This window comes from Juglans regia, chromosome 14 (genome assembly GCF_001411555.2).
Source record: "Juglans regia cultivar Chandler chromosome 14, Walnut 2.0, whole genome shotgun sequence".
In the NCBI taxonomy this organism is placed as follows: Eukaryota; Viridiplantae; Streptophyta; class Magnoliopsida; order Fagales; family Juglandaceae; genus Juglans; species Juglans regia.
Window position 1 is genome coordinate 9,060,623 of NC_049914.1, and position 142,307 is coordinate 9,202,929.

Consider the following 142,307-nt stretch of genomic DNA (forward strand, 5'->3'; position numbering starts at 1 on the left):
AATTTCCTATATTGAAATAAAATAATTAACCCCTACTAAGAAAATGGGCTCCGATCGGCCCAATATCAACCCCTTTTTAATAATGTAAAAAAATAATTTAAAGAATTTAAAATACTGTAAAAAATAAGTTAAAATTTTAAAATTTAAATACAATAACGAAATCAAACTACAAATCGCAAACCATAAATTTAAATTTAAAACTAAATTTAAAACTACAAATCGTAATAAATTTAAATTTACAGCACAAAAATATTGAATAATATCATAGATTTCGTTCAAATATGAAATAACCACAATACCCCCCATCAATCTTGGACAGTCCATGCATTTGAGTTGATGACTCGATAATGATTTCCAATTTTTCTGCATGAACTTTTAACTTTTTATTATTAGATGCACTATCTATTCTTTAGTTATTTAACTATAGACTTCTAAAGTTCTAAACCATCAGCCAAGTGATACTATGAACTCACTTACACCTCTAACTCTTACGAGTTTTGCATGATGGCAATCATCCCACAGTGCGTCGGTCTCAAACTCTCATTCATCAACAATTAGTTTGGATCTATTGGTGCTCGACTACTTGCACAAAAGTTAGTTGCTCTAGATGGGAGTCTACGCTCTGAAGTACCAGTTAGTGATGCCAACGGTTGTGCGTCATCCTCTTGTTGAGAATCGCGGTAAGAATGAGATAGTGTAACATCCATAACTTGAGCAAATAATATAAAACAATTAGCAAACAACCGTCATTTTAAATGTTATGATAATTATCTACAAATTGAAAACACATTGAAAAGGAGAAAATATATGTGTCTAGTCATGTTTGTGGTTTTAAAAATAAATAAAATACAAAAAAATGTGCGTCCACTCAAGCCACACTCGAGTGAACAATTTGTGTAATGTTCGCTTAAGCCACACTCGAGCCAATGCTCAATTGAACAATCTATGTGATGTCGCTTGAGCCACACTCAAGTGAAGGCTCGGGCGAACAATCTGTGTGACGTTGGCTCAAGCTATACTCGAGCACCACTCTAGCGAACGTCACTTATAACAAAAAAATCAGATTTTTACAAAATCTAAATCCCTCAATTCTTAAATTTAATAGCCTAAAAATCGAAATCATTAAAATAAAAACAACAAAGAAGTTGAAATGAACAACAAATCATACAAATTTTACAAAGAGAGTTACAAATCACATTTCACATTTTACAATTACATGAGGAAACAACAAATCTATTGGAAGAGGAAGTTACAAGTCATTCTTACAATTACTCCAATGACAACAGAGTCGTAGACGGCGGCCTCAAGTGACAACAAACGACGTTCGGAGCACAATTGAGTTGTGCGAAAGTGAGGGGGAAGAAGAGGGTCCTGCGTTTTAGACCCACTTTCTTCACGAAACGACGTCGTTCTGCTTTAGCAGGGCAAGTGGACGACGTCGTTTATTTACCTCATCAAGACAAAATGTCAGGAGGGCAAGCGAAACAATGTCATTCCTCTTGAAGTGGAACGACGTCATTTTGATAATCTGTAATTTTTTAAAAAAAGTCGAAGTTTGAAGCCCATGTGGGCTCTAACTCCGGCTCAGAACTCCGACTATTGGAGTCGTCCGACTCCAAATTTCGTAAATTCTAACTCTGTTGGAGTCGGAGCCTCTTTGAAACTCAGACAGAGGTCGGAAGTTGGAAATCCTGCCCATTCCTAGTGCAAATAGTAGGAGATAAAATTGTTGAACGCAATAAATTCACTGCCAACTAAATCATTGAATTAAAAGTTCTCAATGACTTTTTATTATTTGACGTATACATCAATTAATGAGAAATGCTAAGTTTATAGAGAGAAATAAAAAATAATAATTTATAAATTAATGTGATTTGATATGATATAATAGATTTATTTTATAATAAAAAATGTATAATATAGTATACCAGTGACCACTTCAAACAATATTAATTTATAAGATAATTATTAATATTTCTCTTAGATAGTTGATAATATCACTATATATTTATATGATTAAGTAACTCTATTAATTAATGCAATTATTTGATTATTTTTTACAACTCTTTTTATCACACCTCGTAATAGATATGATATCACGGAAACAAACAATATAAAAGATGAAAAATAATTTGTATAAGTTTTAAATAGATAAATTTTATATAAATTTTTGTAAAAAATAGATTTCATTTTAAAGAATTATTTTTTATTAATGAACATTTTATTTAAAAAAAACTTATAAAACACTTATCTATTTCAAACTTTAGCTGACATTACTCGCAAAAGATGTGTAAAATTAGACAAAGAAAACTGAGGTGAAAGGTCAACAAAGGTTGGAGCCAAACATTCTTGAGAATGACAACTTTTCTATTTCTTTTTTTTTTTTTCTTTTTCATCGAAATGGAATGCCTTGTCATACTGATAAATAAGTAATTTACTGGCTTTTGTTGCGTGGAGTTGAATTCTGTTTGCGTGCAATTCGGTTTGAAAATTTTTAGCGGAAAAGCTTCTTTGTGCACCTATATTGACCGTTCTAGTTGACCGTTGGTCAATTTTTTTTTTTTTAATAATTAAAAAAATGATTTTAAATATATTAATATATTTTTTATTTTTTAAAAATATTTAAATATATTAAAAAAATGTGAAAAGAATAAAATAAAATAAAATAAAGCCTGGGCGGCCCAATTTTTAGTGAATAAAGACTCGCATGCTGTAGGATTGATTTGACCCGATCTCCGAATTAGGATATTATATAAATATATATATTTCTATATATTTATATATATATTGTACTATTTTAAATGACCGACAATCATTGAAATAAATTTTTCTATAATTTTGTGTACGTAATCACGTTATTAAATTATGTAAATTTTGTGTGTAATTGATTCTATTTTTTAATTTACTTTTTCTCTAACATAATTATCCTAAAAAGAAAAAATCATTTTTTTAATAGTACTTAACCTCATTTTTTTTTTTTCAAATTGAATACATAAGACTTGTACACATTTTTTTTTCAAATTGAGTAAATAAGACATAAAACAAAACAAAACAAAAATAACCAAAAGACGAAAACGGAGAAATTTATAATGGCCATGGCTGACTTAGAGTTAAATCAGAAAGGCACGTCAAATGTCCACGTTTTTTATGATACCCTCAAAATCAATTTTTTTTTTTTCATTTTACTTTGTACTTTGGCATGGATCGAGAAAGTTTCGTACATTTTTATACGATATCAAATTGACAAGTGGATTTATAAAGAGATCTAATAAATTGATGTAGTTTGATTTGATACGTTAGATAATTTACTTTACTGTAAAATAAATTCTTACGAGGATGAAGCATTTTATCTGTCAAATAATCAAGGTAGCTTAGATTTACAAAAAAAATCGCACGATTATCATAAATTCACAATTAAACGGAAGAAGTGAACTTAAATCGTTCTAATTCCCTAAATTGATGTATAATTCATTAAAAAGTACTCATCACGAAATTGTTGAATAAACAGAATCAGGAAGCCTCCCTTCTAACATGGTTCAGTACTTACCAAGAATCAAAGGAGAGAAGCTTCTGTTTGTTTTATACCATTAATCAGCCATTCCCGTAGTAGTCCAAGGCTCCTCTAGAAGAGTTATGCCTTTAATCCCAGATATGCAGTAAAGAAAAAAGCTTTTAGAGCCCCAACACCTTCTGTTAGGAAAGGACTTTTACAATCAAATGATATATATTCCGAGGACCATTCTCCATCCAGTATAGTTCTCCTTCATTCTGCAAAGCTATTTTTGCTAGCTGGTGAGCAACTTCCTTTCCCTCTCTATGTATAAAAGCTACAGACCAATGAGCTCTGGTTCTTATTATTTGCTTGATATCCTCAATGATCTGCCCCCTCCATGAGTCATCATCATCATCTTCTGACTTAACAGCCTCAATAAGTACTGCTTTTGCATCACCTTCAAAAATGACTTCTCTAAAACCCAACTCAATACACATCTCCATAGCCTTCCATAAAGCATTACATTCAGCCAGAATGGGAGAGGTAACATAGTTTCTTGGAGCACACAACGAATCTAAGACATCTCCATTGTTGTCTCGTACCACAATTCTCACTCCCATTTTTTTGCATCTTTGCATCAAAAGCTGCATCAAAATTAGATTTTCATATGCTGCCCTCTAGTTTTCTCCAATGGTATCTTCTCTCATCCCTATGTTCGTTGCTCTGTCTTCCTTCACTCCCCATGCATGCCAGATGGAGTTCTTCTAAACCTGCTATAGCAATCTGTACAATCTTGCTAGGGCTAGCAAATTTGTTTTCAAGGATATATTCATTCCTTCTGGACCATATTCTTCTCATCATCACTACAGTCTCTTCTAATTTTGCTTTTGGTAATCTTCTGTACAATTCTATCCACAGCTGTACAAACTTCACTTTACCAGTTTTCCATTTGTTAACAGGGCTTGCATTTTCTGCACACACATCAGAGGCAGCAGAACAGCTCCACAAGGCATGGATCATGGATTCCTAATCATTTTGGCATATTGGGCACCTTGGGTCATCAAGAATTTTCCTCTTACATAAATTCACTCTTGTAGGTAGTATATTATTTGTTGTTTTCCATAAAAAGTGTTTGAAAACCCTGGTACTTCAAGGCTCCATATTTGTTTCCATTGTTCAGCCACTTCACCTTCATAGGATGTCCCCCCTCCCTTGCTTTTTTCTTTTGTTGATCAACATAGTAGGCACTTCTCACTATAAACCTACCATTATTTGTGCAACCCGGGATTTGTTTGTCCTCATTCCCCAATCTACTAATTGGAATAGTACAAATCTGATGAGCCTCTTCCTCATTGAAGATTTCTTTTACTAATCTTCTTTTCATAGTTTCCTCCCCTCATCAATTAGCTCACACTCTTTTGACTCAGTATTTAGAGTTCTGATTGGTGATTGAACTCTATATGTGGTAAGTGTTGGCAATCACTTTTGATCCCAAATTTTTATTTTCTGTCCATTCCCCACTCTCCACACTAACCCATCTTTCAATAACCCCATTACAGACCAAATACCTCTCCATATTAGCTAGGTGAATTCCCAAGTTTGGCATCAATTAACTGGGCAGGGCATTTTTGAAGTATTTTTCTTTGTATACCTTGGCAGCAAGTGAATGGGGTTCTTACAGCATCTTCCACCCTTGCTTACCTAACATATCTTTATTAAAACTCTCAATATCTTTGTATCGCATACCACCCTTTGCCTTTGTAGTCCCCATTTTGGCTCGACTCCTCCACTGAATCCCTTTGTCTTTTTGGTTTTGACTCCACTAGAACCTTGCAATCATCGCCTCAATATCTCTACATAACTTCTCAGGTAATTAAAAAACACTCATTGAATATGTGGGGATAGCCTATAACACTGCCTTAATAAGAATTTCCTTACCAGCTTTTGAGAGGAAATTATTCTTCCAATTTGGATCTTCTGCTACACCCTCTCCTTAATGCTTCTAAAGGTGTTATATTTCAATTTTTCAACAACCACAGGAAACCCAAGTACCTTTCATAACTATCACACACTACTGCTCCAGCCACATTGAAGATCTGGTATCTTATTTCCTCTCTTGTGTTGGAACTAAAAAAGATAGAAGTCTTTTGTTTATTAAGAGTCTGCACAGAAGCTCTCTTATACACACTAAGAATTGAAGACATCTTTTTTCACTCTTCCACCCCTGCTTTGTGGAATATCACGCAATCATCAGCAAATAAAAAATAGTTTATTCTAGTTCCCCCTAGACACTGTAGTCCCTTTTATATTACCATTCTGCTATGATTTTACTAGAAGTTGGCTAAGTCCTTAGCACAAATTATGATCAAGCAAGGGGATCGAGGGTCCATTGGTCTCATACCTCTTGAGGGTATGATTTTCTTTCCTGGCTTACCATTGACCAGCACTGAATAACTCACTAATGATGCATACTTCATGATCAAACAGATTATCTTCTCCCCAAAACCCAACATTCTCAGCATAACTCCTAAAAAAGGCCACTCGATTCTATCATTGGCCTTAAACATATCCAGTTTTATAGTCATGCTTCCATTTCTCCCCTTATTAATTAGTTGCAAAACACAAAACTAATTAATGCTTTATCAGTTGTATGGACGCACACATCGTAATTTATAATTCTTTTATTGGAAAAAGAATTTGGCAAATGAACTAAGGTCCAGCTTAGTAGAAGCTCATTGCCAAAAATAAAAGTAAGAGATAAAGATAAAGAAAGTTGACTGATAAAAGTGACATAAGTTAAGTATGAATTAGCTACTCCGAAGAAGGAATGAGACATTTATAAAAGAAAGGGACCACTAAAACGTAGGGATTGGATATCTCTACAAGGAAAGATTTCTCTAACATCTTGGGGACTCTCTCTCCATAAAGGAGGCATTATATTCAATCTCTCTAGAACCCTATTTCCTAATTTATTGTATTGAGAGCTATAGAAGGCCCATGGATTTCGCCCCTTAAAATCTACGGGCCTAGAACCCTAAAGTCACCCAATATAGTGAATTTCGCCGCCAAAAAATCTATGAACATAGACTTTTATGTCGAACCACGCAAATTTATGTATCTCTCTTTTTATTTATATTTTATATACTTTATTTATCGTTTATTTTATGGATGAGCATCCAAGTATTGTACTAACGTCCAAGCCATCATTGTCGAACATTCAATCGTATTGTTGAGTTTCGACGACCCCGTCAGAAAAATGTATTAACATGAGGTATTTAAAATTCTGAAATACTTGTGTTAACATGTTATGACATTCTTAGACATGTCCCACAATGTTGTATGTACCATCTATATATGGAACGTACCCAAACAAGAATATCGATCAACATATATATGTAAGATCAAGATCATCAAAGCTAGCTAGAGATGTACGTACGTATTTATTAATTTATTTGATTTCAATTCCCATGCTTATATGTCTCGAATCGGTTGCCATGCATGCACTATATATTTTATAGAAAGTGACATGCATTGATCTCTACCCATTCTTGGAGAAAAGGCAGTAGTATCATGAGTACTCGACATGCATGATTATAATTAAACAGCGATATCACTAGAAATGATGGGTACGTTGAGTCGAGTAGAAAAGACGTCGTATACTCATAATCATGAAGGACATTATTAAGTACTATATATCCATATATGTCGGCAACTACTTATATATATGAATTTTATTATTTATATGTTGTTATGTGTACGTAAATACGCTATATATTTATAGTAGAATTCATTTATAAAAAATCAAAATATTAATTGTTAGGTACAATATGCATGTGTCACGGGCGAGCGAGGACGCGGTTCATGAGAAGATCACATGATACAAGGCGAGGTAGGGTTGAAACTAATTAGTAACACGCAAAGAATCTTACAATGCAATGAATACCCGATGAGATTTACCTCGCGAGAAGTTTACACCTACAGATCAACAGGTCTTGCAAATTAGATACCCATGCTGGCGGGATATATACTATTATCCCCAGTACCAGTACGTATCGATCGTATTGATCATAAGAAAAACACAAGTGTTGGTATAATTATGAAGTTATTTGACTAGTACAACCATGGATATTGGATGGGGGAAGTGCATGCTTCCAAAAACTCGTTGTTGGCAATGGCGCCATGGATCCATCATTTTCAGATTGAAGCTGCTTTAATTTGATAAAGTTGATAAACCCAATACGAGGAATTGCTTGTATTAGAAGGAAGAGTATATGATGTTTGCTAACATACGTACTACTTTTCATCGATATAAATGCATGTAGTTGTAACCACCGGCAAATGCTTTTGGTTAGAAAACTTGTAATCGCCGAAACTTCTAATTAATTAATATTATGATTCAAGTTATAAATAATGTACGTGAATCTCAAGCTTTGAACCCTTTCATTAGTAACGTGCAATTGTGAATTACAAATTTACAACTAGCCTCCCTTGGTTACTCAATTATGCATACACTTTCCGCAAGCATCTAGTACCATATATTATTGAGTGTGCAAGCATCGTGTATATTTTTTTTTTAAAAATGAGTTAATTAATATGTGACTCACATGAAAAAATTAATTTTTTAATAGTGAATTTTACTCTTTTTCAAAAGGAGTACGCGGCGCTTGCACAATCTAACTGTATTTAACATCACTCTTGATCATAACTATCATGTCTATCTTCTGGATTTTATTTACTTTTTTTTTCTCCATTATTTTAGAGTGTTTTTTTTATTTCAGTCGTTTTATTTTTCGATACAAGACTGAAATTAAAGAACACTCCAAAATAATGATAAAAAAAAGCATTGTATGAGCTTTAATAGTTTAGGTATCACATTATAAATTAAAATTAGATATGAATTTTGAAGAGCAAAATGATTTTTTTTTCTAAAATGAATTAAAAGAAACAAAAAGAAAAGACCAACAAATAACTATGGAATTACTATTCAAATTAAGTTACCTCTCCCTCTACTCTCCCGTTCTCATCTCCTTAATTCTAATCCCTTTCTCCCTTTTTTCAGTTTTTGATTCTCTGTTTTTACTTCTTTTGATTCAACTTTGACTCTTCATCCATCACCATTATTCTATGCTTTGATCGCTCTCTTTATTCATTTTTTTTTCTTTTTTTCCTCTTAATTATTCACTCTTTCTCATCATTTTACTAATTTTGAGTACTTAGATATGTCGTATTCTACTCATCACAATTGCTCGTGATCTTCACGCACTACTTTAATGCAAATGATTATGAGATAGTGTCCACGTTCTCTACGAGCGGCAGATGTTGGTGCCCATTTGTTGCCTAAGAAGATCAACAAACTCTATGTACCCTGTGAATTAACAGTTGGGGACATCAATATGAAAATATTGATAGGGAGTTTCTCATCAAACGACTTTAACTCAATCCGCTTCATTACAACACTTTGTTATAGAGAAATACTTTAACTATAAAAAAAATATATAAAAATAAATTCATAAAATGACGTAATTTGATATGATAAATCAGATTATAAAGTTATTTTTATTATAAAATAAATTTAATAAATTACACAAAATCACATTATTTTATAAATTTATTTTTATCTAAACTTTTATACTTATTTTGCTATAACTTCGAGCCCAACTGATGCCTCTTCGAACAACCCATTCATTTAAATAAAAAAAACATCGGTTTTGGCGGTCCAAATCATTGAATCTTAATGTTTTATTTGACAATTAGTCGATCGTACTAGATTAATTAGTTGTTGCCGTTGGGGCAATAAAAAAATTGCAGGCCGTTTATGAAGGAAGAAGAGAGATAAAAAAAAAAACCGCATATCCGAACAAAGAGATAAAATCCCTCTTAAGCCCCTCAACTAACAGGAGGGAGGGCCCCACAATGGTGTGCTTTCTCCAATGTTTATACGGACACTTCAACCAGGCACTGCTGCTGCTGCAGTCACACTCTGCAGTCTGCAGTTCCCTCGTGATCTGATCAGCCTCAAGAGTCTCTGACCCCTGCTTTCCATTGCAACATGCCAACATCACATGTGGGGGTATTTTTGGGCTTTCACCTTTAGATTTTTTTTAATTTTTTTTATTCTAATATATATCTTTTTATAAATCAAGACATAATATAACTAAGATTCTTTTATAACTATAGAGAAAAATTAAAACTTCAATATTTGTTATTATTATAAAAACATTTTTAAGCGATTTATTTTTAATAAAATAAAACTCACATGTTTAGGTTAAAATTATTTTCTTAATGTAATAAAATTCACATCTATATTTTTAAAAAATGCCTTAAAACTATATTACTTTTATATAAAAAGGTTTAGATAATAAATTATAAAGAAATAATGCATCCTTTCTGCGGTTCTGCCCAACTAATGCGAAACAAAAGCCGCCTAATTCTATTTAAAATAAAGAAAAAAAATACTGAATCGAACCACGTTCCCCCAAGGCAAGTAGTCTGATCCGTGGACCGCCACCGCTGACCAATCCGAAACCAGACCCTCTTCCCCTCGTAGCCTTTTGACTCTTTCTCGATATAAGCGCTCTCTGCGATTCCTAAAGTTCCTTCATTTGGATTTCACCCAAAACTCATGAAGTGCTTCCACTTCACCAACGGCGAAGAGAGGCGCGACGACGGCGACGACGACAACTACGGCGTCTATGGCGTCGTTTCCCGGGCCGCGTCCAAGGTGTCTTGGGCCCGCTCTCTCAGCGTCGCATCCACGTCCAGCACGCTCGACAACAGGGACTTCTCCGACTCGGCTGGCTTCCTCGACTTCCTGACTCAGCGACGATCCAACGATCTTCGCGTGTTCACCTTCTCCGAGCTTAAATCTGCCACCAGAGGCTTCAGCAGGGCCTTGCTAATTGGGGAGGGAGGGTTTGGGTGCGTTTACAGAGGAGTCGTTACGGTTCCTGGCGACGGGACTGATGCTCCGGCTTCGAAAATGGAGGTTGCGATCAAGCAGTTGAATCGTAATGGTCTCCAGGCATGCCCCCTCTTCATTTCTTATGCATGGAGTATGCATACATTTTTCATGGATGATTTTGATGATGGCTTTGAATGCCTGTAAGAGGCGAATTTGGATATTGATTCTTTATTTTTATTAGATGGGTTAGTTCAGTTTGTCATTATGCCAAGGTTGTAATACAAAACGAGGGTGTTAGCCTCTTAGTTGTGTATACGGTCGAGTCGTAATTCAGAAGAATATAACTGATAAAACAAAGCTTTACCCCAGCTATATAGGATTAGCCACATTGATATGCTTGCTGCGCGGTGATAATGCGATTTCTACCATTCACGTTTTACTTTGTAAAGTTGAAGAATTACTGCTTATCGCCTTAAGATATGATCTGGCTTGTTTAGTGTCAAAGAAACAGTATGATTTGTCGTATTTTGAGAGTAGAAACCGTTGTATCGGTGCTGCTTGCTATTAGAAATAATGAGATAATTAAGATTGAAAAATTTCTCCGAGGATCATTATAAGCCCCTGGAAACCTATAGTAAACAAGGGTTGATTCTCTAAGGACTAAGGTCATCTTATTGTACTTTTCTCTTTTTTGTTCAAGTATTCAGGGGCATAAGGAATGGATTAATGAAGTGAACTTTCTGGGTGTGGTCAAGCACCCAAATCTCGTCAAGTTAGTAGGATATTGTGCAGAAGATGATGAGAGAGGGATTCAGAGACTTCTTGTCTATGAGCTTATGCGTAAAAAAAGCTTGGAGGACCATCTATTGGCTCGAGTACCTTCTCCTCTCCCATGGATTACAAGGTTAAAAATTGCTCAGGATGCAGCCCGTGGTTTGGCGTACCTTCATGAAGAAATGGATTTTCAGGTACATTATTCTTCTACACTTGGGAACATTGCAATCATGATCTATAAGTGTCTACAAGCAAGCAAGGGTTCTTGTTTACTTGTGCCTCTTTCCTTAGTTTTGCCCAAAATTTCTTTATGTCTCGAGTGATTGCGTGAATGTCCCTTTATTCTAGACAGTAGACAATGCATAAATTGAGTGCAAAAGCTTGAACAAACTCATCGGCACGGCTTTTTTGCTACTTATTTTTACTGAGATTTACCTGCCTTTTATTTGCATTATATTTGCAGAAAAAATGAAAAGGTGGATGATGATACACATATCTTTTACTTTTTGAAAAAAAAAAAGACAAAAGCTGCAGCCTGATTTTGTGGTGACTATTTTACTTTTTCACATTAATGCTGGTCCACATGATTTTGATCTGTTCCATAATTCATGCAGCTAATATTTCGAGATTTCAAAACGTCAAACATTTTGCTAGACGAGGATTTCAATGCCAAGCTCTCGGACTTTGGACTGGCTAGGCAGGGACCTTGTGAAGGACTAAGCCACGTTTCAACAACAGTAAGTTGTTGGGTGCAAGTTCAATGGATTATGTTTTTACGATTATCTGAACTCTTCACCTTCTATAAAAGATGATTCTGAGTGAGGTTTGGAGCTTATGTGAATGTACTGATTGCCACTACTTTGAATTATGGGCTTTAAGTAACTCTTGTGCACATAATCAACTCGGATATATTGAACATATTCTTACATGCCATTTTTCTTTATAAGGTTGTAGGGACAGTAGGTTATGCCGCTCCAGAGTATGTTCAGACCGGCAGGCTTACTGCTAAAAGTGATGTTTGGAGCTTTGGGGTGGTAGTCTATGAGCTTATCACGGGGAGACGAGCAGTGGAAAGAAACCTTCCCCGAAGCGAGCAGAAACTGTTGGAATGGGTAAGACCATACGTGTCGGACTCAAAGAAATTTCACCTTATTGTAGACCCTCGAATCGAAGGACAGTATTGCATTAAATCAGCTCAGAAACTTGCATCTCTGGCAAACAAGTGTCTGATGAAACAGCCAAAATGCCGTCCTAAAATGAGTGAGGTCGTTGAGATACTGGGAAACATCATTAGCGAGATGATATCTCAAGATGAAGATGCCCCTCAGCTTGTCAATGGAAATGAAGAATTTAGGGAAGAAATCACGGGGGAGATCGAGAACGAACCTGAGCCTGTGACCACTAAGCAGGGGAACAATTATCTGAAGAAGGTGTTTGACATTAGAGAAATGGTCAATTTGAAAAACAAATCATTTGGTAAATTAGATTGGAGAAATTGGACACCTGGATTGGTAAGAACTTGGTGATAAGTAGTCAACCTCTGCTGTAAAGAGAAACCCCCAATTCTGGGATGGACAGTAGATGAAGATAGATATGTCTGCGAATCCTGGAAACATATGGAGCTTATGCTTTCTCTCTCCTTTTGCTTGGAGTATAGTTGTAAATATTGCTTGCAAGGAAGGCTGCATTTGTGAAGCATCCTTTTTTATTAGAAAAATTCTATACACCTTATAACCATCTCACTTTCATCCCACCAAGTATGATGTAGCACATTTATCACCATTAAATGATCATTTATTGCATTCTTCTTCATCATCTAATGGTAATGAATGTGCTACATACTACTTAGTATGATCAAAATAGGATGAAAGTGTGGTGTATACCATTACTCTTTTTATTATATCTGAATATGCTAAGGCCTAAGTTATTTTTCTTCATCATATCTGTTTTTGCCTTAGATTTGGCATGAATGAATATGCTGTCTAAACGCATTTTGACCGTGTCCCATGGCCATATTTTTCATTTTGGAGGTGCTAAGCAATGTAACAGAACTTTAAATTTCAAAGAACACCACCCATCCGGTTTACAGGCATAATTTGAATTTGACGTAGAAGTCCTAAACTGGATGTATGGGGTTGGGCTTTGTCAATGGCTTTCAAGTTTTTCAACTCCATAACCCTACCAAACTCGTCCTAACATTAATTATGACAGATTAAGATTTCTTATAATTCTTTAATCTAAATATCTTCAACAATCATGTAGACAACTTGTGGAGGATTTTGGTGGACATGTGGGGGTGATAGAAATGACAGCGCCTGGTGTAAAAGACCATAACTGAGAAGAATGGGAATGCTATACGTGTGCAGTCTTCGTCTATTTCATTTGAAAAAAATGAGTTCAAAAAAATGAGTCTTCATTAAAAAAATATATTTTTTTTTAGTAGATTTTAGATATATTCACTTTTTATAAAGGGAGTACATAGAAACTGCACACTTAAAAACTACAAATATCATTTATCGAGAAAAATATATGTTGAAGTAAATGGAGTATGTAAAAACTGCACACTTCGAAACTACAAATATAATTTCTTGAGAAAAATATATGTTGGAGTGACATGTAGATAGACGAGCTGTGTTAATATTGCTTCCTTCCAGCCTGCAATAGATGCATTCTTGTTTAGGTTGTCTCAAAATACATGCAAATTATAAGACTCGATCTATTTGTTTAAATTTTTGTTACTATTATGTTTTTCCAATTGAACCCACAGATATTTATTTATTTAAGAAAATTTTGAGAGTGTGATTTGATATCTTCCATATTGAATCAATGTAGAAATAAAAGGAGAAAAGTTCTAACAATCTAGGCGCACTTCGCCGCAATCCAAATTCCAAACTAGGTCATACATAGATTTAAAATTCAGTTTTATGCATTTTACAAATCGATGAAATTCATTATATTGAGTCTAATTGAATTTAACTTAGAGAAATCCTGTAGACCGGTCGGACTTATATTTCCCAAATAACAACCCACCAATAATGTACTAGCACGTAGGTTATCTACCACAACAATCTTGTGATGCGCTACAAGGAACCTGATCAACCTGTATCCGCCTTCTTCATCTTCCCATTTTCCGAACAGTTCTTCCCCTTCATCTTTCCCTTTTACCTTCTTCTTCCCCACCACTATTTCTTCTTCAACTTTCATTCGGTACTAAATTTTGCTTCAAATCATTCATCAAGTACCTTGCTCAGAGTCCCAACTTACACTAACTTTCTTTCAATCACTTCATCTTCAAATCAGTACAAAGTAATGCTTAATCCAAACAACACAAAACCTAAATATTAAAATAATACAATAAACTACAAATACCCAATAGAGATGGCAAGAAAAAAAATGGTTCAATATCATTTATTTTTACAAAGATTTCATCATTTCCAGTGCTCTATAGATTTTTATTTCACGTGTTCTCGCTTTGTGGGCTATTCTTTATTTATTTGAGATCTACAAGGAGTGAGCAAGGGACAAGGGCAAATTTTGAGAACCAAAAAGAAGAAAAAGTAGGATCCCACATTTTCTCACCATCCAAACAACAATATATTTTCTTAACATCCAAACAAAAATAAATTTTCTTAGCATCCAAACAGAAACGACATTTTCTCAGCATCCAAACGGCGCATTTAAAGGTAACAAAATCATCCAAAAACATAGATAAGCATCAGAGCTGAGAAATCTGTGTGGGTGAGATGGTATTCGTGCAGCGGGTTTCCTTTCTTCAACTTTCCTATTGTTGACCTTGTCTATCCCATGTGAACGAGTGTAAATTAAATTGATAAATGCTTGGGAGCAGCCGGAAGCCGCAGCACACTGTGAAGATTTTTTTTTTTTTTTTTTTCACCCAGCACGTTGAGTGTGCTGGGGACTCTACAAATAGTAGTGTGATTTAGATTTTTTCAATTAAATTTGGTATAATTTTTGAGGTGGCAGTATGTGAGTGGAGGCCTGTTATTTGGGAAAAAGTAGACCGACCGCTTAGAAGCGTTTCTCTTTAGCTTAATATATAATTTCAAGCCATTTTTATTTTTCCCAGTTTTGGTACGTTACAAACACAGAGATTATACAAAAGTAAACTCACATACTGACGTGACTTCATGAGATCCGTTAGATCTACTTTACAATAAAATTAACTTTACAATCTGACATATCACATCAAGACACATCAGTTCATGAGTTTATTTTTATATAATATCCAACTATTTTCCGTAAAGAGAAGAAATCACAAATAGAACAACCTTAATAATTGCCAAATAGCCAGGTTTTAACCCCTGCACAATCTCTAAAGATATCGTTGAAGTTCAGGCTGTCAGACAAGCTTTAAGCTTAAGCAGTAGTTCCTCTTGGTCCTTGGAGAGTGGCAGAAGCCAGTTGGGTGGGTGGCTGTATCTGTATTCCAAAAGTAGATGCCCCCCCCACATGAGGAAACAAATGGTTCTTTGGACCCTTCTGATACCTGGAAAGTCTTCCCCCACCTTTATTTTCTTTTTTCTTTCCTTTTTCACTTTTTAGCTTCACACGGAGTCAAAAGCTCAAAAGTTACATGGACTGAAAGCAAAGAAAGGATATGCATGATGCATCCACGTGTGCCTCACTAATCTTCTGCTCTTTATTTGTACATACTTTTTCTGATTTAGCATGGTGGAGTTGGACACCATCAATCTACATGACTATAACTTTGCATTACTTAATAATTTCTCTTTCATCGCCTTTTCTGTCTTTGTTATTTACAGTTGTTTGCTCAGAATAAAATAACAACTGCTCCATGATCACAGACATAATCTCAAATCAACAGCTGAAATTCTTCTCTTTTCCTTCTTTGAATAAGAACAGAAATAAGATATTACATCAAACTTAGGGCAGACATACCAACCTAAAATGTAAAACAAATGGAAAATATACCACCCCAAGCTGAAAGAAAAAGGACCCCAGGCTGAAAGAAAAAAGAACAGGTGCCCATAGTCGCCATACAACAGCACTTGCTTCCCTACTTTCCAAAGTTACAGACATATTTGTAAGACAAAACATCGTGGCATTCATGTTACAAGTGCACCAGGAAACTGTCAACAGAAGATTTTTCCCATCAACGAAAGGTTGATCTTCCTACTATATTAGCTGAAATATGATCTGTACAGTTATTAGACCAATATATGTATATGCTCCAGATCATGAGATTCTCACCAAACCCACGTTGCCATGGTAGTTTTAGTAGAACCAGAAGCAGCTTTGTTAAGTTCTGCCATTGCATTGTCATGCATAAAGAGGGGAGGCAGAGGGCCGAGGGTAAGCAGCAGGGCTCCTTCCATGTGGAGTATCACCAGTACTTCGTCTTCGAACCCTGGGTCCAGTACTCGGATTGCTCTGAATGACTCCATTGTCCTTTGCTTCCTGTAGCTGCTCCAAGGCTGTTACAACCTCATCCATGGTTGGCCTGAACTTGGCTTCCATGGATAGGCATCGCAATGCAAGGGTTGCTGCCTTATATGCTCCTTCCATTGTATATTGCCCTTCAAGACGATTATCTAGGATTCGAAACATCTTTCTTTTGTTTGCCAGGTAGGGTTTAGCCCATTCCACCAGATTGTGCTCTCCAGCTGGACGATTCTTATCAACTGCTCTCCGGCCAGACAACATTTCAAGTAAGACAACCCCAAAGCTGTAGACATCACTCCTGGTAGTAAGATGACCTACCAATGGGATGAAAAAAATGAAGCGATTATCAAAAGAACATAAATTCATCAACAATAATTTGAGGAGCTAAGCATGAAGAGTGCACAACAACAGAACATAGCAAGGACTCTTAGTTGAATGATCTATAAACAATGCCAGTGAGGAAAAGAATAATCAGGGAAATTGAATCAGTGAGAACATGGAAATAATGCATATGAATATTACCTGTGGCCAGATATTCCGGAGCAGCATATCCATAGGTCCCCATAACCCTGGTAGAGACATGACTTTTATCACCGGTCGGCCCATCCTTGGCCAACCCAAAATCAGAAAGCTTTGCATTGTAGTTCTGTGATTACATCAGAAAAGAAGCTTTAAGAAAAGCTGGCAAGAAGGAAGATAAAGAAAATTCCTGAGTCCATCAAAAGAGAAAATATCATAGAAGTAAAGAAGCTCTACTACAGAAGTCACATACTGAATCAAGCAAAATATTAGAAGTCTTGAAGTCCCGATATATAACTTTTGTTTCAGCACTATGAAGGAAGGCAAGCCCCTTTGCAGCACCAAGAGCAACCTTCAGACGGAGGCTCCAAGAAAGAGGTTGGAAATAAGACCCCCCTGGTGCAGCCACAATCATTAGTTCTGTCTATTACATAACACAATCAAATCAATTAAATTCGAGTTATGAGATGTGATAGAGGTGCTCACTCCTGAATAAATGATTTTCCAAGCTGCCTCGAGGCATAAACTCATACACCAGCAGCCGGTGTTCATCCTCCAAGCAATAGCCTATCAATTTTACCAGATGCGGATGATAAAGCTGTCCAAGATAATTTACTTCTGCCTATAGGGTCAGAGAAATCACGAAAGTCAATAAATATTTTCACTTCAAACAAGGTATGTTTGCAGGTCACACCCACAAGAATAAAAAGAAATACTGAAAATATTCCCCAGTCAGCATGTCAAGTACGCAAGATTCATCCAATAAGACCACTAGTTTACATCCAAAGGCACCAGCATATAAATTCTCATGTGCCCTACACTATCTGAGTTAAATGCTTAACCAGTTGGCCATATAAACAACAGTAATGATAATGAGCCAATTCTCAATATCTAAAGAGAATTGTAAGGTAAGACTCGACTCACCAACCACTCCCTGTGACCTTGGAAACTTTCTTGATTTAGCCTTTTCACAGCTATAATCATGCCAGTCCCAGGCTTGCTTGCAGCAAATGTATGCTGATCAATCCATCCCTTAAAAACCGAACCAAAACCACCTTCTCCTAACACACTATCAGGACGGAAATTCCTGGTGGACATTTTGAGTTCGGAAAAACTAAAGCTCTTCACATTGGTTGACTGCAAGATCTCACCCTCACTTCGAGGGGTCTGAGGCACTGAAACTGATGAGACCTTGCTACTTGTACTGCTAAAATCATTCCCATCAGTGCTAACGTATTTCGAATTCGCCCCTGCACAAGCAAATACATAATCTCTACAAGAATTAATTCCCAGCACATTACACAACAAAATTCCTACATTCCACTGAATTCGACCCCTAGTATCTAGGATGATATTACAAAAGAAAATGTAAAAACCCAGAAACATATGACTCAACAAAAAACTCACTACAATTTTGCACATTCTGGTAGCATCCTTATCATTGTTCAGACAAAAACCAAATAGAAGTGTAATCTAAAACCAGTAGATATGCACAGAAAACACCTTTATGTCAGGTATCTCAGCAAAGACATCACATTTAATTGGTTGCCAGGAAAACAAGAAAAAGGCTATTACGGGAATGGTAAGTTTTCCCTTACTTACTGGGAGCATATCCGCAAAAACATAAAATCACTACTCCCTTGCTTTCCGGAAGAATGATTAGCAAGCCAAATAAAGCAAGATGAAAAGAGAACTGAGGATATCCATATTCGGCGGATACTTGTCAGCATATTATAGAAACGAGGCCGATGTTCTCAACAAACTAAACCTACCCAGGAAGACGAATAAACAAGTTTTCCAACAAATAAACAATCCCAAGTGAAACAGAATTCCCAGATGCAGGACAAACCCAGCTCACCTAACCAGAGCTTCCTCCATTTCCCCGGCGCTTTAGGGAAGAAATTGAAGAAATTATACCATAAATCTAAATTTGAAGACACAGGAAGGAAACCCATATAGCATCCCAAATAGAAAATAGGAAAAATAAACCTGCAAATTTCTGCACGATCAATTTAAACTTCACGGCTACATCTCCATAATGAAATGGATACGCAAATATATGGATCATTTATACAGGAAATGAAAAATCTGAGCACCTGTGTTACATTGGCTCTCAGCTTTAATTTGGGCGCTCAAGCAAATCCCCATGAAACCCAACTGCGGTTTTGATTTTCCTTCCTACAGATCACAGAAATTTAGACACTCAGCAGCACAAAACTTGGAAAGAACTATACTCGGAACAGCAAAACAAAGCAGATCTGAGTGTGAAAACCAAACTTTTCCCCCAAAAATATAAACTTAGGCCAAATCCAAAGAAAGTTAATTCTCTCCAATTGATTGCTTTGGATTATAACTTTAATTCGCCAAAAAATTAAAAGTTCAATATATATAACAACAAAAACCCATGAACCACATAAAGAATTCAAAAGCCCACCTTTTTTTAGCAAAACCGACCTCGACTTTTACGTACAGCTCGAGAGAGAGAGGTGGAGGGGAAGGGAGAGTTGGGTTTTTGGTTTGGCTTGAGTAATATTCTGGTGGCTGAGAAGCACCGATAGAGCTTTCCCCAAGGAGAACAAGTTGACAAGGTTAATGCCAAAGCTCGTAGCTTTGACTGCTATTAGAGAGAGAGAGTAAAGAGGGGGGGGGATGGGGGTTGTAGAGAGAGGTTGGCCTTTATACTCTTGTCTCTATGTATGTGCAAGGTCCCACTCTTTACAGAGTCAGGTCAGAGAAGATATGGCTGCTCAGAGCTGCTATTATTCTCAGCCGTTGGATTCTAATTCTCAACTCTCTAGGAAAAAAATTCATCTTTCCATACCCGCTTTGGCTGAAGCCAGCTTTCAGACCAACCTACTAAAGCCGAAAAGCCACTTCTTCTTTGTTTGGATTTATACTTCGTGTTCAAAAATTTTCTAGTCGAATTCCTTCCTGTTGAAATCCACTAGAATGAAGATGCGTGACTACACATGGACCCATCAATAAGAAAAATAAATAAAAGAAAAGAACAGATAATCAAAAGATGCTCGTCTGCAACAGTATGCAACAATGGTATATCCCGAATTCTAGTCCCAGCTGGGTTTCCATTGGTTGATGAAAGACAAGGAATAAGGATATTGGTATTCTTAGCTTAGGCTTAGACTGACACGTACGGTGCAGTATAAACAAATGAGATGGGAATCTTTTATCTTAAATCATATAATTGTTTAATTCTGTCGATTACATATTTATATGAGCCAATCTAACATGGCGTACTGGTTGAATGTTTGGTAAATTATGAAATGCATTGCAGAAATTTGTGGCAGTTTTTCCAGTCTACTTCCATGCACGAAGCAGCAATTCTTATCTTGCTCTATATTGCTTCGTTTGGTTCCTTAACTACTCTCAACTCATCTCAACTCATCATTACAATTTTTTCAAATTTTAATATAAAATATAATAAACAATTCAATTTTTTCAAATTTTAAAATAATAATAATATTAAAAAATAATATTTTACCAATATTTTATCATCTCAACTCAACTCACTTCAACATCCAAACACAACCTTAATCCATATATTGTTGTTTACATGAATACACCCAAGTTCAATTCCTAAACAAAAAAAGAAGAGGGGGGGTCCCTGCACGAGGAAATTTGCATGACTTTAGCCAACTTGACTGTATGTAGATCTCAATCACACGAAACTTCTGCATGTGTCTAAAAAAGAAGGGGGGGGGGTCCCTGCGGCGGCTTCATTTGTATTAATGGCGAAGCGTCTGACGCGGGCACAGTCTTTTCAGGGACCCACGAGAGGCCTCTTTCGTGGTGCATACTGCAAAATGATAAACTCTCCTCCTTGACGATGCTTCTATGTATTTGCATGTTTTCTTTTATTTATTATATTATTATTAAAACTTTTTAAAGAACGTGACTCAACTTGCTGAAAAAGAACTTACCTGGAAACGAAAGGGACTTGGACTCCATGAGCAGTTCAAAAGACCAACTTTCATCGATCTTTAATCTTTTAAAATTGTGTTTAGATATTGGTTGAGTTAAATTAAATTTTTTATAAATAATAGTGAGTTAAAATAGTAAAATAAATTCTATAAGATATTTCTAAAATAAGTTTAGATATGTTTAAATGTTAAAATGAGTTTAGATATATTTATAGAAAGTTGAAAAAAATTATATATCCTATATGTAAAGAGGTGTTAAGTTGAAAATGATTATAGGTTTCACATATAAAGAAATTTTAAGTTAAAATAAATTTAATAATTTGAGAATTTAATATTTAAATATTAAAAGAAATATAAATCTGAACCGAAGTCAACTAAATTAAGTATAGTCTAACAACCAAACCAGTTCTAAAACTCATATGTTGCCAAAAAAAAAATTAAAATTCATATGGAACGGTAAACTTTTTTAGGTTAGTGCAACCTAGTAATAATAACTCGGGTAAAATCATTCCAATACGAAAAAGTGATAAACTTATATATTAAATTTACGCACTGACGCAAATTTATATGATATTTTAAGTCTATTTTATAGTAAAATCAACTTTATAATTTAACATACAAAACCATAAATGTCAATTTATAAACTTAATTTTGTGAGATTTTTTTATTCAATTTTAGATCAAGATTTTCTAAATCTTAGGCAAAGTTACCTTTTGTTAAAAGTAAAGTGATTAATCTATAATTTTTTTACAACTTTATATTAAATGTAGGGTAGTTTTGTAAAATTAATTTTTCTAAAAAATCTCCCTGTTGCATATCTATAGTTGGTCTAAACTGTAATTCGTCATTTTACGTATCTATCTTACTGATTTTTTTTTTAGTTTCCTTATTGTCAATTAAAATAAAAAAATAGTTCGTTTCTCGGACTTTTGTCTATAAAGGTTGAGTCCTCTCATTCTATGAAATGTGAGGTTGAGTCTCTATTTAGACAGAAAGTATTGTCTCTTTGACATTTGTCTATAAAGAGTATCAACAGTAATGAAAATCAAACCAACCACAAAAAGAAATTGTATATTGGTGGAGTTCCAAATGCATTATTTTAATTTATGATGTTATGTTTAATAGGGGAACATCTCATAATGTATCTGATCATAGATGTAAGTTTTTTGATGAATCAATGATAACAATTTTACTTAAAAAAAAGAGTGTTACCTTGTCAAAAAAAAAAAAATATATATATATATATATATATATATAGGAGTTTCTAAAACTATCTAAAAGAAAAATAACTACACCCTCATTCCACTATAGTAAGGTACGTAACATTATTTATCAATTTTTGAATTTCTTCTTCATAAAATAAATGTTGATTTAAAGATAATGAAATAAGAAAGATGTGAATGCAGTTTATATTATTACTCTTATTTAAATTAACAAAATTGGTTATTTAAAAAAAGTATTATTTTTTTATTTTTCAATCATTATCTCTTATCATTTATTGAGTCTTGACGTGATATTTAAACGTGAAGAGTAATATATAATTTTTTCATTATTTAATAATATATCAAAATTAATAAAATTAATAATTAATAAAATGATAAATCCTACTAGTACCGTAAAACTTGCATGATTTTGGCACACTTGTTGAGATCACCGCCCGTGACATTTTACCTAATAGAAAGACAGCTGACAGCTGGATGTGTAATGTAAGTCCAAAATCCTACTTTTCCATCCACCCTCAAATGACGTACCATCTTCTGTATGGCTTGCGAAGCTGTGACCCCCACCATCACCGATCCCCACCCTTGATCTCACCAAACCATATCTAATCACAGCCGTCCAACCCTATCATCTGTTTCCCACATCAATCATTTGCTTCCCTGTGAATTATCCCCTCCTATTTTGACATTATATATATACATATACATATACATATACATATACATAGAGAGAGAGAGAGAGGCAGCCAGCCAATGGAGCCAGCCAGCCAGCCGGGTGAGCTGCTAAGCCATGCCCAGCTACTGGTACTTGATAGGGTGTGGTCAAAGCCAACTGTCGGGCGAATAAAAAACAATTACAAGGCCTCATTTAATTAATTCCATTAATCTCAATTTAAAAGAAATAAAAATTCTCATGTGTCTTTTGAGCGTACGGTTTCAGTTTTAGAATATAATAATCTGATTAACAAACAAATGCGATGACATAATCTGGCGAGTGAGGCCTCGTTCAAAGTTGGATATTTATATCTCATATTATATGTAATTAAATAATTATATTATGTTTAAGGAATAAGGTGATTCAAGATTCACCTTGGCCTCGAGGATTTGTGCTTAGGTGACGAGAGTTTATGCATTTTTTGCTCTATTAATAATTCAATTGACAAATATTTTGCCAACAAAATAAATTTCATAAAAATAAATTTATAAATTGACGTAATTTGATGTGATATGTCAAATTATAAAGTTACTTTTATTATAAAATAGATTTAATATATCATATGAAGTTATGTCAGTTTATAAATTTATTTTTGTACAATATTTTCGTGACTGTAGCACTTTTTTTAATAATAAATTTAAGCTTTTATATATATGATAAAATAAGCAAGATTAATGGATAGTTATTCTTTAGTGTATGATAAAGTTTAATGTTCTTAGTATTTGAAATTTAGATACCATGGATGGCACTACCAAGCTAAAGGGGAGTTAAAAACAAAAAAGATAATTAAATAATGGCATTAATCTAAAAAAAAAAATGTTATTCGTTTTAATTTTTATTGTACTTTTTAAATAGCTAAACAAAATTTATTACTTTTTAATCATTTATTAATTATTTGATGAAGTTTTTGAGATTTCATTATAATTATTAATTATCATGTTTTAATTTATTCCATTTCACACGCACCAAGTATCATCATGATGTTGGGAAGAATTTTGAAGGCCCTAAAAGAATCGTCGTTCACTCACTCGATCGTTATTCATTTTTTCTCCACAAATATTATGCTGCTGTCGAGATATTTTATTTTCCTAATTATACCCATGCATTTTCTTTTATTATTATTATTTTTTTTTTTAAATGAATCCATTTACGTACGTAGGCTTAAATAATCCATAATCCATTATTATTTTAAGTTCAAAAGTTATTTATGGAGCCATCATGATCATGGAAACAAAGAATGCAATGTTGCTGCAAACAAATATATATATATATATATAGATTTGTGGAATAAGTCTACTTGGCACCCTTTCTCGAGTATGTCATCCCCGGGACATCCTTTATGTGGCATACATATTAGGAGTTCAAATAATAATAAAAAAGATTATCTTCTAATAGAAGTATGACACATTATAAGATAATTGAGGGACGATACAACAAAACTCCATTAATCATATACTATATGAGCACCATTTTGGCCAATATTGTGAATATCCCCTAAGGAAATAATAATAATAATACCAATACAAAGTCTCTCGAAATAAATTCAATATAAATGGATGGTTTGCCTATTCGTTCCATTATAGGTACTGTTGAAATGTAGTCATTCCACTCTATCTCGTGTAGTTCAAAACGACAATGCTAGGGCCACCAAGAAGACCCTTGTATCATTACAAGAAAAATTGATTTTTGTGGCTACTTAATTGCGACGAAAAGATTATTTATGATTAAAACATACTCATTTTAACTGTAAATAGTCATTTTACTGGAATTAAATAATCACAAATAAACAGTTTTCTTATAGTGTATTGTGCCCATTTTCCGTTTCAAATTAATTCTGAGTTAAAACTGACTTAAACTGATGGAATTCGTTGACAACCAAAATAATAGATAGATTTTTACCCTCATTAAATTGATGGGTAGGTCTATTTAATATTAATAATCATTGCGAAAAAGCTCTAAAAGTTACTTTTGATAACTTGGTCGATATATATATATATATATATATATATATATATATATTAGAAGAATTCAATTATTTTTACGTATTTTTATGTATTTTATTAATGTAATTAGTTAAAATAATTATTTTATATTTTAAAAAAATGATACAATCAATCATATTAATAGAATGTATAAAAATTATACAAAATTTTTATCTCCAAAATACCATTAAAACAAGGGAGAATATGGTTTGTATTAGGATGAAAAATGACTAATAATTATAGATGTTAGAATTGGAATGTCTAAACGATGGTCCATTAAAGTTGTTTTGTGAGAGTATAATCATATAGGGCAAGAAAGCAAAGCGTTGAATGGTGGAAGGTTTAAGAGACCTGTTTTAGATCGTGTGACGCGGGGAATCATGATGAACAATGCCTTGACTCTTTGACTTTCCCCTCTTTTAAGGCACATGCGTCAACTAACAAAATAGAAACCAAACATTTCCAATTCTCATTAACAATTGTCGAAGAATTTGGATCTCCACTTCCACTTCTTCCATAATTATATTACGATAAATGATAGGTATAATTGTGAGTGTGTAAGTGTCGTATAATCACTTTAAAAAATATAAATAAATATGAAATTTATAAAAAAAAAAAAAAAATTTTAATAGTAAACCTCACTCTTTTTTAAAATTATTATACAATATTTACGCACTCCATGACTACATATAACATTATTCTTATTTTATACCAATAGTATAAAGGAATTATTATTACATATATTAAGAATTAAATTCTTTATTGGATCGAAACCCCCTACACTATCCACTACATTGAAATAGACAAATACTTGGCCTATAAATAGAATTAATATTATACAATCTAATGTAGTATATTGATTATAAAGTTTATAACATATATTTAACGTATCACGAAAAATTAAATCATATTATAATACAATTTTTTTATAATTCATGTTAGAAAAAAAATGAAATCTATGAAAAAATAAATTTACTTTTTTTAATGGGTCTCGCTATTTTTTACGTAGATATACGAAGCTTGTATATACTAGATATATATGTAAAAACACAAAGCACTGTAAAACCAATATTACAGAGCGGCTGTATTTAAATGTTGAATTGAGTTGAGTTAAAATAATAAAATATTGTTAAAATATTATTTTTTAATATTATTATTATAGAAATTTAAAAAGTTGAATTATTTATTATATTTTATATTAAAATTTAAAAAAATTATAATAATAAATTGAGATGAATTGAGGATTCAAACGTATTTGATCGCGAGAGAAACAGTTAATCTTGCATTTTTCCTCCGCGAAGAAAGGTGGTCTAAAAGGCTTAAAAGCCAAAGAAAAGAGGAGTGTGGGGGATTCAAGAGAATTCACGCGGAAATTCTCACTGGCCGGTCGAAAGAAAATGTTTAGGTTAGAGAGATTGGATGATTGTTCCTCATTTTCAAAAGGAGCTACCTATCTCATGATTACATTAATCTGCCGTACCAAAAAAAAACAACAACGACAAAAAGAAAAATAATTAAATGTTTTAGGTGAGGCCTTTGTTTCCTTTGATGTTGGGATATACGACCTTCCTGTTTCCAGGTGCTTTCTATGCAAAAACTGCTTTTTGTGTAAGGTATCAAAGGTACACGTAGGTTGGAGAGTTACATATATATATATATATGAAAAATTTGAAAAATTTTACACACCATACTTTCATCTCACTTTCATCATATTATATAGTAAAATAAAAATAAAATGAGTGTGGTATATAACATTATTCTATATATATAGGACAAATAGGGAGTGGGATTGTAGCTTAAGAAAGAATAGAATCAATCACCTAGAAATATCTGTCTAATATTGTAACAAGAGTAATATTATACATCACATCACCATCATATTTTCATCTCATTATATAAGATGTGACATATTTATTACTATTAGATGATAAAAAATCATATAATAAATTATCATTTAATAGTGATAAATATGTCACATCATATATAATGAGATAGAAGTGAGATGGTAGTGTGGTGTATAGAATTTTTCTTGTAACAAATATACTAAAAGACGAAAAAACATAAAATAAAATATGGTAAATAATGAATTTTAAAGGATTTTTTTTCTAAGCAAGCAAATATCTCATTCAAATAATAGAAAATGAGATATATGAGGAGGGGGTGAGGTTTCCCAAAAAACACCCAATTACAACAACCATAACTCTAAAGTGAAGAAAAAAAGCAGATCTTAAGATCAAATATTTGTTTCCCACCCTTATCTTGTAAAGAGGGCGCCGTCTTAAATGATGATTTTTTTCAATTCACGTAGATGTGCTAACTGTGGAGCCACTACGGGAGGTAGTGGAAACTGAAGGTGCACTGCGATTTTTTGTCTTGAGATATTTCCTGAAGAGACTCGTATTACCTTCCTCAAGATCATTGGTTATGGAAAGCGAAAACATAATAAGAAGATCGGCATCAGATGGACTAGACTGTGGCAGGCTAAATTTCTTCACAAGCGCTGGTGGTTATGAGATGGGTGGGGCAGATCTGGAAGAACTTAAGGTGGGAAATCTACTAGTGCAGCGCATGCAGCTGACGGACACATCATGGCACGGTGGCGCGTGAAGGCCACACACGGAGCAAGCCACGCATGAGAGTCGCGTATCGAGATTTTTGCCGTAGTTCAACTTCATCCCGGTAGATCGCGGATGGAGAATTGCGTGGTGGGGCACATATTGATAGTCGGTCGTCGGAGTACAATAGATTTGACCAAAACCGAATTGGTGGAAAAGAGAGAAAAAATATTATCACAAAAAATATATATATATATATCGGTACTGAAAAATGAAATAGAGAGGAGGATGGACAACAAAAACACTCGATAAGAATGAATAGGTTTTTTTTCTAGAGATGAGCTTCTCTTTCTAACCGGCTAGCATAGTACGCACCCCAGCGACAAATTTTATAGGATTATAATCAACCGTGCTTTGCCTTTTCCACCTTCTTCTTCTTCCCATGTTGGTATCATAATCAAGCGGTGCATTGAAAGCAGAGTGAACTTGTCCACAGCAATTCCAAATGGTACTCTCTTCTACGTAAGATTGTTGGACCTAACAGATCTCAATCACATCATGCATAACGTGTTTTTTTATTTTTATTTTTTAATTTTAGAGAGATTGACACAAACATATATACGAGTCTTATAACATTTAGTATACAACTTTTTCATAACGTAAATACTACATGAGCCGTTGAACATTAATATTGTGTTTTGTTCTCTTTAAATTAATGGGAGAGAGAGGGGGGCGCAAAAGTGACGCTAAAACTAAAAAGTAAACCCAAAAAAAAGAAAGAAAAGCATCACTCGGAGGGTTTAGTACTGGACGGCTGCTCATTTAAGGGGGGGGAAAGAAGCAGCAGCCATTGTCATTAAAGTCAGGAAGCATAAAAAAGGCTGAAAAGAGTACTAATTGAGCTGCTCAATTAATAATTATCATGGAAAGCACACACCAGAGAGAGTATTAATTAATTAATAATGCCAACGGTATTGGCAATTGGTGTCATTCCTTTAGCAATTCAATCAATTGCTCAATTGCAACTAACCCACGCTCAAGTCCAACCACTCGAATAGTTTAGGTATGCCACGTGTAAGTGTTTTTGCAAACTAGTCAGACACACGGTTTGGGCATGCAAATTCTCCTTGAACATCATCTTGTCCCATTTACATGATTTGGAAGTCAGTGGGTACGATGAAACTAAGGTGAGCCCTCGGCCTCGGACAGTTTATTCTTTTTAGCGACTTTCATGTCTTTTTGTATTTTTGGAAGATTTATAGCAAAAGGTAAATCCCAGGAAATGGTACAAGTGTCTTCCACATTGACTGCATGCTTGTTATTTTCTAAAATCAAACATCACCATTAGGTTTCATTTCAACCAGTACTCAAAACATACAATAAATAAGAAGTGAGATCCATGCCTCAACTCACGGGGAAAAAAGAAAGATCTTGACTCATTATTCTTTATACTATGCTGGTTAAAATCTCCAAACACAGACCACAACTACAAGATAATATTCCATTAAGCATTGAAGGAGGAATCAAGAAGAGCAGCCATTCCAACATGTGGTACTGAATTCTAATGATTCTTCTTCACTGTGGCTGACTTGATGATGTCAATGAACTCCAGCTGTTAAAAAGTACCGTGAAGGAGAATCAGCTCACCCAGTTCTAGACAAGAAATTAAAAGAAGTTAAAGAATGACAGACGAATAACCACCTTAAGGGAAGCTCCACCAACCAAAAATCCATCCAGATCTGGCTGCGTTGCCAATTCTTTGCAATTTGCTCCATTTACAGAACCTACAGTAGAAATGCTTTCATAAGAATGCAAGACATCCAGAGAGTTTTTGCTAGAAAGGTAAAAAGACATCCAGAGTACACAGTAAAACACCTTCCTTACCGATTAAAAATAAATAAATAAAAAAGAAAGAAAAACAAATGAAACACCTCTTTCGGCTACAGTGATACAGTAGATTCACACTAATAAAAAGAACAGCTGTCTTATATGATGTAGAACATGTAAAAAACGAGGAAAACATCCACACCATAATTGCGTTCAACTTGATTTTATTACCAACCCTATATTGAACTAAACCCACAAGCTAGGGATGGTTCTCGGTCTGATATCTGATTAGATATATCGAGCTATAAGAAATAGTTGCTCCAGTTAGCAAAACATGCTCAATGCTAGAACTGACATCAATAGTACACAAAGGTAAATGGAATTATACGATATAGGATGCAACTGGCCAGAGGTGCTGATATTTTAGGTACTTCAGTCTCTGAGACTTGATTCTACTTGCTCAAGGCTTACTTGGTCACTATAGGTATTTAGATTCAACCCTTAATTAGAGTATGTTGTGTGGGAAGCAATGGATTCACCCACAGCAATATTACTGTGAAACTAGGAGAGCATAAAAGATTACAAGAAACAAACAAAAAACTTCGGCCAACAAACACAACGAACACTATAACCAGATTACTCAAAGTGCTCTCTCTTTCTTCTCTACACAGACACTCTAACAAAGACAGATGTATATGCTTCTTAAACATGGTTGATACTCCATTGAGGTCTGCTAGTAACTTTCATTTATATGAAGCCAGCTTATAAATTTGCATATCCTATAATAAATATATATATATATTATAGACAGTGATTGCATATTACATATTGATATTATCAAGGTAAGAATACCTCCATAGATGATCCTGGTTGATGCAGCGACTTCAGCTCCCACATTGTTATGAAGCCATTTCCTCAATTCTACATGAACCTAGAAGAAAAAATCCATGAAAAGTTGTGAAAAGAAGAAGAAGCAATTTACCGAAAACGAAAGCAACATCATCTTTTTGAGTGCATAAAAATAGCCTTTATTCACTAAAATGTGCTACTGAATTTAAAATGGGCAAAAAATGATGGACGGGGGAACCCCACTTGGCTAGATACCTATAGTCTTATAGAGACAGCAGCTCTCTGAGATGATTTACCATCTCTCTTTGTGCAATTTCAGTGTTCATGTAGCAGAATAATAGACAGTATTCTTTCTATAAAATATGTTTTTGAATAAGAGCATAAGTGTATCATATATAAAGGCAATCAGATAGTCAGAAAAGGAGTTTCTCATACCGTTAGATTAAATAAAAGGGGGGACCTATTAAAGTGCCCTTTGAGCCATGCATCAATTGCCCCCAAGCATTTAGATAAATTAACATGGAGGAATGGTACATGAATGGAACCTTTATTACATGAGTTCTAGGTTCCTCAGTTGGAAACCCCATGTGTAAATCAGTAAAGTAAAAATTCACATTTAAAGAATACCTAAAAAGAAACATTCTTAAACCCATACTTACTTCCTGCGCCTGAACAGGGGTTGCAACCTTCCCAGTTCCAATTGCCCAAACTGGCTCATAAGCCAAAACAACATTTTCCCAATTCGATACCTTATCTGCAAGAGAGGAATAACGAGGTAATGCATCTATAAGATCACGTATTGAGAACAGAGAGGAGTAGAATATTGTGTGACTGTAAATGAGAATATCCACTTAACAATAAAATACTAGACACCATTTAAAAATAACCATCTTTTAAACAAAACTAATTCAGCAGCAAGTTCTCTAGCAACATTTCAAAAGAGTGAATTAGTACAGCAGGAACTTCTGTAGCACCATTTTAAAGAAGTGTCTATTACACCTAGGGGTGCTACCCGCCCCCGACGGGGCGGGGGCACCCAACACCCCGCCCCAGTGGGCGGGGTGCAGGGCGGATTCCCAATCCGCCCCGCCTCTTTTCACTTAAAAAAAAGCACTACATTTATTTTATTTAAAAATTATTTATAAGTGTAAAAGTAATTAAAAATACATTTTTAGATCCAAATCATAAATTTCAATTTTGTAAATATGACTATAATTTAAAAATTATGTAATTTTTAAATTTGCTAGTGCATATTTTGTATAAATTGTAGTGTATTAATTTTTAAACTATGTAGTTTTTAATTCACTTATACATATTTTGTGAACAAGTCTAACAAATTGTAATATATATTTATATATACACAATTTGTAAAATATAAATATATATTTATGTTTATATATATGTATATAAAAATGGGGGCGGGGTTGGGCCCTCCCCGTCACCCGCCCCCGCTAGGAGCCCTAGACGCGGGGTGGGGGGCCCCAACCCCCTCATGGGGGGAGCAGGGTTGCCCGCCCCGCCATGAGGGGGCGGAGCGGAAGCGGGGTGGGGCAGGGCCCCGCTGCCCACCCCTAATTACACCAAAGTAAATAGAATTTAAAGTAAGCAAAAAAATAAAAGAAAAAAATAAAGGCATCTTTTTCCCTTTTCAAGTTCAAGTAAAGCAAGGAGGTACCTGCAATTGCTTTTGTTTGTGCAGCAACAACAGCCACTGTGGATCCCGACTCTCGCTGCTCAAGAGTCTCCCCAACACAAGCAATCACTTTTAACCCTTGAGAGAGTGCATATGCAACTTTATCTCCAACAAACTGCAAAGACAAGCATAGGGACTAGAGATTGTAAACAGCTACTACAATTAACCAATGTTGGCTTAATATTTAAGATGAGATACACCAGAGAAAAAATTGTTCATGCAAACTACCATATAATTAACAGATGAGAAAACATCATCTAAGGAAATGCAGCAATGCTCACCTCATTTGACTCGTTTAGAAGAGCTCTTCTTTCAGAATGACCAAGGATGACCCAGGGGATGCCCAAATTGACAAGCATCTCTGCACTGTAAAAAGAGACATCAACTTCATATTAGTCGCATACTAAAACAGTCGCATTGCACCATACCTGAAGAGCTGCTAATTGTAAACACTCAAAAAGATTGAAAGGAAAACATTTGACTTCATAAGGAATAAAAGAAAACAGGATACAAGAAACTCATCAACCGATCTGAAATCTCATTAAATAAAATAGAGTCTCCCACTTACAAAAGACAACCCCTTATATCTTTTCATCTTTCTATAATTTTTCTTTTTCCTCTTTTGGACAGGTGCATGAAACAGAAACCTATAATCTATAGTCAAGCTTTATTAATGAAACGTGGAAACTAAACTCCAATAGTGAAAATTCATTTATATTTAGCTCATTCAATAACACAAACAACAACAATGATTAATAACATTTTCCATACATGGATATTCAAAATGAAAAAGTTATCCATAGCAATCTGCCAATCAGTGCGTCAAAACAGAGATGATAAATGAGATCTACACATACCTAACCTCTCCAGTAAAAGCACCACCTTTGCGAACCCAACAGTTCTGTGCCGAGACATGGAAATCAGAGCGCAATAAGCTTTTCACCAAAGGAAGAAACACAAATGGAGGGCTTACAACCACCTCTGCAAGAAAAAGAAAGAACCACAATAAGAAACACATCGAAAATCAGAACTGATATGGAGAAGCTCAAAACAAAACTCACCCACAACATCTTCAGAAGGGACTTCAGCTTCATTAAGTGTAGTAACAATCTTCTTCACCTCCTCACCTGTCCCATTCTGCACCAAAATCAAAGCCCAAAGGTGATTATGATACATAGATGTATGAGTCTAAAAAACTTTCGATCTCATCGAAGTGGTTAAAATCCGAAATCAGGAAAACCAATTAAACGGTCCAAAACCAAACGCACTCCATATGGATCGATATGAGAGGTCGGAAATATAGTCAGATCGCTCACTTTTCATAAAAAAAAAAGAAAGAAAACGAACAAAAAGGATTGCACAAGGATAATGAATGAGAAAAGGGGAGAGACATACGCATTTCCAGTTGCCTCCGACGAAGAATTTCCTGCCCATTCTTGCGATGAAGAGGTAGACGAGAGAACCAGAAGAAAACCAGAGTTCACAGCCAACAACTAAAATGGATGCGTTTGGCGACTGTGTGAGTTGTGAAGGGTAATGCAAGGGTATCTACTTCCTTGTCTATGTAACATTACTGTAATACCCCTACCAATTCCGGTTCTAAAATTTTCAGATAAATGAGATGATATAAAAATTAAATAAAATATTATTAAAATATTATTTTTATTTTAAAATTTAAAAAATTTAAATTATTTTTTATATTTTCTTTTAAAAGTTTGGAGAAAAGAATGATACCTATTATTAAAAAAATTATAATTATTATATGAGATGATACAATAATCTCTTAATTTTCACAAAATTATCACTGACTAAGGAAATGGCAACTATTTGAATTTCTTTTGTTTTTTTTTTTTTCCGAATTTCATGTTTTTATGCCAATTATGCTGACAATAAAAGTATGAGAACGATTTAATCTTAAAATTTTTTTATAAAAATAAACTTATAAATTGATATTATTTGATTTGATATGTTAATTTATAAAATTATTTTTATTGTAAAACAAATTTAATATATCACATAAAATTATGTCAATTTATGAGTTTAATTTTATAAAATCACTTTCACCTCTAATACTATTTTGAAAGAATATGAAGTTAGAATTCTTGAACTCTGTTCTAAAACTTTTCTCATCAAAGTTATAAATAATTTGAGTGGAATAAGTGATTTATTAATTTCATAAATATTCAATTATTAACTACATTGGGCATGATTCGTACCTTTTTTATTCCTTTCTAATTATTCAGCAAAGTCAACAATATTGTGGTCCAAATGACCAACCAACCGTCCAAAAGAATGAAAACTAATGGTGGCGATGGTTTTAAATGGGCAGTATTGACTTCCAAGTGATAGATGATCACTCCGGTACAACTAATCAAATATATGGTGTGGGGTGTGCCTATAAAATTGAAATAAATATATGATGGCCCTAAATCTAAGAAACGATGAGGTCTGAGTCTTAGGGTTGTAAATAAATCAGTCTTTTCGATAGTCTGCTCAGTTAAATTCGAATCGAACTCAACTCGTAAAAAAAAAAAAAAAAAACTCGTTCGTGAAAGCAGATACCCGCTCAAATTATAAATGACATATACCCGACAAAACTCGACTCGACTCGACTCGATTAAGGCTCGTTAAAGCTCGCTCGTTTATGCTCGAGTCGACTCGTTAGTTCGATTCGATTAAAACTCATTCATATATTGATAAATATATACATACACCTATGTATATACACACACATATATATAGTAACTAATAATATAAACATACCACTTTTATAATTAAATATATAATATGTAATCTAATTACTTATATCTATATAGTGAATATACTTCATAAGTATATTTTATAATTTATATAATAATTAGTAGATAAAATTTAATAATTTCATATACTAATATGTGAGAACCATATATGAAATAGATATATACTATCATATTAAGTATATGTATTAATAATATATGTAGACATATAATATATTGTTATTTTGGATAAATATCAACTAGTTAGATATTAATTACTTATAAATTTTTTAAAATTTTATAATTCAATAGAGATTCTACTTATTAGTTGTATAAATTCAATATTATATTTTTTATTTTTTTAATTATTAAATATTATTCAAAAAATAAAAAAAATACATAGTTCAAGTTTGAGCTCGAGCCCGAACTTGGCTTGACTCGAACTTGTTTGTGGGACGAGCTCGAGCTCGAGTTGAATGTTTAGCTTGTCGAGCCGAGCTCGAACGAAGAATAAAAAAATCTCGAGCTCGAGCTCGAGCTCGTGTATTTTGAGTCAAGCCGAGCTCGGCAAGTCAAAGACCAGCTCAGTTCGGCTCGATTACAACCCTAGGTCTAATTCTAGGTGTAAACTGCAATGAATATAGATAATGAGGAAGTTCTTTTAGGACAGGTTTGAGGTGGGATGAGATGAGATGAGATGAGATGATTTTAAATGAAAGTTGAAAGTTAAATAAAATATTATTAGAATATTATTTTTTAATATTATTATTATTTTGAGATTTGAAAAAATTGAATTGTTTATTATATTTTGTGTGTAAATTTGAAAAAATTGTAATGATGAGATGAAATAAGACACTTTCATTATCCAAACATGACCTAGTTACTCAAAAGTCAGAGAGGAAATCATTGTCATATATTTAATTAAGAGTAATAGTTGCTATTATTGTTATTATTATTATTATTATTATTGGGGAAGGGAATTCAATTCTCGATTCTTTAAGTGAGAAATCAAAATGTTGTCAATTGATCCAAATGATCTTGACAATTAAGAGTAACAGTAATAATATTCAAATCCCAATATACCTTTTTCAAATTCTAAAATAATAATAATATTAAAACATAATATTTTAAACTTTAAAATAAAATACAAAATTCTCATCTCACCTCTCAAACATGCCTTATTCTCACATATTTCTTTTAAAAAAATGTGAGATCCACTATTAAAAATATAATTTTTTAACGTGAATTCTATATTTACTCATTTTTTTCAAAAAGATTATGTGTGACTTATATAGTCCAAGATTGCAAATATCGTTTCTGTTTAATTTAATGTGAGTAACAGCAGTCGTGCTGTGTTTGCCGATTAAAATGAGATCTTACCAACAGAGATGGTGGATCTGGTCGTCAAGAGGTTGCCAACATTGCCTTGATGAGTAATTGATTTTTCATTACATTGCCTTGCAAAAAAACGAGGGAAAAAGGAAAGAAAGAAAGAAAGATTATTGTGACAGTAACATCCTTTATACAAGATTTTGGTCATAATTTGAAACATGTTATAATAAAATCACTTATGCAGGTTCATTTTTTAGTAATGCTACGAATAATACTTTTCATTTCACTGTATAAAATGTGGTGCTTTTATTATCTTTGGATCATTTTTAATTCTTTTTTTAAAAAATAAATAAATTCAAAAGTTGATGGATAATACCACCTCAAAATAATGAGATGGAAGTGGGACGAGAATGCAGAATATAGAATTTTCCTTCATTTTTCAATGATGTTAACTATAATATCTAATTTGTTAAAAAAAAAACTCATAAATTCATATATAACTTTAGTATCGAAGTTAAATTCTATGAAGTTTTTATGTAGTTCTCTTATTTAAATTCTTATGTATTAAATGGATTGATTATAGAAATGTGGTGACTAGAATTTCACAATATGGAAGAAGTTTATGCCATTTATAATGATTTCAACTGAGAAGTATGGAACCCTTGATTGAGTATAGAAATTAAGATGCTGAAGGCCTATACATCCTATGATCATTATAGTCTCATGCATTTCTCCAAATTTCCATACCTTTTGATGTATATTCTGTGTTGTAAATCATCCTCATTTACATTTACTATTAATAAAAAGCTTGCATTTTCAACAACAAAAAAAAAAAAAAAATCCGTAAGTAATAACGCCCAATTAAGCTGTTGATTATAACATAAAAAACAAATCATATTCCAGGGCTGCAGTCAAAAGCGACAGCCACAAAGACGAGAACGTGGCGAGAACTCACCATGCAAGCAGTTTGATTGGTCTGTCTGTACTTGCTCACCAAGCAGTTTGATCCTTCACGTATGCATTTTTCCTTGGTCGTCAAGCCATTTTACCTGTTTGCCATCTCTATCATCATTCTAAATTGAGTATCTTCCATTTATTTCTCATCCATTCCAAATTTCTTCTCTCCGAAAGATACCCACAACGATGTTGTTCTCTAAATCAAGAACTTCCAACAAGTCAACAACAATGGCTCTTTTCTCTGCTTTATTCAGTTTCTTCATGTGTTTCTCGTTCTCCCAAGTCTCCGATGATCATACCATCGGAGCTTCCGGCTGCGTGGAACATCGTCCGTCAGGCAAATCCAAAAATAAATTAAAACCATCTGAAGCTCCGATTGTTGTATCCCACTTTCCAGTTAGTTCAAACCACTCCCTCTTATAGTAAGATGAATACCATTAATGTTATGGGAAAGTGTTATTTATGTTCCTTCAATTATCATCTTTGATTATCATGTCTAGATTTTGCATCAATTGATTAGAAAAACATTTGTTATCATTACTCGTCTGCCAAACATTTGATATTATGGTTAAACAAATGATAAATCAACCATTTTTTTAACGTTATATATTCCTCATACATACATACATACATACATACATATATATGCATGCTTGTTCCATACAACTGATTCATGAAGGCAGGTTTGCTCAGCCGTGCCTTGGATATATATTCTTTTTCGATGTTGGTATTACTATACGCATATATAGTTTGATAATATGAAATGTAATTTGATAATAAGCTTGAGCTCAAGTCAAGTTCAAATAAAATTAAACAAACAAAGTTTTACCCTTTACTATTTGCTCCAACTTAAAATTATTTACACCTCTACAATTAGCTATAGATAAGCGCAACATAAACTAAGAAGGCACAATGAACAATCTGTAAACCTAAGTTCAAAGTGGTAAAGATCACCAATCTATAAAAAATAAAAAATAAACCTGAATCTACCATTTAATTAGGCTCTCGAGTTGTTTGTAAAAGCATGATATGTACTTTAATTGATAAAAAAAAAAAAAAAAAATGCCAAACATGACTCATGGGGTTGACACATGCATCCGCCACATCCAAGCATGGGACAATTTGCATTATGGATTGATTATGACTCCATGCCAAACGTTCATTATTGCACGTGAATTACGGAACAGTAAAACAATTTTGGGCAAAATTCTGTGTGAAGTCTGTGAATTCCTTCGGTGCACAGATCTGTCAGATCATTTCTGAAGTTACATTCTAACGAAAGCGAGAACCAGAATAGCAACCAAAATATAATTAGAAGATTCAACAACCTAAAACAAGAAATGTCAAATGGCAATTCAATTGAAGGCTGCCAAATCAAAATGACGTTAAAATTAACACCTAAAAGAGCTTCAAGTAAGGAAAAGAAAGAGGGGGCCAAAAATAAGACCTTTTAAGGGTCAGTAGAGATCACACTCCCAATGAAACAATGGGGAGTTTGGAAATGCCTTCAAGACTTTCTCTGATCATTGTCTCTGGAGGCGATGGCTGTAAATGCGGCGGACCACTCTTGCATGGTAGATTCTGACACCTTTTCATCACCAATAAAAGGAGCCCAGGATCCTTGGGTGGTATCTGTGAGAACCCATTCAACCTTCTCAGGCACGTTAAAAAAATCAAATTTTGAAGCAGAACTCTTCGACTTCATGCCAGACTTCTTTGGTTTCTGGCCCTCAGAACCCTTCATAGATGGAAAAAGAAATTTGAAAATGCAGAATACATTAGTAGAGTAAGGGGGAATAATTTCCAAAAACTTTCAATGAAGTGAACTTCTGCTTTTGACTCACCAATGCATCAGCATCAGAGTTCTCCATTACTTTCCCCCTTTTCCGTTTGGTTCCGGTTTCTAAGAAGAAAAAAACCTCTTTCTTTGATCGGAATCGATGGCCTGAAACTGGATCAAGAAAGTACTGCACATTACAGAGGCGATTTAGGCCTTATTTGGGAGTCCACTATAAAAAGGATATTATAAAGCACTGCACAATACAGAGACAATTTAGGCCGTATTTATGGAGGAAACAGAGCAAGTGGAGAAGGCTACTCTAAGGAGTCCACATAAAAAAGGATATCAATGTACTTTTTTACCTATAGTATTTGATAGTCATTTTATGAGATGGATCAATTCCAGAATTTGCTGTCATCATAACTGAAACCTCAAAAATGTTGATTTATCAAAACTGGGAATAGACCCTACACTTGTAGCAAACCAGTCATTCGAGATGCAATGCAAAACATAAGAAACTCACTTCAGATGCAACCTTTTTTTTGGATGTCGTAGGTGTGACATAATGAAGCAGAATTATTTACACCCCTCTAACTCCCAAACTCTCTTATAAGGTTAGTTGAACAAAGAAACACAATCCAGATGCCTTGATAAGTGGAAGCTTCATTTTTCATATGGTGGAGAATGAATCTGACTCAAATTGGTGCTTGATTGTGTGTGTAAGGGGTGTGCTTATTGGTCTACGATTGATATTTTGAAGGAAATACATTTAAGCTGTCAGGATTGAGTAGTTCAATGGAAGCATATCTACAGGGAAGTGAATTATATTGCTAATCACTAGGCTAAATGGGGCAAATGTCTATTTCAGGAGCTTCTGGATGTTCAAGATGCTCCTCAAGTGGCTAGGGGCTGCTTGGTGATGGACAGATCCGGTTTGTTGAATGTCAGGTGTAAATAACCCTCTTTTCATTGGTATAGATGGAGGTTTTGTTTAGTCTCTTACAGTGGTGTAGTTTAATACTTGCTAATTTCCTCTTGTAGGGTACTGTAGCTTAGCTCAAGCCCCACACAAGTTGTGAAATCAAGCTATGGTGATTTCTTCTTTGAAAAAAACAAAAAGACCTGACTTGGTCTCTAAGAAATAAGATTATGCATCTACATATATTGCAGTAAAACTGCAAGGCTTGCTCCAGCTCATGGTATGCTCTTAATTGTTTCCATCACTTTCTTTCAAGGGTTAAGGAGAGTTCCATCATTGAACATAAATATGAAGGAGATCTTCTAAGTACAACTGTAAATTATTAAATCTACTTGTGTCCAGTGTTTGGTGTCTCTTCTTTAACATCAAAAACCTCCACAATTGGGCAAATTGAATGTGACAAGTAGATGATTGATGTAAATCATATAATCCAATTAAACAAACATATAACTTGAATGCTCAAGCCAAGCACAAAAGATAATAACAAATGGAATGTTTTAGCAGAGCATGCACTATACAATCAAACAGACGGGATTTTAGGCTTTGTCAAGGTGAGTTGAGAAATACAGTTAAAGTCTAGGCTCTTATAAAGACAAGGCAAAAATGATAAGACAAAATAAACTTAATTCATGAAACCTGCCCCATTCAATAACTTGTAAGCCACAAGAAGAGGCAAAAAAAGCTACTCTAGCTCATACGACTATCCGGCTTATTGACCAAAAACCTTCATCTATCGGATACCAAAGCTAAAAATGGACATTTTTTAACATTTCCTTTTCTTCTTTAGTTTTCTCAGAGCCAAACAAGCATTAGCAGACATTAAACATTAATATGAGAAATATTTATTTCGATAGTTTTAGAATAATAACTTGAGCACTGAAATGTACTTTACCCTATCTATCATTCCAGCTGAGGCACCAGAGATCCGAGCTCTGTCTTCGATTTTCCAACCAGGCGGCAACCAGTCCGGCAGCGCCGCCGCCGCCCCCCGACGCTGCTGAGCTCCCGCCGGAGATTCCGTGCTCTCCGGAAACGGCGTGGCCACACCGTTAGAAGTCTTCGAGGCTAAAGAAGGCGACGAGCTATCGGACGAGCGGCGCATACCAAGCATCGAAGCAGTCCCGTCACGCCCAGTGGCAGTTGCGTCGATGTAGGAGCCGGGTCTGAGCAGCGGATCGGATGGCAGCTCGGCGGATAGGGATTTTCCGGGTCTGCTCGGGTCTCGTTTGGGAGACTTCGGGTTGGGGTTCGGATCCTGACACCAGGTGGACATGAGAGCTTGAGGAGTATGCAGCAAGCGAGTTTGGGCGGAAAGTGAAATCAATCAGCAACGGTTTGAACTCGGCCGCTTCCGAGTTAGATTTATTGAGATACGTGATTACGTTACCGAGACACGCTCGATTGATACGAAGAATAAGATTACTCCTAAGATTGTCTGAAGCTCGATGGCCGGTGATCAGTTTGAGGAATCAACACAACGCACTGAGTAGCTTGAGGAGCGAATTCTTACATAATTTGAGGGGAAAAAAATACATAATAGTCTGGAGAAATAAGCTTATTAAGCTGTACAATTTTCAAAGTTGATTATAAAAATGGTGAACCTCATTTAAAAAAAAAAAATTAACTTTAATAATATTAAGTAAAAAGAATATTTTTTTTACATTTTTTTTTAGGGTAGTGTTCACTTTGTTTACAATGGTTTGTATAGAATTTATCTATTTGAAACTTATATAAATTATTTTTTTATTGACATTAAGTAAATCGCCCATTTTTTATTTTTTTTATGAGACGTAACTCTTAGAAAATAGAAATTGTTTCTACATATGTCGTTTGAATAGTAAGTTAAGATAAGATAAGTTGAAATGAAAATTAAAAAGTAAATAAAATATCATTAGAATATTATTTTTTTCATATTATTATTGTTTTGAGATTTAAAAATTTTGAATTATTTATTATATTTTGTAGAGAAATTTAAAAAAATTATAATAATGAAATAAGATGAAACATTTTACTATCCAAACGGGGCTTAAACTTCAAATATGGGATCAGTCTCTTAAGACCAACATCCTTAGACTTGAGCTAATCCCCAGAGAGGAACTTCTATTAATTTTCATCAATGATTTTGAAAATAAAAAACAACCCCATGGCTTAGCGGCATAGTACCTCGAGGTACCTGTCTGCAATTTGGAGTATTTTCAGCTATGGAAATTACAGGCCTGCAGAAGATTGATTGGCCATGCGGCTTTGTGGTGAGATCTGCATATTTTAGTCTGACAAGGGCAACGAGTTTAGGCGTCCAAATCTCCCAAGCTATGGTGAGATCATAGTAAAGAATGCATGCTCTGAACTCACTTCCATGTTTTAAGATGAGGATCAATGCAATAATATGTAATGAACGCGATATCATGAAAGAAAAAAACATGATTAGAACAACGACCCAAGCATATACTTTTTGCTATTCCAACCGGACATATAACATATGTGAGTGAAAGCAGAGCTATTCTACATATCTGCAGCCACCTAAATATGCAATAATCTCAAGTTGATATTACACGCTATTGCACCTATAAACAACGATGATCACATACATGGTGAGATCATAATAAAAAAATGCATGCTCTGAAGTCACTTCCATCTTTTATTAAGGGTGACAAACGCAAAAATAAGCAAGGGGGAAATGTCAAGTTAGAAAATACGTAATTAGAGCAACTATCCAAGAAAATACTTTCCAGTATTCAAACTATCACATACATGAGAGAAAGCAGAGCCATTCTTTATATCTGAAGCCACCTAAACAAGCAATACTCTCAAGTTGATATTATATGCTTTTGCAGCAATAAACAACGACCACCAAAGGTAACTTCAATGCATCATAACAATCATTTATAACCACTACTAAGCAAATTGGCTACCCTAGTACCAGGCACAATCCATTCCAGCTACTCTTAAGAAAGGTCACAAATTACATAATGTCAATCCTAAGACATTGATATCAATTATTTTCATGTCTTTCACCAATTGCATTCCCCAATTTCTTGATTTTCCCAAGTACAACCTAGGGTGTTATCACAGGAGGGATCAAACAACAATATCATTTTCCATGATCACAGACATTTAAGTTGAAACTTCACAGGGAGCTGCACCTCATGGAAACCACGAGAACAAATGATAGTTTGTTTGACGCTGTAATTTAGTGGCCGAGATTGGAGCCATACATATGATTGATCTGGCATACCATCATGGGAATACAGCTTCAGCTAATTGGGCCTTCCTCATTCTACCCATTCATTCACTGCCGTCTATTCTGTCTTCTAAAGGGAAATGCAGCACTGAATAGAACATCCCTGCTGATAAATTTTACACTGCAGCTCTACTGGCACATAATTAATCCCTCGATTCCTACCCTAATGTTATCTACCAGGGTTAGAGCGCTGTACTGCTCCACGGAAGGGGCCCTCTATTATCACTTGGGATAATTCTATCATGGCACCAAGAATTATCGAAATTTCAGCTGCGTACGATGGTAGCTTTATGCTAGTAGTCAATCAAGCCACAAAACAGTGAGTTCATAAAATTTTCATTACATTTCTTGTTTCCTTCAATATACCATGTCAAAAATTTGAATCATGGGTCATTTTTGGCTTGAGAAATCATATTGTAGACTGAAATCGATGGTTTTAAACCTGACTCTGTCATTGATTTAAGTAGAATTTCAGCCTCTGTCCACTTCCCATCCTTGCAAAGAACTCCAATGGTTGAACTGTAGGAGGCTACATTTGGAACCAGTCCATTCTGACCCATTTCTTGAAGCAACCTCAATGCCCTGTAAGAGCTACCCTCTTTGCAGTACCCAAGAATCATTGTATTATATATCACATCATTTGGCTCTAAATGCATCTCACTCATGGACTCGAACAGCTTCGAGGCTTCCTTCATATTACCCTTTATGCATAAACCATGTATTAATACAGCAAATGTATAAACATCTGGAACCAAACCTGCCTTCTCCATGGAATAATATATACGAAATGCTTTTTCCATGTCACCTGATCGAACAAAGGCATTGATTAGGATTGTATATGTCACTTTAGAAGGAGAAATCCCTCTCTCCTCCATCTCCCTTATCAAATCAGAAGCTTGTACTGAATTCCCAACTCTACAAAAACCCGCAATTAGAACATTGTAAGTAACTAGAGTTGGACATTGGCCAATTGACTTCAACCGATCAAATAAATTTGAGGCCTTCTCCAACTTTCCAATATTACAAAAGCCATCCATCAGCATATTATACGTAATTAAATTTGGACTTATACCAACTCTCATCATTTGATCCACCAACTTCTCAGCTTCCCAAACCCTCATCTCTCGACACAAGCCACCAATTAGAGTGTTGTATGTAACAACATTACAAACCACCCCTCTTTCGTGCATTTCATCAAACAGGTCAAAGGCTCTAGTTGTTCTACCATCATTACAATACTCATATATTATACAATTATACGTATAAATATTAGGAGAAACCCCGCTGCGCCCCATTTCTTCATGCAGCTCAAACCCCTCCTTCTTCAAACCTTTCTTGAAAAACCCATTGATCAACACCGTGTAAGTGTGCTGATTAGCGACCAAACCAAGCTCTCCCATTTCACGAAACAACTCCTTGGCCCGCTCAATATCGCCTATCTTACAACACCCATCAATCAAAGTAGTGTAGATAACAACATTTGGAGACAAGCCCATTTCCTCCAACTGAACCAAAAGCTCAAACCCTTTCTTCAAATCACCAGCCTCACAACAACCCTTAATCATAATCCCGAAACTATACACATCCATTTGAACCTTGCCCCGTGCTTCATTGAAAACAGCACATGCTTTCTCAAAACAATTTGACTTGATAAGACAACCCAAAAGATTATTGAAAGTGTATGGTCCAGGCACAAGGCCCTTATCAATCATCATATTCAAGTAGAAGAGCGCTTGCTCTGGCAATTGAGATAGAACATGGGCATTGATGATTGCTTCATAGAGATGAACATGGTTTGAATCTAAGTTCGAACAAGTTTGTGTTAGATAGTGGAGAAGAGACGAAGGAGTGAAAGCAGGAGAGGAGATTCGACCAGAAAGTATTTGTAGAATGAGAGACTGGGCGTGAGATAGCATGTTGGAGGAGAGGATGTAGTGTAAGATGAAGGATAAGGATTCGTGGTTGTGTTGGAGGCCTTGGAGAGTTGAGGAGTTGAAGAGTGAAAGAGCTTTCAATGGCGGGCTTTTCACCATTTTCAGTACGAGGACGAGAGCTTGGTGCGATTGCGGCATTTTCCAGTCGTTGCCTATGGTGCTTGCACTGGGCTATCATGCATTGCTGGTGCCCAGGCCCACCTTTGAATGTTCAGCCAATGGTACCGAATGGGTCAGATACTAATTTGCCACGGGTTTTATTGATTTCATCAGCAGTTTTGCCAAAGCAGACTCCCTTCACCTCCTTTTTATTGACAAATTGGTGAGAAAGATATTCTAGTCGATAATATTTGATTTATAATAAAATATAAATAATAAATTAAATAATAATTTTATTTTCAGATCTGTGTATAAAGCACACTTAACAAAGTGCTAAAATTATATAATTTGATTTAATTTTTCAGATCAAATCTTATCATTTAAGGCTCTTTTTGTTTTCACAAATGAAATAAAATGAAATTTAAAAATTGAATAAAATATTATTATAATTTTTTTTAATATTATTTATTTTTTAAGATTTAAAAAAATTAAATTATTTATTTTATTTTGTGTAGAAATTTAAAAAATATGTATTAATTTGATTAGATTAGATTATATGATATAAGATGAGCTGATAAATTTTGTAAAAGTGAACGAGTCCAGTTGTGGATGGTAGGGCTAGACTCCAACTCTGACAGTGTCAGAAAGCCCAACTCTGAGCTCCGACTCAGACTCCGACCAAAGTCAGATGTCAAGTTGGATTTCGACTCCAACTCCCAAATGGAGTGGATTCCAACTCCGATCAGAGTTGTCGGAATCGAAGGTCGAAACACTTTTCTAGTGTCTAAACAACGTCGAAACAAATCCAAACACGTCTAAACAACATTTAAACAAAGATTAACAAATTTCTTACTTAGATCCATCACGTTGGCCACCTAGATCAGTCGCCCACTACATACAAAAGCCTCACGTATGAAAACAAGACTTATATGAACAAGTTTTTATACGCAAGTTTCGAACTTTAAAAGAAAATGAAACCCAAATTAGCAGCTTGTCTTATGAGCCCAAAAAAAAAAAGTTTAAATTTTTTTGGCAATAAAAGTTTAAATATTTGACAAAAAGAAAAATATGTTTGAAGCACTTGATTTACATGTGCAAGGAAACATAACAAAAGGCAATGAAGCAAATCATAGAAGAGCCCACAAGTCGTAGGGAAGGGAGAGAAACATAAATAAGGTCACGACATATATGCCCGAAGAGATACGGTGTCGTTTTAGTTGTTCTCGAAATCTCGTGGGGGCTAAATTAATTTGTTCTCGTGGGGGTTCAAACTATTTTTCGGGGATTAACCAAACCTACACCAACCATTAGGCTACTCAATCTCCAAATGTTTTAATTATAATATAAAATATATGTAGTATATTTGTCGGAGTCGAATTCGGATTCGGATTCGGAGTTGGAGTCGGAGTCGGTAGTGTGGAGTCTTGTTCAACTTCGACTCCGACTTCAATTCCAAATTCTAAATTTTCAGATTCAATTGGGAGTCGGATTTGCCATAATTTTTGTGTGCCCCTACTAGATGGTATGTTTTACATACCAATTTAAAAACATAATAACTTTTATTAAATAATGCTCTTGTGTCGTGTCGAGCATTTATATTCACTTAATTTTTTATATAAAACTTATCATATCAATTAAATCAAAATATATTTATATTTTGATATTTTATAATTATAATAAATCCTATCTATGTTGTTTAGAGCATTCACATTAGGTTTCCTATAAATTTTTCTAAAATTTGGCTAAAAATCACACTTTCTATATTTTTTTTATAAATTTTATTCATATTTAAAAAACTTCATATATTTCATTCCATATATTTTCTCTATTTTATTAAAATAATCATTCTTTATTCTTTCTTTAAATCTTTGACGAAAAGAAAAATATGTTTGAAGCACTTGATTTACACGTGCAAGGAAACATAACAAAAGGCAATGAAGCAAATCATAAAAGAGCCCACAAGTCTTAGGGAAGGGAGAGAAACAGAAGTATAGAAGAAGGAAGAGGAAGGGGAGAAACAGAAAGAAGGTCACGACTTATATGCCCAGAGAGATACGGTGCTGTTTTAGTTGTTCTCGGAATCTCGTGGGGGCTAAAATAATTTGTTCTCGTGGGGATTCAACCTATTTTTCGGAGATTAACCAAAACTACACCAACGATTAGGCTACTCAACATCCAAATGTTTTAATTATAATATAAAATATATGTAGTATATTTGTTGGAATCGGAGTCAGTAGTACGAAATCTTGTTCAACTTTGACTTTGACTTCAATTCCAAATTCTGAATTTTCAGACTCAATTGGAGTCAGATTCACCGGAATTTTTGTCTGCCCCTATTAGATGGTATGTTTTACACACCAATTTAAAAATATAATAACTTTTATTAATTAATTCTCTTGTGCCGTGTCGAGCATTTATATTCACGTAATTTTTTATATAAAAATTTATCATATCAATTAAATCAAAATATATTTATATTTTGATTTTTTATAATTATAATAAATTCTACCTATGTTGTTTAGAGCATTCACAAATGGATTTACTATAAATTTTTCTAAAATTTGGCTTAAAAAAAAAACACACTTTCTAAAATTTTTTCCTAAATTGTATTCATATTTCAAAAACTTCTTACGTCTCATTCCATATGTTTTATCTATTTTATTAAAATAATATTTCTTTATTATTTCTTTATTATTTTTTTCTCTTACTTATGTTTACAAACTTAACTACTCACTATTTTTTATTTTTTTTTCTTATGTTTTAAATTATTACTCTCAAGCGAATATTTTAAATAAAAATTAAATTAATTTTTGTGGGTACAATATATTTTTTTTTTACATTTTCTTAATTATTTAAATTATTTTTAAAATTATTACTTAAAACTATAACAAATATGAATATGAGAAAAAATGTAGATAATTAGAAGAATAATTTGTTTTATTTGTTAGAATAAGATATTTATAAAAAAAAAAAAAAAGATTTAGAGATGAATAGTATAATATTTAGGGAGCTACTGTTTATATCCCAAAACCTTTCCCTAAAATAGAGATCTAGATGGAGAGAAGTTTTTGTCAAAAAGTTAAATTGTTTTGCTAAAATTTAGAAAATTAGTAGTCTTAGCCATCTGGATATTCATAGAGCATTGGTATTAGTTTCATCAAATTTATATTTAGAATTTAGCTAATAGTACATGTTTTTCATAAATCTAAAACCATTCAAGTCATAACCTCACATTAGATTAGTTTTCATAAATAATAATATAATATTATTTTTTTAATAATAATATTTTTAATTTGTTTTCATATGTTATAATTACACTAATTATATGTTATTTAATAATTTAATTTTTACTTAAATTATTGTGGGGAACGTGGGTATGATTTTTTGGAATAAATATCACTTTTGAATATATCACATTTGAAGATGAAAAACGTGGGAAATGTTATGGAATAGTAGGATATGATATTTGGAATAAATTATTATGTTTGAAGATGAACAATGCATAACTAAATATGAAAAAAGCTTTAGAAATATTGCAGCTTATATTTGAAGTTTCTACTCTAATGCAACTCATTTTATCTATATTTTTTTAAATTTTAAAAATGCACTTACGTTTGGCTAAGTATTGCCACTGCACTTACACATTGACCTATAACTAGTAAACCTCTCGTTAGTCACTTTAATCAAATCGCATCAGAGACAAACACCTCGAAAGAGGCAATTCACTCCTAAAGAACCACCGTGCCAACGGCTATTTCTTTTAACTAAGATCCCGTCAAGTCATCCTTGGCCATTTCAACTCATTTTTATTTTTATTTTTATTTTCATTTTCATTTTCATAGATTTAGAGACTTTTAGATCCATAAACGATTTTATCTGATTTTATTATTATAATTTTTTTAAAATTTTTATATAAAATAATATTATAATAATATTTTATTTAACTTTAAACTTTCTTCTAAAATCATATCGTCACATCTCATTTCACTATTCAAACAAAACTTTACTTAGCCACAAAACATAATTGTTGATATCATGTTTCGCAGGCCCTTGAGCTCACAACGAGTCCTACAAAGAGAAGAACGTATGAGACTTTGAGAGGATGGCCAAGGGGCTGGAAGCCTCCGAAACCAAAATCAATAAGTATTATTTTAGTGTAGCAAATGAGTAAGAAAGTCTAAGAATAAAAAAGAAAGTTTTCTCGTACACAGGATAAACTATTTATACTATCAGTTCAAAAAGTAGTTCATATATATATATTAATTTTTTATATTGTATATAATTTTAAAATAATATAATATTAAATTTTAAAATCTTATATTATTATAGTTTATTATATTAATAGTTATACTAATACTATATCACTATATCACTATAATTTATAATATATTTATATTATAATTATAATATATATTATAATATATTACAATATATTATCACTATAATATTATATATATCATATTAAAATAAAAAAAATCAGATTAAAATCGATAAAACAAAAGTATCAATTTAGAAGATAATCGATACGAAATTAATTTTTAAAAATATAAAATCAACACATATACGGATTTCATCCTAAATTTTATGTAAAATAGGACCAAACGGACCGTTACACGCTTACAAAACCAGTCGGCAGTCTCTGTTACAGCCTACGCGCGTAGCACCCACGATCCTCTACTGAGCTCTTCAACCAAGAAAACCAAAATGACCACTATCTCTTCTGCGTATCAGTGGCCCCCACCACCTTCCTATTCCGCTTAAAACAAACACATTTGTGATCCAAAGCTCTCACTTCACCACTATCTCAACTCCGCTGCCCAAAACTCTCGGCTTTCTGCTCGCCGCCATGGCAATACCTTGTGATCTCTCTCCACTCCTCTTTCTGTTATTTTTCTCATTTAACCACCTCATCCACCACTCCTCCGCCTCCTACTCCATTGGTGTCAACTATGGCACCGTCGCTGACAACCTCCCATTACCTTCCCAAGTCGCCACCTTTGTCAAAACCCAAACTACCATCGACCGCGTGAAGATCTTTGACGCCAATCCAGATATTCTCCGCGCCTTCTCCAACTCCGGCATCTACGTCACCGTTACCGTCGGAAACGGTGATGTTCCCTCCCTCGCCAAGCTCCCCGCCGCCCAGTCCTGGGTCGCCAGTAATATTGTCCCGTTTTACCCTCAAACTAAAATCAACCGCATCGCCGTCGGTAATGAAATCCTTGCAACCTCAGACAAGAGTTTAATCGCGCACCTTTTACCGGCTATGAAGGCTTTGAAGCAGGCCTTAGACTTGGCAAATGTTACCGGTGTTCAGGTCTCCACGCCCCACTCTTTGGGTATACTGTCCGCCTCGGAGCCACCGAGCTCAGGGCGATTCCGACGCGGGTACGATCGAGCCATATTCGCTTCGATTCTCGAGTATCACAGACAAACCAAGTCCCCCTTTCTGATCAACCCCTACCCGTTCTTCGGTTTCACGGCCCGGACATTAAACTACGCGCTCTTCAGGCCAAACGGTGGCGTTTTTGACAACGTCACGGGGTTTAACTACACCAATATGTTCGATGCGCAGCTGGACGCGGTTTATTCGGCAATGAAGAAGTTGGGGTATGAGGATGTGGACATCGTGGTGGCCGAAACAGGTTGGCCCTCGGTAGGTGACCCGAATCAACCGGACGTGAACCTGGAGAACGCGCTGTCCTATAACGGTAACCTCGTGAAGCACGTGAACTCCGGTAAAGGCACACCGTTGATGCCGAACAGGACCTTCGAGACTTACCTCTTCTCTTTGTTCAACGAGAACCTCAAACCGATCACTTCGGAACGAAACTTCGGATTATTCAAGCCGGATCTTACTCCCGTTTACGACGTCGGTATTTTACGAAACAAGCAGGTATTTTTAGTTTAGTTGTTCCGATATTTATCTAATTATTATTCAATTCCGTCGTTGTTCCGTGGAAGTCTTTGAAGCCGGTTGAGTCGGTTTGACAAAGCAAAAGGCAAGGGTAACGTTGATATTCGTGGCTGTCTCTGGGACCTTTTGCTTAGCTCACCGAAAGCCACCTGTATTCCATTCCGTGATCAAAGATTCTCGGTTCTGACGCTTGCCAGCTTTTACGTAAATGTTCAAACTTCGGCCCTCCTCCAAGACAGAAGAAGACACCTGTCCATTTGGTTCCGTGCTAAGTCAAATATGATTCAGTACTGTTGGTGCTATTATAACCTGTTGCTCCTGGATTTTGAATGAAAAAATTAAAGCCAATCATGACCGTCCATTGTTTTGCCTGCAGGCAATGGCCCCCTCACCGGTTACTGCACAGGGGCCTACACCAACACCGGCTACTGCACAGGGGCCTACACCGGCTACTGCACAGCCAACACCGGCTACTGCACAGGGGCCTACACCAACACCGGCTACTGCACAGGGGCCTACACCAACACCGGCTACTGCACAGGGGCCTACACCAACACCGGCTACTGCACAGGGGCCTACACCGGCTGGAGATTCCGGTCGGAAATGGTGCGTGCCCAAAACGAACGCGACGGATGAGGCGCTGCAGGCGAATATAGACTACGTGTGCAGCAAGGGAGTGGACTGCAAGTCGATACAGGAGGGTGGGCCATGTTTTAACCCCAACACTGTGAGATCACACGCATCGTACGCCATGAACGCTTATTACCAGGCCTTCGGTCGCCATGACATCGACTGCGATTTCAACCACAGTGGAGTCCTCACCGCCAGCGACCCAAGTAAGATTACTTTTTTCGCTCGATCCCTAAAACCTACCTGAAAATTGGCCATAAATGGATTCTTGGAAACCTAAACTATTTTGTGGGTTGGGATTGCAGGTTACCAAACTTGTACGTACCCATTCCAAGATCTAAATCGAAAGTTGGAGCAGTCAGTGGCGGGAGGCTCGATGAATTGCCTCACCATGACGAGGCTATTCGTTTCGTTAGCTTCCTTAACGATAGGGATACAATTCTTTTCTTCTCTGATTTGAGGTTAGCTTAATTGGTATTCATTTTTTAATGTGCTTTTCGTGGGTCCTTCGGGGGTAGGTGGGTCATGGGTGGCCTTTTTGGGTTCCAACGGCTAGGCGCTTCGGTGTATTCAAAATTCAAAGCTTTTTCTTTTGTCGTCTATGGCGGATGTTGCACCGATTACGTTGTTTAAAGCTTATTTATTGGCTGTAGAGACCCTATATATATGAACGATGTAGATTAGATACCTTTTTGTAATCTTGGTTTGACTTTTGGATGTATTTTTGACGTTTCATTCTTCTTTCAGTCGTGTGCTCTTTTGCATTTCTTTCACTTTTTAGAGAAAAAAATGAAGGTACCAAAATTGAACGTTGGGAAGGCTTGGCTTACAAACAAATAAAAAGCGACCATTTAAAACTGAAGAGGAACGGGTCACTCACCTCCACATCTGGCGGATCTGGTCACTCCGTCTCACCCTTGCCAGTAGGGGTGACAACCGACCCCTTCGGTTCGGTTCTTGGGCAAAACCGACGCCGACCGACAAGTAATTTGCAGGGAGAAACACCGGTCGAAACCGATCGACGAGGAGGAGAAACACCGGCCGAAACCGTTGCTTCCTTTCTCTATCGGTTCACGGTCGGTTTCCGGACCGAGCTTCCTCTGAGAGAGTAGAGAGAGAGATTGTTGCAGAGGAGAGAGAGAGAGAGAGAGAGAGAGAGAGAGAGAGAGGATGAGAGCTGGTAAGAACGCGAGGAAGAAGACGCGAGGAATAAGATGAAGCTATTTTGAAACGACGCCGTTTGGTTTAAACGAAACAGCGTCGTTCTACTTAATTTTTTTTTTAAATCGTTATAAATTACCAAACGGCGTCGTTCTACTTATGTTTAAAACACAACTAAGGCTTAAAACGACGCCGTTCTACTTAAACTTAAGTAGAACGGCGTCGTTTTAAGTTTAAAATATATATAAAAGGAAATAGTTTATTTAGTCGGTCGGTTCAGCGGTTTTAATCTGGTTCGAACCGACGCCGAACCGGCCGATATCGGTTTTCTCTATTTTATGCCGCACGCCGACCAGTTCCCTGCCGGTTTCGGCCGGTCTGAGTCGGTCTAGGTCGGTTTTTTGATTTTTTGTACAGCCCTACTTGCCAGCATGCATGTGTGGCCTTACTTCCCAAGAGCGGCCATTGATCTGAGCTATTTAGGAAAGAAAAATGTTAAAACACACTTCATATTTCACAACATATTACGCAATCATATTTTAAAGTGAAGGGTAGTTTAGTAAAGTACTTAATAAAAGTAATATCATTTTTTAAAAATATCCTTATTTTAAAACATGTGTCGTAAAATATATTGTGTGGATATCATTACTCGATAAGGTGTTTTACTCTCACTTCTTATTTTCTTATATTTAGTTTTAATACAAATTTTATTATTAAAAAAATCGTAACATGGGCAAAACAGGTGTATGGATATATATATATATATATATCTCACGAGGTTACATTTTAATTTACTGGCAATATTTTATTATTAGATAGTGATACTCATAACTCTTTTACATCTTATTTACAACCAAACGCATTTAATTAAAAGAAATTTCAATTTCACATTACTACCTTAAGTTTCAAATAGAGATGTAAATTATTTATAAAAGTGTAGTAAAATTATGATTTTTTATTATTATATATCTTTTCTTTGTAATTTATAAACTAGTGAAGTTGATGGCATGTAGAACTGTGTTGCAGCATTTTGTTTTGGATGAGTAAACACGAAGGTTGTGTTTGGATGTTGAAGTGAGTTGAGTTGAGTTGAGTTGAAATGATAAAATATTGTTAAAATATTATTTTTTAATATAATTATTATTTTAGAATTTGAAAAAATTGAATTATTTATTATATTTTGTGTTGGGATTTGAAAAAGTTGTAATGATGAGTTGAGATGAGTTGAGAGTGGTTTATTAATTTCATATTAAAAAAATATGAAATTTTTATTCAATATTTTTTCTAATTTTTTAAAATTTAATAAAATATATCATTATTTACAAACCATTTAACTATTATTTATAAATAGATATTCTAAAATGTCCAGCCATAAATCAAAATCTAGCTGAGACTTCTAAGATTTTGTTGGGGGAAATTTTCCGATAAGTCCAAGTAATAAAAAGCCCATCTACCAGGCCTAAAGAATTAAAAATCGGTTGCCCACTTGAAAAGACGATTGAAGGCATGCGGCAGAACCTCATCGACCTGGCATGATTAGAGCCAAGTACTCGTCAGTCGTCACACTCACCATGCTTAAGCAGGTGTCCGGATGCTCGCTTAGGAAAGTGCTTGTCCAAGAGAGTGCTCATCCAAAGAAGTGCTCGCCACGGCGCCAACCCTTTGTGAGAGGGGATCATAAGCCATCTACAACCCAATAAGATGATTTGGTCGGCATTTAACTAAGAACCAATTGATTCACGATTCACATAGACTAGGAAATTAGCCCAACCAATTTCCATTGTGCAGCGAGATAAGGATCGGAAGATTTTACCAAGGGTTGAAAATTGTACCACCAGTTTTCATAATGATCTATTTTATTCCACTAGATTAATCACATTGTCCAAATGACCTTGCAATCAACTTACGCCATTCAGTGAAGAGCTATTACCTAATCTCTAATCGTAGCGTGACATCTGTCCAAATAGATCAAACTAAAAATCAAATAGAGGGTGGACCAGCTTCACCCCACACACCTTACAATAAAGTCCATTTATTTTTCAGTTTTATCCTAATTGTTATATTTCTATTTTTTTTTTATAAATATTTTCTTATTTTAGGCCAAGATTGCAAAACTGAAAAACCTTAAATATTTAAAAAAATAAAAAAGCGATTTGGGCAATTAAGACGCGTAAGGGCATCTCCATCTCCATCCGCATCCCTAGGGCTGAAAAACCGACCATTCGGTTCGGTTTTGGGCCCAAACCGAAACCGACTGGTCGGTTTTTTTATAGGCCCAAATCCGGCCGAAACCGACCGACCAGGGCATGAAAACCGGCCGGTTTACGGTCGGTTTCACGGTTTTGGGCCGGTTTGGGCCACTGTGTTTGGGCCGGATTGGGCCACTGTATTTGGGCCGGATTGGGTACTGTTTGGGCCATTTTAAGACCCAATTCAACCTTTTTTTGAGCTCATTTTGTTATTCAAGATCATCTACTATAAAGATTTTTTTTTTGCAGAATTTTTAAAATTAATTAATTTAATCATGCCATATATATATTATTAGTAACTAATAACTATTAACTACTACATATATACTACTTATATTTTATAATCTTATTATCTTATATACTAAATTACTAATTACTAGATAAATACCAAATACTCCACTAGATGTTTAATACACATTACAAACAAAATTAAATTGTCTTAAGCAACAAATAACAATTGTTTTTTAATAAAACCCAAAAAATCTTCATTCTTCAGTCTGCAGTCTTCGACTCTTCGACTCTTCAATCATCAATAGTTGTAATGTATGATGCTCCCAACTCTATAAGAAAACACCAAATAATCAATATTAATAAATTAGGATAATGAAAACAAATTAAATTAAATAATAAAAATAAATGAATATGGAAATTGAATGAGTAAAAGTTAAAAACACATTACCAGATTCTACTACAAAGCTCTCAACATTATCCATTGAGTCTCGAATATCAATTGGCGTTGACGGATGTCGCAACCAATTCTGAGTACAAATAAGTGCCTCAACAGTTCTTGGAGCCAAGGAACTCCGAAAAGGATCAAGTACCCGACCTCCCGTACTAAATGCGGACTCTGATGCAACTGTGGAAACAGGCATGGCTAACACGTCTCGTGCAATTCTCGCAAGTATAGGATAGTTAGGCTCATTCACTTTCCACCAATTCAACAAATCAAAAGATTGACTGAATGCCTCACAACCATCTGATAAATATCGATCAATCTCTGTTTTGGTTGATGTAGATCCAAAGGCAGTCGATGCTTGCAACCACTCATAAAAAAGTTGTGACTCATGATTGTCTTCAACATCATCTGAAGGTGCAGCTGATGGAGGGGAAACATGTTCTCTACTACTCGAGGAAGAACCGAACGTAGCATTATACTCCTCATACATGTCTGATAATAATTGTCTCACCATCGACAATAAATCTTCAGCCCAATTGTGATCATAAATTTTTTTAAAGTGAAAAGTAAGAAGCCCCAACTTACTACGTGGATCAAGGAGAACTGCAATCAACAACAATAAATTCAGTCTATCCAATGAACCCCAATACTTATCAAATTTCATTCTCATGCTTCTGGCCATACTCATCAAACAAGTATTTTGACTCTCACACAGTCTAATCAACTCTTTTTGGAGCCTACAAATCTCCAAAAAACTTGTGTTTGCCGTGACATGTAAAGAACCAGAAAATCGACAAGTGGCATCATAAAACATCTTCAAAAATTTCACAAAAACCCGCACTGTCTCCCACTCGTCAGCTCTAGGAGGCCCAATGTTTCCATCCTTAAAGTAAGAAAGGAAATTGTAGTCCTCACTCTCCATTCTCCTAAAAGCCTTTTCAAATTTCTCAGCAGCCTCCAACATCATGTAAGTTGAATTCCATCGGGTTTGCACATCAAGGCACAACATTTTTTTACAATCAATTTTTTCCTTTTCTACACATCTCTTAAACTTGTCTAATCTTGCAGGGGAGGAGCGCACATATCTAACCGCATTTCTAACTATTGTAATGGCATCATCACACTCCTTGAGACCCTCATTCACGACAAGATTCAGAATATGAGCACAACATCTCATGTGCATATATTTTCCTTCCAACATATTCTCCGTCAAAAAATGTCTCAAATATGCAATTGCAGTATCATTTGAGCTAGCATTATCAACAGTCACAGTAAATATCTTATCAATACCCCAATGAAGGAGGCACGATTCAACATATTTTCCAATCGTATCCCCTCGATGATTAGGGATTAAACAAAAATTTATAATTTTCTTCTGTAATTTCCAATCACAATCAATGAAATGGGCAGTTAGACACATATAATTAAGATTTTGTACCGATGTCCACGTATCGGTAGTTAATGAAATCCTCATTCCCCCATCTTTGAATAACTTTTTAAGTTTGACTTTTTCAGATGTAAATAGTTTCATACAATCTCTTGCAACCGTCACTCGACATGGCACTTTAAATCTAGGTTCAAGCAACCAAACCATCTTCTTAAATCCTTGCCCTTCAACAATTCTAAATGGTAATTCATCGAGAATAACCATCTCCGCAAGCGCCATCCTTACAGCCTCCTCACTATATTTATGAGTTACAAGATTTCTTAAAGAATTATCACTCTCTCCAAACCCCTCCGAGGATACCTCACCTGCCAATGTTGTTTGGTATTTATCTAAAGGCCCACGCTTATGAGGATTTTTGGGACATGAAGGTAGATGGTTTTGCATAGTTGAAGTGCCGTTCCTCTTCGAGTGGCAAGCGTATATCTTGCCACAATAATTGCACTTGGCCTTAGGATCATCTACGGAACAACCCTCAACTTTTGTAAAATGATCCCAAACAATTGACGGATCATTCCCCTTCCGTTTCTTAGGAAGTGGACAATTACTACTATTAGGGGCACTTGAAGTCGGGGGTTTTGGTATTTGGGAGTTCGAATCAAGATCAATTGGACTTGACGAAGAATCCATCTAACATGTAAAAACAAGAAAGAACAAAAAATCACCACAATTGTTAATTACACAGCAGCTAGTTTGCAACGTGGCAAACATCACAAATCTAAGATTCTAATCTACATTTTAGATCGCTCATAAATTTCACAAATTATTTTACTTTCAATAAACATCACAAATTATTTATAACATAATGTCATAAACACATCATAAATTTAACTTTCAATAAATATCTCAAATTATTTATAACATAAACACATCATAAATTTTACTTCCAATAAACATCACAATTTTTTTTTTCAACAAAATTACATCCGTGAATGCACATTAATAACATTATGCACTGAATGGCAATGGCCGCAATGCACAGTTGCACACTGCCGATGAGAGTCCGAGACTGCTCAAAATTCTTCAACAAAATCCTCCTCACTATTTCAAGCATTATCAAACAAGCAAACACAATCCCTAACCTAGATTGAAATACCAAATCAGAAAACAAAAACACTAATCCACCGATGACCGAATTAGACCAATCTCGGGTTCTAAATAAAATCTTACAAAATACTTATAAATAAATTAATAAATCTCAAAATCATACCTAAAAAAACCAATGGAGGCTCTCGAAATTGCGCCGGAGGAACCGAGGAAGCTGGGCGTCCACGAGATTGCGCCGCTGCTGGACGGTGGACCACTGGGCGTCGGTGAGCCATGAGTGGCTGGAGTCGCTGGAGTCGTGGACGGCGACGCGGCGTCACCCACGGAAAGGACGTCACAGCGAGATGAATCGAAGACGGAAGAGGGAGGCGAGAGAGACTCGAGAGAGGGAGGCGCCGCGGAATGAAACTGGGCAATGGGCAGGGCCGCAGGGGTCCAAACGAAATGAACTAGGGCTCGGGGACAATATGCCCTAGTTGGAACGACGCCGTTTGGCTTATGCCAAACGGCGCCGTTCCCTTTATTTTTTTTTCTAATCTTAAGATGAAAACGATGTCGTTTCACTTATTTAAGTGAAACGGCGTCGTTTAATATATGAATATATTTTAAATTATTTATATATCCGGCGTCGGCCGGTTTTTCGGTTTTTGGTTGGTTCAAACCGCGACCGAACCGGCCGACGCCGGTTTTGATGATTTATCACCGACGGCCGACCGGTTCCCTGCCGGTTTCGAGCTCCGGCGGCCAGTCTGAGTCGGTCTCGGCCGGTTTTCCAGTTTTCTGTACAGCCCTACGCATCCCTATATCACTGTTATCCCTAAATTATAGGAAATAATTTAAAAAAAAAAGTTCAAAAACTCTCTCCCATCCCATTTCCTATTTTAAGATTTAAATTTAGAAAATCACTGTTCATCCCCTAAATCATCTTTTATTAATATTTTATTCTAATAAATAAAATACATTTTTATTCTAATCAATTACATTTTCTCTTATATCCATATTTATTATAGCTTTAAATAATAATATTCAAAATAATTTAAATAATTACTAAAATATAAAAATAATAATTTCAAAAACATTATCAAACCCGTAAAAAAAAAATTTAAATTCTTGTTTAAAATATTCACTATAGTAATAGTTCAAAACATAAGAAAAAATATTAAGTAGTTAAGTTTGTAAATGAAAGTGAGAGAAAAAAATAAAAAAAAAAAATTATTTTAATAGAATTGAGAAATGATAGGGAATGAGATGCGAAATATTTTTTAAAAATGAGTAAGATTTGGGATAAAATTATAAGAAGTGTCATTTTTAATTAAAATTTAAAGAAAAATTTAAAAAATTGGACATAAATACTCTAAGTCATTTTAAAAAAAACATATTTGAATTTTTTATATGAAAATACTACTTTGCCCCTTAGGAATTTACCGCTAGTTTACTTTATTTTATTTTTTGATTTTTTGAAATGTCTATAAAATTACTATAATAAATTTGTGAGTATATTATATATATATAACTTTTAAAAATGTTAAAAGAATTTTTAAAAGAAAAAGGCAGTCACACCCAATGGCATGTGCTGGACCGGGACGACATAGTAGCATGGTCCAACTTTTTATCGCACATTTTTTCAAAAGAGATTTACACAGTAAAATTATATTTAAATCCCTTTTGGATGGTAAGATCGTCTTATCCTATTATATCTCATATTAATATTTAAATATTATAAATATAAATATTTTTATTTAATTATTACTTAATCATTATATATTTTTTTTAAATTTTTAAACAAAACATAAAAATTAATTCAATTTCTTTAAATTTTAAAATAAAAATAATATTTAAAAAAAATATTTTAATAACATTTTAACTTTATAATATTTTTATTCAACTTTATCTTTCTCATTTTTCAAAAAGTGTTGTTACTTAGCACCATAAGTTTACCTCCTCAAATTTACTTCTAGTGTAAATTATATTTTATATATTTTATATATTTTTTAAAAATAAAAAATATATCAATTCCTTATTAATTATTATAAAATAAAATAAAATATTTAAACAGTAACTTTGAGGGGCAAACTCACGAAGGCGGGCTACCAAGTACGATTTTCTTTTTTCAAAATTTTAAAAAATATTTAAACTCTAATTATTTTATTATAATTCATAAATTATTTTACCAATGAATTTGTTTACCGCCAGCGTAAATTTTTTTTTAATATATTTAAAAAATAAAAAAATATATCAATATATTTAAAATTATTTTCTTAATTATTAAATAAAAAATAAATAAAAAAGACAAGCGATCATATAAAGGTTTCAAATGAAGTTGACGTAGTAGTGTTTTTCATATCGAAGATTTTAAACAGGCCTTAAAGTTACTAATTTTCGAAACTAGGACACGGTGGCCTAGAATCTAGATGGTACTGTTGGTGACCAACGGTGTCTTTTATTTGACATTTTTTTTATTTTTTTAATCTATAAAGCGAAGAAAGGCACAATAAATTTTGTTCCTTTTCTGAGATTGCCGTCTCTCTCTTCCTCTCGGATTTGCTCTTCAACAAGTTTCACTCCAGCACAGGTAAGAGGTTTATTGATCGAATTAGTCTCATTGATTCGTCCAGGAGATTTCGTGCAAAAATTTTGGTTTATTTTTTTTGTGAACTCCAAGGCGTTCGATTTTCTATTTTCCGTGTAACCCTAATTGAAATGAAATCTGTTTCTTCCTGCTGGTTTCGGATTCTTGATTTTCTTCCTGAAAACTTTCATGGGCATTTTCCATTGTATCTAAGCTTCATTGCGAGTAATTCGTAGAAACCCTAGAATTCGATTTTTTAAATTTCGAGCTCTTATTAGGATTTTTTTTTACTAAAAGCTTAGGCTCTAGGGTTAAAGTTAGGTTTAGATTTTAAATTTGTTTGATTTGTATGCGAAGAAACTCTGGTCTTTCATAGAATGAAATTTTAACTAACTTTTATCATTTTGTAATCTTATAATCGTTACTATAATTTTGTTTTAGTGCAGAGTTTGATCTTTGAATTTCAAGATGCCGGCTACGGCGGGTAGGGTTCGCATGCCAGCCAATAATCGGGTGCACAGTAGTGCAGCCCTTCAAACCCATGGTATATGGCAGAGTGCGATTGGTTATGACCCATACGCACCCACCAAGGATGATGGCAAGAACTCTGCAAGCCACAATTCAATGAATGCCGAACCGGAGTCTGATAATGCATATGCAAGCTTCCAAGGCCTACTGGCTCTTGCCCGTATAACTGGATCAAATGCCAATGAGGCCCGTGGGGCCTGCAAGAAGTGTGGCCGTGTTGGACACCTCACATTTCAGTGCAGGAATTTTCTGAGTATTAAGGATGATAGTAAGGATAAAGACCCAGAAGCTATCGAGGCTGCAGCTTTGGCTGAGTTAAATAAGTTGAAGGGGAATGTGGGTAAGATGAAAGGGAAAAGTGCAGTTGAGAGCTCTGATGAGAGCTCTGAAGAGGATAGTGAGAGTTCAGATTCAGCTGTAGATTCAGAGATTGAGAGGATTATTGCTGTGAGAAATGGGAAGAAGATTAGTGGCAAGGGTCTGTCGTTGAGAAAGAAGGATTTAGACGAAGATGAATCGGATACAGATTCAGAAAGAAAGAAAAGAGGGAGATCTAAGAAGCGGAGTGGGAAGAGAGGAAATGGTAATTCGGATGATTCAGATGGAGGTAGGAAGAGGAGAAAGAAGCGCAGTAATAAGGATGAGTCCTCAGACAAGGATTACGAGTATCGGCGACGGCATAGAAAGAGTAGGAAGGAGAAGAGGAGGCGGCGAAGTCACCGGCATTCAGATAATTCTGACTCCGATGCATCTGAGGACTCTGGTAGAGAGCGTAAGCGAACAAGCAGGAGGGCAGCTTCACCATCTGATTCAGATTCAAGTGGTTTAGATGATTCATGGGTCGGCAGGGGCAAGAAGAGATATGAGAAGAAGAGCAGAAAACGACGTCATCATGAGGATGCGTAGAATTTGTTCTGGGAAAGGTATTTACTCGTTATTTTAATGAGTTCCTTTCTAACTTTTTGCAGTATGCCATGAAATGGTTGAATGAGGAATGTGTGTACCTTTTGCTTTAGTTTTGTCAGTTTGCTTACTAGAACTTTGGTTTAAATTCTTTTCCTACATGATGAATACACCATTATTTGTTTGCTAATAAAGAGCTTGGGTAACCCAAGTGGTAAGGGCGAACTTGTGTGCATGTGTCCTATGTCACAGGTTCGATTCCTCCTGGGATCAAATTGCAATTTAAGTGGGAGGCCATGGCTGTAGGTTCCTGTGCTAGTCTCCCCGGGGGTTTAGGTTCCATGGTTGAGTCCTAAGGTCTCAGCCGTGGGGTGGTTCTTTGGTCATCAAAAAAAAAAAAAGAGCATGGGTTTGTCTAACTGGTCTCCGTGTTCTTTCTCTTTTTTCCCCTTTTCTTTATCTTTATTGGTCTACATGCTGTCTTTTCCATGAGTACTTCTCATGATCTCGCTGACAATCTCTAGTGCTTAACCATTGACTTGATGTTGAGTTGTTGCCTGGATCACGTGCTCTTCTGCTGTATGGTTCTGATTAGGTCTATTTTTTGAGCAGTCTTCTTTTCAGTTCTTTTGTTTGTGTTCTTGCCAGGTATTTTATGATTATTACTGGTAAAAAAAAGGTCCTTATGATTATTGCTTATGCTTCTGTTTGTTTGTTGTTTCTTTGTGCTCTGTTATGCAATCATTTCTATTTATTGCAGTAATTGATTCTCCTGAAGTTTTGATTAATTTTCATACACAAATGTGTAGTGCAAGTTCTTCTTTGGTTAGCCCAACTCCGAACAATGACTCCAATTTTGCTCTGACACCAGCCATGTAGAGCAGAGCCGGAGTTAGTTCAAGTCGGAGTCGGATCCCATCCCTAGTTAAAGCGTGGTTTTTTTTTTTTGATAAGTATAGTTAAAGTGTGGCTTTAGGTTGTTATTAGGTTTTTCTCTTGTATACTTCCTGTATATTTGGGATATGCCTAATTATGTGGATTCATAAATTATTCTTACTTGTAAAAAAAAAGTTAAAAGTGTGGCTTTATCGACCCGAAGATTAAGTTTGGACACTTAGAATATCTCATAATATTTGTGAAGAGTAGTGAAATGTTTTGAGTTAAAATATTTTATTAGGTTTTGGGGAAGGAGAGAATAAAAATTTTATAAATTTAAATTTGAATATAATTTTTTAATATAATTTTTGTTTTGAGATTTGAAAAACTTGTATTATTTTTTGTGTTTTGTTTGGAAGTTTGGGAAAGTTGTAATCGTTAGATGAAAAAGTTGAAGATTTATAATTGAAGTATTTTGTGTTAAAGAGTGACCTATCAAAAAACGTATTTTGTGTTAAGAGTGATATTTGGGAAGGAAATATCCGAGAATTCTTGAGAACACCTTGCTACATAAACAAGCCCTGAGTGAGCTTCAATTGAATATGGTTTTAATCAGTAACGAGCAATCAATACAAAGAAGGATCATCAATCAACACAGACAAGGAAATAGCTTTTGATAGTCAGAAATCTGAAAGAATTTCCAGTCTCTGCTGCTTGTCAATATAATCATATGAGTTTTTCCTGTCTGGTTTACCATGCATTATGATGGCCATCGATTGGTGGGTTTATTGTTGTTTATTTGGACTTGGGGAGCATTTTTTTTGTTTCTATTTTGTAGTTGACGCAACTGGATATAATCTTATTGTGCCTTGGGAGGTTCTGTTGTTAGAATGTTGTGTATAACACATGCATCGGTTGCTTATTGCCAAAAAAAAATGATTGAATTTGCGGAAATGCAGGTTAATGGATATGGTGATCTCTCTTAAAGTCGGCAAATCAGTGATGGAACCCAGATGGTGGGCAAACCAAATCTATACCTGCTTTTGTATTTGGTTTGTTTGAAGGTGCGAGGTGTTTAATTTGTGTATTGAGGAGCCTCAACATATTAACCTATTGTATTGGGGTGCCTATTGCATTGTATATTCTACTTAATCCGAACTTGTTTGACTGTACTACAGTTGTGATTGGATCTGACTATTTTTGTGAATTAAGGGCCTGGACCATACATTATTATCAGTCAGATTTGTTGTTATCAAATGGGCCAAGCCCAATTTTCACTTTGACCAACTTAACAACAAAAAGCCCAAGTGTAGTAGTGAGACACAGAACTACCAACTTGTGCAAACTCAATGTGGATCACATGCGCACCCACATTTTCCCACGCCCCAACTGCCGGCGCATGCAGAGGTCTCGGGCGGGCTTCTCTTCTCTTCTATTTTCTCTTTTCTTTTTTATTTCTTTTTAGACCGACAACAAAATTAGAGTGACATAGGTAAGAAATCAATTCATCTTCTGTGATATCTTTTCATCCCGTGATTTCGAATCAACAGAATTGATTCATTGTGCAACTATTAAAAATAAATATTACTATACTAATAATTATTATCTATACTAATAGGATATGAACTAGATCATAATCATTTTCAACGAGTCCATATTACATAAAAATAATTTCATAAATTAATGTAATTTTATTTAATTTGTTAGATTTATTTTACAATTAAAATAATTTTATAATTTGATAAATCACATCAAATCGCATTAGTTTATGAGATTACTTTTGTTTAATCCCTTTGTGTGTGGCTAGAGTACTTCCCTTTTATATTTTATAGAATAATCATCTCTATTCCCTTCCATGGAATCAAATATGTGAAGAAAACTAATTGAAAATAATTAATTACTTACAATACCACTTCATTTTTGGTCTACACATAAAAAAAATTTAAAAAAAAACTAAAATTTTTCATGACTCTCAATTGTCACTTTGAATTGAATTACTCAAATGAGTGATTGTTTAGGATAACTTGTGATTTTTTTAAAAAATAAATATCTTACAAATTATCCATTTATTTTCCTCCGATATGGAACTACTGACAAAAACAATTGAAAAAAAATAAAAATTCATTGTTCAGTTAAGGTCCCGTTTGGTTTACATATGATCTCAATCTATCTCGTCTCGTCTCATCTTAATATTAAAATATTATTTAAATATAAATACTTTTTAATTTTTAAATTTTTTTATCTAATATTATTACCTAATCTTACAGCATCTTAAATTTTTAAATAAAACATAAAAAATAATTTAATTTTTTTAAATTAAAAATATATATATATATTCTAGTAATAGTTTATGTGTGTGTTTGAATGTTAAAGTGAGTTGAGTTGAGTTGAATTGAGATGATAAAATATTGTTAAAATATTATTTTTTAATATTATTATTATTTTAAAATTTAAAAAAATTAAATTATTTATTATATTTTATATTAAAATTTAAAAAAATTATAATAATAAGTTGGGATGAGCCAAACATACTTATCATCGCGTTTATGACTTCCTTTTATGATTGATTTCATTGAGGTGTAAAGGCTGTGGCCCCTCCCCTCTTCCTTTTTGTTTTTTGTGTTTTTTGTCTTTATTTCTTTTATTTTCTCACCTGTCCCTTCCCTGATCCCTCTGGGCCCTCTCCTCTTATTTTCTTTCTTTCCTCCCTCCCTCACCCGTACGCGCTGCCCCTGCCCAGCTTTTGGCAATTCAGTATTGTCATCGGGTACAAAAATAAGTTCAATAAAATTCTAAGATTTCAAAATTAACTAACTTATTTTGGTCACAATTTTATAATTTTGAAATTTGATTGAATTGTTTTTGTATACCGTAACAATACTGAACTGCGAAAAGCTGGTTGAAGGGAGGGGCAGCGCGTATTGTTACGGTGAGGGAGAGAAGAAAAGAAGTGGGTGTGGTCAGGAGAGGGGCAGGTGAGAGAAGAAAAGGAAGGAGACAAAATATATATATATATATATATATATATATATATATATATATATAAAAGAGAGAAAAGAGGCCACGGGTGAGAAGAAAAGATTAAAAAAAAAAAAAAGTTAGTGTAAAGGCCTCAAACGGAACTATAAACGGGAGCCCAAAACTGATTTTCCAACATTTTTTGCAAACATATTTATACAAGCAATGCTAAATTAATCTTTATTTTTAAAATAATAATTAAATTTAGATAATTTTAATTTCAAATTTTTTTAAAATTATAAAAATATTTCTCTTTAAATGATAATTTTTTTTATTTAATAAAAAATCTACACATACAATCAGATTATAAATAAAATTTCTCTATTTATATTTAATTTTTTATTTCTTATTTTTCAAAACTTTATAAACATTTTAATTTAAATTATTTTACTATTATTTACAAAAATATATAACTACTATTGTTATCTCACCTGTTTAATCCAACAAACGAGGCGTTAGTTAAATAAACGGATAAAATCCCAATTATTTCGTCTAAATTGAAGGGGAGAGAGTAACAAAGACGGAGAGAAGAGAGAAAGCGAGACAGCGAGAGTGTGTTGTGTGAAAGTGGAGAAGGATGCCTCGGAGCAGCTTTTCAGGTTCTGTGACTACTCCTAAAGTCGACGTCGCGATTGACATGGGCAACCCTTTCCTCAACCTCACCGTCGATGGTTTCTTGAAGATCGGCACCGTAATATTATTCCTTCCCTCTTCATTCTTTTTCATCTCTCTCCCTCTCTCATTTTCCTTCTTCTTCTCCTTCTGGGTAACGTTTTTGAGAGAACTTGACGGCTTCCTTCTTCATTTTTTTGCTCAGGTCGCCGCTACCAGAGCAGCTGCAGAGGATGCCTATCACGTCCTTAGAAAAGGTATCTCTCTCTCTCTCTCTCTCTCCAATGAATTTTGTCGCTGAGAAAAATGGCTGGTTTTGACATCGTTTTGGTTCTCCGCATCTTCACGGAGAATTCAATTTTACTGGGATTATTGCCACTCTAGTATTCTACGCTACACTGTTTTGCCAAATTAAATAGATTGGACCGATGAAAAATCTCATATTCAACTCGTCTGACGCTTTTTTCCGTCTCTCTGAAATTTTCACCTACTAAGATGATCTTGTTACAATTTGTCTTCTAATGTAACATGCTGATTTCAGGGAATATTTCTAAGCACAATCTTGAGCACACGGTGAGTATCTGTTGACTAGATCTGATTTTTCAACCATGATGACCTCGTGGTTTCCACATTTTGGACGTTGACACTGTTTTTTTGAAAGTGATGAATATGGCATGCTAAACTTGCTCTGCTAATGCAAACTACTGTTATTGCAGCTGAAGAAGATGTGTAAAGAAGGCGCGTATTGGGGTAAGTGCGAGTCATATTGCATGTTTTTTAATTCTATGAGAATGAAAGTTTCTTAGGTTAATGCTTCAGCTAACTTGTGCAAAATGAGGAGCTAAACTAAGAATCCCTTTGATTTACAGGAACTGTGGCTGGAGTGTATGTGGGAATGGAGTATGGAGCAGAGAGGATTCGTGGCACAAGAGACTGGGTATGTTTGCTATAAAGTGCTTGTTTAGTTTTCTGTAGTCCACACTTGAGCAATTTGGTATCAGGGTTCAGGCATGGCTACTGATTCTGAATATTTTGGCTTCCACTCTGTTTCTCAGTTTCCCGCTGTTTGTGCCTATAGTTAACCTGTTTATGAAGCTTCAAAAATCAGAGCTGAGAAATAAGACCAGATAACCCCGCTCGTATGTATTGGATTGCTACTTGTTCACTAACAAGAGGTGGTTCTTGTTAAACAAAATTGATTGCATCGGTTTAGTTCTATTCTTTTTCTTTTTCTTTTTTTTTTTTTCATGCTTAGATACTCTGCTCTAATCTGTAAGCAAAAAGCTATGTGTTCATTGCAAGCTCTATGTAGTAATCATTGAGGTTAGAATAGTTTCAAAGCACCAAGCAATTTACCTACATCATTGATTGGCAATCAAAAAATCCATATCCAACTTTGATTTTCGTTGGATGTATCACAGAAGAATGCCATGATGGGCGGTGTGGTGACAGGTGCCCTGGTATCTGCAGCTAGCAACAACAGCAAAGACAAGATTGTGATGGATGCCATTACAGGCGGTGCGGTTGCCACTGCTGCAGAGTTTCTCAACTACCTCGTTTGAACTGATGGCTCTAATGTTCTCCCTTATCTCTATCATAACACTCCGAGAAGGAAGAATGTACGGCCTTTTACTTTGTCATTTCCTTGTGAAGTAGTAAGTTTGTAAGTATAGAAACTGAACTGAATTTTGAATAAGTCTAACCACTTGATTTGGTGGATGTGCTCTTCTATTATTATTTTTTTTATAAGTAATAAAGGATAATTGATAGATGTCTGAGCCCGGGTTGAACCGTGGACCTCTAGTGTGTGAGACTAGCGTGATAACCCACTACACCACCCAGACTTTAGAAAACAAATTTCTTAGTTTCTATTTATATTGATAAGAGTTTGTTACAAGTGATAATTACATTGAGAGATAAGTACACTTGAATATTTGAAATTTAAACTATAACAAATACATTTGAAACATAACAGATAGTATCTTAAGGGCAGCAGATTCTATCTTGTAGACTTGGAGTTATTGGGTTGTTGTGTAGATGAGTTGCTGGTAGGAGTATGTGTGTTGCTGGAGCCGTGCTTGTGATTTGGAATGTCAATGGATGTCTTGATAGTAAGAAAGACAACCGAATGTTGAATAGTTAATGAATTCCAACTATTTGGTTCAATCTGCTTGGTTTGTTTTCGCAGATGAGATGGATGGGATGAGATTAGTTGAGATAAAAGTTGAAAGTTGAATAAACTATTGTTAAAATATATTAATATTATTTTTATTTTAGGATTTGAAAAAGTTGAATGATTTATTTTATTTTGTGTGGAAATTTGAAAAAGTTATAATGATGAGATGAGATGAGAATAGAATGATTATAAAAACAAACGAGGCCTTGTAGTTATAATGATTTGAAAGTGTTTCTCCTAGAAAAAAAAAATAGTATTCTGTTAGCCTCGTACAATCTGTTTCTTTAGAACTAAATATCTCTGTTGACTGTACTGTAGTTGTGATTGGATCTGATTATTTTTGTGAGTTACTTAGTCATATAGTATTTTTATGGCTTAACTAACATTTAATGTTTGAGTGAATGCCCACATAAAGAGTAGGTGACTCAAAAACCAGAAGCTCAGTAGTATATTTTGGTGTCACAATTTAACCTAGCAAGTACCGCTACCAAAAAGCTCTTGGGGGGCGGTCTTTCATATTTTACTCGTTTCAGTGGTTAGCAGGATAAAAAAAAATTGTCAAAAGTTTCACATATTTTATGCCCATATGTGCTCAGGCTTCAGAGCAACATCACAGAAGAAATATGTTCTTTTTTGTTTGTTGCTGAATCAGAAGTGTGCAGTGCAGCACATGGATTACAAATCTTTATTTGAAACAGGTTTCTCCTGTATCTCTTTTACTTTCTCAAGCTCCAAGATTTTAATATAATTTGCATATACTGCTTCCATCACCACAATAAGGGGCATTTACATGAACACGAATTAACACACCCTTGCTTAAGCTCGGGTTAGATACCTCTTGTCAGATGCTCAAAACCCCCAACTTCACTGGCATTTTGATTTACATCTTGCTGTTCTACTTTATTTGTGCAAAATATCTGGGTCTACCTTTGCTTTGTAAACTTACGGGCCCTATCAGTTGGAAGATTAAGGGCCTGGACCTTACATTATTATCAGTCAGATTTGTTGTTATCAATTGGGCCAAACCCAATTTGCACTTTTGACCAATCTAACAACAAAAAGCCCAAGTGTAGTAGTGAGACACAGAACTACCGACATGCACACCCACATTTTCCCACGCCCCAACTACCTGCGCGTGCAGAGATCTCGGGCGGCTTTTTTTTGTTTTTTTTTTCCCATCCTTCCTTCTTCTTTTTAGACTGTACTACAACTATAAAAAATTATATAAAAATAATTTTATAAATTAATGTGACTTTATGTGATCTGTTAAATTTACTTTATAATAAAAATAATTTTATAATCTGATAAACAACATCAAATTGAATCAATTTATGCTATTACTTTTATCTAATCCCTTTTTAGTTAGAGTACTTCACTTTTATATTTCATAGAATAATCATCTTTATTCCCTTCCATGGAATCAAATATGTGAAGAAAAATCATTGAAAATAATTAATTACTTTACAATGCCACTTCATTTTTGGTCTACACAATAAAAAAAGTAAAAAAAAAAAACTAAAATTCTTCATGACTATCAATCAATTGTCACTTTGAATTGAATTGCTTAAATGAGTGATTGTTTATGATAGCTTGTGATTTTGTAGAAAAATAAATTTCTTACAAATTATCCTTTCATTTTCCTCCGGTATGGAACTTAGGACAAAAACAATTGAAAAAAAAAATTCATTATTTAGTTAAGACCCCGTTTGGTTTTATAGATGGTCTCAATCTATCTCATCTTATCTGATCTCAATATTAAAATACCATTCAAACACAAATATAAACACTTTTCAATTTTAAATTTAATTTTTCAACTTTTTCATTTAATCATTATTTAATTTTACAAATTCTCCAAACTTTTAAACAAAATATAAAAAATAATTTAACTTTTTTAAATTTAAAAAAAAATATATATTCTAATAATAGTTTAACATTATAATATTTTTATTCAATTTTTTATCTTTCATTTTTTTAAATATAATATTATATATAATTGTAGAGTGCGTAAATATTACAGTCGTTTTAGAAAAGAATAAAGTGTATAATTAAAAATTAATATTTTTTACATAAATTCTGTATTTATTTATTTTTTAAATAATTACACGATACTTTCACACTCACAATTACGATTATCATTTCTCATGTTTCAGATCCTATAAATATCTAGGTAAAATCATTTCAGTGTTACAAAATATCTAACAACTATTATTGTCTCATCAGTTAATCCAACAACACTATAAAATCCCAATTATTTAGTCTAAATTGCAGACAGGTAACAAAGACGGAGAGAAGAGAGAGAAAGCGAGACAGCGAGAGCAGTGACTGAGCGAGAGTGTGTTTTGTGAAGGTGGAGAAGGATGCCTGGGAGCATGTTTTCTGGTTCTGTGACTACTCCTAAAGTCGACGTCGCGATTGACATGGGCAACCCTTTCCTCAACCTCACCGTAGATGGTTTCTTGAAGATCGGCGCCGTAATATTATTCCTTCCCTCTTCATTCTCTTTCATCTCTCCCTCTCTCTCATTTTCCTTCTTCTTTCTCTTTATATCGGCCTAAGGCGAAAATTGAAGATGGGGCCTTTTTTATCTTTAATATAATAATAGTTAAATAATTATATTAAATATGTAAACATTTAAAATCAATAATCAAAGAGCTTAACATCTTGACAATCTCAATGGAAGAATATATTCATGTGAATAGCTAAATAATATTAATAATGTTATGTAAATGGAAAACTAAGTTATTACAAGGAGCAAAGAAAACGACAAAAAAAAAACCAAAAAATCTAAGAGTGAAAGGTGAACTGTGGAAGACAACTTAGTTGATGTTATTATTTTAAAGTCATATGTGAGCTTACACATACAATATTAACCTTGGTTCTCCGTTTTTGAGAGAATTTAACGGCTTCCTTCTGCATTTTTTTGGCTCAGGTCGCGGCTACCAGAGCAGCTGCAGAGGATGCTTATCACGTCCTTAGAAAAGGTATCTCTCTCTCTCTCTCTCTCTCTCTCTCTCTTTGCCAATGAATTTTTTCGCTGAGAAAACTGAGAAAAATGGCTGGTTTTGACATCGTTTTGGTTCTCCGCATCTTCACGGAGAATTCAATTTCACCAGTATTAATGCCACTCTAGTATTCTACGCTACACTGTTTTACCAAATTAAGTAGATTGGACCGATGAAAATCTCATATTCAACTCGTCTGGCGCTTTTTCCGTCTCTCTGAAATTTTCACCTACTAAGATGATCTTGTTACAATTTCTCTTCTAATGTAATATACTGATTGCAGGGAATATTTCTCAGCACAATTTTACGCACACGGTGAGTATCTGTTGACTAGATCTGATTTTTCAACCATGACGACCTCGTGGTTTCGTTGGCATGCTAAACTTGCTCTGCTAATGGAAACTACTGTTATTGCAGCTGAAGAAGATTTGTAAAGAAGGCGCGTATTGGGGTAAGTGCCAGTCATATTGCATGCTTTTTAGTTCTATGAGATAATGAAAGTTTCTTAGGTTAATGCTTCAGCTAACTTGTGCAAAATGAGGAGCTAAACTAAGAATCCCTTTGATTTACAGGAACTGTGGCTGGAGTGTATGTGGGAATGGAGTATGGAGCAGAGAGGATTCGTGGCACAAGAGACTGGGTATGTTTGCTATAAAGTGCTTGTTTAGTTTTCTGTAGTCCACACTTGAGCAATTTGGTATCAGGGTTCAGGCATGGCCACTGATTCTGAATAATTTGGCTTCCACTCTGTTTCTCAGTTTCCCGCTGTTTGTGCCTATAGTTAACCTGTTTATGAAGCTTCAGAAATCAGAGCTGAGAAATAAGACCAGATAACCGCGCTTGTATGTATTGGATTGCACTGAATTAGATTGCTACTTGTTCACTAACAAGATGTGGTTCTTGTTGAACAAAATTGATTGCATCAGTTTAGTTCTTTTCTCTTTTTCATTCTTAGATACTCTGCTCTAATCTGTAAGCAAAAAGCGATGTGTTAATTGCAAGCTCGATAAGCTCGATGTAGTAATCATTGAGGTTAGAATAGTTTCAAAGCACCAAGCATTTACCTACATCGTTGATTGGCAATCAAAAAATCCATATCCAACTCCATATCCAACTTTGATTTTCTTTGGATGTATTGCAGAAGAATGCCATGATGGGCGGTGCGGTGACAGGTGCCCTGGTATCTGCAGCCAGCAGCAACAACAAAGACAAGATTGTGATGGATGCCATTACAGGCTGTGCGGTTGCAACTGCTGCAGAGTTCCTCAACTACCTCGTCTGAACTGATGGATCTAAAGTTCTCCCTTATCTCTATTATAACACTCCGAGAAGGAAGAATGTGCGGCCTTTTACTTTGTCATTTCCTTGTGAAATAGTAAGTTTGTAATAAAGACAACCGAACGTTGATAGTTAATGAATTCCAACTATTTGGTTCAATCTAAGAGTTTGTTCATATTCTTCTCCAAGAAAAAAAAAATAGCATTCTGTTAACCTTGTACAATCAGTTTCTTTAGAACTAAATATCTCTGTTGGGAGCATGAAAAGGTGAGTGGAATGAAGAGGAAGGATGGATGGAAGAGAGTTATTTTTCATTTCATGTGTTTGGTAGATGGGATGGAAAAATGGAATGATGGAAAGTGTGAATGGTGGCAGAGAAGGGACGGAAAATGGAGAGGCGGGAGAGGAGAAATTTCGTGCGTTGAAATCATCTAATGAAGACGGTGGAAGAGGAGTGCAGATGCACGTATTTGATATTTCTCTCCCCCGGGGATACAGTGATATCATGCCTCTATAGATGTTTGCTTCTCTGTTTCTTTCCATATCATGGATAGGAAAAGAAGGCTCTACTGTCAAAATCCTTCGTTGAGAATTGCTGCACCATCCATGTAAATATTACGGAGGATGTCCCTGCACATGGAGAAGATTTGTTCTTTGATGCTTCATGTGTCCTTGAACTCAGCTTTCTATGCTCCTGTACAGCCAACGTGTAACTTCAGTTTTTCTTTGTATGTATGCCATATGGGTTAAAAGAGCTTGCTTGAAGCTTTTACAGATACACAATCTACCGAATTTGAAGGCTGAAAGATAGCAAAATGATGCTCTGTTTTTCAAGAGTAGAAACAGAGAAAGAACGTAAGGGTTGAAAAACAAATCACAATAATCAAGGAGAAAATCATGCTATCATGAGCTGTAGTTGAGGCGTTGTAGCCGTTAATGCTAATATGGTATGTGGCGTGATCTCAGGCTTGAGTGGTAGATTGTGTATCTGTAATAGAAGAAAATTCTAAATGGGAAGCTGAGATGTAAGTGCGTGATGGCTACTGCTTGTACACAACTTCTTGACGATACATTTGCTTGCATCATGTTAAAGATGCAAAGCTTCATGATGATTCGATTGATATCAGAGCTTGTTGTGGAAAAATGCTAGGATCAGGTTCCTTTGATAGTTGCAGATGCAAATATTGTTTTTTCTGTAGGATATATACTTCTTTTCCGTTATTCTTCAGGACTATGTGCCATATACTTGTATATATTTTTCCTTTTATTGTAGGTAATTGGGAGTCTTGCAGGTATTTGGGGTGCGAAAATCAGATTTGAGAATGGAGAAATCGAACGAAACTCTGCTGTCTTCTTTGTCGTGTATTTCTTCTTCTATTTATTTTTTTATTTTTTTAAAGAAGCGCCGCACCGCACGTCTGTGGCATGCACAATTTCGTACGCAGCATCGCCTGTATGTAGCGGGATTGATAAAATTATTAGAGTTGTGTCGCACATGAGCTCTACACTCAATATACTATTTAAAAAATATATAATTTTATGCTTTTATCTTGATAAAATATAAGAATAAAAAAATAAATTTATATATTTTTAAGTGGTATATATGAATGTGAGGTTTATGTATAGAATTTTTCTTATTAACCTTCACCTTCCTTATATATATTTATATATATATATATATATATATATATATATACACGGTGAAAGCAACATGCTGCTTAGTTTATATTTAATTTTTTTTTGTTAAGAACTAATTTTTTATTAATAAGGATATAATGTTTTTGATTAATTAAATAACGATGTAATTTATAAATATTAACAAGCTGTGATATATTATAAAAGAAGAGCATTAATAGAAGATATAATATGGTCCTATAGTTTTATGAAAATTGTTTGAGATAATTTTGATTCTAGGATGACCATCCAGCATTTTTCTCATCTTGTATTGCCTAAATAGAGAGGACATTAAAGGCCTATGTTTTTTCTCCTTCAGCTTCTCTGGATCTACATAGACTTGAATCTTCCAAATTTTTTTTGATAATTTCTCCACAACACTTTTAATATATGGTCAATATTCTTACAAAATAAATTTTTAATAGTTTTACATAATTAATAAAAACCCAATTTATTTTTTAATTAACTCATTATAATCAAACTCAATTTTTGAATAAAAATTTTAAAAGATACATCTCCAGCATATTACATCAACTCAACTGCCGAACAACTAAATATATCTTCTGCTACTTCACCAAACATAATAGTAGCTATCTTTTTAATATTGTTGTCCAGTTCAACATATTCCCTAACACTTTAAATGCCTTAAATATATAATTTTCAATTTGAATAGTATTAAATTCTAAATTAAATTATATATGAATTATAAATTAAAATTGTAAAATACTTACCGTGGTTTGCAGACCCCTTGACTTTTATAATATATACAAATGAAACTTTCATTGTATTTATATACAATCCTTTTATTACAACCAACACATGATATGTAATAAAATACTTGAGTCAAGTCAATCGTATTTATCTTCATCTCTATCCAAAATTTTATTTTCTATGTTAAATTATAATTAATTTTTAGAAGGAATATTTGTATAAATATTTTAATTTATTATTAATAAAATAATATTTACCGAGAAGCCCTTCATCAACTCGTATATGGTGAAAATTAATTGTTTATAAAATGAATATCGGAAGGAAAGATTTCTAATAAAAAAATTCTATTCATAAGTCTCATACATCACATATAATTATTTTTATTATTTTTTTAATTTTTTTTCTCTTATTAAATGTGTATTATATAGATGATGAATAAAAAAATTTAATTATTTAAAAAAAAAATTATAATATATAACGTGTGAAGCTTATAATTAACAAAAATCTTCCAAAATTGGGGGCAGGATCACTAAATAAGTAGCAGGTAATTGTTATTGGCGAATGTGTAGATATCTTATTGAATTGCAGGCAAGCTCATGTAGTAGACACATTTTCCTATTTCTTTTGATTAGACAAATCTGAAACTGGTTTGGTGACACCACACAGGACATGTGGATGATTCAGATCTAGGCCAGCTGGTCTACACCGTGCTGGGCTTAGATTAATATCATCATCTGTTATTAAAACATTAGGATTGAATTGGTTATCATATTTTTTAAATTTTAATTAATATATAATTTTTTTATTTTTAATTAATCATGTAAAATTTAAAGTTTATATTAAATTAATTATCACATTTTCTATAATAATAAAATATTATTATTTTTTATTATTTATATTTTTTAATTAATTTATATTTTATTTTCATATTTTTCAATAACTTATAATAAATTATATTCATTTTTATTTTCACAATCTAATAATTTATAATATAATAATATCATATATATACAGATGGTAAAATCTCATATAAATAAAAATCTCATATCTATAATATAATAATTTAAAAAAATACTTGTTATAGTTTTTGTTATATTTGAAAAGAAAAATAGATTTACTGTAACTTATAATTTGGATGAAAACAATTTATCTAATTTAATGTGGAGTAAATATGAATAATATTTACTAAATTTAAAGATGAAAATACATTTGACTAATCTAATACCAATGCTCTTACTTGTCATATCAATTACCTCACAATTATAATTTCTTTGTTTTTATTTTGGCCTTTATCCCTTACCTTTTACCTTTCTATAAGAACAATGCTAGAGCTACAGTTTGGAGGCTCTTGTTGACTCTAGCATATATATTTTTTTAAAATTATTTTTATATAATTTTATTAATACTTTTAAATATTAAAAAATAAAAATAAAAATAAAATATTATTAAAAAATATTTCTTGAATTATAGCTAAAATTTAAAATTTAATAAAAGCTTAAATTAATAATGCGAATTTCAATATTAAAATCTCATAACAAAGTAAAAAACGGTGAAAGTTTTTTAAAATAGAACTTTAACATGCTATATCTACTTATACTCACGAGCGGTGCTACTCTGCTGCATGAGCACCGCTCATTTGTACCACTAGTTACTTATATATTTTTTTTTCTATTTTTTTAACATTTTTAATATATTTAAGTATATTTAAAAATAAAAATACATCAATACACTTAAAATCACTTCTTTAATTTCTAAGTAAAAAAAAAAATTGTGTCAAAGCAGTATATTGTTAACGGTCAAGTATGGGCGGCATACAAGTTTTTTTCTATACTCATAGTACTGTGTCTGCAAATATCTACATTGTTAAAAACATATTTCAATAAAAAAAATTAGAATAATGCTAGAGCCACCTCCACTTTCGCTGGGCTCTAGCATGTGTTTTTAATATATTTTCTTTAGTTATTTTTTTATATAGATTCTTTTAATAATTTTAAATATTTTGAACAAATAAAAAAAATTCACAACATTATTAAAACAAATACTTCCTTAATCACGAATTAAAATAAAAAATCATAAAAAAAAATTTATTTTATTTTGTGATTAAGGAAGTATTTTTTTAATAATTTTTTTTTTACTTTTTGATTAAGAAAGTATTTTTTAATAATTTTTTAAAAATATTAAAAAAATTTATATAAAAAATAACTTTAAAAAATACATGCTAGAGTCGACGGGAGCTCCTAGAGTCCCAAGCGGTGGCATTGTCCAAAAAATTATAAGAAGTGGAAAGATTGAGAGACAACTGCATCAAAGCCTCCGAAACGGGAAGAGAGACATTGAGATTTGCACAAAAGAAAAAAGAAGAGGAAAGATCTTGAGCAGATCACTATGATTTAAGAAAAACTCTACTTTTACCCTGGACGGGGACACCTCGCGTACCCGGATTCCACATCAGACTTAGGGCAGGTTTGGGGGGTGAGATGAGAATTTTGTGTTTTGTTTTAGTATTTAAAATATTATGTTTTAGTATTATTATTGTATTGGGATTTGAAAAAGTTGAATTGAGATTTGAAAAAGTTGAATTGTTTATTATATTTTGTATGGGGATTTGAAAAATGTGTAATGATGAGATGAGATGAGATGAGAATTTTGTATTTTGTCTTGTGCCCCAAACCTGCCCTTAGTTAAACGATGCGTTTGCACATTTGATTTCCTTTTGAAATCAAACTCCACTCCATGAAGACAAATATCTTCAACTCCAGGATAAAACTCATCGAACACACCCAAAGGACAAAAAAAAAAAAAAAAACATCCCCCTTCTCTCCAATGGCGTTCTCTGCAATTTCTACCAGGCCCCTTTTTTCTTCCTCCACCCTAGAACCCGCATCAAGTTCTTCACCTCAAAACTCAGTTTCTTTTAGGTTTTCACAGTCAAAACTCAACGGTGGCAAACCCAATTCGATACGAAGAAGAGGGGCTTGATATCTCTTGTAAAAAAGTTTGGATATTTCAGAATCTAAAATATGGGAAATTGGGATTTAAAATTTCAGTTTTAAGGGTGGTACAGCAGATTACAAAGAGATGAAGTAGTAGCAAAATGGAAGAAAGTGAAGGGAAAGATGTCTCTTCGTATTCACTGTCATATAAGTGGAGGCCATTTTCTCTTGGATTTGTTTGCTAGGCTCAGATACTTCATCTTCTGCAAAGAACTACCAGTTGTAAAAAGTCTCTTATTAATTCTTTCTAATTTTTATTTCCAATTTTTTGTTGAATCAGTCGCTAACAAAGAAGGATTTTTACGAACATCTTTTAGGGATGAGTTTGGCGCTAGGTGAGATGGCTTTTTGGGATGGTAAAAAGTGACGTTGCTAGTGCCACATCAGGCAATTTCGCGACGGGTATCCAACGGTGGGTACCTGCAGCAGAATTGATGATTTAAAGTAAATCTGGCGAGAAATTATGAGCTTTATATACAGATCTCGAACGGCATTAACTTTAACGGAAAATAAAAAAATAAAAACCGTTAAAATAAGATTTTTTGTTTAATAGCCCCTTTATATATATATTAGGTGAAAATAACGTCATTTGCCTAATTTAATTATATGATTATTTTTAAGAATTAATATTATTTTTATTAATAAAATTTTTTTGATTAATAATGTAATGCTTTTAGAAAAAAATATAATTTCTAACATAAAATATTTGACAGTTAATCATAATTAAGTAGATGATAAATAATTACACGATTTCATTTTTTTATTCTTAAGTAGATGATAATTAAGTAGATGGGAATCATAAGATAAATAGTTGTTTTATCTTGGTTTCTCCATGCCATTTATTTACTACAGATTAAAATCAGAATAGTTATAAAATATAATCCTTAAATGTTTTTAGAGTATATGCTTTAACATGAAAAGAGTAGATGGAATTAAAATTATGCTGTAGAAAATCAGATTCTCACAATAATGGCACGTATTGACCAGCATCAGTAAAGATCTCAAATCCAAACCCCCTCCAGCCACGATCTATCTGAGCAAGCACTTTCCCATCTCTGTCTTTCAAAGTGAATGTCCAATTCCAGAAGCCTATTGACCCATAATTTTGTTGAGTCAAAACTGGTTTATCCTGATCCATGAAATTTTGTTCTGTAAGAGATGCACCTGAATACCTTCCATACTGATGCTGGCTATCATATGCTTTTCCACCGGCATTTCCATACGTAGCAATTTTTCGTCTTCCCTTTCCTCTATAATTTTTCATTTTCCTATCAGCAACCCAAAGCTGTACAAGAAAATCCCTTGTCAGGAGAGTATCACTGTCGACCTCGTGTCCAAATTTGCGAGATAAAGTTAATGTGCTCTGTTTTGACCAAGGGGAATTTCCTTCTAAACAACCAGGTAGCTTATATCTTGAAACAATATTACGTGCGGAGATCAGCCTATCTCGGAAGCCTATTGGCCCACCACACAAATCATCTTTCAACAAATGTAGACATCCACTTTGAGATTGCAAGCAATGAAGAATTATAATTTTCTCAGAGGCAAAAGCACCATTTTGGTTTTTATTTATAGTGTGATATGATGGTGAAATCTTTTCAATAGTTTTCTGAGTTCTGCCAAGGTAACACCAAGCCTTTGTCCAATTCATCTCAAAGAACTGTCACAGCGCCTCGCCAAAAAAAAAAACACTGACGAAGATTGCCGCTTTAGAAAATCTGGTTTTAATTACTTGGAGAATCCGGTTTCTTCTCCTCGCACCTTAACGTCGAGTCCCATTGCATCCTATAGCAAGTATTGAGCTTAATCATGGGCCAACCTTGGATTGAAATGCAAAACTCTGTGTGGATCCTCGCCCTCAACAACCTTCAATCCCTGCAACTCCACCATAAACTGGCGTCGACGGGGGAATGAAAGAAAATAAAGCAGGGGGAACAAAAGCTTGCATATTTGAACGCATAAACATCAAGAAAATGAACGACAAACAAAAGTAAACAAAACCCATAGAAATTATCGCAAAAAACCTCTACTTTCTGATTAAAAACCATCCTCTCTTCATCACAAAATAGTTTTTTAAACTGTACCAAGTAGCAACACCAAAACTAAATTCAGTAGAGCCCCAATAATAATCTAGAAATGAATGAAACCCAGGAAATACAACCCCAAAGGGCAAAGGGCAGACAACCTTGAAATGTACCATTTTTTTTTTTTTTTTTTAAAAAGGGAGGGAAAAAAAGAAGAAAACATGGATTCATTCAGACTTCAACATATCCATGTTGGGATTTCGAGTACGAAATAAAACCCACCACTAAAAATATATTTCTATTTCCTTCTTAAATCTTTGCCTTTTGGGGGGCTTGAAAACTTGAACCACAATAGAAATTAACCAAAAATTAATACAGCATGTCCGGCAGTACCTTTCTGGCCCAACCCTTGTGGTTGTTGAAATTGCCCGCAGCCCTCAATGCCGGTTTAGCAACTGTAGCCTCCTCCTCGTCCTCGTACTTCTCTTCCATAACCTCTTCAACAGCCAGCTCATACTCTATATTCTTGTCGTTACCATTCCCTTCGACAACTCCGTCGACCTTGTCAGTCCAGCTCACCGAAGGAGCCACATAAAAACCACAGCTTTCCTCAATCTCCTATGGTGTTGGAGTCTCCGAAACATCAGCCGACTTTTCTGGTGAGCGGCGGCTTGACGGTTTCTCTTTGCGTTTACATATTATTTGTACAATGTTTCGGAAAGTGTAAGATGGGTGTTATGGTTAGCAGTGATAGTGGCGAAATGGAGGCGCGAGAGGGCTTTATCGTGACGCTGAAGGAGGGATTTGAACACTTCGAGGGAGATTTTGGGGGTTGGCATAAGCCATTACGAAGCACATTGGGAACTCTCATGTGAAAGACGAAGCGAGAGTGATGAATTCGAAGAGGCGCCCGGTGCTGGAAACGTTATTTTCCGTTCTCATAAATATTCTTTTACAGCAACCAATGAGACAAGTGAGGATGGATATTGGATGCCCAGACGGATTTAATGGAAAGTTAACAGAAAATACTGAAGCTCCAAAACAAGAAATTTTCGTTTGGTAGATCTTTATAATTTCCGTTTGATAGGCTCTTTATATAGATATATTTATATTTATATTTCTCTTGCACTAAATAGCGGAAAGTTCTACTCCGGTCCTATTTCTTCCCTTCCTCTTCAATCCTCCCTAATCCATCCTACCAATCTTGCTGTGTTCTGAAAGTAATGTTTGAAATGGCTTCCCTGCCAAGGGTTGCATCACAAATGCAACGAACCTCAATTTCTCTCTCTGGAATGTTTGAAGAAGAACCTTATATGCCAAAAAAACCAAAAAGCATTATTTTCAACGTCGCATTCAAAAGCCACGCAGTGGATACCATAACATGTGCTGCTAAGAAATAGGTACGATCTGCCAAAAATAAGAAGACAAGAAAAGAACATAAAAGGGTAAACAATGTTGTATTGACTGTTCCGTAGGAGGCTCATTTCTGATAATTCGCTCAATTCAAGGAGGGCGAAGCATCGATGGAATCGAGCAACTTATTCAACTCCTGTAACACTTGTGTAACATTGTCGAAGTGAAAGATAGTCGAGCCAATAGGATTTTCATGATTGTCATGATAGGTATATCAATGCCTACGCTAATGGCGGTGCGCGAGTATTACACTAGAGGTGTTACGAGGACTCTTCTACAGCCTCTTCACGATACTCCTGAGCATTAATCCAGAAGATCCTCCTGTATTTCCTACCTCAATTCTTACTAACTTCCACTCCTTAATTTGACACAAAAATAGAGAAAAAAAATAATGCTATAACAAACAATCTAAAAATTAACATCAGCTCCGAAACTGTTCTGCAAGTTTGATCAGGCTATAGGTCTCAGAATCTGGCCTAGCTCCTCCTAGAATCATCCTTCTCAAAAAATTTGGGTCATATTTCTTGGCCTTCACATATGCCATGAGCAAGGTATTGTACACAAAGGTATACCTGATATACTTAGCTTTCCTAAGTTCTTCAAACAACTTCTCTACATTCACAACATCACCCTTCTCTGCAAAAATCTCAATTATTGAAAGCGTGGTCTCCAACCATGGGGTTGAATTCCTGACCCTCTTGCTCGTTGTTAGATCCATCCCCAACTCTAGAGTCTTCAAGGCTTCCACCACGAGTTCTGCTTTTAGACAACCCAAAGCAAGATGTCGATATGTTATGGCATTTGGTTTGCACCCATTCATCTCCATTTCCAAAAAAAGCGTAGATGCTTTATCGATCAAACCATGTTTGCAATATACAGATATTATAGAGTTGAACTGCTCACTTGATTTTAACCCTTTTACTGACTTCATTTCTAACCAAAGCTCTTCAGCCCGACTTAGCTGTCCAACTCTACCAAATGCTTCAATTGCCAGTACGTAACTTTTAGACCTAACATGAGGGAGTTCTTGCACAATACTCCAAGTTCTCTCTAGCTCCTTCCTTTTCCCTAAATACCCATACAAGATGATTAGGACATCCAGTGTTGACCAGTTATTCCCTGTAACAGACATCTCCACAGATTCGACATAGGCTTCAGCCACAATGTTCAACCTTGCCACTGCATGTGCAGTGGCTACGATGCAGTAAGATATTTCATTTGGCTCAACTTTTGCTCGTTTCATGTCACTGAATACCTTCATCAGCCCTTCAATATTGTGTTCGTTGGCTTCCATTTTCATAAGAATGTTGTAGGTTGACACATGTGAAGCCACCTTATCAGCCTTCATCTGAGTGAGGATTTTGGGGATAACTTTCCTACGGCTTGGGGAGGAATGGAGGATAATGAGGCGGTTGAAGACCAAGTGTGAGATGGGATGACCCAGTTCCCTCATTTTCTTCATGTATGCAAGTGAAAGCCTTATCGAACCTTTATCCAAGCATGCGATCACAAGATTGTTGTAGAGCAACTCATTCTGGAACTCAGGAGGAACACGAGAGAATAGTCTTTCACCCTGAGTTATCCCATGAAGTCTAGTTGTAAATTCCAATAGATAAGAGTAGTCTAGTTCTTTAGGTTTGTATGGCCTTTCCCTAATCACCCACTCCATTACCTGTCAAAGAAAACAAATAGTTCAGGTTTAAATCTCTCAGCGGTTAGTTCGCTGTAACCGTTTCAATTCAGAAGGGGAGCAAGTATGCAGGGCGGATTGCAGAAGCCACATTTAATTTGAAAGAAATAGTTAGATACCAGTGAAAATGCAATGGTTCTATCTGTAAAGGTGATTCCCAAATCTTTAGTGAAATAATTCAGAATGACCCAGAGGCAATAACTAACCACAAGAGTATACTAAATTTGTTTCATTTTTGCTTTCTGAACAATCCTGAATAGAATGTGCTTTGTTCATCATTTATATTGCGTTAGCATTTTTATCCATAAAACGCATAACTGTCATTTTAGTTTTATAAGAACAAAAATATATACATTTGATCGTTTGCCAAGGAAAGATTGAGAAAGCAGTAGAAATCAAAATCATTAATCAAGTATTTCTGATCATGTACACGCTAAAAAAACCTCCAGGAATTAATCAGGCGACTCTCTATTTATTAAGGATCATTGCATCATAACAGGGAATTTTTTTTATTTTGTCCCCCAAAACTTTCTCGGCAATCAAACAAGAATTATACGTGTTCAAAAAATAAGAGAGCTACCGAGCTGTTCAGGGGGATAGCCGGATAGCGCCTCCAGTTTCGCCTATATATGCAATTAGAACACGATTCAATCATTTAAACAAACATATACGCTGCTTCTGAAAAATAAGTCCTTGAGAGTGTACGAATAAAATAAATGATCCCACGAGCTCGATTATAAAACTGAAATGCATCCACCATCACGCAAATACAGACAGAGAGAGAGAGAGAGAGACCTCAAGCGCTCGTTTGTTCATCTTGAGCTTCCTAAGACGGTTAATTGCATGGAAAATCTCGCCTCTATTAATGGGGAACCCATAACCCATCCATCTTTGAAAGGAAGACCCAACAGTCTCATCCTTTTGCAGCTTCTCAATCATATGAGACAAGCAACCAGGGTTTTCTCCATTTGAGTCCGATATTTTCTCGGGGAATTTCCAGCTCTGAAAAGCAGACCCAATGGAGTCTCTTTTTGGCAGCTTCTCAACACCATATGACAAGCAGCTGGGGCTTTCTTCTTCCGAGTCTAAAATTCTATCGGGTTCAGGAGCTCGGGTGTTAAGAAAGTAGAAACTGCAAAGGATTTGACGGACAGACGCGGAGGGAATCGGAGGCGCTCGACGAATTGCCCGAATGAGACCGCGTTGAATTAGAAGTGTTACCTTTAGCATGCTTCATTTAAGGAAAGAGTGGAGTGCCTCGGGTGAATGCTAAATACCCCCAACCGCGCGAGCCCAGCCTTTGCTCTGACGCGAATCTAACACTTCAGTATTTATCTTTCCCTCTAAAAATTTCAATTTCGATAACAATTTTGATTTCCTGAAATAAAATATGTGAGTTCTGCATTTTTTTTTTTTTTTTGAAAAAGTAGTTAAATTTAAGATTTATATAAAAAAAATTATTTTTTAATAAAAAACCTCACTTTTTTTAAAAAAAAGAATACACGCCTTAACACTGTATCTAGAAAAAATCCTTCTAATTCAGTATATTAAAAGAAAAAAACTCTAATTGTTGTAACACAATGAATGTGAATTTGTTTACTAATTAGCAATCAAACTAAACATCTTTTGTATGGTTGATATGATACACATCCGGCATAATAATGTCTGTCTGCTTAATGATACACATACTGTTACGAATTATGAGTACCTTGAATTAATAAACTATGTGACGGACAAGTTAATATCGTTAACAAAACATATACTCCACATGTTTAAGACAAATGACAATTTAACAAACTGATTTTCACTGTGTGAAAAATAATATTTCGGATGAGATACCAAATTTTCAATTTATTTTATATCGTCATTACAATTTTTTTAAATTCTCACACAAAATATAATAAAACAATTCAATTTTTTCAAATCTCAATAATAATATTATTAAAAAATAGTATTTTAAATTTTCATCTAAAATTAAAAATTATCATCTCTCTGTTCAAATTTGATGTTAACCCATGAATAGATCTCTAAATTGGGACATGAGGGAATTTATTTATTTTTTTTCAAAAATTGATATAAAGAGACTGTTACAAGTTAAACCGTGAAGATATTCGAGTTTTTCATGCTCTGCTTTCATTTGAGCTGTGAAAGATACATGAATGAGAAAAAAGAGCATGAAGAGTGACCAATTTTTTTGGTACTGATCACGGATTCACGAGACGGATTTCCAATTGTATTCTTCGTAGTGCCCTCGCGACCATTTTCTTGCATATACATCGTATTTAGACTCCATAGATATTTATATATATATACTAGCAATAAGTAACGTCTAAGGGACGTTTGCCTATTTTTTTTTTTAATTTTTTCTAGTGATTGAAAAAGTGTTTTTTTAATAATTTTGTGAATTTTTTATTTTTTTTAAAAATGTTTATGATGATTAAAAAAATACATGAAAAAAGGAAAAGAAAAATAAAAAAGTAAAATACACATTTAAAACATATGTTTAGGCTACTTCTTCATTAGTTGTAGCAGTTCTTTTTAGTTAATTAAGAATATTATCATATTTTAATTATGTTAAAACTCTAATTATTTATATTGTTATACTTTTTTAAAAATATTTAACAAAATTTCATCATTTATTTAATATTCAGTAAAACTTTATCTTTTATTTAATGATGAGAAATTAATATTTTATAAATTGAAGTTAATTTTAAGTGTATGATATAATATTTAAAATTTAATTATCTATTTTATGTTAGTTTAATCAATATTTAAACTTCTACTGTTAGATTAAATCTGAAGATTAAAGATGAATGGTTGGAATTTAAAACTCAAAAATTAATATTTTTTCCTACTTTTCTTTTTTTCCTCTCTCATTCCTCACGCACGATTGTGGTATTACGTTGCACATTGACATTCACACGGATAAACCTAAAAAGAAATAGAAAAACTAAACAAACATGTTAAAAAAAAAAAAAAAAAACTGTTCATAATTACTGTTTATAAATAGTAACAAACGGCAAAAAACCATGCGAAAAAAAATTTTTTTTTTTACTATTCATTACTGTTCATATATGAACAGTAATGAACTGTAAATCATAGCCGCTGTTTAAATCAATATTTAAACTTTTACCGTTAGATTAAATTTGAAGATTAAAGATGAAGGGTTGGAATTTAAAACTTACAAATTAATATTTTTTCCTACTTTTCTTTTTTTCCTCTCTCATTCCTCACGCACGATTGTGGTATTACGTTGTACATTGACATTCACACGGATAAACCCAAAAAGAAATAGAAAAACTTAACAAATGTGTAAAAAAAAAAAAAACTGTTCATAATTACTGTTTATAAACAGTAACAAACGGCAAAAAGTCATGCGAAAAAAAAATACTATTCATTACTGTTCATCTATAAACAGTAAATCATAGCCGCTTTAAGTATAGGCCAGATATATATATATATATATATATATATATTTATAACGCCATATTTTCCACTCATATATTGTGTCTCTGTAATTTGTTATGTACTATGTTAAATTTAATTTATAATAAAAATAATTTTATAATTTGACGTATCACGTTAAGTCATGAATTTATTTTTTAAAATATTGTTTATTTTTTTATACCTTTTTATTTTTAAATTGGATTAGAGTTAATAGAAACGGAGGAAGCAGAGAACCTGTTTATATTTTATTTCGGATGGTTTTTTAATTAATAAAACTGTTTCTGTTGTAAAGATATATAAATTATAGGTTTCTTTTATAATTTTTGTGCGTTATGGGGGGGGTTATTATATTTTTTATGGATTACGGAAGTCACTTTTAAGTTTGGTAGGGGATGCAATAAGTTTTCAGAAGGGTAAAGAATATGGCTGTCAGAATATCGATTTGGATCGAAATAATAGATTGGATCGGACTGAGATTGATCAAATGTGTGTATATATATATATATATATATATATATTATTTTATATAATATTTATATAAATTAATTATGTAATTTTCATTCAAAAGATTATCATTGACTATATATACAATAAAATTATTTAATATTCATTAACTATATTAAAGAGATCACTTAATTTTAATTTTATTATTTATTTGTATTACTTTTTCTGTCATAAAAAGAAAAAAGAAAAAAAATATTCATAGATCGAATTGGACCGAATGGATCGATTGGGAAGAGAGAGAGAAAGAAAGAGAAATGAGAAGAGAGGGGCTCAGCGGGGGTGGATCTTAACGAATAACGAAACGACGTTTTTTTTTTTAAATATATATATACAGAAATACTTATATATATATATAATATAGCGGGGCAGGTGTAACCCCCATCTTGGGTGTCAGATGCGGACGGGGCCATCCGCCCCCCGCATCTGGCAGACAGGGTAGGCCACCCAGCCATATAGAGGCGGGGCAGAAGTGGAGGTGGGCCCCACTATCCACCTCTAAAGCAAAGAGTATTTTCAAGAGTTTTGGACTGAATATGGCCCTCCCCCCCCTCCCAATTTTTTTTTTCTTGACAATGATAACATTCCAACTTATTTATCAGTTTACTACTCACAAATAAAAATTACATTTCAAAATTATTAAATAATTTTTTATAATACTATTTTGTCTTTCTTTTTATTTTTTATTATTATTTATTAGTTAAATTGGGAAGAAATTGTATACGAGTTGGTGTACTGTCATTATCATTTTGTTTTCTGGTTAAAGAAGTTCTACGTCAAAACCCATAAACACGTGTCAAACATTGAATTGCATATATAATTGATACCAAGTTTGAATATCACGGCACGACATTGCGTATATAAAATAGAAGAGAAATAATATTTGTAGTTATAAGTATATAAATATTGTACAATCGTTTTAAAAAAAATGAATAAATATACTATTCACATAAAAAGAAATTAATTTTTTAATTATAGATTTAATTATTTTTTAAAGCGATTGCACGACATTTACGTATTTCACGACTATATGTAACATTACTCAAAACAAAAATATTTTCGTCACAAAATATGTCATTAAATATTATCTCAGGATTATGCAAAGCACGCCTTTTGAAATTAATCATTTGTGAAATATGAAAATATCATGATTAAGAAATAATCATTACTAAGATATTAAGCTATTATAATTTATAATTATACAAATTAAGAGAACTAATAAACTATTACAATATTACAAACTCATCTAAAAATATTAAATATTACAAATTGTACTATTAACTATTGTAGCAACATTACAATTAATTGTAAATTAACAAAATCATAACATGTAAATTTGATCAATTTGGGGAGAAGCCGTGGTGGTGAGTTCACTGAGTGGTGAGTTGTGTCGACTGTTGTGAGATTGAAAATCAAGATCATAAAAATTAATAAGTTATAAAACCTGAAATATTAATAAGTTAAAAATAAAACAAATTAGAATTATAAAGTAATAAAGATGAAACAAAAATTTTAAATACAAAATATTAAAAGCACTAATCAAGATGAGATTGAGATTGAGCTATTGGAATTTGGGATGAATATGAGGCAGATGAACATAGATCAGTCATTAGGATTTGGCATATGTATATTGAGAATATAAAAACTAAAAAACATACAAGTAAAATAATTAGATACTAAAATATTATATAAAATTATAAATGCAAAAAATAATTAAGGGACAAATTGTGTAAACCATGGCAATGGTGGGTCCAATACACACAAAATCATCAACATCGGAGGTAGCCGTAGACACCGTCTTATGTATCACTATAATAATTAAATTTGAAATGAAATTAATGAATACTAATTAAATGAAAATAAATAAATTAAAATACGAAATTAGAAAATGAAATTCAAGTCACATGATTACCAGATCCAAGCTGATCATCATCCTCCTCCTCGACGTAGGCCTCATCATACTCAAGAACATTCATAACATGAATTAGAGTTTCATTGATCCAATTTTGCATGCAAATCAAAGCCTCCACAGTGGTAGGATCTAATGAACTCCGAAATAAATCCAATACACGCTCTCTGATGCTAAAGGTCGAATTTGAGGCTACGGTGCTAACAGAGATGGTCAAAATACTGCGGGTTATCTCTCTAAAGACGGGATACTTCATGGCATTCATTTTCCACCAACTTAATATATCGAAATCTCGTGAAAATGGTAGAAACTCCGCTGCTAAGTATCTGTCTATCTCTGACTGAGCCTCTATAGAATTCTAGATGAAGGGGGCCTGCTCTAACCTCTCACCCCAGTCCAATCTATATCTTTTCCCAACCACGACTTTTGGAACTTGTGGGGGGTAGGTGTAGGTGCCGTAATATTACCACTCCGCAGGACGGTAAACTCATCAAATAATCTACTAAAAGTTTTCCAAACTTTTGCTGCAATAAACTCCACCCATGCTTGCCCGTATGCAATGCTCAATCCAAATACCATGCTATCCACCTTAAACCGAAGGTCAAAGATGACAGCAACATATAACAAAATATTAGCCCTATTAAAATCTTCCCAATACTTGTCGTACTTTATCCTCATTATCAATGTCATTTCCCGCAACCTAATGTGACCATCCGCGATCATGTCATCTAATTCTTCTTTTACCCTACATATTTGCTAACATAATTTATGGAATGTAAGGTATGAAGTTCTAGATAGCGTCGTGGTGACCTCGTAAAAAAACCTTAAAAAATTCTACAAAAATAGATACAATTTCTCAATTATCATCTACGGGTTTCCCCAATCTCCCGTGATCATCAAAATATTTAACATATTGGATATCTTCATCACCCAATAATGCAAATGTCAGCTTATATTCTTGGGCTGTCTCCAATATAAAAAATATTGAGTTCCATCGTGTAAGCATATCAGTACAAAAACCCTTCTTGTATGTTAGGCCCGCAAACCTCGCAGCAACTTTGAATTTCTCCAACCTCGAAGGAGAAGATCTCATCCATCTCATAGCAGTCCTGACCCGAGCAATCGTGTCATGAAGATCTCTCAAACAATCAGTGACAATAAGATTCAGAATATGTGCCACACATCTCACATGCAGACACTCACCACTTATGATTGTTTTATTTGCATCTCTAAGATAGGTCTTCAGATGTCCCAATGCGACATCATTAGCGAGGCATTATCAACTGCGACTGTAACAACTCGTGTCAACCCCAACTTCTTTACTATGGCCTCCAAGGCCTTCCCAATTGTCTCACCTTTGTGATCGATGATTTGACAAAATTTTATAATTTTCTTATGCAATATCCAATCACAATCAACAAAATGTATAGTCAAAGACATATAATTAAAGTTTTGGATTGATGTTCAAGTATCAATGGTGAGGCAAACAAATTTACCCACCAATTGACCCCTCAACTTCTCTCTTTTAGACCAAAAATATTTTTTTACATTCTTTGCCACCGTGTGGCAAGAATGAATATTAAACATTGGTTTCAAATAGCAAGAATACGCTCGGAACCATTTCCCATCAACAACTTGAAAATGTAGCTCGTCCATGATGACCATACGAGTTAGATGTCTTCTACACTCATCGGGATCATACTTAGTATACTCCCTCACAATTACACATCCACTAGTCTCATCTGCCATTTTTTGAAATCTAATTTCTAACGTAGATTGTCTCTTCTATTGTAATGATCTTAATATTGAACTTTTTTTGCATTACTCTTCTAAGTGCATATTTAATTGTGAGGTACCATGTTTCATATAGTAGCATCTATAAATTTTTCCACAGTGGTTACATTTGACTTTGGGGTTATTGGGGTCGCCACCTTCTAGTTTGGTGAAATGAGCCCAAACTATGAAAGCAGATTTCTTGTTGGGCTTGGGGGTAGGACAAGGTGCCGTAGGGGTAGGTGTTGGGCCAGGGGTAGGAGTATGAGTAGGAGTAGGGGTAGGTGTAGGGGTACCCTGGGCCTGGAAATGAGAGTTTGCACTAGAATCTGCCGGCATATCCATGAACTCAAGCAAACAAGAAATCTGAAATTATAGCAAATATAACAACATGCCAAACAATTAACATCCAATCATTAACATCCAAACATTAATTATTAAAATTAACATCCAAACAATTAACATCCAAGCAGTAACATATATATTGAAAGTTAGAAGATGGGGGAAATGATTATGAAAATTAAGGAAATTGTATCGAAAAATTTGTCTTAAAACAAAAAGTCACTTATTTCATGATGTTGATCATCTGTTCTGAGTTGAAATTTTGAACCATATTTAGATCAGCTTTGTGATAAAAAAAAAAATCAAATGAATTTTAGAGCTGTGAATGCAATGGATATCGAGTAGGGCATTTTGAAATTAAGGGTTTCAGTCTCTACATTAATTTATATTTTGAAATCTTAAATTAATTTAGGGGTTTCAATCTTTAAATTAATTTAGAGTTTTGGATTGAAACCTTAAATTAATTTAGGATTCAAATTTGAATTAATTAACCATAAATTCACTATCAATTATTCACTATCATATATTCAATCATCAAAACTCAAAACACATTACATAATACAAACCCAAAAAAATAAAAAATACACGGACATATTCACACACAATCACATATCGTTCATCAATCATCAACGATTCAAACCACATGTACAATCAAGTATCCATAGCACACAATTCACAAAATTCCATCATCCATCTCCGATTAAACCTCATCATTCATCCAATCTCCATTTCATAAATCACAAAAAATAAAAATTTAACATTGTTTCTTACCTTCAGCGATGGAGATAAAGACTGAAGGCTACGGTGACGGCGACGACAATGGCATAGTTTGCTTACTCTTCGATGGCAATGGAGATTCGAGAATAAGAGAGAGAGAGAGAGAGAGAGAGAGATCTTAACAAATAACGAAACGACACCGTTTTGTCATTTGTTATTAAGTAAAAAAACCTAGGCAAACGCCATGTTTTTTTTTTAATATATATATACAAAAATGTCCCACCTTGGGTGTCAGATGCGGGTGGGGCCACCTGCCCCTGACATCTAGCGAACGGGGTAAGCCGTCCCGACATAAGGAGGCAGGGTGGAAGTGAGGGTGGGGCCCCACTGCCCACCCCTAGAGCAAAAAATATTTTCAAGAGTTTTGGGCGGAACATGGCCCCTTGCACACGTCAGTCAACGAGCCCCCCAATTTTTTTTTTTGACAATGATAGCATTCCAACTTATTTTTCAGTTTACTACTCACAAATAAAAATTACATTTCAAAATTATAAAATAATTTCTTATAATACTATTGTGTCCTTTTTTATTTATTTTTTATTATTTATTAGTTAAGTTGCGAAGAAATTGTGTATGAGTTGGTGGACTGTCATTATCATTTTTTTTTTGGTTAAAGAAGTTCTACGTCAAAACTCATAAACACGCATCAAACATTGAATTGCATATATAATTGATACCAAGTTTGAATATCACGGCACGAGATTGCATATATAAAACAGAAAAGTTTTCGTCACAAAATATGTCATTAAAATAAGAGAAATTATATTTGTAGTCTTTAAATAAAGATTGTATGTATAAAATTTTCATTAAATGAAAAAAAGTATCAATTTGATAAATATATTATTATAATTTAAAAAAAAATTAAAAATAAAATTATTTAGACTTGTTATGTGGTTCTCAAATAAAGACTATATATAACATTCCTCTTAAAATAAATTATAATAACATGTGATTTAATATGATAATATTATCTTAGGATTATGCAAAGCACGCCTTCTGAAATTAATCATTTGTGAAATATAAAAATATTATGATTTAAAGCAGTAGAAAATGATAAATACCTTCTCTTTTTTTTTTTTTCAGCAAGTATATTTCATTTGAAAAGAAGCAAGTATATTTCATTAGAAAAGATGATAAAAGATGAGGAGGTGGAATTTCTTAACAAGCACTCTAGAACAATAACAAAGTGCAAAATAGTTAAAAAAAAAAGAAAAAAAAAAGTTTTTACGACCAATTTCTTGATTGTCACCCATGTCCTACAAAGAGGATGTCGTCTTAAAAGACGGAAATAAGCTGTTCTAAAAAAATTCAGAACAATAGAAACACCGCTGAAAGTGATGAAAGTGGCAGGTGCACTGTTGATTGTTGTGTTGAGATAATTTTTAGAGATATCCTCAGTCTCTTCTTTGAGATCATGGTTTAGGGAAAACGATAACATAGAAAAAAAAATCAATATCGAGTGGACTAATCTGCATTAATGTGCGCCTGTGATGGCGCGTGGTGGCCACCCGCTAGTGGGATGGAGACTGGGTGGCCCAGATCTGGAAGATCTCGGCGAGACGAAGCTGCTGATATGGTGCATGTAGCCGTCGGAAGCGTCGTTGTGCGGAACATGCGCGGAAACAAACCGTGTGTAAGGACCACATGCAGACCTTTTTGGCTCGACTCCGCACCGTCCTAGTAGATCAGTAGCTCTAGGATTGGGTGGTAGGGCACGTGTAGGTAGATGGCGGCCGGAGAGCAACAAATTTGATTAAAACCGAACCGGTGGAGAGGAGAAAAAAAACACTACTTTGAAAGTGTATTCAAGGTATATACAGTGCGAAAATGGAAAGGTGAAAGAGAGGCCACCCTCTTCTCCGGCGATGGCTCTCACGCAAATGGGGTTTATTCTAGAGAGAAAGCAGACGTTGTCACTCAAGAGTAAAGGGAGAGGGTTGGGGGGAGTAGTATAAATAGCTTCTCCTTTTAATTGCAGTTCCATACAGGAAATTTGTAAATTCCAAACACCCAGTAGTACATGAACAAAAGCAGCAGTTGCACATAAGATTTCTAAAACTCTCACATACCAAAGTAGCTATTAATTAAACAATATTCTGCAATCCAAAGCAATCCAAAGCAATGGATTTGCAAAACCCATGGCGATCTTATTAATTTTACAACTTAAGTATACATATGGATATGGAGTACTACACAAGCAGATCAGATTCATCCCTTTTTTTACTGATAAAAACCTACAGCAAACCGATGCTTGATTTATTTGGGGTCTTGATTTGTCGGAGGCTTTTTGCTCATTTGCAGTTGCATGGGTCGCAGGCGCAGTTTGATCCACACTTGCAGCCATTCTCTGCTACAAAGCTCATCTCAGACCCCTCGTTGTAGCTGCAAAATTACATTGTAAATTTAGGGTTTTTAATTCAAATCAATCCTATTTCATCAGTCGTATCATTTATATATATATATATATATATATATCTGACCCTATATATAATTATATAATATAGAACATGATGAAGACAGAAATCAGAATACAGATCACGTACATCTTCATGGCTGGTGCAACCCCAGCGATGATAGTCTTAGTGCTGGTCTTCTCTGAGAAACCCAGGTCAGGATACATGCTGGAGCTGCAAAAAACATGGAGAAAAGAATTAAGCGTGAAAGATGATGAACTATTCCTTCCACAAGGGTTTGGAATGCTTATATAGGAATCAGATCATAGAGGGCAATTAAGAGGATAATACCAATTGCAGCCACTGCCGCACTTGCAACTGGAGCCACAACTGCAGCTTCCTCCGCCGGAAGACATGATTTTCTTCAGCTCAGTACCTAATTCTGTAAAGAAGGAATATTATTGGAATCAGAAATTCTAAGACAGACTTTGGAAATAGGGACCTCAGCTGCTATAAATAGACTATAGGTAGGCATCCACCGTACACGTGGGTTAATCCTACTGATTGCGTCTATGACTCTGTAACAATAATTGATATACGCCGTCAGAGCTACGTAACCTTGCACTCCTACCATTCAGTCCAAATCACTCCTACGCCTACCATTCAAGTCCAAATCACTCCTACTCCTACCATTCAATCCAAATCAATGTGAATAATTTTCTCTAGGCTCGTCGAGGCCAATATTATTTAAAGTTGGATAAATAAATACGAACATAATTATTTTTAAATATTTTTAAATTATTTTATTATTATTCATAAATATTTTAAGATATTCTTGAGATCCAAACGAGTCTCAAAAATAAACATCTTGAATCCAGTCGACTAATGTATATTTCTTACCTAGTTTGGATATAAAAAATATTTCATCTTATCTCAACTTATCTTATCATTATAATTTTTTTAAATTTCTATACAAAATATAATAAATAATTCAACATTTTTAAATATAAAAATAATAATAATATTAAAAAATAATATTCTAATAATATTTTATTTAACTTTTATCTCAATTCATTTTATCTCAACTTACTATTCCAACCGCACCTCATTCGATAATCTATTATATATCTAATATTATATTACATTTAGGTGTCGTCTGGCTAGTAAGTTGAGATGAGATGAGATAAGCTAAAATGAAAGTTGAATAAAATATTATTAAAATATTATTTTTTAATATTATTAATGTTTTGATATTTGAAAAAATTGAATTGTTTATTATATTTTGTGTGAAAATTTAAAAAAATTATAATAATAAGATGAGATGAAACATTTCTTATATCCAAACCGAGCCTTAACTATCTAATCATTGCTATGTAGTGATTAGTGAACCATATTTGAGGTAAAAAATTATTTGGGCAATGAGGTATTCTTAGGTTTTCTGTAAATAGTAGTGAAAAAGTAATGATAGAATATTAAATAATAGTGAATAATAATAATAATAATAAATAGATAAAAATAATAATAAAATATTAAATAATAATAAAGTATTCTATGTATCCTTACTCTGACAGATATAAGAATGGTATATATCTTTGCCAGAAAGTAAAAAGAATTACTTCGTTTTCGCTTCCAATAAAATTTGAATAAAACAAATAAAAAAGAATAATTAATAGGTGTAATAAATGCTTGATTAAACTGCTTGGCGAGGAGAGCCCAGAGTAGAGATTCTTGTTCTGTTAAACCGACCTTCATTAGTAAGTTTGATCATTTGACTGGTTTCCCTTTTAACATGAATAGGTTCTCTCTAGTTTTCTGTGATGTTTCTGGAGCTGCTTTCTTATAAAAGGTTGCGTTAACCAACATGTAACTGTTGGTCGATCGTTAACTTCGCCATAGTCAAGATGATCAGATTATAAACTAAAAGAAAAATGCTGGAGGCAACCGCAAGGGGAACTGCGGCGTAACTACGTCCCACGTGGCATTAAATGGAAACGACACCATTTCCTCAAAACCCTAGCGCAATGCTTCTATGTTTTGGTTTTAGCTTCTTGCCTTGATAAAGCAAGAAGAAGAAGAATAAAAGTTGTGCATACTAAGTGTTTGCATAAACGTGTAGGTGAAAGGCCTTTGTTTCTGGGCTCTGTTTTCAATTTCTCTATCACACTTTCACAATGTACTTCAGCTCCTTTTTATACACAAGGAGATCATTTACAGATTGATCAAAAACAATTCACATCACTAGAAGAATTACACAGGAATATTCTGGAAGATGCTAGGCGTGGAAATGCTTCACTGGCTATTGTTGGCAGAGCCTCTTGAAGAGCATTCAGACTTGATTTTCTACAACACACTAGTGGAGTGAGGTGCTGTGGTATTTTCTGCATCATTGTGGCTAAGGTCCTGCAGCACAGAAGAGGAACGTGGGACAGAGTTGTCCTTGTGGCTGGGACGTGGTGCAGTGCTGTCCTTGTGGTTGGAGGCCTTAATAGCCACCTCGATCCAAGGGGCACCAATGAAATGGTGAGGTTGGATTGCAGTAGATTGTATCGAGCAGTAGACAACAACTTAGTAAAGATATAAACTATTTGATCTTTATTTGAGATGGTTGCTGGTTGCAATGTCAGGAAACCAAGTATGGGATGGTGGTGCCAAGGGAGAAATTTGAGGTGATTGGTGAGGTAAGGCTGTGTAGTTGGCTGCAAAAAAGGATGGTGGTGGCGCTTGATAAGCTTAATCAAATCAGTGGTAGCAAGTTAACGCAGTTTGACCAGGTTTCTGGCATACTTGACAGAAGGATCTTGGTGCAGCTTGACTAAAAGGGAGTTGAGAACCTCCTCTACTAGGGCCACGACCACGTCGCCCTCTTGAAAAGGAACCTCTACGATGGTTTGAGGGAAGACATTTGGGCGACTTGAAGTTGCATTTGTTGCAAGAGAGGTTCCTAAAAGCAATGTGTTAGTTTGATGTAATAAACAAGATTCATGATTCAACAAATAACTGTAAATCTATGGGGTGGAAAGAGTATTGGGTCGAGTGGTAAGTGATGTAACCAGTGATTCATAATCAGAACCAAGGCCAGCAAGAAGGTAGATGGTGAATTTGGATGGAGAGAGGTTGACCAGCAGCCCCAAGGGAAGATGCAAGAGAGGTAGCTTTGTTAAAGTACTCTGTGATTGAGAAAGAACCCTTCTTGAGAGTGGCAAGCTGGTATTTGGTGTGCATGATATGTGCTGTGGATTGTGCAGCAAAGAGTGTGTGTAGAGTAGACCAAACCTCCTGAGAAGTAGAACAAGTTAGAATTTGTGCAAGAACTGAATCTGAAAGAGATGCATTAATAACCGAAATAATCAATTAGTCTTGTAAGACCCATTTTGTATATGCTGGATGTGGTTGATTATCAAGAATGAGAGAGGGTGCAGGAAATGAGCCATCAACATATTCATACAGTTGATACCTTTTGAGAAATGACCAATTTATGCCTTCCAAAGTAAGTAGTTTTCTAAGGTAAGTTTGATAGTAACAAAATGAAAGGATATCTGAGTTGAGAATGGAGGAGAAAGGAGTAAGTGGGTGAGACAGAGAAGAGATATTTGAATTTTTGGCAGTGGCCATATTTGTGATTTGAAGTAGGAAGAGGGACGATGAGTCCTTTCGTTACTCTGATACCATGATAAAGCAAGAAGAAGAAGAATAAAAGTTGTGCACACTAAGTGTTTCCATAAACGTGTAGGAGAAAGGCCTTCATTTCTGGGCTCTGTTTTCAATTTCTCTATCACACTTTTACAATGTATTTCAACTCCTTTATATACACTACGAGATCATTTACAGATTGATAAAAAACAATTCACATCACTAGAATAATTACACAAGAATATTCTGGAAGACGTTAGGTGTGTTAATGCTTCACTGGCTATTGTTGGTAGAGCCTCTTGTAGAGCATTTAGACTTGATTTTCTGCAACACACTAGTGGAGTGAGGTGCAGTGGTATTTTCCATATCATTGTGGCTAAGATCCTACTGCACAAAAGAGGAATGTGGGATAGAGTTGTCCTTATGGTTGGGATGTGGTGCAGTGCTATCCTTGTGGCAGGAGGCCTTAATATGCCTATTCAGATCTGAAAAAGCATTATTCAGGTGCAATTCTATTATGTGTATCGGAGTTTGAGTTTGCATTTACTTCGTGCTTCTCTTTCGTCCTCTCTCTTTTTGTTTGGAAGTGTTCATCTGAACTAGATTGACCCGGAAGCTTGAATTATTTTGGGTTAAAGAACTTGCATTTTGTGCAAATCCAAGTATGATCATCTACTTTCAAGAGCAGAGGTGTCGGTTCTGAACTTGCATTCCAATTTCTTGCAAAATCTTAGACTTCTAGGTGGCTCTACCTATTTCTGTCTCTTTTGTTTTTGCAGATGAGATGAAATAAGTTGAGATAAAAGTTGAAAATTAAATAAAATATTGTTAGAATATATTTTTTTAATATTATTTTTTTTCAAAATTTAAAAAAATTGTAATGATTGATGAGATGAGATGGGAATGATTATGAAAAAAAATGAGGCCTTAGTTTTCTTAAACGTATTTTGAAGTTGGAACTGAATTATCACCAATTTGCAATAGTTTGAGCAAATGAATTTGGATTTTACGCATGGGTGCCAAGGAATGACAACGACCGGTCAGCTAACTAAATAATTGCATAGAGAGTCGAATTGTTTGTCTTCTGAAATCCAAATGTGAAAATGATTTAAGATTCAGAGTCTATTAGGGCTCGTTTGTTTTTGGAGATGAGATGAGATTAGTTGAGATTAAAATTAAAAAATTAAATAAAATATTATTAGAATATATTTTTTAATATTATTTTTATTTTGAAATTTGAAAAAATTGAATTGTTTATTTTATTTTGTATTATAAATTGAAAAAGTTGTAATGATTAGATAAGATGAGATGTTTTTTCAAAACAAACAAGGCCTTAGTTTTCTTTTCTTTTCTTTTCTTTCCTATTTTTTTCTGCAAACCAAACAGAGCATTTGCGAAAATTTTACTACATTTTTATGCACTTTTATTTGGCCATTGGTGGATCAGATTGTTAGTTTCAATTTGGATCGATCCTACCCACAACACGCGACGGCACTCTCTCGGACTCTTTTTCAGCATTTCTTCGTCTCCTTAGTTTTTGTTTGGGTTTTTATTTTTATTTTTATTATAATATATAGCCGATTCCCCAACGATTCTTCGTATATTGAACTCCAATATCCATAACAAAGCAAAATTTAACAATATATATTCCATATTTTGTAGGAAACCAACTGAACTCGAGCAAATTGAAGTGGCTGTTTTATTAATTACAATATATTATTATATATAGACCCAACTTCCTTACATTCATGCTTATTGGTCGTTCTTTCCTTCTTTTATTTATAATTATCAACAGCCGGCAAATTAATTAATGCATGCTTTGTTTGAGACTTTGCTCGGCTTTTCTGATGATGATGATCACTTGCAGTTGCATGGGTCGCAGGTGCAGTTTGATCCACACTTGCAGCCGTTCTCTGCTCCAAAGCTCGTCTCAGACCCCTCATACAAACTGCAGTACGTAACCAAGTAAGTAATTAATTAAAATCTTATTTTATATATATATCATGAATACTATATACGCACATCTTCTTCACTGGTGCAACCCCAGAAATGATGGTCTCAGTGGTGGTCTTCTCCGAGTAACCCAGGTCAGGGTACATGCCGCAGCTGCGCAAAGCATAGGGAAAAGTAGATGAGCAGCAAGAAACTTTATTCAAGAAACGTGAAAGGAGAACGAAAGAATTAATCAAACTCCTATATATATATATATATATATATATATATCATGCTAAAAGAATCACATGAACAAATGAGAAAGGAACTGAGATATATATATATATATATATTTAATGGCTTCGTCAACATGATATATATTTATTTCACATGAAGAGCATGCATAGTAAATTAATTAACTAGCTAGTATATATAGGTCAGGAGATCATACCCATTGCAGCTGCCCCCGCACTTGCAGCCAGAGCCGCAACCACAGTTTCCTCCGCAGCAAGACATTTTCGTAGTTTAGAGTAGTGAGGACTTAGGATTTGGAAAAAGATTTCACTGGGAATTTAATTCACAGTACTCTAGGACGAGTTTTGAAGTGAAGAGCTGAGCTGCTATTTATAATGCAGGTGAGGGTTGGAGGGGTCGGTATCCACCGTACACGTGGGTGAATCGTAGACTAGTTTAGTAGGGACTCACTTATTTTACACCGTTCAGATGATCACAAATTCCTTGTAAATATTGTGGATCTTCCTCCTCGATCTCTTCATAATTTTCTTGTAAAATTCGAAGAGAAGGAGAATTAATAAAGGAAGTGGACACCGATTATAAAGGTATTTTATCAATACATATTTTTTGAAGGAAATTGAATAGTTGGTTTCCATTTGCTTTTTCATATTAATTAATAAATCCTTACACCTTCTCTCTAATCATTATCTTTTGCCTCTATATGTTAGAATCAACCCGGCCTAAGTGTAGAATAGAGTATTGCTACGTACAAGCTGTTTGATGCAATAAATTATGTACCGACATTGATATGATTTTTTTTATTAAAAATAAAAATTTTGAGAGAAAAAAATGTCATTTATTTGTCTCATGAATATATACACAATTTCTTTTTATATAAAATAAGAAGTAATTAATATTTTGTATTAATTACAGTTAAATGAAATTCACAATATGATATACTATATATATATATAAAATCATCATGTAAAGTTAAAAATATATTTTTACGAGATATCTTCGTAAATGAAACATTTTTTAATAATAAATAATCAGTCATATATTGAAGAATATAGATAGAGAGAGAGTGGAAGTATTATATATAAATAGAGATGGTGGTGTGAGATTGTATCGAGATGGTAACTGAAACCAACTCCTAAAAAGTATTTTTTTGAATTTTTTTTTTTAATTTTGTGGGCGAATGCAGCAAGCACTTTGGACAGGCGTGAACAATGAAGCTTTGAGAGTTGTAGTAGTCGATGTGATAGAGACATTGAATATGGAATTCTATCCAAAAGTAACAATATCATATATATTCTTGTAGACATCCTTTGTTTTTTTAGATAGAGAATCAAAAGATATGTCATTCTTTTGCTTAAATACAAAACACGATCGATCTTGCTCATGTGCATGGGTCCTAATTCCAAGAACAAAATGATCGATGCAGCTCTTCTCCTAAACCTTACATTTTAAAGACTTATCCATCTTTCTATATCTGACAATTTTTTCATCTTGTGTAACAGATTTTGAATGAGGTAAAGATTGAAACTTTACATAATTTATCATGCAAATTAAAACTTAATAATTAGGAAGCAAAAAAAAAATTATAATTCACGGATAAAAAGTATGAAGTGCTCCTATAATTAGTACAATATTAATGTCAACATGTCTCATTTATTAAAAAGAACTACTACAGATACAAAAAGATTATATAAAATAAACCTACAAACCAACGTGATTTTATAGAATATGTTAGATCCTATTTTATAATAAAAGTAATTTTACAATCTGACATATCACATCAAGTCGTATCAGTTTGTGGGTTTATTTTTTATGGATAAGATTTTGCCTTATTTGTTTTTACAGATGATATGAGATGAGTTGAGATTAAAGTTAAAAATTGAATAAAATATTGTTAGAATATATTTTTTTAATATTATTTTTATTTTAAAATTAAAAAAAATTGAATTATTTATTTTATTTTATAAAAAAATTTAAAAAAATTATAATAATTAAATAAAATAAGATGAATTGAGAAGAATCGTAAAAATATACGATACCACATAAGAGATTCTTGCAAATAAAAAGAGTGGTACGAGTGGGATGGGGCTCGCCGCAGCGCTCAGTGTGTCATATCTCTAAGCATTGTTGCAGAGAGACTTTTTTGCTTTCCAGATTTTTTTTTCGTGGCTTTATTACGCGTGAGGTGGGAAGAAAAGCTCGAAGTTATGCGCATATTATATATATATATACAAGTATGTGAAAAATGGGATGCACACAATATGCTAGCTTTGACTCAGTGATTGTGCTGTGTGTTGCATACATATGGTGTGGGCCTCAAATGGCTCGTATCCCCAGATTGTGAAGCTTGCTTTGGTTGCAACTAAGGAATGAATTATTCTCTTCATTTGTTGATTGTTTATATTATTAGCCATATATTCAAAATAGTTAAAATCAACGTCCAGTGTTTGGCTAAAAATATTTTAATTTTATAATATTTTAATTTTATTTTATTTCTTTCATATCCCTAAATGCCGTAAAATATATATCTCAACCCAACCAAATAATTTTATTATTATTTACAGATCATCTTATCTTATCTTATCTTATTTTATTATCCAAACAAGACTTAAAACAGTCAAGACTGAGATTGTTTTGTTTTTCATGATGAGGGAATAAATTAATGGAGAAACCAAAATAAATAAACCATAGAAAATAAAAGGTTGAGGACCCCAAGTATTGACGTGGTTCATGGAAGTATTGCTGTGTGGATATTTTCTTAGTTTTTCTATGTTCAACCTTAGAGGTAGATTTACAAATTGGCGTCGACGCAGTGCATTCTCTGATGCCACCATACTTTGGAGCAGAACCAATTTGACGACAAGATTATTTCTAAGACGAGGGAGGCCTGAATGCAATGTTTTATACTTGACGTACTCCCATGTTTATATTATTAACCATTACCAAGTTGCTGGATTGTTTTCTGCTTTTGGGTGTGCAACAAGAGCCAAGAGGAGGTTCACATGGTTGCTTGCCTCCTTAGAGATTAGACTTTCAGTACAGCAAATTAACTACTATTTGTTTGAAAACACAGCTATTCTTAAATATTTTCAGACAACTTTATTATTATCTTATTACTATTCACAAACTATTTTTAGCAGCACAAACATGCAATGACTGCATCTGAGATACTGTCTGGGACGTCGAATCCTGATTTGCACACTGCATCAATTTTTCTGATTTAAAAACTTTTCAATGCATCGGGTGCGTGTAAAATTCATGTAACCGAGTCAGCCAAGTCAGAGTTGGATGCCTGTGTGAAATGCTAATTTAAGGGCCAAAACACTGCAAAATAATTCAGGCCACCATAAATTACCACTGTTGCACCTTAACTAGTTCGGAGACAAAAACAAACTATAAAGACACTGGCACTCCAAATGTTGCCCTTAATTACGTTGATTTTATAGTAGTAATAAATTGGGGATATGCATATGTCAAACGCTATCAGCAAATTAAGAGAAGATATTCAGAGCATTGGATCTCCTTAGAACCAGTTATTCATACGAAGATCCACAAAAACGAAGCAAATGTACCCCCTCTTCAGAAATCCTCAATATTACATGAAAACTGAAGAGTTCTGTTCACCCAGTACCCGTATGAAAGAATCTTCAAGCATTCAAAATTACATGCTTCTGCGTCTTCTGAAAACACCCACAATTCAAACTGAAACTCAACCGAAGAGAAGATCACAGTGGTATCCAATGCATTTTTTGCTGCACTTTCGAAGTAAATGTTGGGGTTGGTGCCAGCTTTGCTTCTGCTTCTTCTTTTTTAAATATAATTTTTTTTTTTTTTTGGGGTGGGGGTGTTTCCATCAGTAGCAAAGGACAATTATCAGTAACTGCCTAATCAAGCAATATTTCATCTAAACTGAGTCCGCATGAAATTTCACCATTCACAAGCCCTTTAAGACCAGTTTTTAGCTCTGCTATTCCCTCCTCCAAAACAGCACATACAGGAAAAATAGGAACGCCTGGAACCCGTCTTTTTAATTCTCGATACACTTCTTCAGCCCCATCCTCATCAATTTTATTTGCCACTATTAAGGATGGTCGACCAGACAAACCCTCCTGATGATATTCAAGCTCTAAAATAAGATCTTTCAGCTGTTCCCATGGTGGAATACCCTTTCTACCATCTAATGCAGAAGCTAAGTCTAACACATAGGCCAGAACCTTTGTGCGTTCTATGTGGCGCAGGAATGCATGTCCAAGCCCACGGTTCTCATGGGCACCCTTTATGAGTCCAGGAACATCAGCAACTGTGATTGACAAGTCATCAAAGTTCAGATTCCCCAGATTAGGCCTTAGAGTTGTGAAGGCATAATGCCCTACAGAGGGCTTAGCCCTTGATATAGCACCTAGTAGAGTACTTTTACCAGCATTAGGCATCCCCACGAAGCTCACATCAGCAATACTCTTGAGTTCCAACTCAAGAAGTGATTCAGAACCAGGCAAACCCTCACTAAGAGTGGACTGATCATTATCAGATACTTCAACATCGATGGTTTTATCCTTGTCGACCCCAGGCCTCATAGACTTGAGCTTATTTGGAACTCTGGAAGTACAAACATTGCCTGAACCACCCTCCCCTCCTCGAGCAACTATAACTTGTTGACCTTGTTCTGTTAATTCTGCAACATTGTATTGCATTTGTTCTGTCTCCTCTGTCTCTTCTTTCTCCTCCATCTCTTCTTTCTTGCAAACTTTGGATGTATGATGGCAAGGAGACAATTGAGGAAAAGCATTGGTTGATGCAACTTGAGTTGGCTGCTTTATGCCTAGCAATATCTCTACAGTGCCTCCATTTTGATCTGATAAGCAACCAGTATGGACCAATGATTCAACTTCAGCTGCCATATTAGGGTCATTATAAGTAGATGCCTGATTTGATTCAGATGTGCCATCGACAAGTGTACCCGGAATCTCCCACGGATCCAAATCTGTTGAAGAATGATTTTTAACAATGGAAGGAATTTCACCCTTTATAAGATGTATCACAGTGCCAACAGGTACGTAGACAACCTAGCAGGCAAAATAATTTCTTAATGAATCACTTCATTATAGTTTGGTTAAGTGGCCAATGACATTCACTGTGAAGAATTTTTCAAGTAAATAAAATAGCTTTGGAATAAGAACCTTATCTTCCCCTCTGGTTCCTATCATATTCTTTGAGGCTCCTGGTCCACCCCTGTTTGCAGTCTGCAGGAGACCATTTCTGTCAATTTTGTCATTGCTGGATCATCAAGCTATATTTTTGTCAAAATACAGCAAAGGTAGAGTTACATACAATGTGATGTTGCAAACCACTGAAGTCCCAAACTGTGGGGGAAGATTCCAAAATCACATCACCACCTCTTCCACCACTACCACCTTTATTGGTTCCGAAGACAAGACAGGAAAGTTAGCAGTATCATGAATTAGCATTTTAAATAACCACTATATTGAACACTTCTTAATAGTAAACAATACTGTGAGAAGCCAAGGAAAATAAAAAAAGACCAGTCATCCAATGTATTACAGATAAAGAAAAAGATAACAATTCACATAACTTACACTGACGAGAGGAATATAACATACTGTAAAGAGAATTAATTATTTAAGGTAATAAATTATTAACCCACCATCAGGTCTGCCCCGACGAACCTGCCGGCTACGGTGAAAGCTGGAACAACCATTGCCACCATCACCTCCTTTAGCATTTAGTCTGAACCTATCGATCATTTTCCTCTCCTGAAAAAAGTCTCAATGTTCCCATAATATGATGCTCATGTTGCTAAACACAGGCAGATTATCAGATTCAAAAAAATACAAGTGGTGGGTGGCGGAATGGGTGTGCTGTGTTTGTGTATGTGTATGTGTATGTTTGAGAGTGTGTGAGAAGGGGGGGTAAGAGCCAACCTGTAAAGGTGCAAGCTTAGACTTCCTGTGAGGAGTATCCGAGTAGAGAGAAAAAATTGAGAAAAGCCATGGAGACTTAGAGGATTGTCTCAAGGCTTCTAAGTGCCAAAGAGATTTTCGACAGCATATCCACATCTGCTTCTCTTTTCTTATCACTCAAGCACTCCTTAAGTTAGACATACGCATAATGCCTTGAATTCAGCCCAGTTATTCCTTCACTTGCTTGATGCTGGAGACCTTAAAAGGGATGCCGATATGATTGTACTTGGAGACCTTAAGAGCAGTGCCATGATGTGTATGCCCTTCCAAAAAAACAATAAACTAACAAATAATGAGCCCATATATTGAAGGAATTATATCAGAAATTCACAACTGGATTGTCTAATAAAATTTACTTATAAAAAAAAATTCACCACACAGTGCCATCCAAACTCCACGATGCAATCTCTCATTTTACCCACCACAATCACCACCAGCCTTCAATTTTTCATGCAATCCACTTTCAAAAAGAATAAACCTAGTTCTCTTGAATGCAAAGCTGTAGCATAGAGTACCTAAGTTATATGTTTACCTTCATTACTGCATTGCACTTCTGCAAATAAATCTTTCATAGCCTGCAAAGGAGTTGCACATTAATTTAAATTCAAACAAAATAAAAGCAAAATTCATTAAATGAAGAGATTTCCATTCATTTGCAGCACCCACATAGAAAAGGAAATTTCAAAAACTCGACTGATTATGCTATTTCAGACATATTTTCAGTTTACAGTCATTACCCAAAGCAGAAATGATTATAAAGTAAGTGTGTAGTTTGTTAAACGTTTAGATGAACAGTATGCTATGCACAGTCCCTAGCGTGCAAGCCCGGGGCACACCTCTGATGTGGCTGGCTTCTGACATGGTGGGGGAGTGCCCGCCACATCAGCAAAAAAAAAAAAACAGATAAAACTCAGAAAAATGGAGAAGAAAGATGATGGTTGCATAGCCAATGGATTGAAGAGATAGAAGAATTGTCACACTATTAAGAATATATATATATATATTATATATAGATGTTTCTCACCGATTGTCATGTTTGGCATGTACACAAATTTACAAGGCATTTAACCTTGGAGTTCTTAACCGAACAAAAAGACACTTTGTACTACTAGGAGTGTAATCGGTCCGGTCAGGTCCTGGACAAAATTTAAGACTTAACCAGTATGTACCGGTTTTGCATTTTCAAAAACCGATTACGCACCGGTTACCCCCTTAAACCGGTATATCCTGTTTTACCGGTCCGGTTCGGTCTGGTTTTCCAATTTTAATTTAGTGAATGCATGAGATTTGTGAGAGAGAGAAGCATTGAAAGTAGCTAGCAATATAGAACTTGGAACAAATATAAATGAGAAAGAGACCAACAGCTGAAGACAAATGCATGGAATCTGAAACTGCATCAAAAGGATAGCTAGCTAGAATATTCTTACAGATCAGATTCATCACTATATATGACAGCAGGTGCTCTTGGGGAACAGTACTGTTTATGGATGAGAGCCCAATACAATGCTTGGGAATGTATCCTATCTTAAGAGGTAAAAGGCTGCTCTTTGCCCCCACATTTGCATAAACCTTTTGAAAAAGTGATATGTTTAGTAAATTTATAAAAAATGATTCAAGAAAGGAATAATAATAGTAAATTTAAGAAACACAAAAATTTTAAAAAATTTATAATACAAATTCCTAGAAAAGAATATAATATGTTTAGTAAGTTTATAAAAAATAATGATCCTCACTATTGACGTTAGACAAATAATGATCCTCAAGAAGATATTTTAACCCTTTTTTTTTTTTTTTAACTTCTAATATCTTGAATCCATCTATGTATGAGAGCAAATAAATCTTTCAAAAGGGCATCCAACTGGTAGGTAGGTTTTTTTTACAATTCAGTAGATGTTTTATTTTTCATTTTTGACTTAGTAGAAATGGGAGATTTCATGTTTGGAAGTCATGCAAGAGATATGGGACTGAAGGCAATGGAGCAAAGCCACTTGAAAGCTTTCATTCAACTCAAATGCTTAATCAAACATAACAAACAGAGCTTTAGGCTAACGTGGTCCTTAGAAAAAAAACCTAGGAAGTCCGCAACCCAACCATATCATTGCAGACGTAAGAGTCTCACTCAACTTGGAAGTATTAGACTTTCTTTGTTCTGTTTGAAATCGACAACCCAAAGTAAAATAGTTTCTCTGTTCTGCTTTCTTTTAAAAACTGGGAGCATATGTCTAAACAATCCTGACCTCAAAGAAAGATGCACACAACGGTATAGGAATTAAGTCCAACGAGCAACACCTAGACGAGAATTCTCAAAGATGTCTAAAGTGCCCATTTAACCAATAAACCTTTGAAACAAAAAATTTCCCATAACAATTAAACCAACGGAGATTAAAAATGATATACACATCCGAGATTGTTCCAAGAAAAATTACCGTCGAAGACAGAGAGACCGTGAGAGAGGGGCTGCCGGCTGCGTGAGAGATGGGAGGGCTGCGTGAGACGGTGCGAGTGAGACGGTGAGAGACAGAGAGGGCAGCGCAGCGTTGAGAGAGGGGCCGAGGGGCTGTGTGTGCGACGGGAACGGCTCGAGAGGTGAGGCCGTGAGGGGAGGTGCAACGGCGAGAGAGCTGGTATGTGTTTCTGAGGGGGCGACGGCAAGAGGGAGGGGACTCAGGCTGAGGGGGAGACGGCGAGATGTGAACAGTGCAACGGCGTGGGCCGTGGCCGCGTGAGAGGGCAGAGATGGAGAGGCAGAGTGTGAGAGTGAGGAAGAGGGGCGGGTCTTGGGATTTGGGAGACTGGAGGTGCAACGGCGCCGTTTAGTAATAATATCAAAATTATTACTAATAGTCTAATTAGACTAAATTCTTATTCTACAAGTCTATAACTATATCAGTAATTTTGTATAACTATAGTCTATATTATAAATATTAGTATTAGTTATACCTATATAATATATTAGATTATATAATAATATTAATATTAGACTATATAATAGTATAGCTATATATTAGTATTAATTATAGTAATTTAGTATAACTATATTAGTATAAATATAACTATAGTCTATATTAGTGAATTTAATTTATTATAACTATATTATTGATATAATTATAGTGATAGCATTAATATAGTAATTTATTATAGTGATAGTATTAGTATAGTAATTTAGTATTAGTATTACTATATCATTATTTTATAAGTGATTATTTAGTATAGTGATTTATATACTAATTTATACATAGACTTAAAGTATATTACTAATTTACAAATAGTAATATAATATTAGACTATAGTATTATTTCCTAGTAAAAGGGAAAGCTAATATAAAGGCACAAGCTTTAGTAGGCAGCCACCATCTTAGCAGACAAACAAGCCTTATAACTAGCAACATCAGTAGCTCTAACTAGAATGTAAGCTTGAAGCCATCTTTTGCACTTCACTATGAATCCCTTTACATTTCTTTCAGTACAACACAGAGATCAATGGACTGAGTGAAGAACACTTACAGACATTGTTTTTTTAGGGTGTGGAGTGGCTAATATCACTTACATTACATTTGTGCGTAATTACACAGATTATACATAAGAGTTTCACTACTACTGAAGCCATACCTTTCTCCAAACAACTATACCTACATGAATTTCAAAAAACTGAATGTCTGTCTTTCCCTATTGCTACAATGGTAATGCGCCACACATTCATTATCAAATTGGAGGTTCATCCAACCATCACCCTTTGCCAAATCTCAAGCCAAAACGTCTTCCAATGACTAGTCCAGCTCTGGCCTCAAGCTCAGGTACAAGCTAATCTTTGGCCATACCTCCACCAGAAGATGGTGCCCCCTAGGCATTGGACGGATGTGGCGGTTAAAGGTGAAGGCCCTCGGGAAGTAGGTGAATGATCTCTCATATATCTCTCTCAAGAAGTGTATCATTGATTAAATAAATAGGATCTGGTGATCGATAGTAGATCTCTAAATTTGTATAGATATTATTTATAGTTATCTAAAAATATAGAGATGCATAATTCATGATGAAGCAATTTAAGCTCATATTATATATATATATATATATATATATATATATATGACTTTATATATACATAAGCTAACGTGGATGGTATATTATTAGATTCAGAAATTGTAAGACGATTTTGGAAATAGAGACCTCAGCTGCTATATATAGACTATAGGTAGGCATCCACCGTACACGTGGGTTAATCCTATTGAAACTGCGTCTATGACTCTGTAACAATGATTGATATACGTAGTCAGAACTACGTACCCTTGCACTCCTGCCATTCAATCTAAGGACAGATTTTAAGAGTGAGATGGAAATTTTATTTTATTTTAAAGTTTAAAATATTATATTTTAATATTATTATTATTTTAGAATTTAAAAAATATACGTTGAGATTTAAAAAAATTTAATTATTTATTATATTTTATATGAAGATTTAAAAAATATATAATAATGAGATAAAATGAAATAAAAATTTTATATTTTATCTTATGCCCTAAACTTGTCCTAAGTTAATGTGAATAATTTTTTCTAGGCTCGTCGAGGCCAATATTATTTAAAGTTGGATAAATAAATATGAACATAATTATTTTTAAATATTTTTAAACTATTTTTTTTTATTATTTATAAATATTTTAAAATATTTAAGGTCCCATTTTGATTCAGATATGAATTCAGATGATTTGTGAATAATAAAATAAAATATTATTAGAATATTATTTTTTAATATTATTATTTTATAATTTAAAAAAATTAAATTGTTTATTATATTTTGTATGAAAATTTGAAAAAATTATTATTTTAAAATGTGATGAGTTGAGATGCATTTTCAATCCAAACGAGCCCATAACATTCAATCGAGTCCTAAGAATACACATCTTAAACCCAATCGACTAATGTATATTTCTTACTTTGTTTGGATATAAGAAGTATTTCATCTCATCTCAACTCATTATTATAATTTTTCAAATTTCCATACAAAACATAATAAATAATTCAACTTTTTTAAATTTCAAAACAATAATAATATTAAAAAATAATATTTTAACAATATTTTGTTTAATTTTTAACTTTTATCTCAATTTATCTCATCTCAACTTACTATCAAACCGCACCTTATTCGATAATCTGTTATACTAATATTATATTATATTTAGGTGCCATTTAAATAGTTAGTTGATATGATATGAAAGTTGAATAAAATATTATTAATGTTAACGTCGTGTTTCGCACACCTTGGACCAAAGTCCAACAACTCAAGTTTTCGAAAATGGGCTTTGCACAACGTAGAAAAGATTACGGCTTTGAGAGGGCAGCATTGGGGCTGGGTAACCTTCAATGCCAAAGTTAGTAAATATTATTGGAGTGTAGCAAATAAGTTGGAAAGTTTAGGGATCAGATAGAGTATTCTAGTACCTGGGATCTGCTATTTATACTACCAGTCCGAGGAGCAGATCGTGCCTACTTTCATGAAGTTTGTGTTCCTCGTACTGTTCATTTTGTTAGAGTCTTTAAATGTTGCGTGGCTCTGCGACAGCATCATTAATGTGGTGTGTTGTCCGGGTGGCAGAACTATTAATGCTGCGTAGTTCTCCAATCTTCTCATCTTAGTATGCTTTCATTCCAGTCCGTTCATGCCTTCTCTGTCAATAGATTAAGTATCTATTCATTGCTATGCAGATCTTTGATGACTTTATAATCTACATGTAGAAAGAAAATTATTAGGAAAAAATGAGGAGGTCTTTTTTTATTTCCAAATTAGTGATTACAAGGTGTTGGACGGTCAAGCCTTCAAAAGTGGAGTGGACCTCAAAAGTGGCTCACTTCCTAATGGGTTGGGATCCATCTGACCATCTCAAAGGTCTGCCACCTTCGAAATGGGTTGAGCCACCCTCAAAATGGGATTGTCTAGATAAAATTGGTACTCTCTTTTTCAAACAATAATATTATATATAGTCGTAAAATACGTAAGTGTCCTATAATTTTTTTTAAAAATAATAAAATTTATTATTAAAAAAATAATTTTCTTATCATATGGATCTTATATTTATTCACTATTTTCAAAATATTTACGCGACGCTTACACACTCATAACCGCAATTATCATTTATATTTTTACTATCCGTTTCTTTTCTTCTTCTTTTTGTCAATTTTTCCATTTTTAGTCTGAATTTAAAAATTTTATATATGTTTATTTTTACGACCTATGTAAGAATGGTATATATCTTTACCAGAAAGTAAAAAGAATTACTTCATTTCCGCTTCCAATAAAATTTGAAGAAAACAAATAAAAATAAAAATTAATAGGTGTAATAAATGCTAGATTAACTCCACCAGTTGGGAGAGGAGAGCCCAGAGTACAGATTCTTGTTCTGTTAAACCGACCTTTATCAGTTATAAAGTTTGATCATTTGAATGGTTTAATTTCCTTTTAACATGAATGGGTTCTCTCTAGTTTTCTGTGATGTTTCTGGGGCTGCTTTCATTTATAAGGTTGTGTTAACCAACATGTAACAGTTGGTCGATCGTTGACTGGCCACAGTCAGTCAACTGCAGATAGATGATCAGAGTATGAACTAAAAAGTACTAATATATAGTTAGTTAGAACTCCAATATCCATAACAAAGCAAAATTTTACAATATATATTCCACATTTTGTAGGAAACCAACTGAAGTACTCGATCAAATTAAAGTGGCTGTTTTATTAATTACAATGATATTATTATATATAGACCCAACTTCCTTACATTCCATGCTTATTGATCGTTCTTTCCTTCTAATTTTATTTATAATTAATTATCAACAGCCTGCAAATTAATTAATGCATCTCTTGTTTGGGACTTTGCTCGGCTTTTCTGGTGATGATGATGGTCACTTGCAGTTGCATGGATCGCAGGTGCAGTTTGATCCACACTTGCAGCCGTTCTCTGCTCCAAAGCTCGTCTCAGACCCCTCATAAAAACTGCAGTACGTAACCAAGTAAGTAATTAATTAAAATCTTATAAATATATATATATATATATATATATAATATAACATGAATACTATATACGCACATCTTTTTAGCTGGTGCAACCCCAGAAATGATGGTCTCAGGGGTGGCCTTCTCCGAGTAACCCAGGTCAGGGTACATGCCGCTGCTTGCAACGTCCCGATCCTGCAGGTCTGAAAAGTTAAATCTTATTATTAAATATCAACTCCAATAGCATAAATATGAAATCTAGAAAATTTAATAAAATATTAATTCATTAGCTCAACTCAAATATTCATGTTCCTTTATATGGACAACAAAAATTTTCTCAATAAAATAAATTAAAAATTTCTCAAAGATTCGAAAATATCTTTAACTCAACATACCAAAATAATCAATTTATTAACTATAACTTTCAAATAAGTATTTGTATCATAGGACACTTATTCCTCTACGATCATCCCACCTTACTAAAATTTCTTACTCTTGTTCTCTAGATGAACCATCAAAATTATCTGAAAAATGTTTGAAGATAAAGAATGAGTTATCAATAACTCAGTAAGCAGAGAACATATACTAGTGCATAAACATGAGCATTTACAGTTTATAGTATGCAAAATAAAATATTTTTCAGAAATATCATGCAGAACAAAACATGTTTTCAAACGTCACAGAACAATAGTTTTAAGACACATAAGACCCATAGTATTTTGACATAACATAACTGGAGTATCATCATCACATCAAAACAGAGTATCTCACAAAGTAGAGACCATGTTTAACATCATGGTAGGGTTGTGCTATCTCATGTGGCCAAACTAGGCAGAGATATAGATGAATTTTCCTATTATTATTCTCGGAGCCCCGAGTGTGCACACATGAAAGACAAAAGAAAAGTCACCTTACTTCCAAGGTGGGTGCACTAAGAAACAGAGGAGTTGGAACTAACCCAAATAGAACAGAACAAAGTCAGAGTCAGATACAAAATTAATACACTATGTAAAAGGTTTTCAGATGCCATATCAAAACACAACAGAGTATCGAAATATATTCCAATCATTCTCACATACTGAAAACAAAAGTCAGAGCATCTTTCAAATCAATGCACGAATTTTTAGATTTTCAAATGTCACTCTTTTCACTTTCCAGAAACATCATGACAAAATAAAGTTTATGTCTACACAATGCATGTCAAAAAATATTTTCCATTTTTCATTCAGATTTCATGAGTAATGCAAATGAACGACAAATGTTGTTTTTTTCCAGTTCTCATTTCATAACAAAACATGAAAAATTTTTAGAAAGTTAACCCCAGTCATAATAATTCGTGTAAAACCAAGTATAGAAACCCCATTTACATGGACTTCCTACATTTTCAGAAATTTTATTCAATTATGTCGAACAAAAAAATTAATTGTCACCTATAAAATAATCACGTAATTCCCGTAAATTTCTGGTCAAGCACATATTTCAATAATCAAACCTAAAATGTTAAATTAGCCTATTTTAAATCCTTAAAACTTAAAATTCTCAAAATTCCTAAAATACCATCATTTTCTAAATCCATCAATATCCACTCAATTTCTCTGATTAAGATGTAAACTCTAAATGCTTTAAAAATTTATACCAACTTATACAATTTAAAATCTTGAATATTTTCTACTAGACAACATTTTGGACTAATTTAAAGTAAGCTGGAGCCCACTTAAAAAAATCCAATATTTTCTGCAACAAGGTACAACCAAGCCTATTAAATCAGGCCCAAAACTACGGCAGAGTATACACTTTGTTGGTCCAAAAATATGACCTCTACCATGAATTAACACTAAGGGTATAAATGTAACTAAAGACATTTGTTTTTATTAAAACTAAAAGGCATGCATGTGAAACTTACGTAAAAACCAACTATTTGGATTTGTAATTGGAAACAAAGGCTATGCGACGGAAGACTCACTAAGGAACACGGTGGAGGGAGGGGAAAGGGTTGATGGGCTAAGGTCAAAAGTGGTGAGCCTACAATAGAGTACTCTCTGTGTGTGTGTGTGAGAGAGAGAGAGAGAGAGTGAGTGAGACAAAGATGTTGACGGTGGCTTACCGAGAGGGACAGGGTGGACTTGGAGCGGCATGGAGTGCCCGTCGAAGTTTTTTGTACCGGTGGTAATGACGTGGAGGGGCAGTCACTGTGTGGTGGCTTTGAACGAAAAGTGCACTGGGTTGTTGTTGCTTTGTTTTTTGGGACTAAAACAGGGAACAACAGGCTAACGACTTGTGGTGTTGTTGCCCCGTGTGTGGATGGCTACGGGCCACGGCTTCGTGTGGGTTGGGCACGATAGTGATCTGAGGGAGGAGCAACGACGTAGTTGGTTTGGCTTCGGGGTGGCAAGGCTGATGGATGTACGAAGTTAGATTTCTAACACAGCAACACCACGGACGTGCCACCTGGCGGCAGTGGAGTGGAGGTCTCGGTTTGACCTTCTTTGATAAGGAGGAAGAGCGGCGGCAACTCTAGTTTAAAGGTTGAAGGTGATTGATGTAAGCATGAGTTTGAGGGCTAACAGTAGGTATATATAGATGAATGGAAGACCAAAATCAAACCCTAGAGGTGAGAGAAAGTGGCGTGCATGTAGTGAATAAACTGACGTGAACGTGTAGAACGTGGAGTCTGAAACATATCACGGGCTTGGGCTTTTTAGCCCATTCCAAGCATTTGGGCACGTCTAATCCGTAAAAGAAAAAAAACCTATTCTATAAATTCCTTGGCCCATACCAGGATTCCATCCAAACCAAAAATATTTAATGATTTTAACTAACATAACAAGCCCAATAAAAAAAATTCAATATCCGCCAAAATAAAATCTTAAGTCCGTACTCTCTTCCAAAAAATTACTTATAATCCCAAATGAGCTTTTCATACCTATAAACCTAAAAAACATATTTGTAAAGCGGCTTGGCTGGGCCATGGCGTTACATCCTCCCCTCTTAAAAAAAAAAAAATTGTACTCAAAATTTATTGCATCAAAAGTCGAGTCCAATATACTAATCATTCATATTTCAAAAATCCTAACTTTTTAATATTCCTCAACTCAGAAATTTTCAAAATCCAAGTGTCAATTTCAAACACGACTTTGAATCCAAACCTAAAAGTATGAATCTCAACCATAGATTTCAAGCCTAAAAAAATTCCCCTAGCTAAACCTCACAAACAATTAAAAGAGAACTCCCAAACTGATATTTAGAAACTCCGAATAATAGTACAATCAAAAGTCCCAAACTAAAGTACTAAGTAACTTCAATTCACAAATTCCCGAATCCTCAGAAAATCTACTATCAACCAAAAACTTTCCTAAACTTCTCGCTTCCAAAACACATACTAACCCATCAAACACCTAAAGCTAGAGCCTTGTAGATATAAAATGTTGTGTCTAATCCCTTTGAAAACATCATCAACCAACTTCAATATTCTAAGCTATACAACTAGAAAAGTTTCATGCAAGCATGATTAATCTCAACTCAACTAAAATAGAAAGCTTTCAAGGAGAAAAAAGAGTGGGGTACCTGTGATCACATTATTGTCGTCCTCAGCATCTTCAGATGTCAGTGCAAACACTCGGGCCGGTCCAATTCTATGTTGATTGTTTCCCTGATTCGTCTGTTGGGAACTTGGAGGCTTCTTGTTATTCATTAGAAGCAAAGGGCATTCCCTGATAAGATTGGTCTTACCGCATTGAAAACACGCCCCCACTTCTCTTTTGCACTCTCTAGTATGTGCACGATTAGAAAACTTACAGAGGTTATTTGATTGATTTTCCTGCGTTTGCTTTTGACCCGAGCTGCTCCCTTCATTTCTCTTTTTCCACGGCCCTTGATCCATTGCAGATTGAGACCCTTGTGGCGCAGTCCTCTTCCTCTGTTCCAGCAGTGCAGCACTTCTTTGAATGCTTCGTTCAAATACTGTGGCCTTATTCACCAACTCTGAAAAGTTTTGGATTTGAAAGCCCACAATTCGTTCATAAATATTTTCGTTCAGCCCCTGTTCAAACTTACGAGCCTTCTTCTCCTCATCAGGAATCAGATATGCAGCAAAACGTGATAACTCGGTAAATCTAGCTGCGTACTGGTGTACTGTCATAGCTCCTTGCACCAAATTAGTGAACTCTATAGCCTTGTCGTCTTTGACTGAGCTTGGGAAAAAGCGTTTCAGGAAAATCTGCTTGAAGTGTAGCCAACTGACTATTTTCATCCCTTCAACTTCTCTGATAGTTCTTTCAGAAATCCACCATCTTTTTGCTTCTCCCGTTAGTTTGAAAGTGGAGTATAAAACTTCCTGTTCGTCCGTGCAGTTTATAACACGAAGTATCTCCTCAATGTCTTGGATCCAGTCTTCTGCTAAGGTTGGGTCGCCCCGACCATCGAAGGTGGGAGGATGCATTCGATTAAATTGGTCTATCGTGCATCCCCATTCATCATTTGTCGCATTCATACCCGATATACTTCGATCCCAACGACGAGGTGGCATCCTGACAACTTGGATTATTAATAATCGTTTCAAGAATAAAGAGTTCGTACAAAAATAAGCAAACAATTGTAACCGTAGAACAAACATACAAATATATATATATATATATATATATATATATATATATAAAATGTGTACACGCAATAGTAGTAACAATATATCTCCAAGACTAAACCTTCAATCCTATCAAAAACCTTATATACAGTCTACAAAATCGAAATGAACCTCAAACAACATAAACAACTCAAAAAAAAAAAAAAATCTGTAAAATCCTACTCTTCAAATTTCATAAGACATATTGCCTAACGCCTGAAGATTTTAAAACCTTAAGTACCTATAAAATTATTCCTTAAAGTCAGTGCATGTATACACCTCAAGTCTAAATATTCTTTCCTAAACCCACATATATCCAAAATCTCATGTTATAGTCTGCAAGACTTCTAAACTTGACTTTCGGTCAAACTTATGTAAATTTCAAAATCTAAACCTCCAAGTCATGTTCTACAGCCTACAAAATAAACCAATCAAATCTAAAACCTCAATCTATAAAGTTTGCAGAATGTCAAACTTGGCTTTGATACCAATTGCAACACCCTGGTTCCGGAAGGGTTAGAGTGTTACTTCTTGTCACAAAAAAAAAATCTTATCTCACCGTACAAATATAAACTCAAATTCCTCAATTACTCATTGACCGTATTGTTTTAAACAGGCTACTCCAAAAATAATTAACTAAGAATACAACAAAGTCTCAAAATAAATGTCAACTTTCTCAAAGTACTACATCAACAGAGTAAAACAAAACTACTAAATAAAATTCTCCAATAACAAATATCCTCTTTCTGTTTAATACACCATCCTCACATAGGCACTCATGCTTCTTATTCTTGAACTTATGCTAAAATATCTAAAGTATCTGATTTTTTTTTTTTTTTTTTATTTTGTGGCAAGAAGTAACACTCCGACCCTTTCTGGACACCGGGGTGTTATGATAGCTGCACAAAGCATAGGGAAAAGTAGACGAGCAGCAAGAAACTTTAGTCAAGAAACGTAAAAGGAGAACGAAAGAATGAATCAAATTACTCCTATATATATCATGGTAAAAGAATCACAACAAATGAGAAAGGAACTGAGATATATAATGGCTTTCCGTCAATATGATACATATTTATTTCACATGAAGAGCATACTTAGTAAATTAACTAGCTAGTATAGAGGAGATCATACCTATTGCAGCTGGCCCCGCACTTGCAGTCAGAGCCGCAACCACAGTTTCCTCCGCAGCAAGACATTTTCGTAGTTTAGAGTACCAGTGAGGACTTGGGATTTGGAAACAGATTTCACTGGGAATTGAATTCACAGTAGTACTCTACGAGGAGTTTTGAAGTGAAGAGCTGAGCTGTTATTTATAATGCAGGAGAGGGTTGGAGGGGGTCGCTAAAATCATGAACCGATCGGTATCCACCGTACACGTGGGTGAATCGTAGGCTAGTTTCGTACGTACTCACTTATTTTACACCGTTAGATGATCACAAATTCCTAGTAAACATTGTGGATCTTCCTCCTCGATCTCTTCATGATTTTCTTGTAAAATTCAAAAAGGAAGTGGACACTGATAAAGGTATTTATCAATACATATTTTTTTAAGGAAATTAAATAGTTGGTTTTCATATGCTTTTTCATATTAATCAATAAATCCATACATTTCTCCCTAATCATAATCTTTTGGCCTCTATACGTTAGAATCAACCCGGCCTAGTAACTGCCGGCAGAGGCATTTTATTTGTGGTACGTCTCTACACTAACTGTAGAATTTTTAATGATTTGAGTAATATACGTTATTCTATTATCAAATCGGTGTGTATAATACATCATTTAAATTACTCAAATGTTAAGATTTGATATGTAAAACTTAAATTTTAAAATTTATTTTACAAATTAAATTATGTTATGTAAGTTTTTTACTAAATGTACTATACACACTTGCTTTTATAATAGAATTTTTACTCTTTTTGAGTAATGAATATATTACGCAATTTATTTTTATATATAAAATAAGAAGTAATTAATATTTTGGATAAAGTGATGTACACTATCCCATTTTGAATGTAAAATGAATTGTAAACTAAATGCATGCTCAATTAATATTTCAGTAAACAACTGGCTAGCTAGACTTTCTATGTATAAGAAGACAAAGTCTTTCATTCATTTTGATTTCCTAGTTTTGGAAAGTGATGGGAAGAACAATGACAAGAAAATGACAAAGGGAAGAGTACTAGGCATGCAAATGATTTTATTTGCCAGCGGACCAATGCAATTTTAAAGATAAGTTATTTTATTTATCAAAAACAAAAAAGATGAGTTATTTTAGGGGAAGAGAGGGTCCAAGGCTCTAGGCCCTGGTATCCATCTATGATATCCTAAACGTAAGTACATATGCATATATGTGTATATATATATATATATATATATATATATTTGTATGTATGTAATTTTTTGACTTACATTTGATGTATCGTTTTCTTAACGTATGACAATTAACTCATAAAGAAAAGTGCTCATTTATAAAAGATCTCATAAAAAGATATTCATAAATTGATATAACTTAATATGATCTATTATATTTATTTAAAGTAAAATGAAATTTACAATATGACACTATATATATAAAATCATCATGTTAGTTTAGGAATATATTTTTATGAGATCTTTTCGTAAATGAAATATTTTTCACTAATAAATAATCAATCATGTATTGAAGAATATATATAGAGAGAGAGTGGAAGATATTATATATAAGAGTCGGGTTGCTCTGCCGTCTAGAATAGTCAATTCAAGTTGACCGCTTGTTATTTTTTATTATTTTTATATTTTTTAATATATTTAAATATTTTAAAAAATAAAAAATATCTTAATACACTTAAAATCATTTTTTTAATCACTAAATAAATAAATAAAAATTGTCAAATAGTCAAATTAAACAGTACAACTTGGAAGGCAAAATGGTTTTTTCCTATATATAAATAGAGATGGTGGTGTGAGATTGTATAGAGATGTTAACTGAACCCAACTCCTAAAAAGTAGTTTTTGATTTTTTTTAAATTTTGTGGGCGAATGCAGCAAGCACTTTGGACAGGCGTGAATAATGAAGCTTTGAGAGTTGTAGTAGTCGATGTGATAGAGACATTGAATATGGAATTCTATCCAAAAGTAACATCATATATATTCTTGTAGACATCCTTTGTTTTTTTAGATAGAGAATCAAAAGAGATGCCATTCTTTTGCTTAAATACAAAACACGATCGATCTTGCTCATGTGCATGGGTCCTAATTTCAAGAACAAAATGATCGATGCAGCTCTTCTCCTAAACCATACATTTTAAAGACTTATCCATCTTTCTATATCTGACAATTTTTTCATCTTATGCAACAGATTTTGAATGAGGTAAAGATTGAAACTTTAGATAATTTATCATGCAAATTAAAACTTAATAATTAGGAAGAAAAAAAATAAATGATAATTCACGGATAAAAAGTATAAAGTGCTCCTATAATTAGTACAATATCAATGTCGACATGTCTCATTCATTAAATGATGGATGGGGCTTTTAGCTAAGAGATTCATTAAACGATTTTATGAGTGGGATGAGGCTCGCCGCAGTGCTCACTCTATCATCTCTCAAATCACTAACATAGTAATTAAATCACTAACATAGTAATAGTATTACTATAGTATCATATTGAGTAAATATTCGACTCCAAATTCGATTCCGCTCCGGCACCGCTCCAGTCGGAGTCGGAGTCATTGATGAACCGACTCCGGCTCTGTTCCGATCTGCCTCTGACACTCCGCCTCCACCTCTGACTTGGCCTTCCACCTCCGCCTCCGCCTCCGATTTTATACATATTTTATTAAAATATGTGTTTTTCTATATATTAATCATTTAAATTTTATACAACTATATCTTATATAGTTAGTTAAACTCAATAATATACTAGTTAAATAATATATTTATACTATAATATATAGACTAAATTGACTAATAAATAATAATAGTTTAGTATATGACTATATGTAAATATCATACTATTACAATTTACAATATTATTACCATGATACATGTAAGTTGTAACACTAAATTACTAATATATAAATATAATATGTAATACTAATGTATATATAATATACTATAAACACTAATATGCATAATAACATCAACATGTAATACTAATGGATAAACACTAATCTATAAATTTAGAATAACATATAATACTAATATATAATAACTAAAGTATTATTCATATAAATCTTATATAACAATATATTGTATTAAATATATATTTTGACTTGAGATGAGCTGAGATGAGTTGAGATGGATTATAAATAGTAATGAGATGAGTTGTGAATAATAGTGAAATTTGTGAGTTAAAGTTGCTGAATAGTAATGAATAGTAGTGAGATGAGTTGAGATAAGTTAAAATGAGTTGAGATGAGCTTAAATGACTTACGAATCCAAACAAGCCCTTAATAAATTCTCAACATATTCCTTTTGATAAATATATTAGTAATACTAATATACATTAGTATATTAATTAGATTTATGGTCTAATACTAATACTATTAGTAATCCACTTTGAGTCTATATATAAATTACTATATAAATCACTATAATATTAATTATTAATACTATATTACTGTATGATACTATTAACTATAGTGATATACTAGTATAAGTATACTAATACTATCAGTGATATAGTAAGTATAGTGATTTATACTAATAGTATTATATAATTATAATAAATTAAAATCACTATAGCAAATACTAATATATAGTTATGCTAATCACTATAACTAATACTAATACTAATATAGACTATAGTTATAACTTATAGTATTATACCTATACTAAATCACTATAGTATTACTATAACTAATATTAATACTAATATAGACTATTAGTATAACTAATATCACTACTAGTATAACTAATACTAATACTAATATACTAATACGATCAGTGTATTACTAATATTTATATATATTAATATATATATCAAGTATAAGAGATTAGAGATTTAATATATATATATAATATTAAATCACTAACATACTAATAGTATGATACTATAGTATTAGTAATTATACTATAAGTATAGTAATAGACTAATAGTATATTATAGTAATAGTATATTATATATAAAATAGTAATACTATTTTTTGAATTTTCATTTCGTATACGGTGCCTTTTTTTTAATATTCATATATAATAATATATATCATATATTTTTTTATGAATCTTCATATATATATAATATATAAAATTAAAAATAGATTCATAGTAATTATAACAGTATACTATAGTAACTATACGGTGCCTTTTTTTTAAATCTTCATTTTGTATATGGTGCCTTTGTTTATTGTAGTGATTAGTTGGATGTGGATATGAAATCATGGATGATGGGAGTACATGTAAAAATATGACTTTCTTTTTATTTTTAATTTTTAAATGCATGTTAGTATGTTACTTGTTTTATTTAGTTGTATTTTTATTATAATCAAAAGTTTAATAAGTTTAGATTCTAATTTTGAGAAAATTGAAATTTGAAAGTCCACAAATTTTTTTTTTTAAAAGTGGGTCAAATATGAAGTTAAAAAAAAAAAAAAATTTTCAAAAAATCCGACTCCTCTCAGACTCTGCTCTGACAAGTCGGAGTCGGAGGTAGAGCGGATTCTCTACATCTTGGAGTCGGAGTCGAAGGTCGGATTCGACCTTTGACAGAGTCAGAGGTTGGGCCCTCTAACTCTGAAGTGGTCGATGCTCAGCCCTACCAAACATAGTCAATTCACTTCAAGAAAAAGGATCAATTGCAACGATTTTTTCTCTGCTGCAAATAAAATCATCACAATTGCTAACTTTTAGAAGCGATTTTGTTTTCGTCCCATAGAGTAAATCCATGTATCATGATTTAAGGTTACGTTTAGATAATGAGATATTTTGAGATATTTTGTGAATAATAATAATAATAAAATAATGATATAATATTAAATAGTAGTGAATAATAATAAAAAATTAGTAAAAATTAATATTAAAATAATAATATGAATATTAAATAATAGTGAATAATAATAAAAAATTAGTAAAAAGTAATAATAAAATAATAAATAACATTGACACCCAATTGCAGCGAGTTTTATGTGACCAGCGGCGATTATTTTTGCCGCAAAAAAAAACAAAAACATAAACTGCGACGGGTAAACAATCGTCGCAATTGATCTTTGGGGTGCCAAAGTTATTTTCCCCCCGAAACGTGAAGTACTTTCCCTCTGAATGAACTCCTCTGTTCTTCCCCATCCCCGAGTACCCCCTCTCCTCTGTGATACCCACCCCCGCACATCTTGACCAGCATTTTCGATCAACACCCAAGCTCCGTTGCCTCCACGGTCGTGCATTATTGAAGTCGTGGCCATTGTTTCCAGCCCAAAATCATAGAGTTCACTTCGCCCGTTTCCTTCACACGAAAGCCACTCATGCCATTTGGTCCAGATCTCTGCCCTAGAGTGTCTGTTTCCTTCGCACAAAAGCCATTCCAGTTGTTTATCGTCGACGCCGCACCACTCAAGGCAAAGAGAAGCCATTGAAGCTGCTCAGAGATGGAGGCGCCTTAATGCAGCCGAGGCCCAACTCAAGGTCCCTCCTCCTCACCTACCCATCTAATCTAACCAAATCGTGACCCCCTTTGCGTGTATTAGCTTTTATTTTGCTTTTTTTTTTTGGATTCTCTAATTGGTTTATGATTAATTTTTCATGATAATCAGATTGCTTGTATGGATCAGAAAACTCATTTTTCACCTGGTTTATTAATAATTTATTGGTTAGGCTCTGTTTCTTGGAAAAGTGGCATCCTATTTCACTTTGCATTTGGATTTCATTGCAGCGGCAGTGTATAGCCCGTAGCAGCAGCAGCCCGTCGCAGCAACAGCAGTCCGTCGCAGCAGCACCACTTCGTCGCAGCAGCCCCAGCACATCCTGCCGTGAGTTTGGAAAAATAGGTAAGTGTGTTTGAAATTTGTTTTAATGTTGGTTGAATTTGTATATTTTTATGTTTCTGTCTACAAACACAGTGAGAGGGGAAAAGATTTTAAATGAATTCTTTGGAATCCTAGGCTCAAAACCAGACACTTCGATCTGAAAACAAGTAAACGAAAACTGGATTGAAGACTGCCTCTGCTTTAAAGCTAGAATCCACTTCCTTTTTCTTTTTTATTGTTTGTCTTCCATGTATAAAAGCTGGATTGACACTTACATATACTTCTAGAACAATAAGAACAAACGAATGTGAACGCTTATATATATGGCATGTCTTCTTCTTCTTCTTCTTTTTTCTTGAAAATTCGCCTGATGCACGCCAGGATCGTGTCTACAAGATTTCTTTCATTTGTATTACTTCTGCTTGGTCTTTGTGAAGTTGGAGTGAGTATGGAGTGAAGTGGTCTTTGTGAAGATGATGTGTTTGGTGAAGTGCTATTGAGGAAGTTAATAGGGTGATCTGTCAAACAGTTTGGCTTACAACAATATCATAAACGCCACAATTATAAACATTATAAAAGAAGGGGGAGGGGGGATTAAAGAAAAACACCAGCTCGGACGTATATCTGCCTTTCACACCTGGTGGTTGGTTGGGACCATTAATTAATTGCAATTGGTGCATGCATGCATGTACCAATTATATATATATATATATATATATATATACACACATATACATATATGAGAGTTACAATCATAGCTACCTAGAGATAGTGATCATGAGTTTGGATATAACACTCCCAAATAACTCACTATTTTTTCCTATCGTATTGAGGGGGGAAAGGCCGAAAGCTAATTTATTGTATAGCCTAGCTAGCTAGTGGGCCCCTGAAGTGGAATGAGGCACTGTTGCTGGCATTGTGTTGCACTTGAGGTCCATGATGGTGACTCAACAACTACTTTGGCTGACTAAGACATGAAACTTCTTTCCCATTTAGGTTGAGCTGTCGAGAACATTTGAAGTTCGAACACTCAACATTGAGAACGAAATGAGCACATGTTTTCTGCACAAAAGTTAAAAGGGTTGGAATTTGGAGAGAGTTTTTCATTTTACAAGATTTCCCCTTTTATCCAATCTTTTTCATTTATTTACTGGGGATTTTTCGCTTTTCTTTTTTTTAAAACTGCTTCCTGATCCTTCCTTAGTTGATCTCATCTTTATTATACATTTATTATCCTTCCAAAAACTGTCCATCTCTCTCGAGCTACTCATGATCTATTTTAACCTAACAATAATATGCACACAGTCTACCTTCACTTGCTCTAGAATCAGCAGGAAATAAAGTGAAAGAAATGAAAACATAATATAACTTTGTTAATATACAAAACAGATTTCGTCGAAAATGGTTTCCTTAGCCTTCTGTACTGCATTTCATCTCTAAGCTGTGCCTTCCTGGAAATGTGTTCTGTATAAGTGAATCAGGACTAGGTTGAGAGATCCTCGTCTTTCCCCTGTATCCCATAATTAACAGCGTCTAGATTAAGTTTTAAGAAATTCAAACACGGTTTCAAGGTTTCTAAAGATCAAAGAGTTGAGCTGAAAGTTACCAAATAAGAACTTATCCAGACTACTGTTTGCCATGTATTCATAGACAAGAAGTTGTTCTGGTCCTTTGCTACAACACCCAAGAAGATGGATCAGATTCCGATGATGAACATTACTTATAAGCTTCACTTCACTCTCGAAATCTACCTTTGCCCTCGAGGATTTTCCTATATCTAGTTTTCTGCCTTAGTTTCCCTGATTTCACTCATGGACGTCTTTGTTGCTTCGATAAACCAATGGAAGATTGCTCTTCCATGATATTCAGGGCAGTAACATATCCTGCATATTGGTTGTCTTCCACCAAAGGCTGGCCTGGATTCATTTGCACTCTGTCTGCTTCTGATTGGGCCAAGCTTTCCTCTGTGTATTACATGCTCATTCCTTGCTTTAATCATCCTGAACTAGCAGATAAATTACAAGCTGACCAACACAGCAAACATGTTGGACAAAATGGATTTTAATCCAATAGGACCACCTCTCGGAAAGGCCTTATCCTCTTCCTCTCCCTCAACATTAAAGGGGTTATACATAATTCCAAAGTCTGTACAGACTGTATGTTTCAAATAGGTAAGGATTGGAAGGCACATGTTTTTGTGATTACATATATATATATATATATATATATCGCTGTCGATATCTGGGTGTTGTATTACCAACTGTCCATTCCAATCCTTTATACATAAATCATGAAGACTTTATTTCATATAATATCCGTGAAAGCATTGTCTGTAGTTCTGACTTGCTTCTGCCAGTATATTAAAAAGCATTTTAATAGCTGAAAAAGACCAATGGCCGCTTCTATTAGAAACAAAGTTTGGTCTTTGACTTCTTGAACTTGAGAGTATAATGCCTTTATGTAAGAAGGGAGTGATCCTTTTTCTTTTCACAAACAGCTAGTGTCAGATTTTTTGCTGTTGGTGTACTCATATATAGGAGTATATATATTATATTGAGTATAAAACGGACTATTGCTACTGGCCTGTCTAGTAAATAGATTTCTATGCTTAATTTCCATGGAAATCTGTTAAACACATGCACCAGCTTAATATATATGACTATATATATATAATTCAGATTTTGATTTTGTTTTTTGTTGAATACGATAATGAACTTCCATTCATGATGTCACATTACAAAGTTTTCCTCAGATAACCTTATTCACAATTTACTCAGCACTCTCCTCAGTCCAACATTGAAATTCATTCTAGGATAAAGCAAATTTTTATAATATATGTGCAACCCCGTTGCCTTCCCTCTTCACAAACTTGATCTGCCCATTCATGAAAGCTCTCTCAGGTTCATCATTACGTTGCCTGATTATATATATGCACATACCAGGTCCAGCAATCTCCTTCACTCATCACAGCCTTAAGCTCTATGCTTTGCAACAGATGCTCCTATCTTATCTCTGTATACCATTTATGTATGTATAATTTTAATTGCATATGATAAAATGCAAGTATATACTTTCAATATTTATAACCTGAATTTCAGTGGCTTGTTAAAAATCCATAGTTCTGATGCTCTTGTTGACTATGCAATGAGGAGGATCTCACCGGAACTATTAATGTAATTAATGGGAACAAGTGTTATTGCTGCCATTGTTGTCCATCCAGTCATCATTCTAGTACTACCCCCCAACCTTGTAGTTTATTACCTTCTAGGAGAGACATAAAACCAGTAAAATGAGAAAAAGAAGGTGAAGGAAGAGGACAGGTGCAAGATTGCACTCTCCCCCTCAAACCACAATTGGAAGACAAGTATGGATTTGGGCAGATACCTGATCAGCCTACTTCTCCCTAGATCTCAATATTTAGAGTTTGAAGGCAACATTAAGTGCTTCCATTTTCCAAGGTTGACTATGACTTCATAAATTACACCCCAAAATTGGACAAAGATTCAGTGAGCTACACAATAATAGGATTGCAATTTTTATTTATTTATTTATTTTTTATTTTTGTAGAAAATAGCCACCATGCACCCACCAATTAAAAAATGATAGCATGTTGATATCCTAAATATCTAATGTTTATTTTGTATATTATAGAGTTATTTATACTGAAACAAATATAATGACATAGGATTATACTTGTGTAGATTATGATAGACATGTACATGAAGACTTTATTTTGACTGGAAAATTCAAAACAAAGCATATTTCGTTAATGATGGATCTTGAAAAGTTCCCGGTATGAGGTGAAGGACACTATCCACATTTTATAAGAAAAACATGGGATTGTTTGCTACCCTCACTAGCTATTCCAAAACCATGGCATCTAAATCATTAATTTCTATCTTTAAAAAGCTCTAGATAATTTCACTGACATTATGGAGTTAAGTGCAGTGGATTAGAATATGAGCAGTATAGTTGATTGCAAATGCTAAAATAATGGACAAATCACTAATTATATGTCATCTTTTTTTTTCTTGGTTTTGAACAACAGGATAGATATATGTTTGATAAAGAAAGATGGATGCTCATTATTCCTAAAAGGGGAATTATATGTCAATATGTAATTGTTCAAATTACATATGATTGGCTGGGGGATTGGTATTCCTTCTAATGAGCTTACACTCGTGTCTTTATCGTTAACTCAAATGTTTTTGACTAGAGTTGATGATGCTCCCACTGTAAAAGGAGGAGGCTACTGTTTATACACTCTCTTTGTATTGACATTATGCAATCTGAGAATAATCCCAATAGGAAAAAGTTACTTTATTGATGATGATTTTCAGCAACCAAGTTCCCTCCATTTCAACTTTCTATAAAGTTGTTGTTTAATAATAATAATACTTATGGCATCTACGAGAAATGCATTTTTATTCTCAATGTTGAACCCCCATGCACTACTACTCATGTTGTTATTGTGGTGCCTGTTTTTCCTTATTCCTTTTTTTTTTTTTTTATGGATTAAGGGATAGGACTAGATTATGATCAGGTTAAGCACCATTTAGAGTCTCAAGTCTTTGTAGAGTGACTACAAATGCCATTGACATGTTTGCTATGGGAATTACTGCCAAAATTTTTAGAGATTATAAATGTTTACAATTTATTCATCTTCCATTCATTTATCATCCTCTCATTATTCTATAGGGTGAATATTAAGGACTCGTTTGGATTCGTAAGTGATCTCAGCTCATCTCAACTCATCTCAGCTCATCTCAGCTCATCTCAACTCATCTCACTACTATTCAGCAACTTTAACTCATAAATCTCACTACTATTCACAACTCATCTCATTACTATTCACAATCCATCTCAGCTCATCTCAAATCATCTTCGAATCCAAACGTCTCCATGTTTTCTGAAAATTTTTGCCTTATTTTCCACTCGTTAATCAATCATCTAATACCGATAAGCGGGTATGATGATAAATACTATTTTTAAAACAGCATAGTTATGATTAGAAAATAGTAAAATAAAAACGAGTCGAGACGAGCTTTCATATTATAGATGCTTTGTCATATCAAGATTATACACCTGTTGAACTCTTTTATTTAATAGATCTCTTATAAGAAAACACAATATGGATGAGTGAAATTCATAAACTCCACTCCACTTGACACTCATCCCATGATCTAAATCATTCAGATAAAAGTAGGTTGATTCCAAATTACAATGAGTCTGTGATATATACAATTGGACCCAAATATAGCTTGCTTTCTTGTTTTGGGTAACCAACCTTTAATTTTCTTTGGAAGCTTATGAACGAAAGTGCCTCACAACATTATTCTATCCTCTTATCTTTGTGAAATAGATCGCATGGAATTTGACCAGAAATATTTTATCTTATAGGGTTACTTAATTAGTGTTATAAAATCCTCATATTTGATGACAAGTTCCCACTTTCTAATTCATACAAATTACATTCCATGATTAAACTATAAAAATCTCTTAGCAATCTCTTGAAATCTCTTACCATATGTTGGTTGGACAAGCATATCTGAACTGATTATCTTATTCTCTTTCCTATCTGTACTATTGGTCTCTATATATATGTTGCTGGTATTAATATTAGATGCTAGTAAATATATCATGGCATTTTCTTTATGCATTCTTTTTTATTTCTTATGATTAGCTGTTTCCTAATCAAATGCTAATGTGTGTATAATTAGGAAAATTTTTATGCACTAACTTGCTTCCATGGGTGTGGATACGGGTTTCGATTGATGCATGTTGGTGCGAGACAATAAATCATTGATATATTTATGCTGAGACAAACAATCCAGTGGCAGTATGGAGGACTTCTATGCTTAGAAAATAATGCAATGCACCAAGATCCTTAACGGGAAAAGATGTTCTCAAAGCATTAATTAGATCAAGAATGAGTGTAGAGTGTGAACTAGTGACCACGATATCGACATATATTAAGAGAAAAAATGAAGTATTGGCAGTGGAGTAAATAAAAAGAGATGAATTTGATTTTGAACTCTGAAACCCTAAGGCTAACAATTTTATACTCAGCTTAGAAAACCAACTCCTAGGGGCTTTTTTAAGACCATAGATTGATTTACGCAATTTACAAACATGAATAGGAAAGTCAAAGTTTACAAACCCAGGAGGTTGTTGCATGTAGACGTCCTCTTCCAGGTCCCGTGTAGGAATGCATTCTGAACATCAAGTTGGTAGAGAGGCCATCGATTTTGCACAACAAGGGAGATGAGAAGACGGATGGTCACAGGTTTTATAACAGGACTAAAAGTCTCTGTGTAATCGATACCGGCTTGTTGATGGAAACCCTCGGCAACCAGGCGTGCCTTGTGCCGCTCAAGAGAACCATCTGCATGCCGTTTCGTCTTAAGGACCCATTTGGATCCTAAGACATTGAGTTGAGAAGAAGCAGGGACAAGGTCCCAAGTTTTATTCTGAAGAAGGGCCTAAAATTCCACATTCATGGTGGTGTGCCACTTAGGGAATTTGCTGGCTTCGATGTAGGAGGAGGGTTCCTCAGGGATGGGGGATGAGGCTGAGATAGTGTGGGAAAGGGCAGTTTTTGGGGGAGGCCATGGGACAGTACCATTGGAGTCTTGGACGGGACAATGGATGAGAGATTTTGAGCGGGTTATCATGGGGTGGACGAGAATATTACGAGAGGAAGGAAGGAAGGAAGGAAGACTCAGGGAGGGTTGGACATAAAGATTGCGCAAAGGATGAAGATGAAGGGTTAGGGTTATTTGCAGGAGGGGAATTATCGGGAAATAGGTTTAATGAAGGGGGCTGGGGTGAAGAGAAGGTAGGTGGGCTGAGGGAGGATGGGTTTAAGGGAGTCTGATTTGTTTGAGAAGTAGAGGAAGGAGGCCCAGCAGGAACTCGTGAAATGGGAAAGGAATGGGGCCGAGAGGGAGGTGAGCTTAGTGAAGATGTGGGTTGAGACTGGAACGGAAATTGGGTCTCATCAAATTGCACATCATCTGAAATATAAATCCGCCTAGTAGGAATATGTTGACAATTATACCCTTTGTGGTCAGGAGTATATCCCATGGAAACACATAATTGAGAACGAAAACCTATTTTGTGATGATTAAATGGACGGAGATTAGGCTAACAGGCAGATCCAAAATTAGGCAAAAAGGTGTAGTCGGGAGAATGACCAAACAATGTTTGAAATGGGGATTGATGTTGAAGGATTGGTGTAGGCATTCGATTGATGAGAAAAACAGCTGTTTGAAAAGCCTTTTTCTAGTATTTGGTGGGAATTGAGACATGAGATAGAAGAGAAAGACCATTTTCAACAATATAACGATGATGTCGTTCGACGTTGTCATTTTGAGTATGTGAGTAAGGACAGGCAATGCGATAAGTAATTCCAAAGGATTTAAGAATTGAGGGTAGATGATGAAATTTACCACCCCAGCCTGTTTGAATTGAGACAACATTGGAAGAAAATGTGTTACTAACATAATGTAAAAATGCCAGAAATGTAGATGATACATCAAATTTTGCATGAGGACAAAACTAAATATATTTTGTAAAGTCATTTACAATGGGGAAAAAAATAAAATCTATGACTATAATAGGACAACACAGGCGCAAGTCCCTAGACATCAAGAAACAATAATTGAAAAATTTTATTAGACCGGGAAGGTGATGGATGGTGGATGAGGAAGCACATGGGACTTGGCTTGAGCACACGCAGAGCATGGTGAGGGTGCAATGGTGGTTGTAAGAGGAAGTTGAAATTGACGAATGGTGAAAGAAGTGGTTCGGGGAGAGGGGTGTCCAAGACGAGAATGCCATATGTTGGAAGAAGTCCTTTCATTGATAAAAGCAACAGTCGAGTGGGAAGATGTAAGTTCGGCATTAGTGGGAAGCTCGTAGAGGCCATTCCTAACGGGACCTTGGAGGAGCATGGCCCAAGTTTGTAGATCCTTTATAAAAAAGCCAGAAGAGTGAAATTCAAAATAAACAAAATTATCTAAACAAAATTGACGAACAGATAAAAGATTGCGAGTAATTTGATGAACATGTAAAAGTTTGCGAAGAAGAAATTTGCCATTAGGAGTAAAAATATGAGTAGTGCCAGTATTTGAAATGGGAAGAGACGAGCCATCCCCAATGCTAACAAGGTCAGTGCCATGATATGGAGCAGATTCTAAATTGAGATTAGAGAAATCTGCTATGAAGTGATTTGTAGCTGTTGTGTATGGAAACCAGGGATTGGGATTGGTGGAAGAAGTTGGGAGAGATGTGTAATTTGTAGTAGGAGAGGATGAAGAAGGTGCTTGGTACGTTTGATTAAATCGGTTATAGCATGATAACGCAATGTGACCAATTTTGTGACAATTTTTTTTTTATCAGTAAAAGTAAGTTGCATTAAATTTTTGTGACAAACTTGACACACGGGTCTAGAGGAAGGTGGGTGGGAAAAATGATTTTTATTTGAGAAAGAGGCATGGCCTGTGCCTCGACCATAACGAGGACCACGATCGTGACTTTGATTGGAGAAAGAGACTGGTGGCTTGGTGATGGTTGTATGAGCTTGAAGGGGACTACCAAAAAGAAGACTTTCGGACTGATGAGCCAACCGTGACTCATGGTTAAGCAAATAACTATAACCCTAAGAAGGTGTGAGAGGATCAAGTCGTGTGGTTATGGAGGCAACGAGGGACTCAAAATCAGTTCCTAGACCAACAAGGAGATAGGTGATAAATTCAGAAGGAGAGAGATTTGCCAGTAGCACCGAGAGAGTTTGAGAGAGACGAAGCTCGATAAAAGTATTGGATGATAGTTTCGGATCTTTCTTGAGAGTGGCTAATTGGAAATGGGTTTTCGTGATGTGGGCTAATGTTTGATCTGAAAACATGTTATGGATAGTGTCCCAGACTTGGCGAGAGGTGGTGCAATCTATGACTTTGGAGAGGACAGTGTCGGTAAGGGAAGAATTTATGACAGAGATGATTAATTGATCTTGTAGACGTCATGTGGTGTATTCTGGGTTTGAGAGACCATTAACAGTGGAGGGAGGAGGGGGAGTAGATTCATCAATGTAGCCTTCTAATTGATGACCTTTGAGAAATAGAAGAATTTGAGCTTTCCATAAAAGATAATTGTCAATGGAAAGCTTTTGAGTAATAAAATGAGATGCAGAGGAGATGATTGTGGGGTTGATGGTGGGACTGGGTTTTTTGGAGGCCATGATTGTAGTGAGGAAAGAAAAACACGGAAGTTAGTCCTTGGTGTAACAGATTGAATATATGCCTAATAGTTTTATATAACCTTTTTAATGAAGTTTGGTTTTATTGATTTGTGGTCCAATGGTAGGACTGTTCACTCGACCCGACCTGAAAAGGCACACTTTTGACCGACCCGATCATGCAAAATCTCGGTTGGAGTTCTGAGATGTGGAAAAAAGTGGGGGAAGTTGAGGGGTCCCTCTAGCACATACGGGCATAATTAATGGGTTGGAAAGATAAAATCGGCTCCTTATTATTTTCAGTAGATGAGGGTTTGAGTCTCTTGATGGACTTGGGTAATGTGAAATGTGGGCCTAAGTCAGATAAGCCTTCTGGGAGCAAGTTGGTTGGGCCAAATAGAGGCCCAAGTGGAAAGACCACTGAGGTTGTTTATCAGCATAATGAGACTAGGCTTCGCCCTTCTGCTACGGTGGCTTCCCCTGTATAGAAGTCTGGTCCACCACCTCAGACAAGGTCGGGGACCATTCTGGTGGCGAGTTCTACGGCGATGAACAGTGCGACGGGAGTTGGGATCAAAGAATGCAGTCACCCGATAGCCTCTGGGCTTCCTCCTTTGGCTACGGTGGATTGCGATGATCAGTGTCCTGGTCCATCATCACAGAAAAAGTCTTCGGTGAGGTGCAAGTCGACGGGGTATTTTTTTGCTGCGAAGATGGTGTATGCTCAGCCCAGGGAGGACTTGGGTTCGATTTTGTCTGTGTCTTCACAGAAGGGGTCGATGGAGGTGGGGGGTCTTTTAGCTGTATCCCGTCGTTGTGTTTGCCCTTGCAGGGGCTGGAGGATGGAGTGCAATTGGTAGAATTTTTGGGATTAAGTCCAGTTCAGTTTGTGGGGGCAGTTGATACGTTGTCTTGTGAAGGGGTCAAAGGGTCAGTTTCTTCTGTGGAAGTGGTGCCCTGCACTCTTCTCAATAATTTTGAACTACAGTTGGTGTTGGGCGGAGGGGAAGACTCGGTTTCGTGTGAGTCAGGAGAGATTTTAGAATCTAATGAGGATGTAAATCATGTCCCTTTGAGTTATTTGAATCCAGGCCTTGAATGACCTTGTAACTCTTTTGATTGGGTTCTGAAGAAGGTTGAAGAGATAAGAGATGTTGTGGAGATATCTTGTAATGGTTATGATGAACAGTTCAGAGCTCTTCTAATTGCTATAGAAGCGGGTCAACCAGCTTTGGCCAAATCTGCTACAAAAAAGGAGAGGGAACTTAAAAGGTTGGAGTGTTCGATCACCTAAAAGTCTAAGGATGTGAGTGTTTGGAGGCAAAAAGGTAAGGAAAGGGCCGTTACTGGTTTGTTATGAAACCCAAAATCATTTCTTGGAATGTTCGGGGTTTAAATGATTATAGGAAGCGTTTAAGAGTGAAATTTTGATTGCGTCTATGGAAGGTCGATGTTATCTGCCTTCAAGAAACCAAGCTGAAATTTGTGAATAAAGCCATAGTTCAGAGTTTGTGGAATTGTTAAAGTGCGGCTTGGGTAGAGCTGGTCTCTAATGGGGCCTCGGGTGGTATCATAATTTTGTGGAATAAGAGGGCGGTGGAGCTGGTGGAACACTTTGTGGGAGAATTCTTGGTGGCTTGTCATTTTAAGAATCTTGAGGATCAGTTTGAATGGGCGTTTGCTGGGGTTTATGGCCCAAATGTGGATAGTAGGAGGATTAATTTATGGGATGAAATGTCGGGTGTTTGTAGTTGGTGGAATTTACCTTGGTGTTTTGGAGGAGATTTTAATCTTAGTCTGTTTCCTAATGAGATGTCGAGGGATTCATATTTTTCAAGTGCTATGGCTACTTTTCCATATTTAATTTTTTATTTAAATATGATAGATTTGCCTTTGGTGGTAGGAGATTGTTCTTGGTCTAATGGCAGATCTTCTAGGTTGGATAGGTTTTTGGTCTCATCTTTTTGGGAAGCACACTTTTCTGGTTTGACGCAGAAAATTTTGTTGAGACTGTGCTCCGATCACTTTCCCATTATGTTGGATTGTGGAGGAATTGTGAGTAGAAGTTATTTTAAATTTGAGAACATGTGACTTAAGGTTGAAGGTTTTGGGAAAAATGTTAGATGTTGGTGGAATTCCTATAATGTTACTGGCACACCTAGTTTTGTTTTGGCTAGAAAGTTGAAATATCTTAAGAAAGACTTGATGAGATGGAATAAAGAAGAGTTTGGGTGTTGGATACCAAGAGGAAGCGGCTTATGGAGGAGATGCAATCTTTGGAAGAGAAGGAGGTGCAAGGGTTGTTATCAGAAGATGATAGAACCATAAAATTAGGGGTGGTTTCTGAATTGGAAAATTTAACCTTGATGGAAGAGATTTCATGAAAGCAAAAATCAAGGGTGTTGTGGCTGAAGGAGGGGGATAGGTGTTTCAAATTTTTTCATCAAATTGCAAACTCTCATAGAAGATATAATGCGATTGAGGTCCTTCATGATGGGGACATGTTGATTACGGATCAAGAAGATGTTAAGGCCCACATTGTGAATTTTTATGAGCAGCTGTTTTCAGAAATTTTTTCTTGGAGACCAAAACTGGACAGCCTTGCTTTTAACTCTATAGAGCAGTTGGATGCTGTGTGGTTGGAAAGAGAGTTTGAAGAAGAAGAAATTCTAGATGTGGTAAAGGGTATGGACAATGATAAGGCTCCAGGTCCGAATGAGTTCATTTTGGCTTTTTTTCAAGATTGCTGGAATGTTGTTAAAGATGATATCATGAAGGTGTTTGCTGAGTTTCATTCGTATATAAGGTTTGAGAAGAGCTTGAATGCTACTTTCATTGCTCTTATTCTGAAGAAGGCATGGGCTGTCGAGATAAGAGACCTTAGGCCTATTAGTCTGGTGAATGGCATTTATAAAATTATCTCTAAGGTGCTGGCAAATCATTTGAGTAGGGTGATGGAGGGAATAATTTCACTATCTCAAAATGCTTTTGTGAGAGGAAGGTAGATTTTAGATTCTGTTTCAATTGCTAATGAATGTTTGGAGAGTAGGTTGAAGGTGGAGAAAACTGGTATTCTTATTAAATTGGATATGGAAAAGGCTTGCGATAATGTAAGCTGGGATTTTCTTGTTTATTTATTGAGGAGATTTGGTTTTGGTGTTAAATGGTGCTCGTGGATTAAGCATTGTGTTTCGACTTCAAAATTTTCTATTTTGGTGAATGGTGAACCGACTGGTTTCTTTTGTAGTTCTCGCGGTTTGAGGTAAGGCAATCTCATTTCTCCATTTCTTTTTGTTATGGTTATGGAAGCTATGAGTAGAATGATTGAGAGGGTTGTGGAAGGTAATCTGCTGTCCAATTTTGTGGTGGGTAATGAGACTAGGAATAGTTTAAAGATCTCTCATTTGTTATTTGCTGACGACACCTTGATTTTTAGTGAGCCTTATTCGGATTATTTTCGTGCTTTAAGAGCACTTTTGTTGTGTTTCGAAGCTACTTCGGGGTTAAGAGTTAATTTGTCGAAGTCTGAAATTGTTCCTGTGGGTGATGTTCATAATTTATCAGACTTGGCTAATTTACTGGGGGTGCAAAATCTCTTCTTTGCCTTTGATGTATCTTGGGCTTCCTTTGGGAGCCTCTTTAAAACTGTTAACATATGAGATGGGGTGGTTGAAAAAATTGAAAGGAGGTTAGCTGGTTGGAAGAGGATCTACTTGTCTAAGGGGGAAAGACTAACTCTTATTAAAAGTACTTTGTCCAACCTGTCCACCTATTTCCTTTCTATTTTTCCTCTTCCGGCAAGAATTGAAAAGAGGATTGGAAGTTTATTTCGAAATTTCTTATGGGGATTTACTTATATAAAAAAAAAAAAAAATTCTTATGAGGAGGCAATGGTGAGGAAAAGAAGTTTCACTTGGTTAGTTGGAAGAAAGTTTGTCAACCACCGGATCGTGGTGGTTTAGCAATTAAAGATTTAAGGGTTTTTAATAGAGTTTTTCTTGGGAAATGGCTTTGGAGATATCATTTGGAGAGTAAAGCCCTGTGGAAAAATGTGATAGAAGTGAAATATGAAAGTTTGTGGGGGAGGTTGGTGTACTAAAGGAGCTAGTGGTGCTTATGGGGTTAGTTTGTGGAAATTTATTAGAAAAGGATGTGATTCCTTCTCTAAAAATTTCAGATTAAAGGTGGGAGATGGTAAGAGCATTCTCTTTTGCAATGATTTGTGGTGTGGGGATACTGCTCTCAAATTGGTTTTTTCTACCATTTTCAGAATTTCTAGGGATCATAATGCATCTATTTATGATTCTTACTGCCGTAATAACAAGGTTGAATGGAATATCATTTTTAAAAGGGACGTTAATGACTGGGAAGTGGATGAAGTTAAGGCTCTGCTGGTTAAACTCTACAGTTCAAAGTTGGTGCTTGAAAGAGAGGATAGCATGGTGTGTATTCCTGCTGGAAATGTCAAGTTGTTAGTCTCAACTTATTACAGAATTTTGTCAAGTCATAGTAGTTGTGTTTTTCATTGGAAAAGTATATGGAAAGTGAAAGTTCCCTCTAAAGTTTTTTTTTTTTTTTTTCTTCTGTTGGTGGCATCTTTGGACAAAGTATTGACTACTGATAATCTTAGAAGGAGAGGTCTGTTTATTGTTGATTGGTGTGTCATGTGTAAAAGGGTAGGAGACTCTGTAAATCACCTTTTTCTTCAATGCGAAGTGACAAGATTCTTGTGAAATGAGGTTTTGAGTTGGACAGGATTACATTGGGTAATGCTAAGAGAAGTGGTGGATTTATTGGTAGGGTGGAAGGGTTTGAAGGGCTATGTGAAGGCGGTGAGAGTTTGGAAGATGATACCTCATTGTCTTATGTGGTGCATATGGCTTGAAAGAAATGAGAGATGCTTCGAATATAAAGAACGATCATTGGAAGATCTTAGGAATTTTTTCTCCAGTACTTTGAGTTCTTGGGTTAAAGCTTTTGTAATGGAAGATAATTTTCTGCACCTGTTTCAGTTTTTTGGTGTCAGTTTCTTTTCGTTTGTTTAAGTTGTAAGTGTTTCCTTTGTATACGTGTACTTGGGTTTATGCCTATTTCTTTGAATAAATTATTACTTATAAAAAAAAATTAAATGATAGTAGGTGATGTCATGTTACAATCTAACGGCCTCATTTTAAATTTTTGTCTTAGGCTCAATTCACATTGAGCCGCCCTTTACTCGTGGGCGAGCTGAACCACGGGAGCGCCCAAGGAGACATGTCGAAGCACGACCAGTTAAGATGAAGCCGATGGGATGTACAAAATGCCCTAGCCAAGGAGCGGAACTACGGGATAATATTGCCCATGGTGACGAAGACGAAGTAAAACCACGGAGACAAAGCAAGACCTCTGTGCGGGAAGCCGATCGGTACATGCAGCTCTCAGTTCAGAACTTTATAGAAAATTAAACTGAAAACCGGCTATTTGAATGCTATAATATAACCAAAGCATTAGGAAAGGAAATAGATACCCATTATAGATGAACAAGTATATATTGGCAATAAAATCAACACATCAGCATCAATTAGATATCTTTCATTTCAGATTCCCGTAACCAACGCAAGAGAAGTAATAATACAAAGATTCAGGGCTTTAGAATTAGGAAAAAATGAAAACTAATGTGTCTAAAACCTTAAACCCACCGTCTGGCAGCTGGGAAACCCAAGATAAGCAATTGGTTCCCATGTGTTCTGCTGTTTCGCTTTCACTGGTAACAAACCTTACCTCAAATGATCCAAAAGAGTTGTCTTTTAGTTTAGATTACTCCATTTTCCCGCTTCTTCTCAACAACTGTAAAGCCCAGACCCTCTCGCGCTTCGACTCGTTTTCTCCTTGGTTTCCTTTTCCCTTCCCTATTTTTCCCAGCTCTTTTTATATGCATGGTTACAGGTTACCCGACGTCGTATAAATAACATTAACTTCACGTTTTTGTACGGGTAGGACAAAATTTCTTGGGAAAATGGAAGGTGATTGCGAAAATTAATATTTTAGACGGGTAATTGCAAATTGAGTAATAATTTGAGGAGTATTTGTATTTTTTTTTTCAGATAATAAAATAAGAGCAAATATTGAACAATTTACATATTTATTATTATGCGCATTTCTTCAATATACAATTGATATATGATATATGGGGAGGATATGTTGGAACATATGGGGTTTATATTCTTCTATAACCCATATGGGACTGATATGTGGTAACAGAAATAAACTGTTGTTGGGATACAAAAGCTTTAACAAATAACATGTTGCCTTTTTCCAAGTAAAAAGGAAAGCAAATGTAAAGGAACCAAATCCAAATGTCAATAGTTTTTTTTTTAATGTCAGCCAAATATTGTTGAGGTTAATTGCCTAGATACAACATGCTATAAGCACTTGTTAACACTCAAGCTTTAGTAGGCAGCCACCATCTTAGCAGACAAACAAGCCTTATATTTTACTCAGCTCCACCTCAACAGAATCATCCAGCAACATCAGTAGCTCTGACTAGCATGTAAGCTTGAAGCCATTTTTTGCAATTCACCATGAATCCCTTTACATTTCTTTCAGTACAACACAGAGATCAATGGACTGAGTGAAGAACACTTGCAAACATCTTTTTTTTTTAGGGTGTGGGGGGGTGGCTAATATAACTCACATTACATTTGTATGTAATTACACAGATTATACATAAGAGTTTCACTACTACTGAAGCCATACCTTTATCCAAACAACTATGCCTACATGAATTTCAAAAAACTGAATGTCTGCCTTTCCCTATTGCTACAATGGTAAAAAAAAAATGAAATCTTGTAATGCTGGAAGAATAGAGGTATATACAATGCACTGCAAACAAAATTTTAGGTACAGGGAAGCAGCAGGCTTAAACAATGAATGACCTTGATGTGGCTCAAGAATCTCAAGAGCATACAAGTTCATTTAATAATTCTTCAAGAATCAAATCCTCTAGCTCAAGCGCCACACACTCATTATCAAATTGGAGGTTCATCCAACCATCACCCTTTGCCAAATCTCGAGCCAAAACATCTTCCAATGACTGGTCCAGCTCTGGTCTCAAGCTCAGGTACAAGCTAATCTTTGCCCATACCTCCTCCAGAAGATGGTGCCCCCTAGGCATTGGACGGATGTGTCGGTTAAAGGTGAAGGCCCTCGGGAAGTAGGTGAATGATCTCTCATATATCTCAACAAGTGTATCATTGATTAAATAAAATAGGATCTGGTGATCACAACTTCCATCAACGTCCTCTTCATAATCCTCGAGTTCAGGGTGCAAGAAAGCCTCCAATTCCTTGAACAATAAGGGACTCAATGGTTGGTCTAGTGAGTGCCATGTCCCAAGGTTCTCATTCTTGATGAAGCCCGACAGCTCAAGAACAACTCTCACATAGTTGAAGTCAGATTCATTCGATTCATCCAATTTAAAGTGCAGGGTTTGATCCTCAGTATTCATATTTGTTTCTTCTGTTGGCTCAGGAGTTACTATGCTGCAAACCACAGGTAAAGAATATGCGTTGGACATGATTTGTTGGTCAACAGAAGCATCTGGATCATCCATTTGAATGTCCATAGAACTTGACGCCGGACCTGATACAATTTAGCCAAAACAATCAATTTCAATCCTCTATCACATGTAATTTGAGCCTCCAGAAAATCATCAAGTTTACTACAACATACGAATCATATCAACAAGAAAAGACAACGGGCAAAGCCCTGGTGCTGGGCGATGCACAAATATCAATTAAAACTTTAAGAAATTAGGAGTTATATTTTCAATGCCATTATATTAAGCAAGAAATTTCTTGAGCTTTAGATAACTGCATAGAGGTAAGTACGAGTACCTTCATATATTGGAAACTCTGCAAGGTTGTTTAGATCATCTGGAAAGCGAGTTTGAAGATCAGAAACTGGATCTGGTTCTGCTATCTCTGTAGAAAAACCTACAAGCTCTCTGCTGTGGTTCATTGTCAAACCAAAAATCTGATCCGGTTGAAGACTACCTTTCCCAACTGTTAAGTCACTAAGGTTGCC

The 142,307-nt window shown here is 34.5% G+C and overlaps 15 protein-coding genes, 2 long non-coding RNA genes and 1 other non-coding gene across 28 annotated transcripts in view; 7 read left to right on the forward strand and 11 right to left on the reverse strand.

Moving 5' to 3' along the window:
- Positions 1-9,974: 9,974 nt before the first annotated feature.
- Positions 9,975-13,108, forward strand: LOC108992973 (serine/threonine-protein kinase PCRK1). The gene is made up of 4 exons (XM_018967708.2): positions 9,975-10,514; positions 11,102-11,362; positions 11,783-11,905; positions 12,116-13,108. The coding sequence occupies exons 1-4, from the start codon at positions 10,116-10,118 to the stop codon at positions 12,692-12,694; spliced, it is 1,362 nt and encodes a 453-aa protein (XP_018823253.1). The 5' UTR covers positions 9,975-10,115; the 3' UTR covers positions 12,695-13,108.
- Positions 13,109-16,002: 2,894 nt separating this feature from the next.
- LOC108992974 (probable serine/threonine-protein kinase PBL9) lies at positions 16,003-19,966 on the reverse strand. Of its 2 annotated transcripts, none has more exons than XM_018967711.2 (7): positions 19,546-19,966; positions 19,208-19,289; positions 18,036-18,361; positions 17,598-17,733; positions 17,365-17,507; positions 17,115-17,238; positions 16,003-16,906 (listed from the first exon to the last, which is right to left on the reverse strand). In XM_018967711.2, the coding sequence occupies exons 2-7, from the start codon at positions 19,257-19,259 to the stop codon at positions 16,470-16,472; spliced, it is 1,218 nt and encodes a 405-aa protein (XP_018823256.1). In that variant the 5' UTR covers positions 19,260-19,289; positions 19,546-19,966; the 3' UTR covers positions 16,003-16,469. The 2 variants fall into 2 exon arrangements, with proteins under 2 accessions (XP_018823256.1, XP_018823255.1); XM_018967710.2 differs by lacking the exon at positions 19,546-19,966 and adding an exon at positions 18,970-19,100.
- Positions 19,967-28,804: 8,838 nt separating this feature from the next.
- On the reverse strand, positions 28,805-33,459 carry LOC108993001 (triosephosphate isomerase, cytosolic). The gene is made up of 9 exons (XM_018967756.2): positions 33,286-33,459; positions 32,952-33,027; positions 32,748-32,871; positions 32,172-32,256; positions 31,873-32,005; positions 30,857-30,951; positions 30,201-30,279; positions 29,223-29,305; positions 28,805-29,133 (listed from the first exon to the last, which is right to left on the reverse strand). The coding sequence occupies exons 1-9, from the start codon at positions 33,322-33,324 to the stop codon at positions 29,083-29,085; spliced, it is 765 nt and encodes a 254-aa protein (XP_018823301.1). The 5' UTR covers positions 33,325-33,459; the 3' UTR covers positions 28,805-29,082.
- A 4,584-nt stretch (positions 33,460-38,043) lies between these two features.
- On the reverse strand, positions 38,044-41,221 carry LOC108992930 (methyl-CpG-binding domain-containing protein 5-like). Its single transcript, XM_018967651.2, has 3 exons — positions 40,566-41,221; positions 38,759-38,881; positions 38,044-38,652 (listed from the first exon to the last, which is right to left on the reverse strand). The coding sequence occupies exons 1-3, from the start codon at positions 40,944-40,946 to the stop codon at positions 38,422-38,424; spliced, it is 735 nt and encodes a 244-aa protein (XP_018823196.1). The 5' UTR covers positions 40,947-41,221; the 3' UTR covers positions 38,044-38,421.
- A 1,108-nt stretch (positions 41,222-42,329) lies between these two features.
- Positions 42,330-45,054, reverse strand: LOC108992935 (pentatricopeptide repeat-containing protein At4g11690). Its single transcript, XM_018967656.2, has one exon. It carries the CDS (start codon positions 44,984-44,986, stop codon positions 43,298-43,300), a length of 1,689 nt encoding a protein of 562 aa, XP_018823201.2. The 5' UTR covers positions 44,987-45,054; the 3' UTR covers positions 42,330-43,297.
- A 4,486-nt stretch (positions 45,055-49,540) lies between these two features.
- Positions 49,541-52,240, forward strand: LOC108993000 (glucan endo-1,3-beta-glucosidase-like). The gene is made up of 3 exons (XM_018967754.2): positions 49,541-50,843; positions 51,241-51,700; positions 51,800-52,240. The coding sequence occupies exons 1-3, from the start codon at positions 49,794-49,796 to the stop codon at positions 51,952-51,954; spliced, it is 1,665 nt and encodes a 554-aa protein (XP_018823299.2). The 5' UTR covers positions 49,541-49,793; the 3' UTR covers positions 51,955-52,240.
- An 8,242-nt stretch (positions 52,241-60,482) lies between these two features.
- LOC108992967 (CAX-interacting protein 4-like) lies at positions 60,483-64,187 on the forward strand. Of its 4 annotated transcripts, none has more exons than XM_018967693.2 (3): positions 60,483-60,643; positions 61,082-62,091; positions 63,899-64,187. In XM_018967693.2, exon 2 carries the CDS (start codon positions 61,109-61,111, stop codon positions 62,072-62,074), a length of 966 nt encoding a protein of 321 aa, XP_018823238.2. In that variant the 5' UTR covers positions 60,483-60,643; positions 61,082-61,108; the 3' UTR covers positions 62,075-62,091; positions 63,899-64,187. The 4 variants fall into 4 exon arrangements, with proteins under 4 accessions (XP_018823238.2, XP_018823241.2, XP_035541103.1 ...); XM_018967696.2 differs by having other exon boundaries at positions 61,087-62,091; XM_035685210.1 differs by having other exon boundaries at positions 61,087-62,091; positions 63,907-64,187.
- A 2,271-nt stretch (positions 64,188-66,458) lies between these two features.
- On the forward strand, positions 66,459-68,352 carry LOC108992943 (outer envelope pore protein 16, chloroplastic-like). The gene is made up of 6 exons (XM_035685211.1): positions 66,459-66,656; positions 66,783-66,834; positions 67,119-67,150; positions 67,294-67,327; positions 67,447-67,514; positions 67,999-68,352. The coding sequence occupies exons 1-6, from the start codon at positions 66,543-66,545 to the stop codon at positions 68,137-68,139; spliced, it is 441 nt and encodes a 146-aa protein (XP_035541104.1). The 5' UTR covers positions 66,459-66,542; the 3' UTR covers positions 68,140-68,352.
- On the reverse strand, positions 68,349-68,421 carry TRNAV-CAC. Its single transcript has one exon. It is a non-coding gene; the product is annotated as a tRNA-Val (tRNA).
- Positions 68,422-70,911: 2,490 nt separating this feature from the next.
- On the forward strand, positions 70,912-73,210 carry LOC108992968 (outer envelope pore protein 16, chloroplastic-like). The gene is made up of 6 exons (XM_018967699.2): positions 70,912-71,224; positions 71,683-71,734; positions 72,039-72,070; positions 72,173-72,206; positions 72,328-72,395; positions 72,897-73,210. The coding sequence occupies exons 1-6, from the start codon at positions 71,111-71,113 to the stop codon at positions 73,035-73,037; spliced, it is 441 nt and encodes a 146-aa protein (XP_018823244.1). The 5' UTR covers positions 70,912-71,110; the 3' UTR covers positions 73,038-73,210.
- Positions 73,211-82,021: 8,811 nt separating this feature from the next.
- LOC108992991 (pentatricopeptide repeat-containing protein At1g07590, mitochondrial) lies at positions 82,022-84,824 on the reverse strand. The gene is made up of 2 exons (XM_018967735.2): positions 84,334-84,824; positions 82,022-83,520 (listed from the first exon to the last, which is right to left on the reverse strand). Exons 1-2 carry the CDS (start codon positions 84,766-84,768, stop codon positions 82,270-82,272), a joined length of 1,686 nt encoding a protein of 561 aa, XP_018823280.1. The 5' UTR covers positions 84,769-84,824; the 3' UTR covers positions 82,022-82,269.
- A 9,410-nt stretch (positions 84,825-94,234) lies between these two features.
- On the reverse strand, positions 94,235-95,171 carry LOC108992992 (metallothionein-like protein type 2). Its single transcript, XM_018967736.2, has 3 exons — positions 95,032-95,171; positions 94,831-94,914; positions 94,235-94,669 (listed from the first exon to the last, which is right to left on the reverse strand). Exons 1-3 carry the CDS (start codon positions 95,094-95,096, stop codon positions 94,579-94,581), a joined length of 240 nt encoding a protein of 79 aa, XP_018823281.1. The 5' UTR covers positions 95,097-95,171; the 3' UTR covers positions 94,235-94,578.
- Positions 95,172-96,399: 1,228 nt separating this feature from the next.
- LOC108992939 lies at positions 96,400-98,047 on the forward strand. The gene is made up of 2 exons (XR_001996415.2): positions 96,400-97,200; positions 97,305-98,047. It is a non-coding gene; the product is annotated as an uncharacterized LOC108992939 (long non-coding RNA).
- Positions 98,048-99,930: 1,883 nt separating this feature from the next.
- On the reverse strand, positions 99,931-100,838 carry LOC108992951 (metallothionein-like protein type 2). The gene is made up of 3 exons (XM_018967676.2): positions 100,694-100,838; positions 100,333-100,416; positions 99,931-100,258 (listed from the first exon to the last, which is right to left on the reverse strand). The coding sequence occupies exons 1-3, from the start codon at positions 100,756-100,758 to the stop codon at positions 100,168-100,170; spliced, it is 240 nt and encodes a 79-aa protein (XP_018823221.1). The 5' UTR covers positions 100,759-100,838; the 3' UTR covers positions 99,931-100,167.
- Positions 100,839-103,913: 3,075 nt separating this feature from the next.
- LOC108992997 (probable GTP-binding protein OBGM, mitochondrial) lies at positions 103,914-109,245 on the reverse strand. Of its 4 annotated transcripts, none has more exons than XM_018967749.2 (8): positions 108,899-109,245; positions 107,900-108,041; positions 107,005-107,047; positions 106,434-106,735; positions 106,157-106,265; positions 105,823-105,905; positions 105,672-105,734; positions 103,914-105,557 (listed from the first exon to the last, which is right to left on the reverse strand). In XM_018967749.2, exons 4-8 carry the CDS (start codon positions 106,566-106,568, stop codon positions 104,379-104,381), a joined length of 1,569 nt encoding a protein of 522 aa, XP_018823294.1. In that variant the 5' UTR covers positions 106,569-106,735; positions 107,005-107,047; positions 107,900-108,041; positions 108,899-109,245; the 3' UTR covers positions 103,914-104,378. The 4 variants fall into 4 exon arrangements, with proteins under 4 accessions (XP_018823294.1, XP_018823296.1, XP_018823293.1 ...); XM_018967751.2 differs by having other exon boundaries at positions 106,434-106,754; XM_018967748.2 differs by lacking the exon at positions 107,900-108,041.
- Positions 109,246-113,296: 4,051 nt separating this feature from the next.
- Positions 113,297-119,326, reverse strand: LOC108992956. Its single transcript, XM_018967682.2, has 4 exons — positions 119,200-119,326; positions 117,015-117,976; positions 113,545-113,653; positions 113,297-113,450 (listed from the first exon to the last, which is right to left on the reverse strand). The coding sequence occupies exons 1-4, from the start codon at positions 119,262-119,264 to the stop codon at positions 113,360-113,362; spliced, it is 1,227 nt and encodes a 408-aa protein (XP_018823227.2). The 5' UTR covers positions 119,265-119,326; the 3' UTR covers positions 113,297-113,359.
- A 4,978-nt stretch (positions 119,327-124,304) lies between these two features.
- The window catches only part of LOC108992984, a 21,009-nt gene continuing 3,006 nt past the window's right edge, over positions 124,305-142,307 (forward strand). For 2 of the 3 annotated variants that reach the window (XR_001996419.2, XR_004798316.1), the window contains exons 1-3: positions 124,305-124,664; positions 124,912-125,026; positions 139,431-139,647. This is a non-coding gene — a long non-coding RNA (uncharacterized LOC108992984). Of the gene's footprint in view, positions 124,665-124,911; positions 125,027-139,430; positions 140,262-142,307 lie in introns of those variants that run through there. The other variant, XR_004798315.1, reaches the window with a different exon arrangement.
- The window catches only part of LOC108992982, a 6,274-nt gene continuing 4,430 nt past the window's right edge, over positions 140,464-142,307 (reverse strand). For both annotated transcript variants that reach the window (XM_035685334.1, XM_018967721.2), the window contains exons 4-5: positions 142,118-142,307; positions 140,464-141,863 (exon numbers count right to left, since the gene is read on the reverse strand). The exon at positions 142,118-142,307 is cut by the window's right edge and continues 1,590 nt beyond it. In XM_035685334.1, coding sequence (XP_035541227.1) covers positions 141,178-141,863; positions 142,118-142,307 — 876 coding nt within the window. In that variant the 3' untranslated portion in view covers positions 140,464-141,177. The remainder of the gene's footprint in view (positions 141,864-142,117) is intronic.

Bases quoted from the DNA above. Each gene is read 5' to 3' on its own strand.
- LOC108992973 (XM_018967708.2), top strand. From the start codon at position 10,116: ATGAAGTGCTTCCACTTCACCAACGGCGAAGAGAGGCGCGACGACGGC. The intron at 11,363-11,782 runs GTACATTATTCT...TAATTCATGCAG, and splicing joins ATGAAGAAATGGATTTTCAG to CTAATATTTCGAGATTTCAA. The intron at 11,906-12,115 runs GTAAGTTGTTGG...TTTCTTTATAAG, and splicing joins TAAGCCACGTTTCAACAACA to GTTGTAGGGACAGTAGGTTA.
- LOC108992974 (XM_018967710.2), bottom strand. From the start codon at position 19,066: ATGGGTTTCCTTCCTGTGTCTTCAAATTTAGATTTATGGTATAATTTC. The intron at 18,362-18,969 runs GTGAGCTGGGTT...TTGCTTGTGCAG, and splicing joins ATGGAGGAAGCTCTGGTTAG to GGGCGAATTCGAAATACGTT. The intron at 17,508-17,597 runs GTGAGCACCTCT...TGGCTGCACCAG, and splicing joins GGAAAATCATTTATTCAGGA to GGGGGTCTTATTTCCAACCT.
- LOC108993001 (XM_018967756.2), bottom strand. From the start codon at position 33,324: ATGGGCAGGAAATTCTTCGTCGGAGGCAACTGGAAATGC. The intron at 33,028-33,285 runs GTATGTCTCTCC...ATTTTGGTGCAG, and splicing joins TCGGAGGCAACTGGAAATGC to AATGGGACAGGTGAGGAGGT. The intron at 29,134-29,222 runs GTGGTTATTCGT...ACTTTTTAACAG, and splicing joins TTGGTGGAGCTTCCCTTAAG to CTGGAGTTCATTGACATCAT.
- LOC108992930 (XM_018967651.2), bottom strand. From the start codon at position 40,946: ATGTCCACCTGGTGTCAGGATCCGAACCCCAACCCGAAGTCTCCCAAA. The intron at 38,882-40,565 runs GTAAAGTACATT...TGTAATGTGCAG, and splicing joins CAGCTGGAATGATAGATAGG to TACTTTCTTGATCCAGTTTC. The intron at 38,653-38,758 runs GTGAGTCAAAAG...CCATCTATGAAG, and splicing joins ACTCTGATGCTGATGCATTG to GGTTCTGAGGGCCAGAAACC.
- LOC108992935 (XM_018967656.2), bottom strand. From the start codon at position 44,986: ATGCCGCAATCGCACCAAGCTCTCGTCCTCGTACTGAAAATGGTGAAA.
- LOC108993000 (XM_018967754.2), top strand. From the start codon at position 49,794: ATGGCAATACCTTGTGATCTCTCTCCACTCCTCTTTCTGTTATTTTTC. The intron at 50,844-51,240 runs GTATTTTTAGTT...TTTTGCCTGCAG, and splicing joins GTATTTTACGAAACAAGCAG to GCAATGGCCCCCTCACCGGT. The intron at 51,701-51,799 runs GTAAGATTACTT...TTGGGATTGCAG, and splicing joins CCTCACCGCCAGCGACCCAA to GTTACCAAACTTGTACGTAC.
- LOC108992967 (XM_018967693.2), top strand. From the start codon at position 61,109: ATGCCGGCTACGGCGGGTAGGGTTCGCATGCCAGCCAATAATCGGGTG.
- LOC108992943 (XM_035685211.1), top strand. From the start codon at position 66,543: ATGCCTCGGAGCAGCTTTTCAGGTTCTGTGACTACTCCTAAAGTCGAC. The intron at 66,657-66,782 runs GTAATATTATTC...TTTTTTGCTCAG, and splicing joins GTTTCTTGAAGATCGGCACC to GTCGCCGCTACCAGAGCAGC. The intron at 66,835-67,118 runs GTATCTCTCTCT...TGCTGATTTCAG, and splicing joins CTATCACGTCCTTAGAAAAG to GGAATATTTCTAAGCACAAT.
- LOC108992968 (XM_018967699.2), top strand. From the start codon at position 71,111: ATGCCTGGGAGCATGTTTTCTGGTTCTGTGACTACTCCTAAAGTCGAC. The intron at 71,735-72,038 runs GTATCTCTCTCT...TACTGATTGCAG, and splicing joins TTATCACGTCCTTAGAAAAG to GGAATATTTCTCAGCACAAT. The intron at 72,396-72,896 runs GTATGTTTGCTA...GATGTATTGCAG, and splicing joins TTCGTGGCACAAGAGACTGG to AAGAATGCCATGATGGGCGG.
- LOC108992991 (XM_018967735.2), bottom strand. From the start codon at position 84,768: ATGCTAAAGGTAACACTTCTAATTCAACGCGGTCTCATTCGGGCAATT. The intron at 83,521-84,333 runs GTCTCTCTCTCT...TTTCTTTGACAG, and splicing joins TGAACAAACGAGCGCTTGAG to GTAATGGAGTGGGTGATTAG.
- LOC108992992 (XM_018967736.2), bottom strand. From the start codon at position 95,096: ATGTCTTCCGGCGGAGGAAGCTGCAGTTGTGGCTCCAGTTGCAAGTGC. The intron at 94,915-95,031 runs GTATTATCCTCT...TGTTTTTTGCAG, and splicing joins TGCGGCAGTGGCTGCAATTG to CTCCAGCATGTATCCTGACC. The intron at 94,670-94,830 runs GTACGTGATCTG...GTAATTTTGCAG, and splicing joins GTTGCACCAGCCATGAAGAT to CTACAACGAGGGGTCTGAGA.
- LOC108992951 (XM_018967676.2), bottom strand. From the start codon at position 100,758: ATGTCTTGCTGCGGAGGAAACTGTGGTTGCGGCTCTGGCTGCAAGTGC. The intron at 100,417-100,693 runs GTATGATCTCCT...TGCTTTGCGCAG, and splicing joins TGCGGGGGCAGCTGCAATGG to CTGCGGCATGTACCCTGACC. The intron at 100,259-100,332 runs GTGCGTATATAG...TACGTACTGCAG, and splicing joins GTTGCACCAGTGAAGAAGAT to TTTGTATGAGGGGTCTGAGA.
- LOC108992997 (XM_018967748.2), bottom strand. From the start codon at position 106,568: ATGTGGATATGCTGTCGAAAATCTCTTTGGCACTTAGAAGCCTTGAGA. The intron at 106,266-106,433 runs GTTGGCTCTTAC...GACTTTTTTCAG, and splicing joins CTAAGCTTGCACCTTTACAG to GAGAGGAAAATGATCGATAG. The intron at 105,735-105,822 runs GTATGTAACTCT...GGTCTCCTGCAG, and splicing joins GTGGTTTGCAACATCACATT to ACTGCAAACAGGGGTGGACC.
- LOC108992956 (XM_018967682.2), bottom strand. From the start codon at position 119,264: ATGTCTTGCTGCGGAGGAAACTGTGGTTGCGGCTCTGACTGCAAGTGC. The intron at 117,977-119,199 runs GTATGATCTCCT...CCAAGTTGTCAG, and splicing joins TGCGGGGCCAGCTGCAATAG to GATGCCACCTCGTCGTTGGG. The intron at 113,451-113,544 runs GTGCGTATATAG...TACGTACTGCAG, and splicing joins GTTGCACCAGCTAAAAAGAT to TTTTTATGAGGGGTCTGAGA.